At 48.5% G+C, this 133,820-nt stretch overlaps 1 protein-coding gene across 3 annotated transcripts; it reads left to right on the forward strand.

Annotated features, from left to right (window-relative positions):
* Positions 1-1,124: 1,124 nt before the first annotated feature.
* On the forward strand, positions 1,125-82,500 carry CFAP73 (cilia and flagella associated protein 73). 3 transcript variants are annotated; one of them, XM_075319997.1, is made up of 7 exons: positions 1,125-1,204; positions 6,759-6,864; positions 11,626-11,730; positions 44,975-45,175; positions 67,818-68,039; positions 78,056-78,214; positions 82,245-82,500. In XM_075319997.1, the coding sequence occupies exons 1-7, from the start codon at positions 1,149-1,151 to the stop codon at positions 82,338-82,340; spliced, it is 945 nt and encodes a 314-aa protein (XP_075176112.1). In that variant the 5' UTR covers positions 1,125-1,148; the 3' UTR covers positions 82,341-82,500. The 3 variants fall into 3 exon arrangements, with proteins under 3 accessions (XP_075176112.1, XP_075176114.1, XP_075176113.1); XM_075319998.1 differs by having other exon boundaries at positions 1,154-1,239; XM_075319999.1 differs by lacking the exon at positions 11,626-11,730.
* Positions 82,501-133,820: the final 51,320 nt, after the last annotated feature.

Genomic DNA, 133,820 nt, shown 5'->3' on the forward strand with positions numbered 1-133,820 from the left:
CGTGTGACAGGCTGGAGCGACCTTAAACGATCACAAGAGGCAAAAATAGTTTGTCTGAGAGAGATCATTTATTTATGAAAACTCGTTGTCTGGTCAGTAGCAATGTTGTTCGTCGTTCCTGTGGCAGCACACATCGCTACGTGTGACACCGCAAGAGCGACGAACATCTCCTTACCTGCGTCCACCGGCAATGAGGAAGGAGGTGGACGGCATGTTCCAGCCACTCATCTCCGCCCCTCCTCTGCTATTGGACGGCTGCCATTAGAAAGGAGGCGGTTCACCGGCAACAGCGACGTCGCAGGGAAGGTAAGTCCGTGTGACGGGTGTTAGCGATGTTGTGCGCCACGGGCAGCGATTTTGCCCGTGACGCACAACTGACGGGGGCAGGTACGCTCACTAGCGATATCGGTATCGATATCGCAGCGTGTAAAGTACCCTTTAGATATCCTTATTCTATAGATACACTTCTTATTTTAGTGTCAGCCGCAGTGGCCTCTATGAAGTGGCTATTTATAATAAATCATTGTACTATAGGGTTGCAGAGGTCTAAAATTGCGAGTTATTGGTCGCCCTCCATTGGTTCAGCTCTGCCTCTCTGTCAAGAATGTTTGTTGATGGGCTGCAGCAGTGACGTGACGTCTACAGTGCTTGTAACCACTGCAGCCAATCTCTACTCAGTAGTTTACTGATGGGACATGGCGTCTGGAGCTGTAGTTGTGATGTCACTGCTGCAGCCGATCACCAGTCTGGGGAAGCGTGGACAATCTGTCATGTTTGAGCTTTAGACCTCTGCAACCCTAATTACATTTGAAAAGGGACAACCCCTTGGCCTCTGTGTTTGACGCTGACAGGCTGGCGCACTAACACAAGGACGTCTATTGCTGATAGTCTGATATAATATGAAGGCATGGCGCTGGTACATTTACTGCGGGCATTTGTGGCAAGCATTACTATACAGTGATGAGGAAGCGCTGAAGGCTCTGACGGAACAACCACACAATCCGCCTGTCAGACCTGGTTATGTAGGTATTACTGTGCCCTATCTAAAGATGGCCGCTGGAAACTTCCTGCTGTTAAGATCAGGAGGGCGGGGCTTTGTTGCCATGGTGACTTGAGTACACGGAGACTCGCTGTTCGGTGAAGAAAACATGGAGTGCGAGTTACAGGAATATTTCCGCGGGGCTTTCGAGGATAAGTTGCTGGTGTGAGCGCGAGTTCCCGTCTCCATGTAGAGGCAATGTGCGCCGCTGCCGCTTCTTCCCAGACCCGCAGGGGTTAATAAGTCAATAATGGATACCATACGCTGTGTGGACACTGGTCTATATGGTGACCAGCCTGGTGTATGGCAGTGGATTGTGTGTGATCTAGTGGATTAGGGGCTATCCTGGGGATGGTACCACGTATTGTGTATACAGCGGTGTGTGCCAGCAGCCTATTGTATATAGCGGTGTGTGCCAGCAGTGTATTGTATACAGCGGTGTGTGCCAGCAGTGTATTGTATACAGCGGTGTGTGCCAGCAGCCTATTGTATACAGCGGTGTGTGCCAGCAGTGTATTGTATACAGCGGTGTGTGCCAGCAGTGTATGGTATACAGCGGTGTGTGCCAGCAGTGTATTGTATACAGCGGTGTGTGCCAGCAGTGTATGGTATACAGCGGTGTGTGCCAGCAGTGTATGGTATACAGCGGTGTGTGCCAGCAGTGTATTGTATACAGCGGTGTGTGCCAGCAGTGTATGGTATACAGCGGTGTGTGCCAGCAGGGTATTGTATACAGCGGTGTGTGCCAGCAGTGTATTGTATACAGCGGTGTGTGCCAGCAGTGTATGGTATACAGCGGTGTGTGCCAGCAGGGTATTGTATACAGCGGTGTGTGCCAGCAGGGTATTGTATACAGCGGTGTGTGCCAGCAGTGTATTGTATACAGCGGTGTGTGCCAGCAGTGTATTGTATACAGCGGTGTGTGCCAGCAGTGTATGGTATACAGCGGTGTGTGCCAGCAGCGTATTGTATACAGCGGTGTGTGCCAGCAGGGTATTGTATACAGCGGTGTGTGCCAGCAGTGTATTGTATACAGCGGTGTGTGCCAGCAGTGTATGGTATACAGCGGTGTGTGCCAGCAGGGTATTGTATACAGCGGTGTGTGCCAGCAGTGTATTGTATACAGCGGTGTGTGCCAGCAGTGTATTGTATACAGCGGTGTGTGCCAGCAGTGTATTGTATACAGCGGTGTGTGCCAGCAGTGTATTGTATACAGCGGTGTGTGCCAGCAGGGTATTGTATACAGCGGTGTGTGCCAGCAGGGTATTGTATACAGCGGTGTGTGCCAGCAGGGTATTGTATACAGCGGTGTGTGCCAGCAGGGTATTGTATACAGCGGTGTGTGCCAGCAGTGTATTGTATACAGCGGTGTGTGCCAGCAGTGTATTGTATACAGCGGTGTGTGCCAGCAGTGTATTGTATACAGCGGTGTGTCCAGCAGTGTATTGTATACAGCGGTGTGTGCCAGCAGTGTATTGTATACAGCGGTGTGTGCCAGCAGTGTATTGTATACAGCGGTGTGTGCCAGCAGTGTATGGTATACAGCGGTGTGTGCCAGCAGTGTATTGTATACAGCGGTGTGTGCCAGCAGCGTATTGTATACAGCGGTGTGTGCCAGCAGCGTATTGTATACAGCGGTGTGTGCCAGCAGCGTATTGTATACAGCGGTGTGTGCCAGCAGCGTATTGTATACAGCGGTGTGTGCCAGCAGTGTATTGTATACAGCGGTGTGTGCCAGCAGCGTATTGTATACAGCGGTGTGTGCCAGCAGTGTATGGTATACAGCGGTGTGTGCCAGCAGGGTATTGTATACAGCGGTGTGTGCCAGCAGTGTATTGTATACAGCGGTGTGTGCCAGCAGTGTATTGTATACAGCGGTGTGTGCCAGCAGTGTATTGTATACAGCGGTGTGTGCCAGCAGTGTATTGTATACAGCGGTGTGTGCCAGCAGGGTATTGTATACAGCGGTGTGTGCCAGCAGGGTATTGTATACAGCGGTGTGTGCCAGCAGGGTATTGTATACAGCGGTGTGTGCCAGCAGGGTATTGTATACAGCGGTGTGTGCCAGCAGTGTATTGTATACAGCGGTGTGTGCCAGCAGCGTATTGTATACAGCGGTGTGTGCCAGCAGCCTATTGTATACAGCGGTGTGTGCCAGCAGTGTATTGTATACAGCGGTGTGTGCCAGCAGCCTATTGTATGCAGCAGTGTGAGCCAGCAGCCTATTGTATACAGCGGTGTGTGCCAGCAGGGTATTGTATACAGCGGTGTCTGCCAGCAGTGTATTGTATACAGCGGTGTGTGCCAGCAGTGTATGGTATACAGCGGTGTGTGCCAGCAGTGTATTGTATACAGCGGTGTGTGCCAGCAGTGTATGGTATACAGCGGTGTGTGCCAGCAGTGTATGGTATACAGCGGTGTGTGCCAGCAGTGTATTGTATACAGCGGTGTGTGCCAGCAGTGTATGGTATACAGCGGTGTGTGCCAGCAGGGTATTGTATACAGCGGTGTGTGCCAGCAGGGTATTGTATACAGCGGTGTGTGCCAGCAGTGTATGGTATACAGCGGTGTGTGCCAGCAGGGTATTGTATACAGCGGTGTGTGCCAGCAGGGTATTGTATACAGCGGTGTGTGCCAGCAGTGTATTGTATACAGCGGTGTGTGCCAGCAGTGTATTGTATACAGCGGTGTGTGCCAGCAGTGTATGGTATACAGCGGTGTGTGCCAGCAGCGTATTGTATACAGCGGTGTGTGCCAGCAGGGTATTGTATACAGCGGTGTGTGCCAGCAGTGTATTGTATACAGCGGTGTGTGCCAGCAGTGTATGGTATACAGCGGTGTGTGCCAGCAGGGTATTGTATACAGCGGTGTGTGCCAGCAGTGTATTGTATACAGCGGTGTGTGCCAGCAGTGTATTGTATACAGCGGTGTGTGCCAGCAGTGTATTGTATACAGCGGTGTGTGCCAGCAGTGTATTGTATACAGCGGTGTGTGCCAGCAGGGTATTGTATACAGCGGTGTGTGCCAGCAGGGTATTGTATACAGCGGTGTGTGCCAGCAGCGTATTGTATACAGCGGTGTGTGCCAGCAGCGTATTGTATACAGCAGTGTGTGCCAGCAGTGTATTGTATACAGCGGTGTGTGCCAGCAGTGTATTGTATACAGCGGTGTGTGCCAGCAGCGTATTGTATACAGCGGTGTGTGCCAGCCTACAGGACAGCTGCATGTCTCCCTGTTATGTTCCATTTGTCAGTAATGGGCTTTTTCGGGCCCGATTATTGCATTGCCACATCGTCTTACTCATTGTGAGCATCTTTCTGCAGTCAAATAGAGTGATTGCAGACTTGTGGATTAGACAGGACAACCCCTTGAAGGTTGGATTCACATATGGGTATTTTGTGTGGACTGCGATCTTTGGACTGGCTGATTGTGTCCGGATCCAAATTCAGACCTCGAGCATGGATGTTTGAATCCAGCCATACTCATACAGACGCCTTGCGAAGCCACATAAGCAATGATGAATCTGTGGTGTAGCGGCAGTGACTACACAAGGCCTGCATGCTGTAGAGCAGATTCAGAGTAGTCACCACACACATTATACTAACTGGCTGAACGTCAGATATCGGCGAGCTCGGCCAACAGTCTTATCTGTATGGGAACTTCAGACTGTCACCAGATAATGTTTGGCGATGGAAAAATCTAGCATATCCAGTTTTGGAGGCCGATCCTTTTATTCTAAGAGAAATGCTGCCACTGGAGGAGTCTGGCACCGGCTTTCTCATAAGGAACGTAGGAGCCTTTCTTTGTATGGAGGAGTCTGGCACCGGCTTTCTCATAAGGAACGTAGGAGCCTTTCTTTGTATGGAGGAGTCTGGCACCAGCACTCTCATAAGGAAGGTAGGAGCCTTTCTTTCTAGGAAGGAGTCTGGCACCGGCTCTCTCATAAGGAATGTAGGAGCCTTTCTTTGTATGGAGGAGTCTGGCACCGGCTCTGTCATAAAGAACGTATGAGCCTTTCTATGTATGGAGGAGTCTGGCACCAGCACTCTCATAAGGAACGTAGGAGCCTTTCTCTCTATGAAGGAGTCTGGCACCGGCTCTCTCATAAAGAACGTATGAGCCTTTCTTTGTATGGAGGAGTCTGACACCGGCTCTCTCATAAGGAACGGATGAGCCTTTCTTAGTATGGAGGAGTCTGACACCGGCTCTCTCGTAAGGAACGGATGAGCCTTTCTTAGTATGGAGGAGTCTGACACCGGCTCTCTCATAAGGAACGGATGAGCCTTTCTTTGTATGGAGGAGTCTGACACCGGCTCTCTCGTAAGGAACGTATAAGCCTTTCTTTGTATGGAGGAGTCTGACACCGGCTCTCTCATAAGGAAATTATGAGCCTTTCTTTATGTGGAGGAGTCTGGCACCAGCACTCTCATAAGGAACGTAGGAGCCTTTCTTTGTATGGAGGAGTCTGGCACCAGCTCTCGCATAAGGAACGTATGAGCCTTTCTTTGTATGGAGGAGTCTGACACCAGCTCTCTCATAAGGAACGTATGAGCCTTTCTTTGTATGGAGGAGTCTGGCACCAGCACTCTCATAAGGAACGTAGGAGCCTTTCTTTCTATGAAGGAGTCTGGCACCGGCTCTCTCATAAAGAACGTATGAGCCTTTCTTTGTATGGAGGAGTCTGACACCGGCTCTCTCATAAGGAAATTATGAGCCTTTCTTTATGTGGAGGAGTCTGGCACCAGCACTCTCATAAGGAACGTAGGAGCCTTTCTTTGTATGGAGGAGTCTGACACCAGCTCTCTCATAAGGAACGTATGAGCCTTTCTTTGTATGCAGGAGTCTGACACCGGCTCTCTCATAAGGAACGGATGAGCCTTTCTTTGTATGGAGGAGTCTGACACCGGCTCTCTCGTAAGGAACGTATGAGCCTTTCTTTGTATGGAGGAGTCTGACACCGGCTCTCTCGTAAGGAACGTATAAGCCTTTCTTTGTATGGAGGAGTCTGACACCGGCTCTCTCATAAGGAAATTATGAGCCTTTCTTTATGTGGAGGAGTCTGGCACCAGCACTCTCATAAGGAACGTAGGAGCCTTTCTTTGTATGGAGGAGTCTGGCACCAGCTCTCGCATAAGGAACGTATGAGCCTTTCTTTGTATGGAGGAGTCTGACACCAGCTCTCTCATAAGAAACGTATGAGCCTTTCTTTGTATGGAGGAGTCTGACACCGGCTCTCTCGTAAGGAACGGATGAGCCTTTCTTAGTATGGAGGAGTTTGACACCGGCTCTCTCGTAAGGAACGGATGGGCCTTTCTTTGTATGGAGGAGTCTGACACCGGCTATCTCATAATGAACATATGAGCCTTTTTTTGTATGGAGGAGTTGGTACAGATAGCTGCTGGCCAACAGCTATCTTTTGTATTTGAAGCCAATTACTTTGTAGCTAGTTTTGGTGATTGGGTCAGGGTTTATAGTAAATTATAATTTACAGTAAAGGCTCAAGTAGACGTACGTGAAACCGAGCACAGATTGCCATGCAAGGACTGTTCAGAGGTCTCTTGAACAAACTCTAGAGCCTCACAGGCATATATGGGGTTATCAAGTTTGGTTGGGAGTTCTATGACCAGTCCGTGCTTTGCGGGCTGTGCTCGGACTGAGTATCATGGACGTCTGCATAGAACCTAATTGAATATTTACATTCTGGTGGTTTGTTTTGAAGGCGGATGCCGGATCGGGAGGATGATTTCCTGACACCGGCTACAAGACTTCTGGAGAAGAAGCGGGAGATGATTGAAGTTGAACAAGCTTTGAACACCCAAAAAGAGGTGAATCTCATATTTAACTTTCCATGCAGGCAGGAGAATATTCATACATGGACACCCCTTTTTTAAATAAAGTACTTCCCCTTATAAAAATAACATATACTAACCTGCTGTATCAGCTCTGTTCCAGTGATGTTGGTGCCAGGTCTCTTGGGGCATGTATGACATTATGCCATGTGAGCCCTGCAGGCAATCAGAGGCCACTATTAGGCTGCTGCACTCTTAGTTGCTGCTCCCATATATCAGACAAACATAAATAGTTAGAGTGCGGCAGGCTAATAGTGTCCATTGTTTGGCTGCGGAGCTTACATAGCATAACAATGTTACGTGAACCCCAGGAGACCCGGTGCCAATATCAATGGAACAGCGCTGATACCGGAGGTGAGTATGTGTTTACTTTACAATGAGAACTATTTCTTGTAAAAAGGAATTGTACAGATAGTGGACAACCCCTTTAAATATCGTTAGGGTCAGTGTATCTCTTACATTGTGGTATGGTTTAAAAAACTTCCTGTAGATCAGACTGGTACTGTGTTTTTCAAAAAATAAGACACTGTCTTATATTTTTTTTGCCCCCCAAAATGGCACTAGGGCTAATTTTTGGAGGAGGTTTTATTCTTGGAGAAACACGGTTAGGGGGTAAGTTTACCCCACAAAAAAAGCAGACCCCCCCCCCCACCACCACTTACCAAAAGACTCATACCAGACCCGGACGTATGCGTGGCTCCCAGGTCCTCCTGTGATCTCCGGTGGGTGATGCACGCTGTCCTCTCCCCTGCTTCTCCCTGGCATACTGACACACAGCAGATCACTGACACACTCACACACAGCAAATCGCAGATCACACACACACACACATATCACACATCACACAACATCACATCCAGCGCTGGGGAATGATGGGAAAGAAGTCACGTGTGTCCGGCCGCAGGTCCTGTTGCGGCAAGTTCCACCGCACGGCCTCTCAGGAATCTGCCGGTGAGAAGAAATCTGTGTCGCTGGATGAGGTGAGTGTGTATGCGATCCGGTGTGTGTGTGTGTGTGTGTGTGTGTGTGTGTGTGTTTGTGTGTGTGATTTGATGTTTGTGTGTGTGATCCGATGTTTGTGTGTGTGAGATCTGATTGTGTGTGTGTGTATGTGTGAGATCGGATGTGTGCGATCACTGCAGGTTCTCTGCTCGGTGTCCGGTGAGTGTAATTATGGGGTGTCCGCTCTCTATAATGAAGTGTCCTGCAATATCTGTATCTTTTTTAGCTGCACGGACACTTCATTATTGATCCGCGACTAGGGCTTATTTTTGGGGGAGAGCTTATATTTAAGCCTTGCTCCGAAAATGCTGAAAATCCCTGCTAGAGCTTATTTTTGGAGGAGGTCTTATTTTCGAAAAAGCACGTTATATGTAAGAACTCAGTGCTTTAAACATCCATCTTTGCTTTCAGTTTGCAACATTGATATCTGCGATCTGATGTTTTATTCCATAAAAAATCCATGTTTTTTTCTTATATGTAATAAGCTGTTCCATGGGACTATCTGCCTCCCGAGATTACTCTAAGGCCTGTTTCACACGTCAGTGAAAAACAAACGTTTTTCACTTGCGTGTAAAAAACGCATATGGTTCTCCGTGTGCCGTGATTCATGGCACACGTGGGTTGTCCTTGTGCAATCTGCGATCCGTGATTGCATATGGACGTATACTCACCTGTCACGTTCCTGCTGTCCGTGGTCCTGAACTCTCCAGCATCCGGCGCCGCTGTCTCTCACCTCTGCAGCTATTTCCGGGTCGGCTCTGGCTGCATTCATGAATATGCATGCCATAATGAGCCGGCCAGGAAGCTGCAGAGAGCGGAGGCTGCACAGAGCGTCGCTGGAGAAGGTGAGTTGAGAATGTTTTTTTATTTTCAATGTACGTTTTTTTCTGGTACGTGTTTCACAGATCACACCATAGTGTGGTCTGTGGGACATCAGTGGTGCCAGAAAAACGGACATGTCCGTGCAATCACAGACACGCGTGTACACCGCACGAAGACACGGTCAGTGAAAAATCACTGACGTGTGAGCAGACCCATTGATTATAATGGATCTGCGTATGTCAGTGATTCTGGTGCGTATAAAAAAAAAAGCACAAACGTCCCAGAATCACTGACGTCTGAAACAGGTTTAAAGCACCACTCCACGTTTGTTTGTTTTTTCAGAGCTGGAGTGGTGCGTTAAATGTAAACCACCTGTCGTATACTCACCTTCTGGCGGCTTCACCTTTTACCGACACCGCTTCGATCCTGCAGTGCCATCTGTGTCTGTAACTTCTGACTGTCCGAAAGTCAGAATTTACATCACAAGAGCTCAATGAATCTCTGAGAGCCAGAACGAGGCATTGAAAAGTGACCTCCGGAGCACTCCATGAAATGCTGTAGTGCGCTGGCAGTTCACAAATCGTTGAAACCTACCAGAGTGGCTGCGATAGAAGGTGAAGACTGTTGCTGGTGAGTATCAGAGAGGGGTCAGGTGCCTCAGATTTAAAGCACTACCACAGGAGTGCAATTAAAAAAAAGCTGAAGTGGTGCTTTAAATATAAGGGGGTGTTATCTGTGTGATATGTGACGGCCGCTCTCTGCTCTCCTGATCTCTTTGCAGAGCTGTGTGTGACTGACACATCTGTAGGTTCCTCTCAGGGCTTCGGCTTCCATCTCACAGGCAACCAGTGTTGTAATATTGTTACAATACAGCAGAGCTGTGAGAGCTGCAGCAAATGTGTTTGTAAGAAAACAAAGTTCAGTTCTGCTTTTCTGTGTTAGTTAAATAACACATTAGTAACGCCTCCTTTTTTTAACCATAAGCCCTGGAGGCAGATTCTCATAGAAATAAGTGTCTGGCAAATAGCGTGGAACAGCTCATTTACATGGATTTCTCTGGAATAATACATTACATCGCAAATATCATTTTATTCAGCCTCCTATGACCTACCTGCCTACATAGTCGCATTGGGAGGTTTGATCCTACTGTCAGATTTTCTTTAAAGGGAACCTGTCAGGTCCTCAGTGCACCGAAAACCACGGGCAGTTCTGGGTGCATATCTAGAATTCCTCTATAACTGTCCCAGTATATAGTAGATAGATAAACAGATCTTTAGAAAAAGTATTTCTGAAGATTGTTGTTGTATGAGATGATAATGAGGGCTGTGACTAGTCGTAGGGGCTTTACTTCCCTGGCTAGTCAGCCCACTTAGCATGCTAGCATGCCCCTGTGCCCCATGCGCACAGCTTTGTACCCATCAGCTTCTGTGACACTGGGTGTATGCATTCTGGCTTCAAAGACGCTCACGGCCCATGATTTGAAGTCGCCCGCACTTCCGGCCATGCACACTCTTAAAAGCTGAATGTATGTGTCCTGGATTCAGAGAGGACTAGTGCGCATTACCGGAAGTGTGGACGATTTCCAATTATGGGCAGTGAGCGTCTTTGAAGCCAGGGTGGATACACTCAGAGTCAAAAGATCTCAATGCTAAGTGGTACAAAGCCGCTCACATGTGCGGCTTTGTATTGCGCTGCCATGATGCTGGGCATTGTAGTGCAGGTTATCCCACCCACATAGATGTGATAATAAGCTAAGTGGGCTTAATAGCCGTGGAACTAATGACCCTGCAACTAGCCACAGCTCTCATTAGCATCTCATAAACGATCTTTAGAAATACTTTTTCTAAAGATCTCTTTATCTATGGTACTATAGGCTGGGACTGCTAGGCAGGGATTCTAGATATGGTCCCAGAACTGCTCGTGTAATGGGTGCACGGGGACATGACAGGTTCACTTTAAAAGAAACCTGTCAGCAGTTTCTTGTGGCTCTAACCACAAGCAGCATTGACAGACGATCTCACATCTTAGGCAGGCTTTACACGCTGCGACATCGCTAGCAATTGCGCGATAGCACCCGCCCCCTCGTACAAGCGATATGTGGTGATTGCTGCCGTAGCGAACATTATCGCTACGGCAGCGTCACACGCACATACCTGGTCGGCGACGTCGCTGTGACCGCTGAACAATCCCTCCTTCAAGGGGGAGGTGCGTTCGGCGTCACAGCGACGTCACTAAGCGGCCGGCCAATAGAAGCGGAGGGGCGGAGATGAGCGGGACAAAATATATCCCGCCCACCTTCTCCCTTATGGAAATGAACGACGTGACACAGATCAGCGATTTTTAATTTTTTTTTTTTTTTTAACGCTTTTGCGCTCGTTCATCGTTGCACCTAGGATTTACACATTGCGATGTCGCTACCGGCGACGTATGTGCGTCACTAACGACGTGACCCCGGCGATATATCGGTAGCGATGTCGCAATGTGTAAAGCCCGCCTTAGTGTGAAATGCTGCGGCTTTTAGAGAAAATATAGATTGAGAATGTTGGGCACAAGGCTTGGTGTCTGCATGGCGGCTTGACCATATTGATGGTTATCTACCTTTACTCTTAATAAAGAGTTCCGCCAAACTGGGCAGCCTCCCAGTGGACTTCTTTCTGGCTCTTTCTCTGAGTTTTCTGTAAAGCCCATCAGCATTTCGGAGTAACACATAGTTCAGAGCAGTGTGGTAGGGTGTCCTATTGCATGCTCCCTGTGGGTAGGGAAGCCGGAAACGTCTGACAAGATTCCCTTTAAATTCCTGTGCTTCAGTCCGGTTCATCGTGTTAGTGAATGCACTATTAGCTATGTATAAATACAAGTGTGTGTGACGCCTCCTTACTGCCGTCTCCCGCGTTCTGATCCATGTTTCCGCAGGAATTTCAGATGAAAGCTGAGAGTCTGCAGCAACGTCGCACTGAACTCGATCACAAAGAAGAGAAACTCAAGGATTCCTTATTCAAATTTGATAAGTTCCTCAAGGTTTGCCTTGCTCCATACTGTATATAACGGCTGTATTCACTGAGAACGCTTCTATTATTAGACGATGTTAAGCCTCATTTATCAAAATGGCACAAATGCTGGCCTTGTTCCCTATACTGTAGTGAGCTTTGGTTATTGGCAGCAAGTCTTGATTTTTGATTTAACAGTTTGAGGACTAAGACCAAATAGGACAGATTTATTAATGCTACATAGGTTGAGAAAAGACATTCTGTAAGTCCATCAACTTCAACCTTCCTTGACCACTTATACATTATCTGTCATCCTTTTTAAAGGGAACCTGTCACCACTTTTTTGGCCTAGAAGCTGCGGCCACCACTACCGAGCTCTTATATACAGTATTCTAACATGCTGTATATAAGAGCCCAGGCCGCTGTGAGAACATAAACACTTTATGATACTTACCTAACGGTTGTGCGGTTGCCCATATGGGCGACTCCGTTCTCTGGTGCCGGCGCCTCCTCTTTCGGCCAACATCGTCCTCTTTCTGAAGCCTGTGCGCATGACGCGTCTACATCATACACACGCGCCGATCCTGCGCAGGCGCACTACAATACTTTGATCTGCCCTGCTCAGGACCTGAATGCCGGCGAGTGTGGATGACGTCGGACGCGTCATGCACCGCGGCTAGAGAAGGAGGACGAAGATGGCCGAAAGAGGCGGCAGCGGAGACGCCCATATGGGCAACCGTGCGACCGTTAGGTAAGTATTATAAAGTGTTTATGTTCTCACAGCGGCCTGGGCTCTTATATACAGTATGTTAGAATACTGTATATAAGAGCCCGGTGGTAGTGGCTGCAGCTTATAGGGCAAAAAAGTGGTGACAGGTTCCCTTTAACTGCTGATATAATGACTGCCATTACTACCTCTTGCAGTAGGGCCTTCCACAGTCTGACTGCTCTTACTTTAAAGAACCCTTTCCTATGTAGATGTCAGAGTCACCTTTCATCCACTCATCAGCCAGTCCCTTGTAAGGTTCATGGAAGGAATATATCATGTACTTGTTTTTTTTTCCTCTATTGTCCACATATGTATTTATGTTTTTAGAGTCAAGTTTTTTGTCTAAAAGCCATATTTATGAAGCCCATGTAACAACTATTTGATGCAAATGAATGCGCCAGAATACGTAAATTGGACTTAGGAGCTGCTGAGAACTCTACCCATTTGTCAGTATCTTTCCATTACCCAAAACACTTGACAACAGTGAACATTTTCTAGATTAACCTATGATTTTTTTTTTCAGCACCATATGCATTGTATTCCCAAACAGCCATGAATCATATCCCCCAGATTGAGAAATTTGGCACGTTACTCTATGCTAAGTTATCCCACACTAGTATTCTACACTGCATTTCTGCAGTTTTAGTAAATGTGTCCCAAAGGAGTCTTTTTTTTTTTTTTTCTCCCCCCCACCCCCCCTATCCCCCTTCCCCCTTCTATATGTTAGTAGGCGAGCCAACAAATCCAAGGCTAGATGGCTTGGTGCACACAGATTTTAGTCGCAGCAGTCTGGATTGATACTGTGACAACCAACCACTAATTATATTTGTGTGTGTGTGTGTGTATATGTATGTATGTGTGTGTGTGTGTGTGTATGTATATATATATATATATATATATATATATATATATCTATATATGCACTGTGTGCAGAATTATTAGGCAAGTTGTATTTTAGAGGATTTTCTTTATTATTGATCAACAACTATGTTCTCAACCAATCCAAAAGTCTCATAAATATCAAAGCTTAATATTTTTGGAAGTTAGAGTGTTTTTTTTTTTAGATTTGGCTATGTTAGGAGGATATCTGTTTGTGCAGGTAACTATTACTGTGCAGAATTATTAGGCAACCTAATAAAAACCAAATATATTCCCATCTCACTTGTTTATTTTCACCAGGTAAACCAATATAATTGCACAAAATTTAGAAATAAACATTTCTGGCATGCAAAAACAAAACAAAAAAAAATTAGTGACCAATATAGCCACCTTTCTTTCTGATGACACTCAGCAGCCTACCATCCATAGATTCTGTCAGTTGCTTGATCTGTTTACGATCAATATTGCATGCAGCAGCCACCACAGCCTCCCAGACACTGTTCCGAGAAGTGTACTGTTTTCCCTCCCTGTAGATCTTACATATTATGAGGGACCACAGGTTCTCTATGGGGTTCAGGTCAGGTGAACAAGGGGGCCATGTCATTATTTTTTCATCTTCTAGACCTTTACTGTCCAGCCACGCTGTGGAGTAGTTGGATGCATCTGATGGAGCATTGTGCTGCATGAAAATCATGTTTTTCTTGAACGATACCGACTCCTTCCTGTACCACTGCTTGAAGAAGTTGTCTTCCAGAAACTGGCAGTAGATCTGGGAGTTGAGCTTCATTCCATCCTCAACCCAACAAGGTCCCACAAGTTCATCTTTGATGATAGCAGCCCATACCAGTACCCCACCTCCACCTTGCTGGCGTCTGAGTCTGAGTGGAGGGAGCTCTCTGCCCTTTACTGATCCAGCCTCTGGCCCATCCATCTGGCCCATCAAGAGTCACTCTCATTTCATCAGTCCATAAAACTTTTGAAAAATCAGTCTTAAGATATTTGTTGGCCCAGTCTTGACGTTTTATCTTATGTTTCTTGTTCAAAGGTGGTCGTTTTTCAGCCTTTCTTACCTTGGCCATGTCCCTGAGTATGGCACACCTTGTGCTTTTTGATACTCCAGTAACGTTGAAGCTCTGAAATATGGCCAGACTGGTGGCAAATGGCATCTTGGCAGCTTCACGCTTGATTTTCCTCAATTCATGGGCAGTTATTTTGCGCCTTTTTCACCCAACACGCTTCTTGCGACCCTGTTGGCTATTTGCTCTGAAATGCTTGATTGTTCAGTGATCACGCTTCAAAAGTTTGGCAATTTCAAGACTGCTGCATCCCTCTGCAAGACATCTCACAATTTTGGACTTTTCAGAGCCCGTGAAATCTCTCTTCTGCCCCATTTTGCCAAAGGAAAGGAAGTTGCCTAATAATTAAGCACACCTTATATAGGGTGTTGATGTCATTACACCACACCCCTCCTCATTACAGAGATGCATATCACCTGATATACTTAATTGGTAGTTGGCTCTGAAGCCTATACAGCTTGGAGTAGGACATGTATAAAAATTATCGTGATCAAAATACAAATTTGCCTAATAATTTTGCACACAGTGTATATATATTACAGTGGGGAAAAAAAGCCACCAACTGTGCAAGTTCTTCCACTTAAAAAGGTGAGAGGCCTGTAATTGACATCATAGGTGGACCACAACTATGAGAGACAAAATGAGAAAACAAATCCAGAAAATCACCTTGTCTGATTTGGCAAGATTTTTTTTTTTTTTTGCAAATTATGGTGGAAAATAAGTATTTAGTCAATAACAAAAGTTCATCTGAATATTTTGTTATACAGTGGAACGTTGCTTAACGAGAACAATACGTTCTGGGACTTTGCTTGTTAATCAAGTTACTCGTTTAGCAGAGCAAGATTTCCCATAGGAAATCATTGCAATGCAGACAATTCGTTCCACAACTAGTTAAATGTCCCATCCTGGTCCCCTATTCTATCATTCCACACATGCACAAACGCACACAAACACATACAAACACACACAAACTCACACAAGCACGCACGCAAACGCACATATTATATGCTCACCTTACCTTCCGTTCCATCGCCGGTCTCCTGGGACTTGCTGTTCTCCGGTGCGGGCCATGTATCGGGTTACCATAACGACGAGGGAGGAACTTCCTGCCAGAGCGCTGACGTCAAAGACAGAGCCGCTTGCCTATGATTGGCCAGCTCGCTGCCTTTGAGTAGCGGTGACAGGAACCAGGAAGTTCCTGCTTCGTCGCTATGGATGCCGATGCACAGCCTGGAGTGGAGCGGAGCAGTGGACTACAAGACCCAGGAGGCCGGCGATGAAACGGAAGGTACACATATTATATGCTCACCTTACCTTCCGTTCCACTGCCGACCTCATGGTACTTGTAGTTCGCCGCGAGCACGTCGCGATGTACCCGGGAACTACAAGAACCATGAGGCCGGCGGTGGAACAGAACGGAAGGTAAGGTGAGCATAATACTGTATGTGTGTTTGTGCGTGCATGTGTGTGTTTGTGTGGACTGCAAGAGCGGGTCAGAGCGCGGTGGGTGGATGGAACCGGAAGTGTGTGAGGTGAGGATTTTGCTCGCATAGCAAAGCTTTCTAGTAAACCGGATTACAAATTTACAGAAAGCTTTGCTTGATAAGCGAAATTCTCGTTAACTGGGTTACTCGTTAAGCGAGGTACCACTGTATATCCTTTGTTGGCAATGACAGAGGTCAAACGTTTTCTGTAAGCCTTCATAAGGTTGGCACACACTGTTGGTGGTATGTTGGCCCATTCCTTCATGCAGATCTCCTATAGAGCAGCGATGTTTTGGGCCTGTCGCTGGACAATACAGACTTTCAACTCTCTCCAAAGGTTTTCTATGGGGTTGAGATCTGGCACTACAGGATCTGAGTCACTGTTGGCGTAGTGTGTTACTGATGGTAGCCTTTGTTACGGTGGTCCCAGCTCTATTCAGGTCATTCACTAGGCCCCCCGTGTGTTTCTGGGATTTTTGCTCACTGTTCTTGTGATCATTTTGACCCCATGGGGTGAAATCTTGCGTGGAGCCCCAGATCAAGGGGGATTATCAGTGGTCTTGTATGTCTTCCATTTTCTTATTGTTGCTCCCAGAGTTGATTTCATCACACCAAGCTGCTTGCCTATTGCAGATTCAGTCTTCCCAGCCTGGTGAAGGGCTACAATTTTATTTCTGGTGTCCTTCCACAGCTCTTTGGTCTTCACCATAGTGGAGTTTGGAGTGTGACTGTTTGAGCTTGTGGACAGGTGTCTTTTATACTGATAACAAGTTCAAACAGGTGCCATTTCTACAGGTAATGAGTGGAGGACAGAGGAGCCTCTTAAAGAAGTTACAGGTCTGTGAGAGCCAGAAATCTTGCATCTTTTTAGATGACTAAATACTTATTTTCCATTATAATTTGCAAAAAAAAAAATTGAAGGACAACACTACAGATGAGTGAACCTTTGGAAGTTCGGTTCGACGAGTGTAGTCGAACCTTAGAAAAATTTGGTTTTTGACCCCGACTCGATCTGAACCTCAATGGATGTCAGTAATTGGGCAGTTCATGGCTCCAGCCACATGCTGCCAGCTGCAGAAGACTTCCAGGAGAGGGTGGGCGGAGTTTTTCACTTTTTTTAATGTGTGTGCACACTACATCTGATCATGCTGATTTTTTCCCAAGTGCGAGCCGTTCAAATGCTGCAAACAGTTTGCACAGGGCTGAGCATCACTCATACCAAAGCACAGTGCTGTTCGCTATTTATAAAAATGTGATGGATGCATTCACTTTTGTGATATAGTGTACTATATATACTGTATATAAACACACACACACAATCTCACACTGCATTTTTCAGTTTATAAGACGCCCCGGATTATAAAACGCACCCTAAATTTAGAGGAGCAAAATAAGAAAAAATATTTTTTAATGTTAAAATGAGGGTCCGTCTTATAATTCAATATTTATTTATTGTACACTATAGCACAAAAGTGAATACACCCATCACATTTTTATAAATATTTTATTATATAATTTATAAATATTATATAATTTCATGGGTCAACACTGAAGATATGACACATTCTGTGAGATAGCGGGGCCATTGATATGTGACGGACGGTACGTATCTCCCAGAATGCGCACAGAAACATATTAGAGCCCTACATAGTGGTCAGTCCGGAAACCTCCAGGCCGGGTTATGCAGGTGGCTCATGTCCACAGTTCTCATTTAAAAGCTCTTTGTAAAGGCCTGGGTGGGGCAGAGCGTGTTGTGTAAGCTGCAGAGCAGGAAACTGAAGAGAGTTCAGGCCTGTGTGGAACTATAACACAGGTCTGTGGACCCCCGGGAATAGCAAAACGGAGTATAGTAAGACCGTCTCCTACGGCAAGCCGTGCCTGTGTGACGGGGAACCGTATGGACTGTGAGTAACCCGGCTGTGTTCCGGATGACTTTTCCTGTACAGCAAGGACAATAAAACTGTTTGGATCAGACTGTTTTGGGTCACTGACTCATTGTCGTCCTGGGGGACCCCCACCCCGCTACATTATGGTGGAGAATGCGGGCATGGAGCATTGAGGCATACCCCACCGCTGCACCAGCTGAAGTCTGTGACGGCTCTGCATGTCCATAATTAGGCCGGCTACGCTACAGTATAAACCGGCTAATAACATGGAGGAGATTCTGCGGCAGTTGGTAACAATTCAGCAAAAGCAACAGGAGCAATTGGGTCTGTTCCAGCAGCAGCACCAGGTGTCCTAGGGGCAGCATCAGGAATCCCGGCGGCAGCATCAGGAGACCCAGCGACAACAACAAGAGGCGAATGCATTGCTACGGCAGCAGATTGCGGCTCTGCGTGAGACACCGACAGCAACTGACTCCGACCGACGGGTGCCCCGGGACAGGGTTCGCTCTGCCCTGCGGAAACTAAGCCTGGAGGATGACGTGGAGGTTTTTCTTACGGTTTTTGAGCGCACAGCGGAGCAGGAAAAACTGCCGGCAGACCAGTGGGCGGAAGTGGTGGCTCCCTTCCTGATAGGGGACGCCCAGAAAGCCTACTTCGACCTCAGCCGGGAGGATGCCCTGGACTACAAGAAATTGAAAGGTGAGATCCTTGCACGTCTGGGGGTCAATACCTACGTGAGGGCTCAGCGAGTGTTTTCATGGGCCTATGTGGAGACCTGTCCAGCCAGGTCTCAGGCATATGACTTACTACAACTGGTTAAAAAGTGGTTACAGCCGGAGGTGTTGTCTCCAGCCCAGATGGTGGAAAGGGTGGTGGTCGACCGGTTGGTGCAGACTTTGCCAGTCGCTATTCAACGTTGGGTGGGGCAAGGAGACCCGGGTAACCTGGACCAGGTGGTGAGTTTAGTTGAGCGATATACCGCCACACAGGACTTTATACGAGACTCTGCCCCAGTGCGTCAAGCCCGGCGGCCACAGGACCCTGGCTGAGAGACACGTACGGCACTGGTGAACAACAAAAACAAAGCCCATATTGAGGGGGCAACCCACACTGAGAGCGGCAAAAGACTAGTTCCCCCAGGAATAGTAACAAAAACTGGTGGGGCCACCGCTATGAAGTGCTGGAGATGTCAAGGGCCCGGCCATATCGCCGCTTATTGCCTGTTGATTACGGAGTCCATGGATTGTGGGTACACCCGCCGAATGTCTATGTATGCTAATACGGTGTATGCTGCACGCCCTATTCTTGAACCTCCTCTCTGTCATGTGTATGTAAATGGACATCGGGCAGAGGCCCTTTTGGACTCAGGCAGTATAGTGACCCTCGTTCATGGGTCGCTGATCTCGGGGTCGGAGTCCACGGAGAGGGAGGTTGGGATTGTGTGTATACATGGTGAACTCCGCAAATATCCAACAGCAGAGGTATGCCTCTCCACTTCGTGCGGGGACGTGACGCATGTGGTAGGAGTGGTGAAAACCCTACCATATGGGGTAGTAATGGGAAGGCATTTTCCGTTGTTTTGGTACCTGTGGGATAGAAATAATACCTTTTCCCAGGCAAAAATGAATCTGGGTGCGGAGCCCGATGATTCCGAGTCGGTGATACCTGCTGTAGGGATCGCCGACCTTGGGACAGGGGGAGACCCTGACAGGGGTCCACTAGAGGTGTTGGCAGGTGAAAGTGAAGAGACTATAGCGATCCCGGAGCTGGAAACATCCCGGGAGGACTTCGGGACGGCCCAGCTAAGGGATCCTACTCTCTCCCAGGCGTGGGAGAATGTAAAAGAGGTGAATGGGGTGGCCCAACAACCAGGGGCAGAAGTTGTCTTTCCCCGCATGGCGATTTATAATGATTTACTCTACCGAATAGACAAAAGCAGGGAAGAGATAGTAGAACAACTGGTCGTGCCACAAGCCCATCGTCAGGCAGTGCTTAACATGGCTCACACACCCCCCCTGGGGGGACACTTAGGGGCTACCAAGACACAAGAGCGTATTTTACGGAGGTTCTTTTGGCCAAGAGTGTACGCAGATGTACGGAAATTCTGTGAATCCTGCCCGGACTGCCAACTGACCTCGCCCATTGCGAGTTTCCGGAGTCCATTGGTGCCTCTTCCAATTATAGAGGAACCTTTTGAACGGATCGCAATGGATCGGGTAGGGCCCCTGGTAAAATCCGCACGCGGTCACCAACACATATTGGTGGTTGTGGATTACGCCACACGCTATCCAGAGGCCATTCCGCTGCACCATACCTCCGCGAAGCTTATTGCTCGGGAGTTATTTGCCATATTTTGTCGTCTTGGGTTACCAAAGGAGATCCTTACTGACCAGGGGACCCCGTTTATGTCCAAGGTGACAAAAGAATTATGTAAACTGTTGAAAATAAAGCACCTGCGCACATCGGTGTACCATCCGCAAACCGATGGGCTGGTCGAGCGGTGCAACAAAACCCTTAAGTCCATGCTTAAAAAAGTGGTTGCCAAGGACGGGAGGGACTGGGACATGCTGTTGCCCTATCTTATGTTTGCGCTCCGAGAGGTGCCGCAGGCATCCACGGCTTTTTCGCCATTCGAGTTGCTTTATGGCAGACACCCTAGGGGCTTGCTGGACGTATCCAAGGAAACATGGGAACAGGAGCCCACCCCATATAAAAGTGTGATTGAACATGTGGCTCTAATGCAGGACCGCATCGCAGCGGTTTTGCCTATTGTAAAAGAACATTTAACAAGGGCACAAGGGGCACAAAGGCGCACTTATAACACACGAGCCACCATCAGATCTTTTGATGTAGGGGATCGGGTCTTTGTTTTGGTGCCCACGGCCGAGAGTAAACTGTTGGCCAAATGGCAGGGGCCGTATGAGGTTCGGGAAAAGGTGGGGGAGGTGAACTACCGAATATACCAGCCGGGGAGGAGGAAGCCGGAACAACTGTATCATGTTAACTTGCTTAAAGCCTGGAAAGACCGTGACTGTATGGTAACGGGAGTAACACCGGTGGGGCCCTGGGGGGAACCTGTAGTGCCACCCATCCTGGGAACAGAAGGGAGTGTACACTTAGGCGACACCCTCACTAAACTGCAGCGTCGGGAGGTTCGGAAGTTGGTACAGCAGAACTCAGATGTGTTTTCCGAGATACCCGGCCGTACTTCGGTTATCCAACATGACATTGTCACCGAGCCTCGGGTAAAGGTGCGTATGAAACCGTACCGGGTGCCCGAGGCCCGGAGACAAGCCATTGCAGCAGAGGTGAAACAGATGCTTACCTTAGGGGTGATCGAGGAATCAAAGAGTGACTGGGCTAGTCCCATTGTGCTGATTCCAAAACCCGACGGGTCGCTACGTTTCTGCAATGACTTCCGGAGATTGAATGAGGTTTCCAAGTTCGACCTTTACCCCATGCCCCGGGTGGACGAACTTATTGAACGGTTGGGAAAGGCTCAATATTTCACGACGCTTGACCTTACCAAAGGCTATTGGCAGGTGCCGCTGACAGAGTCAGCCAAGGAAAAAACGGCCTTTATTACACCAGAGGGGCTCTATCACTATGTTGTCTTGCCTTTTGGTTTACATGGAGCCCCGGCTACTTTCCAAAGACTGATGGACATAGTGTTGGAACCCCATCAGAAGTACGCATCCGCCTATCTAGACGACATCATCATCTTCAGTTCCGATTGGCAGACCCACTTGTCCCAGGTCCAGGCCGTCGTTAACTCCCTGCGGGCGGCAGGGTTGACCGCAAACCCAAAGAAATGTGCAATCGGTCAGGAGGAAGCCCGCTATTTGGGGTACGTGATTGGCCGCGGGGTGATCAAACCTCAAGTAAATAAAATAGAGGCCATCCAAAAGTGGCCCAGACCAGTGTCCACTAAACAGGTGAGAGCGTTCCTCGGCATTGTCGGGTATTACCGGCGGTTTATACCGGACTTTGCCGGGAGAACAGCAGCTTTGACCGATCTGCTGAAGGGGAAAAAGGCGGCTATGTTACGCTGGACCCCTCAGGCTGAGGAAGCGTTTCAGTCCATGAAGACTGCCTTGTGTGGTCAACCGGTCCTCATTAGCCCCGATTTCGGTAACACCTTCCTGGTACAAACAGATGCCTCCGAGGTGGGTCTGGGTGCCGTACTCTCGCAAGAGGTGAACGGAACTGAGCATCCGGTTACCTATTTGAGCCGGAAACTTACCCTGGCAGAAAAGAATTATAGCGTAGTGGAGAAGGAGTGCTTGGCTATTAAATGGGCCTTGGAGTCCCTGCGCTATTATTTGCTCGGGCGACAGTTTCGGTTGGTAACGGACCACGCGCCCCTCGTCTGGATGAGAAATGCGAAGGAACGGAATGCCCGGGTCACCCGCTGGTTCCTGTCCCTTCAGAATTTCAGTTTTACGGTAGAACATCGGGCCGGTTCATCCCAGGGCAATGCCGATGCCCTGTCTCGGGCGGCCTGTTTGGGTGCGTCCGTTCATCCCCTCGGGTTTGAACGGAGGGAGGGGGGGTATGTGAGATAGCGGGGCCATTGATATGTGACGGACGGTACGCATCTCCCAGAATGCGCACAGAAACATATTAGAGCCCTACATAGTGGTCAGTCCGGAAACCTCCAGGCCGGGTTATGCAGGTGGCTCATGTCCACAGTTCTCATTTAAAAGCTCTTTGTAAAGTCCAGGGTGGGGCAGAGCGTGTTGTGTAAGCTGCAGAGCAGGAAACTGAAGAGAGTTCAGGCCTGTGTGGAACTATAACACAGGTCTGTGGACCCCCGGGAATAGCAAAACGGAGTATAGTAAGACCGTCTCCTACGGCAAGCCGTGCCTGTGTGACGGGGAACCGTATGGACTGTGAGTAACCCGGCTGTGTTCTGGATGACTTTTCCTGTACAGCAAGGACAATAAAACTGTTCGGATCAGACTGTTTTGGGTCACTGCCTCATTGTCGTCCTGGGGGACCCCCACCCCGCTACAATTCATACAATATAAAGTAGGCAGTGTACAGCTTGAGTAACAGTGTAAATTTGGTGTACCCTGTAAATAACTCAACACACAGCCATTACTATCTAAACCACTGGCAACAAAATGACTACACCCCTAAGTGATAAAGTCCAAATTGTGCCCAAATAGCCGTTTCCCTTCCCCAGTGTCATGTGACTCAGTATTACAAGGTCTCAGGTGTGAATGGAGAGCAGGTGTGTTACATTTGGTGTTATCACTCACACACACTCTCATACTGGTCACTGGAAAATCAACACGGCACCTCATAGCAAAAAATTGTCTGAGGATCTAAAAAAAATAATTGCTACTCTATATAAAGATGCCCTAGGCTATAAGAAGATTGCCAACACCCTGAAACTGAGCTGCAGCATGGTGGTCAAGACCATACAGTGGTTTAACAAGACAGGGTCCAATCAGAACAGGCTTTGCCATGGTCAACCAAAGGACCTGAGTGCACGTGGTCAGCATCCTATCCAGAGTTTGTCTTTTCAAAATAGACATGAGTGCTGCCAGCATTGCTGCAGTGGTTAAAGTAGTGGAGGGTGAGCCTGTCAGTAGAGATGAGCGGACCCGTTGATATTCGGGCTCGCCGAATTGGCACAGACTTAAGTAAACAAAAAGTTTGTTTCGGGACCCGAACTTAAACTGAACTTGACCCCGGATAACGAACCCCATAAAAGTCAATGGGGACCAGATCTGTTCTGTAAAATGGTCATAGTAAGGGCTTAGGGGCTGCAAAAAAGGAAGGAAAATGAGTATAACACCAGGACCGTTACACATACCATAGATAACACTGCAGTTAGACTTTTCTGGGCCTGCTCATTAAACTTCATGAATATTCACTGCTTTCCCCTCACACGCACTGTGCCAGCATCTGTGGTTGGTTGCAGACTGCTATACTCCTATTTGTGATAACCAGTGCGGTTAAAACAGACAGCTATGGGCTGCTTTGCCTAGTGATCTGCTTTATCATAGCTGGTTTTCAGAAAAAGAGAGGATCCCACTCGTTTTTTTCTTTTTTTTTAGTTATTTAAATAAACAATTTTAAAAAGCGGCATTGGGTCTCCCGGCTGTGAGAAGCGAGGACGTCAGTTAGGTCACCTAAGGTCACAGCGGAGGGTTATCACCCTACCCTCCATGACCTCAGCTGGACTTGCTACTAGATTGCTGGACTGCTCTGCTGCTGTATTACGCAATCAGGCAGTCCAGCAATCTGGCAGCGAGTTCACTGGAGGTTACACTTTGTACCATAAAGTTGTAAACTCACATCACCACTTCTCACAGCCAAACTCCCCTGCTGCCCTCAGTGTGTCCCTGAGGCTGTAGTGAGTGGTTGCGGTTTCCATCACTGCAGCCTCTTGATGTAGCAGAGCTGAGGATCATTGTCAAACCTCGTGTGGATTATGTCGGACCTGTAGAGGTGTTTTGGGTGTTATTAAATGGGTTAAAGAGTGTGTGTGTATGTGTGTGTGTGTGTGTGTGTGTGTGTGTGTGTGTGTGTGTGTGTGTGTGTGTTTTTTTATTTCAAGTAAAGAATTTTAAAGAATTTTGTGTGTTTTATTACTTTTGACTTGCATGGCTAGTAATGGGAGTGTCTCATAGATGCCTCCCCATTACTAACCTAGGGCTTGATGACAGCTGTAATTTTTGACAAGTCACAGCTGTCATTAACCCCATATATTACCCCGATTGCGACCACACCAGGGCAATCGAGATGTGTTCTGTGACATGACTGTGATGGGGTCGGAAATGCCCACGGTGGAAATGCTTGCTGACTTTATTCGGATGACAAACCCAAACAGTAACTGGTACAGGTGAAAGTCGGTAAAAGCCCTGTCCACTTCATGTGTCTTCTACCGATTCTGACTGTCTGCAATATTCTTTTTTTGCTGTGTGTGTATATATCATACCTTTTATGTGTAATATCATACCTTGATTCATTATAGCTGCGTGTATATTATATCATACCTTTTATTACTCCTGCCCCCATCATTTCTGATCTGCATCTCCTCCCTTTTTCTTTACCACATTACCACACTTACCATGCCCTTCACAGCTTGTTTTATATTGCTCCTCCATCCTGTATGTTAATGTGACCTTCTCTAAACTTTTGAATGCCCATGTCCAACTGTTAAATATTTCAGTACTTTTTGCACAACTTGCTGTTCTTTAACAAGAAGCTTAATGGCAAATATCACAACAGGTCCGTGAACCACTCAATAAATGTTGGGGTTCAATTAGAATTGTTATTTAAACAGTCCTCCTCATCATGCTGTTCACATTTTGACATTATGAGACCAAGACGATACTTAACAACTGATCAACAGTACCTCGCAATTGCGAGGCTTCAAGCAGGATGTTCTCAGGCGGAAGTGGCCGCTGAGCTTAGAGTGTCACAGAGTATCATCAGCAGGTTTCAACAGAGAGACTGGAAGAGTCACTGAAAGGCATAGAAGTGGACGTCCTTTAGCCACATCCCACACTGATGACCGCTTCATTGTGACCAATGCCCTTCAGAACCAGATAATTAATGCCACACAACCCTAGGCATGTTTAAAACAGGTGAGAAGTACCCAAGTGTCACATCAGACCATTATAAACCATTTACACCAGCGTGCTCTGTGTGATAGATGACATGCAATGGTACCTGACCACACCACCAGGCACAGCCACATTATCATATTGCTGGACAAGTAACCAGTGGACCTCAGTGCTGTTCACTGATGAAAATTGATTCATGCTGAGCAGAAATGATGGCTGCCAACGATGTTGGAGACGTCAAGAAGAGTGCTATGCATCAGCCACTGTAGTCACTAGACGAGCCTTTGGAGGTGGTGTTATAGTGTGGGCAAGTGTGTCTAGTTTATATAGTACTACCCTACACTACTATAGTACAATGACAAACCCCTACTACTAGAATAACATCGTTAATTTCTGGAGCCTGGGGTAACTCAAATGGAGTGGCCTGCACTTTCTTCAGACAAACCTATGGGATCAACTGAGTCGCCCTGTAGTGGCTCGTAACTCTGTACCCCAGAACATAAACCTGTACCCCATCAACCTGAGGGCCGCCCTTCAAGAAAAGTGGGATGCCATGCCTCAGCAGACAATTTCTTGACTTAAGAACAGCATGAGACGTTGTCAAGCTGTAATCGATGCTTAAGGCCCCATGGTAAGTTATTGTGCCAGACTTTTTTTTTTTTTGGGTGCGGGGGACCTTCTGAAGTGATGTCACTTAGTTCATTGAGGTCAGGCTACGTACGGATACAGGTGGAGGGCCGTGGGAACCTTCAGCTGTGCCCACAACTTACCTGAATGACGTCACCGCTCATCGCTGTGGCTCAGTCTCTGCCTGAAGTCCGCAGCAGGCGTTCATGTTCCATGATCGCGCGCTGTGACTTCACTTGTAGCAGAGCTGGAATCGTCGTGGGACCTCGTGTGGATTACGTTGGACCTGCAGCGGTGTTTTGGGGTTCATAAAGGGATGAAAGAGAGTATTTGAAATAAAATACAAAAAACCAAAGCATTTTTTTGGTGTTTGTGGTTATTTTCACTTACAGATTAGTAATAGGGGAGTCTCATAGATGCATCCCATTACTAATCTAGGGCTTAGTGGCAGCTTTGAGCTATGATTAACCCCTTATTACACAAATTGCTACTGCACCAATTGGGAAGAGCTGGCTAAAGTGCTGGAATTGTCGCATCTAATGGATTCGACAATTCTAGGCGGCTGCAGGCTGTTATTTTTAGGCTGGAGGGCCCCAATAACCATGGGCCTTCCCAGCCTGAGAATATCAGACCCCAGCTATTGGCCTTTACCATGGCTGGGTATCAACATTTGGGGGGACTGCACGCATGTTTTTAAAATTATTTAAATAATTAAAAAAAGCCTCCTGCGGTTCCTCTTCTTTTGATTCACAGCAAAGATAAGCGCACGGCTGGGGGCTGCAACCTGTAGGGATATGTTTTATCTGTGCTGGATATCATAATATGGGGGGGACCCTACGACAAATATTTTATTTAGATTTATACCACGATAGACGCACATAGTGTCTGTGATTGGAAGCAATCAGCTGACATGCTGCCACTCAGGGTGGGTACGTGGCTGACTGCAACCAATCACAGATGCCAGTGGGCAGGGAAAGCAGTGCATATGCAGGGAAGGTAATGAGTGGCCCCGGAAGTAAATGAGTGGCCAGAAGGATGTTACATCCAGCCAGAGCCTAGGTAAGTACAGTCCGTTTGCTCCTATCGCCCTATCCCTTCTATCACCATGTTTAATTGCCAGATTCTGGTCCCAATAGACTTTTATAGGGACCGGCATCTGGCCAGATATTTCGGATCAATCTCAGGGTGGAACCATTTTTTTTTTAACCCAGTTAAACCCATTGGTCCCGGTTATCTGCGAGTCCACCCATCTCGAATAGCAGCAGTAATACCTTGGGAGCATTTTACAGCATGTATGTTCGGTTATTGTAGTGTAGCTACATAGTGTACATTAAAAGGAGTAGCAAAGTAGCGATAAGAGGAGTAAGGTGGTGGAAAGAACGCGGTATTTCTATGTAGGTGGTGACACAGGTTTTGCGCCATTGTTGCTGAAAATTTCTTACATTTTTGGCTGGTTCTATGAAATCAAGAATTGATCTGAAGCATATCTGTTTGACCTAGAGAGAAAACACAGTGCAGAAATAGAATAGGTGGATATCTGAGCCTTTTGGAGGTTTTTGTTGTATTTTAGTCAACAATTTAAAGTATAACATTATATTTGCTTTGCTGTGTAGAACTGTTGTTTTAGTGAAAATGATTCACATGTAAGAAGAATCTGGAGAAGTTCTTGCTTCTCATGATTTATAACATTTAAAGCTATCAATAGATTACATGATATGCATCTAAATGACTTTCCTAATTGTAGTATGCCCTGCAGAAACAGTTCACTGGAAAAAAATAATGAGATTACATTATCCAATATAGTGAAATGGTTTGTAAGGTTGAATCAAAGACAAGTCCATCCAGTTCAGCTTGTTAACAGTATTATGGTATTTAATTTTACGGTATTTGCATTGCTAAAAAAAATAAAAAATAAATAAGGTAACACTTAAAGGGGTTGTCCAGTTACAAGATATTTATGATCTACTCTTAGCACCCTCACCTATCAGCTGTTAGAAGATTCAGGCCTGTTGTAGATGCATTGAGTAGAGCTGCAATGGTACTACGGTACAGATCAGCTCCTAATCGAGGTAACTCACCACACATTGCATGGACAGTAGAAGCTGTTTTGTAGTACCTGGGCACCGGTGGCATTTTGAATAGCTGAGTAGTTAGAGAGCCACGTCTCGAACCCTCACTGATCTGGTATTTATGACCTACCATAAAAATAGTTCATGAATATTTTGGGACTGGATATATATATTGGATCTCAATGAATGAAAATATTAAAGTTGCTAATCTTTACTGAAATAAAGTCCGTAATATGTTGTGAAGAAAGTAATGTGTCAATGGTCAATGATAACCAAATTTGTCAACCAATTGAGGGTATCATTCCAAATCAGTCGGAATCGCCCCGAGACCAGGATAAGGGTGTCAGTCAGCTCCTGGACAGTCTGTAGTGGAATGTGGCAACCAGGGCTGTGGAGTCGGTAAGTCAAACCTTCGACTCCGACTCCTCAATTTCCCTTGCACCGACTCCGACTCCACGACTCCGGCTCCGACTCCCACATATATTGCTTATAGTTAAGTGAAAAATTTATTGTAGTACAATGTGAATATCAGACATTTAATCATTTTTATGATACAATAATCAAGATATTTAGATAGAACATAAAATATATGTATTGGCATACAACTTTAGAACACAAACTGTAATAAATTGTAAATATGCAATACACTATGTAATATACAGTAGATTGCATATATATCGTGTGTGTGTGTGTGTGTGTGTGTCTGTGTACAGTTAGGTCCAGAAATATTTGGACAGTGACACAAGTTTTGTTATTTTAGCTGTTTACAAAAACATGTTCAGAAATACAATTATATATATGATATGGGCTGAAAGTGCACACTCCCAGCTGCAATATGAGAGTTTTCACATCCAAATCGGAGAAAGGGTTTAGGAATCATAGCTCTGTAATGCATAGCCTCCTCTTTTTCAAGGGACCAAAAGTAATTGGACAAGGGACTCTAAGGGCTGAAATTAACTCTGAAGGCGTCTCCCTCGTTAACCTGTAATCAATGAAGTAGTTAAAAGGTCTGGGATTGATTACAGGTGTGTGGTTTTGCATTTGGAAGCTGTTGCTGTGACCAGACAACATGCGGTCTAAGGAACTCTCAATTGAGGTGAAGCAGAACATCCTGAGGCTGAAAAAAAAGAAAAAATCCATCAGAGAGCAGACATGCTTGGAGTAGCAAAATCAACAGTCGGGTACATTCTGAGAAAAAAGGAATTGACTGGTGAGCTTGGGAACTCAAAAAGGCCTGGGCGTCCACGGATGACAAAAGTGGTGGATGATTGCCGCATACTTTCTTTGGTGAAGAAGAACCCGTTCACAACATCAACTGAAGTCCAGAACACTCTCAGTGAAGTAGGTGTATCTGTCTCTAAGTCAACAGTAAAGAGAAGACTCCATGAAAGTAAATACAAAGGGTTCACATCTAGATGCAAACCATTCATCAATTCCAAAAATAGACAGGCCAGAGTTAAATTTGCTGAAAAACACCTCATGAAGCCAGCTCAGTTCTGGAAAAGTATCCTATGGACAGATGAGACCAAGATCAACCTGTACCAGAATGATGGGAAGAAAAAAGTTTGGAGAAGAAAGGGAACGGCACATGATCCAAGGCACACCACATCCTCTGTAAAACAAGGTGGAGGCAACGTGATGGCATGGGCATGCATGGCTTTCAATGGCACTGGGTCACTTGTGTTTATTGATGACATAACAGCAGACAAGAGTAGCCGGATGAATTCTGAAGTGTACCGGGATATACTTTCAGCCCAGATTCAGCCAAATGCCGCAAAGTTGATCGGACGGCGCTTCATAGTACAGATGGACAATGACCCCAAGCATACAGCCAAAGCTACCCAGGAGTTCATGAGTGCAAAAAAGTGGAACATTCATGGCCAAGTCAATCACCAGATCTTAACCCAATTGAGCATGCATTTCACTTGCTCAAATCCAGACTTAAGACGGAAAGACCCACAAACAAGCAAGACCTGAAGGCTGCGGCTGTAAAGGCCTGGAAAAGCATTAAGAAGGAGGAAACCCAGCGTTTGGTGATGTCCATGGGTTCCAGACTTAAGGCAGTGATTGCCTCCAAAGGATTTGCAACAAAATATTTAAAATAAAAATATTTTGTTTTTGGTTTGGTTTATTTGTCCAATTACTTTTGACCTCCTAAAATGTGGAGTGTTTGTAAAGAAATGTGTACAATTCCTACAATTTCTATCAGATATTTTTGTTCAAACCTTCAAATTAAACGTTACAATCTGCACTTGAATTCTGTTGTAGAGGTTTCATTTCAAATCCAATGTGGTGGCATGCAGAGCCCAACTCGCGAAAATTGTGTCACTGTCCAAATATTTCTGGACCTAACTGTATGTGTGTGTGTGTGTGTGTGTGTGTGTGTGTGTACATATATATATATATATATATATATATATGTATATATTTATATATATGTGTATATATATATATATATATATATATATATATATATATATGTATATATATATATATATATATATATAAATTACATATGTACAATTTATTACAGTTTTTTGTGTTCTAAAGTTGTATTCCAATAAATATATTTTATGTTCTATCTAAATATCTTGATTATTGTATCATAAAAATGATTACATGTCTGATGTTCACATTACACTACAATACATTTTTCACTTAAATATAAGCAATATACTAAATGTTATAATTTAGTATGTTTTTGTTGCAAACAGTTTTTTGCCACTTACATAGTGTATTACATAGTGTTATATATAACGCTATGTAATACACTATGTAAGTGGCAAAAAACAATTTTCATCAAAAACATACTAAATAACATTTATGCAGTCTATGAATTTGTTCTAAGAAACAGAATTGCTTCCATCAGATCCTCCTTCGCAGATGACCTCAAATCTGACCTAATAATTTTAAGACTAGAGAACAACCTCTCTACACTAACTTGGGTTGGAGGCAAAGCCGTAACCACATGGGCAACATCTGTAACAATTTCCGGGTATAAAGGAATTGCCTCATGCACAGTCAGTTTTGATGAATGGTTGAATTTTTCTATTTCTTTGAGAGCAAGTGAAAAAGTTTACTGAAATCTGGTCAATCTGCTTGCTATAGGAGATGGAGTGAAATCTTTTTCCTTGTGGCAACACTTTGCCTGCTCCATGTCATCCAAATACTTGTCAAAGTTAAACTCCTCATCTGATGAGGATGAAGATATGGCAGCAGTAGCACTGTCAGGTTCCAAGTCCTCTTGCGCCTGGCAGTCCTGTAGCCACTCATCCTAACTGCTACCTCACTCAAAGCTTCTTTTCCTTTAGTAACCTGTTGATCATCAAGCAGTAGACGATGACTTAGGTCCATGTTAAACAGCTGCCAGAAGAATTTTATTTTCCAATAGCTGTGTCTCTCTCCGTTTCATTGAAGCAAAAATGCCATCTGGGATTAAACCTCCTCTTTGGGACAGGCAAAATAGCAAGTTCTTCCACTCCCTTATGAAAATGCCAGGAGTTAAATCCTCAGCTTGTAATTGTTTAGTCACGGGAAATGGGTGATTAAGCAATTCCTTCACCGAGTGGCTTGATCAACAAATGCCCCTTTCCCAGCACGTCTCTTCAAGATGGAATTAATTTTAGGGGATCTGACGGCAATAACCAATTTCCTCACTTTTGCAATGAGATTTCCAGCATGTGCGCCCAGTTTCACACATCCGGCTTTTCGCCAGTTTGGTGGATGTGGCGCACGCCAGTACAGTACGATACAGTACAGTGGCAGCGCCGCAACTTCTGGGTCACATGACAGCATGTGACCGGCGTTTTTCGCGCTGCCACTGTACTGTATACATTGTACTGGAGTGCGCCGCATCCACCAAACCGGCGAAACACCGAATGTGTGATATCGGGGTCCCTCTTGCAGACTATCTCTTATTGCCAGCTGCAGCGTGTGCACAACACAGCACATGTGATGAATATGAAAGTGTTTTGAAGCAGCTTCAACAAGATCATCTAATCCTAAAGTATCATTTTGCTGTTCTTCTGTTGTAATATCTGTTTGTTCCTCAGTTACATGAACAGCACTGTGGCCTTTCATCTCACACATACTGAATCCTAAATTTTCTTCTAGCTGTTGTTCATTACTCTCATTCATCAGTTTAATTGAACTTATCATGTTTGAAGCATTGTCCGTTACAATAGCAAGAACCTGTTCTTTTTGAGTTTGTAGTCTTGCAGAACGTTTTCCACTAAGGCCTGGAGAAACTGGCCGGTGTGATGAGCTTTAGTATCTTTTACTGCCAGTGTCTTGCTAATAATTTCTTTCTTGTCACAAACATATCGAACTTTGATGGCAAAATAATTCAGTGAAATGCAGTGACTCTGGGCATCCCAGCAAAGGCAATGGGTTTCAAGACATGATATTCAGACACATCATTTTGTGAGGATCCGTTTTTTTGCTTAAAAACAGATCCTCACAAAGAATGAGCAGTCAGTTTGTGGCGGTTTTCTAATCTGCTTTTGCTATTGAAAGCATTATTTGTAAGCTCAAAAACCTTTCAGGTGATGCGTTTTTTTTTTAAAAAGCTTATCTGCTTTTGCAGGTGACAAACGTATCCTCAAAAAAACGCAGCAAAAACGCTGTGTGAATGTAGCCTTAGATCAGGAATAGAACAGCCATTTATAGGACATATAACTTTCCCAAATTCCTATGAAAAAATATTCAGCACATTCTGCATTACACTCCTGTCCCCAATTTATTATATATTTTAGGAGTTGGAGTCGGTGCATTTTATACCGACTCTACCAAAATGAGCTCCGACTCCACGACTCCGACTTCACAGCCCTGGTGGCAACAATAGATGTGCTGATGCATAATCTCCTAGACGTTTTCAATTGAATTCACGCATGGAGAACTTGTGGGTCAGTCACAGGCATCAATACCCTTGTCATTCAGGAACTGCTAACACACTTCGGCCACATGAGGCTGGGAATCGTCCAGCAGGAAGAGGAACCTAGAGCCCACTGCACCAAAGTAAGGCCTAACAATGGCTCCAAGGATTTATTCCCAGTACTTTTCCAATGTCCCCTCACTGCTGTTGTCACATGGAAGTTTCTTCAACCCTTCAAAGATATACAGTGGGTACAGAAAGTATTCCGACCCATTTAAATTTTTTTCACTCTTTGTTTCATTGCAGCCATTTGGTAAATTCAAAAAAGCTCATTTTTTTCTCATTAATGTACACTCTGCAGCCCATCTTGAGAGAAAAAAACCCCCCAGAAATGTTTGCAAATTTATTAAACAAGAAAAACTGAAATATCACATGGTCATAAGTAAAAAAAATTGTTTAAAAGAACTGAGAGTCCTCAGTGGTTGATACCTTTTAATGGCTAACTGAAAAGATGGAAATAATTGCAAGCTTTCGAGACTACTCAGGTCTCTTCATCAGGCATGGTCATAAGTATTCAGACCCTTTGCATAGACACTCATATTTAAGTCACATGCTGTCCATTTCCTTGTGATCCTCCTTAAGATTGTTCTACTCCTTCATTGGAGTCTAGCTGTTCATTGGAGTCTAGCTGTGTTTAATTAAACTGATAGGACTTGATTTGGAAAGGCAAATACCTGTTTAAATAAGACCTCACAGCTCACAGTGCATGTCAGACCAAATGAGAATCATGAGGTCAAAAGGAACTGCCCAAAGAGCTCAGGCCAAGGTTACAAAAGAATTTCTGCAGTACTCAAGGTTCCTAAGAGCACATTGGCCTCCATAATCCTTAAATGGAAGAAGTTTAGTACTGCCAGAACTCTTCCTAGACCTGGCCGTCCAGCCAAACTAAACAATCATGGCCTTGGTGAGAGAAGTAAAGAAGAACCCCAAGATCACTGTGGCTGAGCTCCAGAGATGCAGTAGGGAGGTGGGAGAAAATTCCACAAAGTCAACTATGACTGCAGCCCTCCACCAGTCAGACCTTTATGGCAGAGTGGCCTGACGGAAGCCTCTCCTCAGTGCAAGACATATGATAGCCCGCATAGAGTTTCCAAAAAAAAACACATGGACTCCCAGAGTATGAGAAATAAGATTCTCTGGTCTGATGAGACAAAGATAGAACTTTTTGGTGATAATTCCAAGCAGTATGTGTGGAGAAAACCAGGCACTTCTCATCACCTGCCCAATACAATCCCAACAGTGAAACATGGTGGTGGCAGCATCATGCTATGCAGGTATTTTTCAGCTACAGGGACAGGATGACTGATTGCAATTGAAGGAAAGATGAATGCGGCCAAATACAGAGATATCCTGGAAGAAAACCACTTCCAGAGTGCTCTGCACCTCAGACTTGGCCGAAGGTTCATCTTCCAACAAGACAATGACCCGAAGCACACAGCTAAAATAACAAAGGAGTGGCTTCAGAACAACTCTGTGACCATTCTTGACTGGCCCAGTCAGAGCCCTGACCCAAACCCAAATGAGCATCTCTGGAGAGACCTGAAAATGGCTGTCCACCAACGTTCACCATCCAACCTGATGGAACTAGGGAGGATCTGCAAGGAACAATGACAGAGGATCCCCAAATCCAGGTGTGAAAAACTTGTTGCATCATTCCCAAGAAGACTCATGGCTGTATTAGCTCAAAAGGGTTCTTCTACTCAATACTGAGCAAAGGGTCTGAATACTTATAAATACCATACTATGAAGAAAAAGACATGGATCGCACATCCCAAAAATACAATGATCTAAAGCCGCTAGGCAAAAAATTAAATAGAACATGAGGTTCTTTTGTTACCATTCTGATCAGATTGTATTAAGCCCACTGCCACGTCACGGCAAACCTCTTGAGTGGGTCCCTAACCTGACCTTTTTGTGCGGCACCGTGCACTGACCACCGCCGCAGCGACAAAGCGCCAGCAGGGCGGTCGACCCGGTGCCTCACAGCACCCATGCTGCAAGGCAAAGCCCCCAAGGCTCCAGGCCGCGCCACCCCACCGACACCACACCACCACAACAGCAGCCACCACACAGCACCAGCACACAGCGAGAGGAGCTGTGCACCCACCTCCCACTGGCTCCCATATGTGAACTGGGAGCAAAAAGAAGGCTGACCCCTCTTGCAGTCTCCTGCTGATTAAAATCACCTGTGCCAAATGGGGAGAGTGCAGATCCAAGCAAAAAAAGAGGGGGATAGACTGATATAAATACCAAATCGCCTGCCCTGCTGGCGCTTTGTCGCTGCGGCGGTGGTCAGTGCACGGTGCCGCACAAAAAGGTCAGGTTAGGGACCCACTCAAGAGGTTTGCCGTGACGTGGCAGTGGGCTTAATACAATCTGATCAGAATGGAAACAAAAGAACCTCATGTTCTATTTAATTTTTTGCCTAGCGGCTTTAGATCATTGTATTTTTGGGATGTGCGATCCATGTCTTTTTCTTCATAGTATGGCATTTATATCAGTCTATCCCCCTCTTTTTTTGCTTGGATCTGCACTCTCCCCATTTGGCACAGGTGATTTTAATCAGCAGGAGACTGCAAGAGGGGTCAGCCTTCTTTTTGCTCCCAGTTCACATATGGGAGCCAGTGGGAGGTGAGTGCACAGCTCCTCTCACTGTGTGCTGGTGCTGTGTGGTGGCTGCTGTTGTGGTGGTGTGGTGTCGGTGGGGAGGCGCGGCCTGGAGCCTTGGGGGCTTTGCCTTGCAGCATGGGTGCTGTGAGGCACCAGGTCACCCGCCCTGCTGGCGCTTTGTCGCTGCGGCGGTGGTCAGTGCACGGTGCCGCACAAAAAGGTCAGGTTAGGGACCCACTCAAGAGGTTTGCCGTGACGTGGCAGTGGGCTTAATACAATCTGATCAGAATGGAAACAAAAGAACCTCATGTTCTATTTAATTTTTTGCCTAGCTGCTTTAGATCATTGTATTTTTGGGATGTGCGATCCATGTCTTTTTCTTCATAGTATGGTATTTATATCAGTCTATCCCCCTCTTTTTTTGCTTAAATTAAATAGAACATGAGGTTCTTTTGTTACCATTCTGATCAGATTGTATTAAGCCCACTGCCACGTCACGGCAAACCTCTTGAGTGGGTCCCTAACCTGACCTTTTTGTGCGGCACCGTGCACTGACCACCGCCGCAGCGACAAAGCGCCAGCAGGGCGGGCGACCCGGTGCCTCACAGCACCCATGCTGCAAGGCAAAGCCCCCAAGGCTCCAGGCCGCGCCACCCCACCGACACCACACCACCACAACGGCAGCCACCACACAGCACCAGCACACAGCGAGAGGAGCTGTGCACCCACCTCCCACTGGCTCCCATATGTGAACTGGGAGCAAAAAGAAGGCTGACCCCTCTTGCAGTCTCCTGCTGATTAAAATCACCTGTGCCAAATGGGGAGAGTGCAGATCCAAGCAAAAAAAGAGGGGGATAGACTGATATAAATACCATACTATGAAGAAAAAGACATGGATCGCACATCCCAAAAATACAATGATCTAAAGCCGCTAGGCAAAAAATTAAATAGAACATGAGGTTCTTTTGTTACCATTCTGATCAGATTGTATTAAGCCCACTGCCACGTCACGGCAAACCTCTTGAGTGGGTCCCTAACCTGACCTTTTTGTGCGGCACCGTGCACTGACCACCGCCGCAGCGACAAAGCGCCAGCAGGGCGGGCGACCCGGTGCCTCACAGCACCCATGCTGCAAGGCAAAGCCCCCAAGGCTCCAGGCCGCGCCACCCCACCGACACCACACCACCACAACAGCAGCCACCACACAGCACCAGCACACAGCGAGAGGAGCTGTGCACCCACCTCCCACTGGCTCCACATATGTGAACTGGGAGCAAAAAGAAGGCTGACCCCTCTTGCAGTCTCCTGCTGATTAAAATCACCTGTGCCAAATGGGGAGAGTGCAGATCCAAGCAAAAAAAGAGGGGGATAGACTGATATAAATACCATACTATGAAGAAAAAGACATGGATCGCACATCCCAAAAATACAATGATCTAAAGCCGCTAGGCAAAAAATTAAATAGAACATGAGGTTCTTTTGTTACCATTCTGATCAGATTGTATTAAGCCCACTGCCACGTCACGGCAAACCTCTTGAGTGGGTCCCTAACCTGACCTTTTTGTGCGGCACCGTGCACTGACCACCGCCGCAGCGACAAAGCGCCAGCAGGGCAGGCGACCCGGTGCCTCACAGCACCCATGCTGCAAGGCAAAGCCCCCAAGGCTCCAGGCCGCGCCACCCCACCGACACCACACCACCACAACAGCAGCCACCACACAGCACCAGCACACAGCAAGAGGAGCTGTGCACCCACCTCCCACTGGCTCCCATATGTGAACTGGGAGCAAAAAGAAGGCTGACCCCTCTTGCAGTCTCCTGCTGATTAAAATCACCTGTGCCAAATGGGGAGAGTGCAGATCCAAGCAAAAAAAGAGGGGGATAGACTGATATAAATACCATACTATGAAGAAAAAGACATGGATCGCACATCCCAAAAATACAATGATCTAAAGCCGCTAGGCAAAAAATTAAATAGAACATGAGGTTCTTTTGTTACCATTCTGATCAGATTGTATTAAGCCCACTGCCACGTCACGGCAAACCTCTTGAGTGGGTCCCTAACCTGACCTTTTTGTGCGGCACCGTGCACTGACCACCGCCGCAGCGACAAAGCGCCAGCAGGGCGGGCGACCCGATGCCTCACAGCACCCATGCTGCAAGGCAAAGCCCCCAAGGCTCCAGGCCGCGCCACCCCACCGACACCACACCACCACAACAGCAGCCACCACACAGCACCAGCACACAGCGAGAGGAGCTGTGCACCCACCTCCCACTGGCTCCCATATGTGAACTGGGAGCAAAAAGAAGGCTGACCCCTCTTGCAGTCTCCTGCTGATTAAAATCACCTGTGCCAAATGGGGAGAGTGCAGATCCAAGCAAAAAAAGAGGGGGATAGACTGATATAAATACCAAATCGCCCGCCCTGCTGGCGCTTTGTCGCTGCGGCGGTGGTCAGTGCACGGTGCCGCACAAAAAGGTCAGGTTAGGGACCCACTCAAGAGGTTTGCCGTGACGTGGCAGTGGGCTTAATACAATCTGATCAGAATGGAAACAAAAGAACCTCATGTTCTATTTAATTTTTTGCCTAGCGGCTTTAGATCATTGTATTTTTGGGATGTGCGATCCATGTCTTTTTCTTCATAGTATGGTATTTATATCAGTCTATCCCCCTCTTTTTTTGCTTGGATCTGCACTCTCCCCATTTGGCACAGGTGATTTTAATCAGCAGGAGACTGCAAGAGGGGTCAGCCTTCTTTTTGCTCCCAGTTCACATATGGGAGCCAGTGGGAGGTGAGTGCACAGCTCCTCTCACTGTGTGCTGGTGCTGTGTGGTGGCTGCTGTTGTGGTGGTGTGGTGTCGGTGGGGAGGGGCGGCCTGGAGCCTTGGGGGCTTTGCCTTGCAGCATGGGTGCTGTGAGGCACCAGGTCGCCCGCCCTGCTGGCGCTTTGTCGCTGCGGCGGTGGTCAGTGCACGGTGCCGCACAAAAAGGTCAGGTTAGGGACCCACTCAAGAGGTTTGCCGTGACGTGGCAGTGGGCTTAATACAATCTGATCAGAATGGAAACAAAAGAACCTCATGTTCTATTTAATTTTTTGCCTAGCTGCTTTAGATCATTGTATTTTTGGGATGTGCGATCCATGTCTTTTTCTTCATAGTATGGTCTGAATACTTATAACCATGTGATATTTCAAATTTTCTTGTTTAACCCCTTCACGACCATGGACGGATCTTTCCGTCATGGATCGTGTCCCGGTAAGCCCCGCCCCCTGCCGCGGGCAGGCGGCGTGGATCGGCACACATATCAGCTGTTTTCAACAGCTGACGTGTGCCTACATGTTCCGAGTGGAATCGCATTCCACCCGGAACATTAACCCCTTAGATCTCGCTGCCAAAGTCTGGCAGCGAGATCTATATGCGCGCGGCCATGTTTTTTACTTACCGCCGCCCCCTCCGGACGTCACGTGAGTGATCACGTGACGTTCGGTGGTTGCCATCGTAGCACAGGGTCATGTGATGACGCCTGGTACTACTAAGTTTCACTTTCCTTTTTCCTCGGCACGGAGCAGAGGAAAAAAGAAAGTGACTATTACTGCTGTTTACAGCGGTATAGCTGTGATCAGCAGATAGCGATCAGCAATCGGATTGCTGATCGCTATAGCCCCCTAGGGGGACTAGTAAAATAAAATAAAAAAAAGTAAAAAAAAAGTTTTTAAAAAAAAACAAAACCTAAAAGTTCAAATCACCCCCCTTTCCCCCCACTGAAAATTAAAGGGTTAAAAAATAAATAAATATACACATATTTTGTATCGCCGCGTTCAGAAATGCCCGATCTATCAAAATATAAAATCAATTAATCTGATTGGTAAACGGCGTAGTGGCCAAAAAATTCCAAACGCCAAAATTACGTTTTTTGGTCGCCGCAAGTTTTACGCAAAATGCAATAACAGGCAATCAAAACTTAGCATCTGCGCAAAAATGCTACCATTAGAAACATCAGCTCGAGACGCAAAAAATAAGCTGTCACTGAGCCATAGATCCCAAAAAATGAGAACTCTACGGGTTTTGGAAAATGGCGCAAAACGTACGCCACTTTTATTGGACAAGCTTGTGAATTTTTTTTAACCCATTAGATACAAGTAAACCTATACATGTTTGGTGTCTACAAACTCGCACCGACCTCAGGCATCATACCCACACATCAGTTTTACCATATAGTGAACACCGTGAATAAAACATCCCAAAAACTATTGTGCATCACACTTTTTTTGCAATTTTTCCACACTTGGAATTTTTTTGCTGCTTTCCAGTACACCATATGGTAAAACTTATGGTTTCATTTAAAAGTACAACTTGTCCCGCAAAAAACAAGCCCTCATATGGCAAGATTGACGGAATAATAAAAAAAGTTACGGCTCTCGGAAGAAGGGGAGCAAAAAACAAAAACGCAAAAACGGAAAGTGCCCCGGGGCTGAAGGGGTTAATAAATTTGCAAAAGATTCTACATTTCTGGGTTTTTGTTTTTTTTCTGTCAAGATGGGGTGCAGAGTTAATGAAGGAAAAAAAATCCTTTTTTTGAATTTACTAAATGGCTGCAATGAAACAAATAGGGAAAAATTTAAAGCGGTCTGAATACTTTCCGTACCCACTGTACCTCCCCATACCATCACTGACCCACCGTCAAACCTTTTATGCTGCTTTATACTAGCAATAATAACAAGGCCAACACAAAATTTAGAGATGAATCAGTCAGGAAAAATGAGGAAAAAGTAATTGTAAGTGGCCATCATCTACAAAAAACATTCCCTTTTTGGGGGGTCACCTTTTTGTATTCTCTCCAGGGCTCCTGGTATCACCTGTATTTTCACCACGGCACAGGAAAATGGTTTACAATCTCTAACACTATGTTTCATAACTTGACAGATTAATATCTCTGATGTTCAATTCACTTGTGATTATGCTGTGATGTGCACATGTTCCCTTGTATCTCAAAATATTTTTTAATTGATGTTCTGAATCCTTCTCATATTTAATTGAAGTAATTGCATGAAACCATTGGTGTTTCCTGATAAAATATTAGTGCTTCATAATCCATAAACCTCACCTGGTAAAGCACTCTTAGAGGATATATGTCCCGTTGTGCTTGAAAGTTTGAACTTTCTATATACTGTTAGGTCCAAAAACATTTGGACAGTGGCAGAATCTTTGTGATTTGGCCTCTGCATGCCACTATTTTTTATTTAAAATGAAACGACTGAGATGCAATTGAAGTGTAGACTTTCAGGTTTAGTTAAAGGGGTTGATCAAAAATATCCTGTAAAAGTTTTAGGAATTGCAACCGTTTTTCTACAAAGTCTCCTCATTTCAGAGGTCCAAAAGTAATTGGACAAATTCACTTTACCATAAATACAATGTTCATTGTTATTGAATACTTTGTAGAGAATCTTTTGCCGGCAATGACTTCCTGAAGTCTGGAAGCCATGGACATCACCAAACGCTGGGTTTCCTCTTTCGTTATGCTTTGCCAGGCCTTTACTGCACCTGACTTCAGTTGTTGCTTGTTTGTGGGTCTTTCTTCCTTTATTTTTTGTCTTAAGCATGTGAATTTCATGCTTGATGGGGTTGAGATCTAGTGACTGACTCAGCCAACGCAGAATATTTCACTTTTCTGACTTAAAAAACTCCTTGGTTGCTGTTGCAGTATATTTTGGGTCATTGTCCATCAATACTGTGAAGTGCTGTCCACTCAACCTTGCTGCATTTGGATGACTCTGAGCAGAAAATATAGCCCTGTACACTCATCCGGCTTCTTCTGTCTTCAGTTACATCATTAATAAACACAAGTGACCCTGTCCCATTGGCTGCCAAGCATGTCCATGCTATCACATTTGCCTTCATGTTTTACAGAGGATGTAGTGTGCTTTGGATCATGAGCTGTTCCAAACCTTCAGCACACTCTCTTCTTCCCATCAATCTTTTACAGGTTGATCTTAAACCTGCTTTACACGAGTCGATCTATCGTGCGATAGCACGATCGATCGTACCCGCCCCCGTCGTTTGTGCGTCACGGGCAAATCGCTGCCCATGGCGCACAAACTCGTTTAACCCCCGTCACACGCACTTACCTTCCGGACGACCTCGCTGTGGGCGACGAACGTCCACTTCCTGAAGTGGGAGGGACGTTAGGTGTCACAGCGACGTCACACGGCAGCCGGCTAATAGAAGTGGAGGGGCGGAGATGAGCGGGATGTAAACATCCCGCCCACCTCCTTCCTTCCACATAGCCGGCGGGTGCCGCGGGATGCAGGTAAGCTGTGTTCATCGTTCCCGTGGTGTCACGCGGAGCAACGTGTGATGCCACGGAAACGATGAACAACCGGTGCCATTTTAATTAAACAATTTTATGAAACCTAGCGACGAGTACATGACTCACGATTTGTGAGCGATACTGCGTCGCTAGGAGGTGTCACACAGCCCGACGTCGTGCGCTATGCCGGATGTGCTTCACGAAAACCGTGACCCCGACGATGCATCGCACGATCGGTCATCTCGTGTAAAGCCCGCATTAGTTTCAGATGTCTAATGAATGCTTTTCCAGAATGTATTTGCTCTCCTGAAGTCTTCTCTTTATGGTAGACTTAGACACATCTATCTACTGTGTACCTACTTCCCGGAGAGTGTTCTTCACTTGGTGGATGTTGCAAAGGGGTTTTTCTTCACCATGAAAAGGACTCTGTGATCATCCGCTACTGTTGTCTTCCATGGACATCCAAGTATTTTTGAGTTCCCAAGCTCATCAGTGCGCTCCATCAGCTCTGGAGCTTTTACCTGGTTAATTGATGATGGATTAGCGAATGAATAGCCCAAGCAGCCCATTAAAGAGCTTTGGAGATAATTGTCCAATTACATTTGGTACCTTGAAAAAAAAGGCAGCTACATATCAACCCCTTCACCCAGGGGTGGGATTCAGCCGATTCTGTCCGGTCCTGGAGAACCGGTTGTTAAAATAGCAGCCGGTTCCCAGAACCGGCAAGAAACAGCTCTGGCGATCCGGTTCCCTGTATTCATTTGTGCTAGTGTCTCTTTAAGACACTAGCACAAATGAATCTCCATACCTCCGCGCCGCACTTCCTGGTTCAGTGAAGCCTGTCGGCTCCCTGACCCGGCGTGCAGAGACGCGATGACGCTGCACAGAGGTCACGGCAGTGTGAGGCGGTAGCTCCTCCTCCTGCCGTCTGTCAGCGTCACTGTGACTGTAGAGAGCCGCGGAGGAGGACGGAAGACAGAGAAGCAGCCGCCGGTGTTTAGAACAAGGTAAGCGCTTATAGAGCCGAAGATGCAGGGAGAGGGGCCGCATAAGAGGGCAGCTATATGGGGAGACGGGCCGCATAAGAGAGCAGCTATATGGGGAGAGAGGCTGCATAAGAGGGCAGCTATATGGGGAGAGAGGCTGCATAAGAGGGCAGCTATATGGGGAGAGAGGCTGCATAAGAGGGCAGCTATATGGGGAGAGAGGCTGCATAAGAGGGCAGCTATATGGGGAGAGAGGCTGCATAAGAGGGCAGCTATATGGAGAGAGAGGCTGCATAAGAGGGCAGCTATATGGGGAGAGAGGCTGCATAAGAGGGCAGCTATATGGGGAGAGAGGCTGCATAAGAGGGCAGCTATATGGGGAGAGAGGCTGCATAAGAGGGCAGCTATATGGGGAGAGAGGCTGCATAAGAGGGCAGCTATATGGGGAGAGAGGCTGCATAAGAGGGCAGCTATATGGGGAGAGAGGCTGCATAAGAGGGCAGCTATATGGGGAGAGAGGCTGCATAAGAGGGCAGCTATATGGGGAGAGAGGCTGCATAAGAGGGCAGCTATATGGGGAGAGAGGCTGCATAAGAGGGCAGCTATATGGGGAGAGCGGCTGCATAAAGATGGTAGCTATATGGGGAGAGCGGCTGCATAAAGATGGCAGCTATATGGGGAGAGCGGCTGCATAAGAGGGAAGCTATATCGGGAAAGGAGGCCACATAAGATGGGAGTTATATGGGGAGAGGGGCTGCATAGATGGGAGCTATATGGGGAGAGGGGCTGCATAAGAGGGCAGCTATATGGGGAAAAGAGGCCACATAAGATGGGAGCTATATGGGGAGAGGGGCTGCATAGATGGGAGCTATATGGGGAGAGGGGCTGCATAAGAGGGCAGCTGTATGGGGAAAGGAGGCCACATAAGATGGGAGCTATATGGGGAGAGGGGCTGCAAAAGATGGCAGCTATATGGGGAGAGGAGGCTGCATAGATTTGAGCTATATGGGAAAAGGAGCACATGGGATAAGATCTGCTGGGAAAACAAGCCATGATGGGATGGGATCTGTAGGGGGAAAGGAGTCATATGGCATGGGATCTGCAGGGGAAAGAGACCACATGGGATGGGATCTGTAGGGGAAAGGAGCCACATGGGATGGTATCTGCACTGGAAAAGCAGCCACATGGGATGAGATCTGTATGGGGAAGGTCGTCCGTTCCAATTTTAGCAGGGCTCCTTTAGTAATAATTTTTAAAAATTGTAGAAAAACCATTTAATACAATATGACTGAAAGTGACGAGAACAACTGGTGCTGGACAGGAGAGTGACGGTGTAGGAGGGGAAGAAGAAGAAGGAGATTATACTTTAAATTACTTGTATTTTTTGGTTGAGGAAAGTGTGTGAAAATGGGTGCGGCTAACAAAATGGGTGTGGTTACAGAATGGGTGTGGTTTTCAACTGGGCGGGGTTTACAGAGAACCTGTTGTTACAAATTTGAATCCCACCCCTGCCTTCACCCTGGGCAATTTTCCATTTTTCGTTTTTTTCTTCAATTTTTCCAAGAGCCGTAATTTTTTTTTTTTCCCGTTACTATAGCCATATGAGGGCTTTTTATTTGTTGGACAAGTTGTACTTTTGAATGACCTCATTCATTTTGCCCTATATTGTACTGGAAAATGGGAAAAAATTCCAGGTGCGGAGAAATTGCAAAAAAGTTCAATTGCACGGTAGTTTTGGGGTTTTTTTATTTACTGTGCTCACTATTTTGAGAAAACTGACCTGCCAATATGATTCCCGAGGTCAGTATGAGTTTATAGATACCAGTCATGTAGCTGTTTTGTAAGGAAGAATGAGTTTTCCAAGTCTAAGAATCTTCCAAGACTAGTCAGCAAGGACTTGTGTGAAAATCTTAGGTCACATTGAAACAGAAATATGGAAAATTCTGAAGGGTTCATAATCAAGCGCCGTGGCATCTATCTACTGTGTATCTACTGTTACAAATACAGGGCAAAGGCAAAATGTCTACTGACATGTTGTTTACACCATGATTTATTTTCTTTTTAGGAAAATGATTCAAAACGAAAGCGTGCACTACGTAAAGCCGGTGAAGAACGGCAGCTGGCGGCACAGAAGGAGCGGGAATCAATACGTTTACAAGCAGATAACATACAGTTGCAAACCCATAAGGAGAAGCTGCTGCACCGCCAGGAGAAGAATAGGGTATATCAACACTACCTGCAGCGGGTGTTGGAGAGGACCGATGAGGTAAGGAGCCAGTTTACAGTAACACAGTGCACAAGTGCACAACATATTTATTCTTTCTTTTTCGCTCCTAATTGGGAGACCCAGACAATTGGGTGTATAGCTATTGCCTCCGGAGGCCACACAAAGTATTACACTTAAAAGTGTAAGGCCCCTCCCCTTCTGGCTATACACCCCCAGTGGGATCACTGGCTCACCAGTTTTGTGCTTTGTGCGAAGGAGGCAACACATCCACGCATAGCTCCACTGTTTAGTCAGCAGCAGCTGCTGACTATGTCGGATGGAAGAAAAGAGGGCCCATACTAAAGGGCCCCCAGCATGCTCCCTTCTCACCCCACTTCATGTCGGAGGTGTTTGTTAAGGTTGAGGTACCCATTGCGGGTACGGAGGCTGGAGCCCACATGCTGCTTCCTTCCCCATCCCTTTTTACAGGGCTCTGGGTGAAGTGGGATTCTATCGGTCTCCAGGCACAGAGACCGTGCTCCATCCACAGCCCCTGGTATCTGCTGGACATGGAGCGGAGTATCTTCAGGGACATGGCCCTGCTACATGGAGGTACTCGGTGTCCCTGTGGGGACCGCGCAGACACACGGCAGCACTGCTGGGTGTGTTAGTGCGCCAGGGACAGCGGCGCTGTCCGCACTAGTGCCATCGCACACCACAGCGTTGCTGGGTGTGTTAGTGTATTGGGTGACTACCGCGCTAACCGCCGCTGCCGTTTTTATTGAAGGCGCCGCTGGGATTTGTGGTGCGCCGGGGACTTCCGCGCCGGCCAGCACTGATATGCCGGCCGCGCTTATTAACTCGAGTCCCCGGCTTCTGGGCCTAGTCTCCCTTCGTTACCGCCCACAGCCCTGACAGTCAGGGTAGGGGCGTGACGCTGCATAGCACAGCAGCGCTGAGAGCTGGAGTATGTTTTGCATACTCCACCCCTCTCACTGTGTGCACTGTGAAACCGGATTCCCGCACTTTCTCAGGCACGCCCACGGCTTCCTTCTCTATACAGGACGCCGGCAGCCATTAGTGTCAGTTTCTGTACGATACAGAGACAAGTGTGGAAGACCCTGGCATTCTGATAGTCACACAATCGCTGTAACAGGCGTTAAGCAGCACCTGTGCTGCTAACCCCACTAGTGCAGAAGTGCACTTATAGATATGCTTGTACTATATACATTGCACTGTTTGGTCGCACGTTGTATATACCCTCCTGGATTGTGTGGAGGAGTTATCAGCATATTCTCTGTGTAAAACAAAGGTGCAGAACCACATGTTTTTCTATGCAGCCGGTACAGCATGTACGGCTATACGGCCGGCAGGTTACATAGACCCCCATTGTATCCAACTCAGCCGGAGTCTCTGCTAATGGCCAGAGGATGAGGACGGTGTCTGCAGTATTTACTGACAGATTTTCTGAGACTATGGCTATGAAACTAGAAGCCTAGCAGTCCGGACATGTCTCTCACAACATGGGCACTGTTGAATCATTGATCCATGGCCCCCCTCAGTGTGAACAACTAACAGCTCCGGGAATGTCACACGCATCCCAGAGTCACGGCTCTGCACAGACGTCAGTCCCAGACAGCCTAAGCGGGCTCACTATGAGCGGCCCTCGGTTTCATCAGGGTCCTAGCAGAAGGACTCTCTGTGTACTGAGGCGGAAGTAGCGGCTCAGGATTCTGATCCTGAGACCGCTCTCAATCTGGATACACCTAATGGTGACGCCATAGTGAATAATCTTATAGCGTCCATCAATAGAATGTTGGTTATTTCTCACAGCTCCTCCAGTGGAGGAGTCAGCTTCACGTATTTTTCTGGACCACTCTGCCTTCAGAGAGGCAGTCCAGGAACACCACACTTATCCAGATATGCGCTTCTCCAAACGGCTTAGGATACACGTTATCCCTGCCCCCTGACGTGGTCAAGGACTGGACCCAGTGTCCCAAGCGGCATCCTCCAATCTCCAGGCTTGTAGCTAGATCCATAGTTGCAGTGGGAGATGGAGCTGCACTTAAAGATGCCACTGACAGACAGATGGATCTCTGGTCTAAATCCATCTATGAGGCTGTCGGAGCACCGTTGGCTCCAGCATTCTCACCCTTGAGGCATTCCAAGCTATTTCAGCTTGTCTTACACAGATTGACACGGTTACACGTACATCTGTGCCGCAGGTGGCATCCTTAACCTCTCAAATGTCTGCATTTGTTTCTTACGCGATTCAGGTTGCCCTAGACTCTGCGAACCGTGCGGCAGTAGCCTCCGCTACTCCGTGTTTTTAAGCAGAGCCTGGTCTGCTCGTTAAGTGAATGGAAGGCAGATTCTGCTTCCAAAAAAGGGTGCTTAACCAGTTGCCTTTTTCTGCTGACCGACTGTTTGGTGAGCGTTTGCATGTAACCATTATACAGTCCAGGGGTAAGGATTCATCCTTTCCTCAGCCCGGACACAACAAACCCCAACAGAGCAGGAGGCAGTCGGGGTTTCGGTCTTTTCGAGGCTCGGGCAGGTCCCATTTTTCCTCGTCCAATGTGGACTCAAAAGGATCAGAGGAGCTCAGATTCTTGGCGGGCTCAGTCACGCCCAAAAAAGAGACAGTCTGAAAACCCGCTTCCAAGGCGGCTTCCTCATGACTTGCGGCCTCCTCTCTCCGCATCCTCGGTCGGTAGCAGGCTCTCCCGCCTTGGCGATATTTAGCTGCCATAGGTCAATGACCGTCGGTTGTGAGACATTCTATCTCACGGGTACAGGATAGAGCTCACTTCTCGTCCTCCAACTCGATTCTTCAGAATTTCTCCACCTCCCGGCCGAGCCGCTGCTCTTCTGCAAACAGGGTGCACTCTATAGGCAGAAAGAGTGATGACCCCCGTTCCTCTTCAGGAACAAGGTCACGGTTTTTACCCCAAATTATTTGCGGTGCCTATAAGAACGGGCCGTTCCGTCCCGTTCTGGATCTAAAACTGCTCAGCAAGCTCGTGGACACCAGGCGGTTCCGGATGGAATCCCTCCGCCATGTCATAGCCTCAATGTCCCAAGGAGATTTCCTAGCATCATTAGGCATCAAGGATGCTTATCCACACGTGCCGATTGATCCAGAGCACTAGCGTTTCTACGCTTCGTTATAGGAGACGAACACCTTCTGTTCGTAGCTCTACCTTCCGGCTAGCGACAGTCCCACTGGTCTTCGCCAAGGTCAGGGCAGCAGTAGTCACAGTCCTGCACTCTCAGGGTCACTCTGTGATCCCATATTTAGACGATCTACTTGTCAAGGCACTCTCTTAGGAAACATGCCAACACTGCCCGAACGTTGCGCTGGAGACTCTCTAGAGTTTTAGGTGGATCATCAACTTTTTAAAGTCAGATCCGACTCCGACCCTATCACTAACATATCTAGGCATAGAGTTTCATACTCTCTCAGCGATAGTGAAGCTTCCGCTAGACAAACAGCATTCACTACGGGCTGCAATCTCTTCTTTAAGAACCAGTCGCACACATTAAGACGCCTCATGCACTTCCTACGTAAGATGGTAGCAATGGAGGCAGTTCTTCTCGCGCAGTTTCATCTGCGTCCACTACAATGTGACATTCTCCGCCAATGGGACGGGGAGTCGACCTCCCTCAACAGAGTCGTCCTTCTTTCTCAGGCGGCCAAGGAATCTCTACGGTGGTGGCTTCTTCCCACCTCATGGTCAAAAAGAAGGTCCTTCCTATCCCCATCCTGGGCGATAGTTACGACAGACGCGAGTCTATCAGGGTGGGGAGCAGTTTTTCTCCACCACAGCGCTCAGGGTACGGGGACTCAGCAAGAGTCCACCCTTCAGATCAATGTTCTTGAACTCAGAGCAGTGTATCTTGCCCTACAAACCTTCCAACAGCAGCTGGAAAGCAAGCAAATCCGACTTCAGTCGGACAACTCCACAGCGGTGGCATACATCAACCACCAAGGAAGAATGCGCAACCGGCAAGCCTTCCAGGAAGTCCGGCAGGTTCTGATGTGGGTGGAAGACACGGCATCCACCATATCCACAGTTCACATCCCAGGCGTGGAAAACTAGGAAGCTGACTTCCTAAGTCGCCGGGGTGTGACCGAAAGGGTATGGTCTCTTCACCCGGACGGGTTTCAGGAGATCTGGCGCCGCTGACAGAGGCCGGACGTCGATCTAATGGCGTCACGGCACAACAACAATGTGCCAGCTTCTTGGCACGGTTTCACAATCATCGAGCTCTGGCGGCAGACGCCTTAGTTCAGCATTGGTCGCAGTTCCAGCTACCTTATGTGCCACCTCTGGCATTGTTGCCCAGAGTGCTGCGTTAGATCAGGACCGACTGCGGCCGCGCCATCCTCGTCGCTACAGATTGGCCGAGGATGTTGTGGTTCCCGGTTCTGTGGTGCCTCACGGTAGGCTAACCGGGGGCACTACCAGACCAATCAGACTGGCTGTCTCAGGGGCCATTCTTCCATTTGAATTCTACGGCCCTCAACCTGATGGTGTGGCTTTGAGTCCTGGAACCTAGTGTCGTCAGGATTACCTCAGGACGTGGTTGCCACCATGAGACAGGCTAGCATACCAACGTCCGCCAAGATTGACCACAGGACGTGGAAGATATTCTTATCTCGGTGCTCGGCGCAGGGGGTTTCTCCCTGGCCGGTTGCATCGTCTATGTTTCCTTCCTTCCTGCAATCTAGGTTGGAAAAAGGGTTGTCGCTCAGTTCCCTTTAGGGACAAGTCTCAGCGCTATCTGTATTTTTTCAGAAACGACTTCCTCAGGTACGCACGTTCCTACTGGGAGTTTGTCTTCTCAGCACTCAGTACAGGCGGCCGTTAGAGCCCTGGGATCTGAACAAGGTTCTAATTGCTCTCCAGATGCCGCCTTTCGAGCCTTTGAAAGAGGTCTCCCTTCCCGCTTTTCTCGGGAAGTGGCCTTCTACTAACGGTCTCGTCTCTTAAGAGAGTTTCCGAGCTAACAACGCTCTCATACAAATCCCCCTTCCTGGTCCTTCACCAGGACAGGGTAGTTCTGCGTCCGATTCCGGAATTTCTCCCTAAGGTGGTATCCCACTTTCATATCAATCAAGATATCACCTCACCTTCTTTGTGTCCTCGTCCAGTCCATCAATTTCAGAAGGATTTGCATCTGTTGGTTCTGGTGAGAGCACTCAGGTTCTACTTCCCGCATGGCGCTCCTGCGCCACCCGGATGCACTCTTTGTCCTTGTCGCTGGTCGGCGTAAACAGTCGCAAGCTTCTGAATCCACCCTGGCTCGGGGGATCGAGGAACCAATTCTTGAAACCTACAGTTCTACTGGGCTTCTGGTTCTCTCAAGGCTGAAGGCCCATTCTACCAGAGCCGTGGGTGCATCCTAGGCATTACGGCACCAGGCTACGGCTCAGCAGGTGTGTCAGGCACCTACCTGATTGAGTCTGCATACTTTTACCAAGCATTTTCAGGTGCATACCTACGCTTCGGCAGACGCCAGCCTAGGTAGATAAGTCCTTCAGGCGGCGATTGCCCACCTGTAGGAAAGGGCTGTTTGACGGCCCTATCACGAGGTATTCTTTTACCCACCCAGGGACTGCTTTTGGACGTCCCAATTGTCTGGGTCTCCCAATTAGGAGCGAAAAAGAAGAAGGGAATTTTGTTTACTTACCGTAAATTCCTTTTCTTCTAGCTCCAATTGGGAGACCCAGCACCCGCCCTGTTTTCTCGGGGTTTTTCTGTTTTTTCGGGTACACATGTTGTTCATGTGGTATGGTTCAGTTCTCCGATGTTTCCTCGGATTGAATTGGTCTTTAAACCAGTTATTGGCTTTCCTCCTTCTTGCTTTGGCACTAAAACTGGTGAGCCAGTGATCCCACTGGGGGTGTATAGCCAGAAGGGGAGGGGCCTTACACTTTTAAGTGTAATACTTTGTGTGGCCTCCGGAGGCAATAGCTATACACCCAATTGTCTGGGTCTCCCAATTGGAGCTAGAAGAAAAGGAATTTACGGTAAGTAAACAAAATTCCCTTCTTTCCTAGGTGTAAGAATTCACATAGACGTTATGGTGACAGACATGCAGTCACCAGGCATTTTAACAGGTGATTCAATTGGTTAACTTGAAGTGTTTGTTTCAATACGATAAATGGTTAAACTTGCAAAATGATTGTAAAAACAAGAAACTTTGTAATTTATTAGTTATTAAAAATCCTCTGTGTTCTCAGTAATGGGAGAATTTTTAATTCTATTTTTGTTCTTGGTTGCCTAACTTAGCAGCCACATTTACAGCCTATCAAAGGTGGCTTATCACCTAGTCCAGGAGCGCTGCACTTTCAAGATCTTATCTATAGAGCTTGGAAGAGCTGATATGAAGTTCGCCAGATTGCTGGATCCGACTAGCTTCAGATTCTGATGCTGTGGAGGCAATCTGAGAGCACATAATTCGGACCAGTGGCATAACCATCCCAAAATCCCAAACTGTCACCCAAACAAGCAGGAAGCTGGGGAGCGATGCACTTTTTTGAATATTTTACAAATTTGATGATACTAATGTCATTTGAGTGCAATTGTTCCTCGAATGTAAGGGGTTTCATTTTCGTTTTGCAAAATGTTTAAAATAGTCATCACACTAATGCACATCTGAAAATTGATCTGGAGAAAACTCTTGTAAGAGCCCCAATGCTTCCCTATAATGGAAAACTTAATGGATACAAGCCTATTAGGGATCTTTGTTGTACAGATCACAAATTTGTTGCCCTTAATATATAGTATATTATATAGACCGGAGTGGAAAAAGATGCTGAAAAGTAAGAATGCTTTAAAAACTAGAAATTTTTATCAATTAACAAAATGCAAAGTGAATGAATAAAAGAGTAATCTAATTAAAATTAGTATTTGCATTTTGTTAATTGATAAAAATAAACTATTAGCACTTCTGTCTTTGACAGCATTCTTACTTTGCAGCATTTTTCCACACCTGCCTAAATTGTTTGCACAGTGCATTAATGGCTGTGTGAATTATTTAGAGGGCACATCAAATTTACAGTGTTATATAACCTGTACACTGACTACTTTACATTGTATCAAAGTGTCATCTCTTCAGTGTTGTCCATGGAAAGATATAATAAAATATTTACAAAAATGTGAGGAGTGTACTCACTTTTGTTGCCAGCAGTTTAGACATTAATGGCTGTGTCGAGTTGTTTAGAGGGCCCTTCAAATTTAGGGTACTTTCACACTTGCGTTCAGCGGAGTCCGTCACTATGGAGAATAGCGCAGTCCGTTAACGCACTGCGCTATTCTCCTTAGACTTGTATGGACAACGCACTGTAACGCAAGTGTCAGCGTTGCATCCGCTGGACGACGCAGCGTCGTTATTTTGACGCTGTGTCGGGCGGAATGAACGCTGCATGTAACTTTTTTTGAGCAGCGGAAACCTTTATTTTTCACTGCGCATGCTCTTCTTCTTTTTTTTTTTTTATCACAAACTTTATTTTATTTCTCGGTGGCCGAACGTTCAGCTGAGCGCTCGGCCGCCGGCTTGTGAGGGCGCTCAGCTGATCGCCCGGCCGCCGGCATGTGAGAGCGCTCAGCTGATCGCTCGGCCGCCGGCATGTCAGGGCACTCAGCTGAGCGCTCGGCCGCCGGCATGTCAGGGCACTCAGCTGAGCGCTCGGCCGCCGGCATGTCAGGGCACTCAGCTGAGCGCTCGGCCGCCGGCATGTCAGGGCACTCAGCTGAGCGCTCGGCCGCCGGCATGTCAGGGCACTCAGCTGAGCGCTCGGCCGCCGGCATGTCAGGGCACTCAGCTGAGCGCTCGGCCGCCGGCATGTGAGGGCGCTCAGCTGATTGCCCAGCCGCCGGCATGTTATAGCGCTCAGCTGAGCGCTCGGCTGCCGGCATGTGAGAGCGCTCGGCCGCCGGCTATTAAGAGCGATCAGCTGATCGTTCACAAAAGTCGGCTGCAGGTAAACTGTAAATAAGAAAAAAAAAATAAAGCTTTCCGTTATTTTGTACGATCCGTAGCATTGCGTTGTGCCATTATATGCAACGCATCCGTTGCATCCGTCACACAACGCAATGCTACGGAAGCCGTCCAACGCAAGTGTGAAAGTAGCCTTACACTGTTATAAAGCTGGACACTGACTATGTTACATTGTATCAAAGTGTCATGTCTTCAGTGTTGTCCCATGAAAAGAACAATAAAATGTTTACAAAAATGTGAGGGGTGTATGTCTCACGTTTGTGACATACTGTATGTCTTTATTATAATCTTTTTTGCATGTGCCTGTCCCACTAAATCATTCATGTAGAATATTTTTTTTAGGACTCTGAATTGTGTCATTACTCTTTTATTCATCCTAGGAATGTATGAATAAATGGACAATTGAGCGTTACTATTTCCATTGTTAGTAGGGTGTGGCTGCGCTGATTGGACAAAATGAGATGTAGGTGCACTCAGGGGTGAGATTCAAATTTTTAACAACAGGTTATCTGTAAACTCCGCCCAGTTGAAAACCACACCCATTCTGTAACCACACCCATTTTGTTAGCAACACCCATTTTCACGCACTTTCCTCAACCAAAAAATACAAGTAATTTAAAGTAAAATCTCCTTCCCCTCCTATACCGTCACTCTCCTGTCCAGTACCAGTTGTTCCCATCACTGTCAGTCATATTGTATTAAATGATTTTTATACAGTTTTTAAAAATGATTACTAAAGGAGCCCTGCTAAAATTGGAACGGACAACCTTTCCCATACAGATCCCATCCCATTATGGCCTCTTTCCCCTGAAGATCCCATCCCATTATGGCCTCTTTCCCCAGCAGATCTCATCCCATTATGGCCTCTTTCCCCCTGCAGATCTCATCCCATTATGGCCCCTCTCCCCCTGCAGATCCCATCCCATTATGGCCTCTTTCCCCCTGCAGATCCCATCCAATTATGGCCTCTTTCTTTTTCGCTCCTAATTGGGAGACCCAGACAATTGGGTGTATAGCTATTGCCTCCGGAGGCCACACAAAGTATTACACTTAAAAGTGTAAGGCCCCTCCCCTTCTGGCTATACACCCCCAGTGGGATCACTGGCTCACCAGTTTTGTGCTTTGTGCGAAGGAGGCAACACATCCACGCATGGCTCCACTGTTTAGTCAGCAGCAGCTGCTGACTATGTCGGATGGAAGAAAAGAGGGTCTATACAGACTCCCAGCATGCTCCCTTCTCACCCCACTTCATGTCGGAGGTGTTTGTTAAGGTTGAGGTACCCATTGCGGGTACGGAGGCTGGAGCCCACATGCTGCTTCCTTCCCCATCCCTTTTTACAGGGCTCTGGGTGAAGTGGGATTCTATCGGTCTCCAGGCACTGAGGCCGTGCTCCATCCACAGCCCCTGGTATCTGCTGGACATGGAGCGGAGTATCTTCAGGGACATGGCCCTGCTACATGGAGGTACTCGGTGTCCCTGTGGGGACCGCGCAGACACACGGCACCACTGCTGGGTGTGTTAGTGCGCCAGGGACAGCGGCGCTGTCCGCACTAGTGCCATCGCACACCACAGCGTTGCTGGGTGTGTTAGTGTATTGGGTGACTACCGCGCTAACCGCCGCTGCCGTTTTATTGAAGGCGCCGCTGGGATTTGTGGTGCGCCGGGGACTTCCGCGCCGGCCAGCACTGATATGCCGGCCGCGCTTATTAACTCGAGTCCCCGGCTTCTGGGCCTAGTCTCCCTTCGTTACCGCCCACAGGCCTGACAGTCAGGGTAGGGGCGTGACGCTGCATAGCACAGCAGCGCTGAGAGCTGGAGTATGTTTTGCATACTCCACCCCTCTCACTGTGTGCACTGTGAAACCGGATTCCCGCACTTTCTCAGGCACGCCCACGGCTTCCTTCTCTATACAGGACGCCGGCAGCCATTAGTGTCAGTTTCTGTACGATACAGAGACAAGTGTGGAAGACCCTGGCATTCTGATAGTCACACAATCGCTGTAACAGGCGTTAAGCAGCACCTGTGGTGCTAACCCCACTAGTGCAGAAGTGCACTTATAGATATGCTTGTACTATATACATTGCACTGTTTGGTCGCACGTTGTATATACCCTCCTGGATTGTGCGGAGGAGTTATCAGCATACTCTCTGTGTAAAACAAAGGTGCAGAACCACATGTTTTTCTATGCAGCCGGTACAGCATGTACGGCTATACGGCCGGCAGGTTACATAGACCCCCATTGTATCAACTCAGCCGGAGTCTCTGCTAATGGCCAGAGGATGAGGACGGTGTCTGCAGTATTTACTGACAGATTTTCTGAGACTATGGCTATGATACTAGAAGCCTAGCAGTCCGGACATGTCTCTCACAACATGGGCACTGTTGAATCATTGATCCATGGCCCCCCTCAGTGTGAACAACTAACAGCTCCGGGAATGTCACATGCATCCCAGAGTCACGGCTCTGCACAGACGTCAGTCCCAGACAGCCTAAGCGGGCTCACTATGAGCGGCCCTCGATTTCATCAGGGTCCTAGCAGAAGGACTCTCTGTGTACTGAGGCGGAAGTAGCGGCTCAGGATTCTGATCCTGAGACCGCTCTCAATCTGGATACACCTAATGGTGACGCCATAGTGAATAATCTTATAGCGTCCATCAATAGAATGTTGGTTATTTCTCACAGCTCCTCCAGTGGAGGAGTCAGCTTCACGTATTTTTCTGGACCACTCTGCCTTCAGAGAGGCAGTCCAGGAACACCACACTTATCCAGATATGCGCTTCTCCAAACGGCTTAGGATACACGTTATCCCTGCCCCCTGACGTGGTCAAGGACTGGACCCAGTGTCCCAAGCGGCATCCTCCAATCTCCAGGCTTGTAGCTAGATCCATAGTTGCAGTGGGAGATGGAGCTGCACTTAAAGATGCCACTGACAGACAGATGGATCTCTGGTCTAAATCCATCTATGAGGCTGTCGGCGCACCGTTGGCTCCAGCATTCTCACCCTTGGGGCATTCCAAGCTATTTCAGCTTGTCTTACACAGATTGACACGGTTACACGTACATCTGTGCCGCAGGTGGCATCCTTAACCTCTCAAATGTCTGCATTTGTTTCTTACGCGATTCAGGTTGCCCTAGACTCTGCGAACCGTGCGGCAGTAGCCTCCGCTACTCCGTGTTTTTAAGCAGAGCCTGGTCTGCTCGTTAAGTGAATGGAAGGCAGATTCTGCTTCCAAAAAAGGATGCTTAACCAGTTGCCTTTTTCTGCTGACCGACTGTTTGGTGAGCGTTTGGATGTAACCATTAAACAGTCCAGGGGTAAGGATTCATCCTTTCCTCAGCCCGGACACAACAAACCCCAACAGAGCAGGAGGCAGTCGGGGTTTCGGTCTTTTCGAGGCTCGGGCAGGTCCCATTTTTCCTCGTCCAATGTGGACTCAAAAGGATCAGAGGAGCTCAGATTCTTGGCGGGCTCAGTCACGCCCAAAAAAGAGACAGTCTGAAAACCCGCTTCCAAGGCGGCTTCCTCATGACTTGCGGCCTCCTCTCTCCGCATCCTCGGTCGGTAGCAGGCTCTCCCGCCTTGGCGATATTTAGCTGCCATAGGTCAATGACCGTTGGGTGTGAGACATTCTGTCTCACGGGTACAGGATAGAGCTCACTTCTCGTCCTCCAACTCGATTCTTCAGAACTTCTCCACCTCCCGGCCGAGCCGCTGCTCTTCTGCAAACAGGGTGCACTCTATAGGCAGAAAGAGTGATGACCCCCGTTCCTCTTCAGGAACAAGGTCACGGTTTTTACCCCAAATTATTTGCGGTGCCTATAAGAACGGGCCGTTCCGTCCCGTTCTGGATCTAAAACTGCTCAGCAAGCTCGTGGACACCAGGCGGTTCCGGATGGAATCCCTCCGCCATGTCATCGCCTCAATGTCCCAAGGAGATTTCCTAGCATCATTAGGCATCAAGGATGCTTATCCACACGTGCCGATTGATCCAGAGCACTAGCGTTTCTACGCTTCGTTATAGGAGACGAACACCTGTTCGTAGCTCTACCTTCCGGCTAGCGACAGTCCCACTGGTCTTCGCCAAGGTCAGGGCAGCAGTAGTCACAGTCCTGCACTCTCAGGGTCACTCTGTGATCCCATATTTAGACGATCTACTTGTCAAGGCACTCTCTTAGGAATCATGCCAACACTGCCCGAACGTTGCGCTGGAGACTCTCTAGAGTTTTGGGTGGATCATCAACTTTTTAAAGTCAGATCCGACTCCGACCCTATCGCTAACATATCTAGGCATGGAGTTTCATACTCTCTCAGCGATAGTGAAGCTTCCGCTAGACAAACAGCATTCACTACGGGCTGCAATCTCTTCTTTAAGAACCAGTCGCACACATTAAGACGCCTCATGCACTTCCTACGTAAGATGGTAGCAATGGAGGCAGTTCTTCTCGCGCAGTTTCATCTGCGTCCACTACAATGTGACATTCTCCGCCAATGGGACGGGGAGTCGACCTCCCTCAACAGAGTCGTCTTTCTTTCTCAGGCGGCCAAGGAATCTCTGCGGTGGTGGCTTCTTCCCACCTCATGGTCAAAAAGAAGGTCCTTCCTATCCCCATCCTGGGCGATAGTTACGACAGACGCGAGTCTATCAGGGTGGGGAGCAGTTTTTCTCCACCACAGCGCTCAGGGTACGGGGACTCAGCAAGAGTCCACCCTTCAGATCAATGTTCTTGAACACAGAGCAGTGTATCTTGCCCTACAAGCCTTCCAACAGCAGCTGGAAAGCAAGCAAATCCGACTTCAGTCGGACAACTCCACAGCGGTGGCATACATCAACCACCAAGGAAGAACGCGCAACCGGCAAGCCTTCCAAGAAGTCCGGCAGGTTCTGATGTGGGTGGAAGACACGGCATCCACCATATCCACAGTTCACATCCCAGGCGTGGAAAACTAGGAAGCTGACTTCCTAAGTCGCCGGGGTGTGGCCGAAAGGGTATGGTCTCTTCACCCGGACGGGTTTCAGGAAATCTGGCGCCGCTGACAGAGGCCGGACGTCGATCTAATGGCGTCACGGCACAACAACAATGTGCCAGCTTCATGGCACGGTTTCACAATCATCGAGCTCTGGCGGCAGACGCCTTAGTTCAGCATTGGTCGCAGTTCCAGCTACCTTATGTGCCACCTCTGGCATTGTTGCCCAGAGTGCTGCGTTAGATCAGGACCGACTGCGGCCGCGCCATCCTCGTCGCTACAGATTGGCCGAGGATGTTGTGGTTCCCGGTTCTGTGGTGCCTCACGATAGGCTAACCGGGGGCACTACCAGACCAATCAGACTGGCTGTCTCAAGGGCCATTCTTCCATTTGAATTCTACGGCCCTCAACCTGATGGTGTGGCTTTGAGTCCTGGAACCTAGTGTCGTCAGGATTACCTCAGGACGTGGTTGCCACCATGAGACAGGCTAGCATATCAACGTCCGCCAAGATTGACCACAGGACGTGGAAGATATTCTTATCTCGGTGCTCGGCGCAGGGTGTTTCTCCCTGGCCGGTTGCATCGTCTATGTTTCCTTCCTTCCTGCAATCTAGGTTGGAAAAAGGGTTGTCGCTCAGTTCCCTTTAGGGACAAGTCTCAGCGCTATCTGTATTTTTTCAGAAACGACTTCCTCAGGTACGCACGTTCCTACGGGGAGTTTGTCTTCTCAGCACTCCGTACAGGCGGCCGTTAGAGCCCTGGGATCTGAACAAGGTTCTAATTGCTCTCCAGATGCCGCCTTTCGAGCCTTTGAAAGAGGTCTCCCTTCCCGCTTTTCTCGGGAAGTGGCCTTCTATTAACGGTCTCGTCTCTTAGGAGAGTTTCCGAGCTAGCAACGCTCTCATACAAATCTCCCTTCCTGGTCCTTCACCAGGACAGGGTAGTTCTGCGTCCGATTCCGGAATTTCTCCCTAAGGTGGTATCCCACTTTCATATCAATCAGGATATCACCTCACCTTCTTTGTGTCCTCGTCCAGTCCATCAATTTCAGAAGGATTTGCATCTGTTGGTTCTGGTGAGAGCACTCAGGTTCTACTTCCCGCATGGCGCTCCTGCGCCACCCGGATGCACTCTTTGTCCTTGTCGCTGGTCGGCATAAACAGTCGCAAGCTTCTGAATCCACCCTGGCTCGGGGGATCGAGGAACCAATTCTTGAAATCTACAGTTCTACTGGGCTTCTGGTTCTCTCAAGGCTGAAGGCCCATTCTACCAGAGCCGTGGGTGCATCCTAGGCATTACGGCACCAGGCTACGGCTCAGCAGGTGTGTCAGGCACCTACCTGATTGAGTCTCCATACTTTTACCAAGCATTTTCAGGTGCATACCTACGCTTCGGCAGACGCCAGCCTAGGTAGATAAGTCCTTCAGGCGGCGATTGCCCACCTGTAGGAAAGGGCTCTTTGACGGCCCTATCACGAGGTATTCTTTTACCCACCCAGGGACTGCTTTTGGACGTCCCAATTGTCTGGGTCTCCCAATTAGGAGCGAAAAAGAAGAAGGGAATTTTGTTTACTTACCGTAAATTCCTTTTCTTCTAGCTCCAATTGGGAGACCCAGCACCCGCCCTGTTTTCTCGGGGTTTTTTCTGTTTTTTCGGGTACACATGTTGTTCATGTGGTATGGTTCAGTTCTCCGATGTTTCCTCGGATTGAATTGGTCTTTAAACCAGTTATTGGCTTTCCTCCTTCTTGCTTTGGCACTAAAACTGGTGAGCCAGTGATCCCACTGGGGGTGTATAGCCAGAAGGGGAGGGGCCTTACACTTTTAAGTGTAATACTTTGTGTGGCCTCCGGAGGCAATAGCTATACACCCAATTGTCTGGGTCTCCCAATTGGAGCTAGAAGAAAAGGAATTTACGGTAAGTAAACAAAATTCCCTTCTTCCCCCTGAAGATCCCATCCCATTATGGCCTCTTTCCCCCTGCAGATCCCATCCAATTATGGCCTCTTTCCCCTGCAGATCCCATCCCATTATGGCCTCTTTCCCAGTGCAGATCCCATCCCATTATGGCCTCTTTCCCCCTGCAGATCCCATCCCATTATGGCCTTTTTTCCCCCTGTAGATCCCATCCAATTATGGCCTCTTTTCCCCTGCAGATCCCATCCAATTATGGCCTCTTTCCCCTGCAGATCTCATCCCATTATGGCCTCTTTCCCCAACAGATCTCATCCCATGTGCTCCTTTTCCCCTGCAGATCCTGTCCCATATGGCTCCTTTTCCCATATAGCTCCCAACTTATGTGGCCTCTCCCCATATAGCCACATATAGCTCCCATCTTATATGGCCTCCTCTCCCCATATAGCCACATATAGCTCCCATCTTATATGGCCTCCTCTCCCCATATAGTCACATATAGCTCCCATCTTATATGGCCTCCTCTCCCCATATAGCCACATATAGCTCCCATCTTAATGTGGCTCCTCTCCCCATATAGCCACATATAGCTCCCATCTTAATGTGGCTCCTCTCCCCATATAGCCACATATAGCTCCCATCTTAATGTGGCCCCTCTCCCTATATAGCGCTCTCATCTTAATGTGGCCCCTCTCCCTATATAGCGCTCTCATCTTAATGTGGCCCCTCTCCCTATATAGCGCTCCCATATTATGTGGCCTCTCCACATATAGCTGCCATCTTAATGCGGCTCCTCTCCCTGCTCCCTGCAGATCCGGCTCACTGAGCGCTTACCTCCAGGCACCGGCAGCTTCTCCTGACTTCCGTCCTCCTCCGCAGCTCGTCTCTGCACGCTGACGCTGACAGACGGCAGGAGGAGAAGCTACCTCCTCACACTGCCGTCACCTCTGCAGCATCAGCACGTCGCTGCACGCCGGGTCAGGGAGCAGACAGGATCTACTATACCCGGAAGTGCGGCGCGGAGGTGCGGGGATTCATTTGTGCTAGTGTCTTAAAGAGATACACAAATGAATACAGGGAACCGGGTCGCCGGGCCTGTTTCTTGCCGGTTCTGGGAACCGGCTGCTATTTTAACAACCGGTTCTCCAGAACCGGACAGAACCGGCTGAATCCCACCCCTGGGTGCACTTCCTGATTTTGTAACACCCTGATCTCAGTTTATTTTTCAGTTTCCAGGAGGATTAACAGAGGAACAACACAATGTAGACATCTAAGAAAAGATGTTCAAAAATTGTCTTTTTGTGGGGATTTTCTAGTACAATGCTAATGTTATCCTTAAAGAGAGCTTAAGGAAACCTTTCAGGATCAGTAAGTTTTATTGCTCTAAGTCAGGGGTCTCAAAGTCAGCTGGGTGCATGGGCCGCATATAGAAAAAAAAAATTGAGGGGGGCCGCATTATTTGCATGACAAAGTGAACATTTTTAATGAATCCATGTTTTTTTTTCTATACATCTTGGATCACTTTTTTAAACATTTTTCGATTGTTTATTATAACAAACATGCACTTTTTTTGTTAAGTTTATATACAGAAAAGCATTTTTAATGTAAAAAAAAATGTCATGCTTTAGGATTTGCTAGAGACGGGGAGACAAAAAGGCGCAATAGGGTCTTACCCGGTATTTACCGTATAGAGGTATAGAAGGGTACACTCACCTGGTAAGGTTGTGCCAGTCACAACCCCTTGCTGAGCATGTGAGTGTCCGCGTGGTTCAAGCAGCGGCCCCGTGTAAAACGTGATATAGATATAAAAATAGGAAAACGGGTTTTAGCCGCGCTAAAAAAACCACTGTTGCCAGGATATTAATAAAATCTCTTTTTATTTCAGCATTCCAATGCGTTTCAGAGACAAAGACCGCCTCCTTCTTCAGGGAAAAGAGAAATCATCGGTCTTTGTCTCTGAAACGCGTTGGAATGCTGAAATAAAAAGAGATTTTATTAATATCCTGGCAACAGTGTTTTTTTAGCGCGGCTAAAACCTGTTTTCATATTTTTATATCTATATCATGCTTTAGGATTTATTATTTTTTACATTTTATCACCTTCTTGTAATTGTTTTACAATTAGCAGCATCATATAGTAATCTTAGCCAACATCTTGTAGTAATGTGCCCATGCTGTAGTAATGTCCCCATCCGTGTGCCCTGTAGTAAGGTGCTCATCCTTATGGTATTTTGCCCAGTAGTATTCTGCCCATCCTTGTAGTATGTGCCCAGTAGTATAGTGCCCATCCTTGTGCCCTGTAGTATTGTGCCCAGTAATATTGTTCCAATCCTTGTAGTATTATGCCCATCCTTGTAATATTGTGCCTCCTTGTAGTATTGTGCTCATCCTTGTAGTATTTTGCTCATCCTTGTAGTATTGTGCTCTGAAGTATTGTGCCCATTTCTGTAGTATTGTGGCCATCCCCGTAGTATTCAGCCCATCCCCGTAGTATTCAGCCCATCCCTGTAGTATTCTGCCCATCCCTGTAGTATTCTGCCCATCCCTGTAGTATTCTGCCCATCCCTGTAGTATTCTGCCCATCCCTGTAGTATTCTGCCCATCCCTGTAGTATTGTGGCCATCCCTGTAGTATTCTGCCCATCCTTGTAGTATTGTGCTCTGTAGTATTCTACCCATCCTTGTAGTATTGTGCTCTGTAGTATTGTGGCCATCCCTGTAGTATTGTGGCCATCCCTGTAGTATTGTGCTCTGTAGTATTCTGCCTATCCCTGTAATACCCTGCCCACCCTTGTAGTATTGTGGCCATCCCTGTAGCATTCAGCCCATCCCTGTAATATTGTGGCCACCCTGTAGTATTCAGCCCATCACTGTAGTATTGTGGCCATCCCTGTAGTATTCTACCCATCCCTGTAGTATTGTGGCCATCCCTGTAGCATTCAGCCCATCCCTGTAATATTGTGGCCACCCTGTAGTATTCAGCCCATCACTGTAGTATTGTGGCCATCCCTGTAGTATTCTGCCCATCCCTGTAGTATTGTGGCCATCCCTGTAGTATTGTGGCCATCCCTGTAGTATTGTGGCCATCCCTGTAGTATTGTGGCCATCCCTGTAGTATTGTGGCCATCCCTGTAGTATTGTGGCCATCCCTGTAGTATTGTGGCCATCCCTGTAGTATTGTGGCCATCCCTGTAGTATTGTGGCCATCCCTGTAGTATTCTGCCCACCCTTGTAGTATTGTGGCCATCCCTGTAGTATTCTGCCCATCCCTGTAGTATTGTGGCCATCCCTGTAGTATTGTGGCCATCCCTGTAATATTCTGCCCACCCTTGTAGTATTGTGGCCATCCCTGTAGTATTCTGCCCATCCTTTAGTAATACGCAAACAAAAAAAAAAATTCTCCTCACCTTTCCTCCGTTCCCTGCGTGCCCACAATTCCAGCTGCGTCCAAAACCCTGCTATGTACGGTAAAAGCACAGTGGGCATGGGATTTCTAAAAACCCCATGCCCACTGTGCATGTACCATCCGCAGTGAAAACGGAACTGCGGTGCGGCTTCCAGAGGCCGCAGCATCTAAATTTATGCTGCGGAGTCGGAAGCGTCCTCCCTAGGCAGAGCACAGCGAGGAGACCGCAGCGGCCCGAACGCCTGATCGCAGGCATGGGCAGCTGCGGTCTCCTAAGGAGGAGACTTGCGGCCCGGCCGATCAGGACCCACTGTGTCCAGGACGCAGCGGGTCCTGATCTTGAGCACGTACCTTACTTGCTTGTTGCGGCCCGTGACGATCGCGGCTCTATGCTGAGGTCGGCGCCGGCAGGAACTTCACTGCATTTGAATCCATTTGCGTTGCCGCGCAGAGGAGCTGTGTCTGGACCAATGACTGCTGTCTGCCAATCAGATGCAAGGAAGTGACGTCGCTGTATGACGTCACCTCCTTGCATCTGATTGGCAGACAGCAGCAGCAACTGGGATAGAACTAACAGCTCCCCGCACGAATTGCCCGCTCGGCCACGCCCCCCGCACACATTGCCCGCTCGGCCACGCCCCCCGCACGCATTGCCCGCTCGGCCACGCCACCTGCATGCATTGCCTGCTCGGCCACGCCCCCCGCACGCATTGCCCGCTCGGCCATGCCCCCACACGCATTGCCCGCTCGGCCACGCCCCCCGCACGCATTACCCGCTCGACCACGCCCCCGCACGCATTACCTGCTCGGCCACGCCCCCGCACGCATTACCCGCTCGGCCACGCCCCCGCACGCATTACCCGCTCGGCCACGCCCCCGCACGCATTGCCTGCTAGGCCACACCCCCACATGCATTGCCCACTCGGCCACGCCCCCGCACGCATTACCCGCTCGGCCACGCCCCCCGCACCCTGTGCTCAGTCGTCCACGCCCTTGCACACCGCTCGGCCACGCCCCCCGCACTCATTGGGCACCTATACACCTCCCCCCAGGACTACTCTACCTATTAGACACCTCCCCCCCAGGACTACTCCACCTATTAGACATACCCCCAGGACTACTCCTCCTATTAGACACCTCTTCCCCAGGACTCTTCCTCCTATTAGACGCCTCCCCCCAGGACTACTCCTCCTATGAGACACCTCCCGCCCAGGACTACTCCACCTATTAGACACCTCCCCCTCAGGACCATTTCTCCTATTATCCTCCTCTCTCCCCAGGACTACTATTATACTCCTGTCCCCCCAGGACGACTACTCCTTTTAGACTCCTCCCCCAGGACTACCCCTCTTTTTAGACACCTCACCCTCAGGACTACTCCTCCTATTATCCTCCTCTCTCCTCAGGACTACTCCTCCTAATATCCTCCTCTCTCCCCAGGACTACTCCTCCTATTATACTCCTCTCCCCCCAGGACTACTCCTTCTATTATACTCCTCTCACCCCAGGACTACTCCTCCTATTATACTCCTCTCTCCCCAGGACTACTACTCCTATTAGACACCCCCCCCCAGGACTAATCCACCTATTAGACACCTCTTCCCATGACTACTTCTTCTATTATACTCCTCTTTCCCCAGGACTACTCCTCAGATTATACTCCTCTCTCCCCAGGACTACTACTCCTATTAGACTCCTCCCCCTCCAGGACTACTCCTCCTATTAGACACCTCCCCCTCAGGACTACTCCTCTTATTATCCTCCTCTTTCTCTAGGACTACTCCTCCTATTATCCTCCTCCTTCCCCAGGACTACTCCTCCTATTATCCTCCTCTTTCCCCAGGACTACTCCTCCTATTATCCTCCTCTCTCCCCAGGACTCCTCCTCCTATTATCCTCCTCTCTCCCCAGGACTCCTCCTATTATACTCCACTCTCCCCAGGGCTACTCCTCCTATTATACTCCACTCTCCCCAGGGCTACTCCTCCTATTATACTCCACTCTCCCCAGGACTACTCCTCCTATTATCCTCCTCTCCCCAGGACTACTCCTCCTATTATATTCCTCTCCCCCCAGGACTACTCCTCCTATTATCCTCCTCTCCCCCAGGACTACTCCTCCTATTATACTCCTCTCCCCCCTGGACTACTCCTCCTATTATACTCCTCTCCCCCAGGACTACTACTCCTATAATACTCCACTCTGCCCAGGACTACTCCTCCTATTATCCTCCTCTCCCCCCTGGACTACTCCTCCTATTATACTCCTCTCCCCCCAGGACTACTCCTCCTATTATACCCCCCCCCCCAGGACTACTCCTCCTATTATACTCCTCTCCCCCCAGGACTACTCCTCCAACACACACACACTGCACAAAACATACCTCCCCCCAAAACACACACACACACAACGCTGCAGACACACAGCCGCTCCACACACAACACAAAACACAAACAACACTTCTCTCACACACCCCCCCCCACACCCAGACAACACCCAGAACATTTACAGTGCCCTACACAAACACTTGGCAACTACACACAACAACCTCTATATATGTAACAAAAATCATACATTAACTACACAATCCATTCTAGAATAACCGATGCGTTAGAATCGGGCCACCTTCTAGTCTTGTTATAAGCTCCTTAGAATTCAGTGTGACTAGTAAATAGTCAAGCATATGTAAATACAAACTGCATATGCCTTGCGCCCCCCTCCCATCTCTGTGCTGGCATCAGTGAATGTAAATATGAACTGAATTTGCACTACTGCCCCCACCCATTTTCCCTCCCACCTCTCAGCAGTGATAGTGAATACACTGGGAGGTGTTTGGGGGGAGGAGTGAATATGCAAATTGTATTTACAGACACTTGACTAGCCTTCAGGAGACACTGAATTTTACAGAGCTTACAGCAAGATATCACGATAAGGTAGAACAATAAAAACTTACTTATCCTGAAAGGTCTCCTTAAGCCCCCGTCACATTTAGCGACTTACCAGCGTTCCCAAAAACGATGCGACCTGATAGGGATCGCAGGTAAGTCGCTGGGAGGTCGCTGGTGAGATGTCACACAGTCAGTTCTTACCAGCGATCCAGGGACAATACAGGTCGCAGTAGCAACCTGTATAACGATCTCAGCAGTCACTGTTACCCTGTCACACAGTGTCAAACACAGCGATGTGTCCTGCCCAGCAGGACATCGCCTTTGAAGAAAATGGCCTGGACCATTCTGCAACAACTAGCGATCTCACAGCAGGGGCCTGATCATTGCTGGATGTCACACATAACGCGACTCAGCAACGATGTCGCTAGCGATGTTGCTTAGTGAGATGTGGCCTTTAAGCTCTATTTAAAAATAAGATTAGTATTACACAATCACATGACAGATTCCCTTTAAGTTTTAACAAAGACAGATGTATGGTGAGCTAACAGGTCCTCTTTAACCAGTGGATGAATATTACCACCGTTATTACAGTGAAACTATGTGAGACTGCCTGTAGCCACAGAACTGTCAATTAGACATCAGCTTTGTAATTTACTTATATTGACTTGTGGATGGAGATATTTCCCTAGATAAAAGACTAGAATCCTTAAAGGGGTTTTCACAGGAACAAAGATAATTTTGAAGTTGAGTTTAATCAATAGATCTTGGAAGTTCCACAATTGGATGTGTTAAAAAAAAATGTCCCTGAGCTGGGTTAATCTTATATATGTCCCTGCTAGGTACTGTGTGATGGCTGTGTCTGACCGTACAGGGACATGGTCTGCTCATATCACATCTCCTGGAGAGGAGCAAAATGTGATAATTTCTATTGCAGATCCGTTAATTAAAAGGGGTTTTCCAGTCCATATACATTTTGCAGTTACTCTACATGTCTACAGATTGCAGAATCCTGACAGTGTGCAATATGTCGCCTTATTTCTGTGTTCAGATGGAGGTCTTGTGACCGAAGTATGGGTTTTGTATACTTGTTGTCTTGTGCCAACTAGTTTTTTTTTTTATCAACTTCTTTCAGTAGGACACTGGGAGAAGCAGGAAGAGTTGCTAGTAGATATATGACCGCAGGTATGCTCATGTTTGCATTCTCGTGACCATCTGATAGAGCTGAAAATGGAGGAGAATACTGACTGTGCATATTGTACACTGTCAGGACTGGGCAGTCTGCAGTCACAGAAATTAATGTTGAGCCTGGAACACCTCTAATATATATTGGATTTGCCACGGGCAGATCCGTGTTCAGTGAACATGCCCTAAGGCTATTTGACAACGCAATGTAAACCTTTCCTTACATAAAGCCTGCAGGCAGAGTGGTTGTGATAGAGATCATCAAATCCAACAGCATTTCAGTAAGAAGGAAGATACATTCTCAGTAACGTTACTAATGATGATATGCATTCTCTAGTTTCAGGAAGTTCAGGAGATGATTGACAGGTTTAATACCCTGATGGCAACACAGGAAAAGTTGCTGAAGCGGGAGCTGGCGCACCAGGAGAAGGCTGAGAAGGAAAGGGCACAACTGCTTCATTATCAGGAGGAGACGCACAGCCAGATACTGGAGCTTAATAACCAAATAGCAGATCTACAGGGGTCGCAGGAAAGGGCAAGGGCTGTGGTTCTTGAGTGGGTGAGGACATTAATATCCTTAATGTGATCCCAAGTATTTTACTGCACAATTTATTTCTATGTAGTCACCGTCATCCTTTGTGCACAGCAATAGGCTCCATTCACACATCCATGTTTACACACGTACTTGAAAAAATGGGACTGGTGTCAATGAGTATTTTGCAACAGTGTACTGTCCATGTGTCTGTTTTTACCATCAGGGTGACATCAGTATTTTTAACGGACTGGCAATTAAAGGGAACCTGTCACCAGATTTGGCGACTATAAGCTGCAGCCACCACCACTGAGCTCTTATATACAGCATTCTAACATACTGTATATAAGAGCCCAGGCCGCGCTGTATAATGTACAAAAACACCTTTATAATACTCACCTAGGGAGTTGGTCCGGTCCGATGGGTGTTGCTGCTCTCCGGTCCAGTGCCTCCTCTCTGCTGCGATCTCCACCTCCTTCTATCCAGCGCAGGCCGGCATTGCAGTCTTGCGCAGGCGCACTTTGAGCTGCCCTGCTGAGGGCAGATCAAAGCACTGTAATGTGCAGGCGCAAGGAAAGGTTAAAGACTGCCCGCACATGTGTACTACAATACTTTGGTCTGCCCTGAGCAGGGCAGATCGAAGTGTGCCTGCGCAGGACCTCAATACTGTCTAGTGTGCAGGAAGTAGGAAGCATCATGCACACGGGACTCAGAAGAAGGAGGACGACGATCGCCGCAGAGAGGACGCACCAGACCGGAGAGCAGTGACACCCATCGGACCAGACCACCCGCTAGGTGAGTATGATAAGTGTTTTTTATGTAATACATAGCATTCTGGGCTCTTATATACAGTATTTTGGAGTGCTATATAGAATAACTTATGGTCGCCAAATCTGGTGACAGGTTCCCTTTAAATAAATGACAAAGCTTCTCCTATACTTTGTAATGTTAAACATATGAAGCGCACAGATGACACACAGATAATGTGTGCTGGACATTTTTTTCACAGACACATTGCTTTGTATTGGATCTTGTCATCTGCCCTGCCAGAAAAAACGGACATATCTCCATGTGTCTTGCATGGACACGTGGACCAAAAAAAACATGGACATGAAAAAATGGATTCAACACGTACGTGACAGAGCGACATACAGTATAATGAGCCTTAAGTGTGTACATGGAATTTGAAGTGATGTGGTCAGAATTTAGAACATTCCCTTTTTTATGGTTTCTAAATAACTTGTAAGGAAATTGACATTTGTCTGCTATCTTGAGGCATAATTAGAAGTGAATTACAGTGAGATTGACAATTACCAGTGACTGAATCCTCTTCATAAATGGTTGGTATGATGTAATCTTTGTGGATCTTATTTTTTGTATTGGTTCCACTGAATGAAAGAACGCTGAGAGCTCTGACATCCTGCAGATATGAAAAAAAACAAGGTTCAATCTGCCAGGAAGAAAACAGCAGCATGTGCGTGAGATTACACAATCTTATTCACATTGCTGGTACTTTAAGGGTATGTGTGCATCTAACGTTTTTTTGTGACATCAAAAACGCTGTGTTTCTGGCCGCTAAAAACGCATAACTCATAAAAAAATGCATGCGGTTTTACCACGAATTGGTGCGTTTTTGGCTGCATTTGCTGCGTTTTTGTTCACTGCGTTTTTATGCGTTTTTTTTTTTTATCAGTGAACAATGCCATTAAGGATTGGTAAAGAACAAAAAAAATCTGACGTCATTTCCTTTTTCAATCTGTTATTCATTCTCCACTAGTGTATGCAGAAGAGCAGACAGCTGCAGAACTACAAGGCTCAGTATGCTCCATCCAGGACTGTATGCTGGAGGGAGAGGCAGGGGGAGCAGAACTACAAGGCTCAGCATCCTCCATCCAGGACTGTATGCAGGAGTTTTTTGCCCAAAAACATAAAACTTAAAAAAAATGACGTGGGCTTTGTCATATTTTTGTATGCTAGCCAGGTACAGCAGGCAGGTACGGCTGCACCCAACCCCCAGCTAGCTATTTGTACCTGGCTGGGAACTAAAAATATAGGGAAGCCCTTTTTTTAATTATTTAATGAATTTCATGAAATAATTAAAAAAAATTGATGTGGGCTTCTCCCAATTTTTGTGTCCAGCCAAGTACAACTAGGCAGCTGGGGATTGGAATCCTCAGCGCAGGGTGCCCAAGCTTTCTGGGCACCCCCACTGCAAATTGTAGTCCGCAGCCGCCCCAGAAAATGGCGCTTTCATAGAAGCGCCATCTTCTGGCGTTGTATCCAACTCTTCCAGCTGCTCTGGTGCAGGGTGGCTCGCTGGGTAATAATGGGGTTAGGGCTAGATGTGTATTATCAACTGGCCCTAAACCCGAAATTCATGGTGTTACTCCAATATTAGACATGGCCACCATGAATTTCTAGTAAAGATAAAAAAAACACAATACAGAGAAAAATATTTTTATTAAAAATAAAACGCAACACAATTAGTGACTCCATCTTTATTGAAATAAAGAACCCACCCCACCCCCCTCCGCCGTAGTCCTGGGTCGAGGGTCCCGCGATGTCCAATCCGGATCCTATATCATCTGATCGGTTTGCTGGAAGGCAAAGCGATCAGATGATGTGTCAGGTGTTCAAGGACCTGAATCACATGACACATCAACTGATTGTATAAAAGCCATTTATACAATCAGCTGATGCATCACTAGGAAAAAAAAAAATACACACTTCTGTGCAGACTCTTGTCTAATCGCTCCAAGACCGGCCGGTAATCAGCTGATGCGGTCACCTGACAGCATCAGCTGATTGTTTAAACTGGCTGGGCGGTAAAAAGCCGGCCTCACCACTGTCAGGTGACCGCATCAGCTGATCACCGGCAGGTCCTGCAGCGATCGGACATGTCCCGGGAGTCTGCAGACAGCCGAAACAGGGGTGGTGGTACCGGGAGAGAAGCTGGGAGCGGACAAGGCGCAGGACCAACACAAGGAAAGCTGGGTGAGTACAATCCTCTTCCTGTACACGTGACCTTACTACCCACCCCTTGCGTTTATAGCTGCATCTTTAGTGCTAGAAACACAGCTATATGTACAATTTGCATTTTTCATTGCGTTTTTGAACATCTCATTGAACTCAATGGGTGAAAAATGCAGGAATAATTGACATGCTGCGTTTTTGTGGGCACCACAAAAAAGCAGCTAAAAAAAAACGCTGTGTGCAGACAGCACAATGAACACTCATAGACTTTGATGGTGAACTAAAGTCATGCAATTTTCTGAAGAAAAATGCACCCGAAAAATGCGCAAAAATGTGGTAAAAAAGCTTAGTGCGCACATAACCTAAAATGCTGCTTTGTTTTCCAGAGCAAAACGCAATGTGTGAACAAGTCCTAGCTAAATTAGTTTTGTTTTACATGCGTTTTTATCTGACTTTTGAAGCTGCAGTTTTGCCTCTTTTATAAATCCCATCCACTTTGCTAGAGCTCTAAGACGCTGCATTTTTTGCATAGTGAGTATACGCAGTGTCAAAAATTCTCAAAAAACTTAATATGGAAACTTAACCTTTTGGGAAAGAGCTTGTAAGCACTGCACATGTTTGGCCACTGTTACTAGACCGCAGCGGTGGCCGGCATCATAGGTTACAAGCCGTAAACAGTACATTTAAAATGACTCCATTCCTGAGTACAGAGAGGATTTTTTTTTTATTATAAGTCAATTGCTAAATTGCTAATTTTTAAAAGCACTTTGCAATTTTACCCATTAAAGAACATGACGATAATCCTTTAGAGGAGTCTTGCAGCTACTGTACTTACTTCCCTCTCCTTGTTGTGGAAGACTTGCACACTCACTATTTTGTTTCCCTAAAAAAAAGCCCTACTCCACAAATAAGCCCTAGCAAGAGAAGACCCTGTGATCATACTCACCAGATGCCAATCGGGAGGACCTGCAGTGAATCGCACGCCAAAACACATCAGATTGCACACCCACACACATCAGATCGCACACATCAGATCACACACGTCAGATCGCACGCACACACACATCAGATTGCACACTTGCACACCTCAGATCTCACACTTGCACACATCAGATCACACACGTCAGATCGCACACCCACACACATCAGACCACACACGCACACACATCAGATCTCACACACACATCAGATCGCACACCCACACATGTCAGATCGCACAACCACACACGTCAGATCACTCATATCAGATCACACGCACACCCACACACATCAGATCACACACACACTCACCACATCCAGCGATATCGATTACTTCTGGCCAGCATAAGGACCTGGGACGCAGTGCAGTGGAGCGCGTGAACCTGTGGGTGGAATGCATTGATGCATTCCACCCACAGGTCTTCTATGCCAGAGGTTCCCAACTCCAGTCCTCAAGGCACACCAACAGTGCATGTTTTCAGGATTTCCTTAGTATTGCACAGGTGATAATTTAATCACCTGCAAAGGTGCTGAATCCAACACCCATGCAATGCTAAAGAAATCCTGAAAACTTGCACTGTTGGTGTGCCTTGAGGACTGGAGTTAGGAACCTCTGCTTTATGCGTTCTACCCTCAGGTTCTTGCGCTCCACTACACTGTGTCCAAGGTCCTTATGCCGGCCAGAAGCAATCGATATCGCCGGATGTAGTGAGTGTGTGAGTGCGATTGTGTCTGCGATTTGATGTCTGTGTGCGTTCATGTGCATGCGTGTGTGTGTGTGTGTGTGTGTGTGTGTGTGTGTGTGTGTGTGTGTGTTGGCTAGAAGCAACCTGGGAGTGACACAGAAGCCCGGGTTCTGGTAAGTATGACTCTCATGGGAAGGGGGATCTGCATTTTTTGAGGGGCAAACTTTCCCCCCAACCGTGTTTTCCCCAAGAATAAGCCCTACCTCGAAAATAAGCCCTAGTGCTTTATCCAGGGTATAAAAAATATGAGACCGTGTCTTATTTTCGGGGGAACAGGGTATCAGTATTTGTAAGCGAAAACCAGGAGAGACTCCAAAACATTAAACAGTTGTGAATCTTATCGATTTTTTTCTCTGTAAGTTCCAATCCTGACTTAGAAATACTGAGGCTAAATAGTGAGTTGTGAATAAGGCCTCACTTGCATGACCTGCTTAAGATCTTATCTTCATGGCTGAATGAAAAATGTCACATTTTAACTTTTCGTTTTGAACAGGTTTTTCATCCATATACAGTACATGCCTTTATTAGGTTTGCTTTTCCTCTGCTAATAACAGATGCATCTGTTTTATTAGGTATTAAAATGAGTCATCCTGTACTGATATTATAAACTAATCACCTAGGCTTTTAGGGGGGCTATACCCCTTATAACAGCGGCCCCTTTACTGCTCTAATCGCTGCCTTAGTTCTGCAGAAACTGAAGTTTTATCACACATGCTAGTTAGGGGTCTTGGTGCACTCTTGGTGTGGCCAAGAGACTCAGTGCATCGCTCCACTCACTAGTTTTGCCTGCCACAGCCTCTAACTGGTGATTGTGGTGATTGACAGCCCTGACTTGCCTGGAGCAAGCAGTGTCTGCAGAGCCAGTGCTGTCAATCACTAGTTAAGGAGGGGGGGTCAAGCAAAACCAGTGGGCATAACAGTGCACTGAACTTCTTGGCCAAATCAAAGGTGTACAGAGCCCCTTAATTGGCATGTTTGATTATATTTCAGTTTCCGCACAATGGAGGCAATTGGAACACATTTTTATAGTGTCCATATTCCCTACAAAGATATGTGCTAAGTTTATACTGTCAGTTCGGTCTAAAGGCCGCTTTACATTCGTGACGCACATCCGGCGTTGTTAGCAACGTCGTTGCGTGTAACACCTACGAGCCACCGATAACGATCAAAAATACTCACCTAATCGTTGATCGTTGGCACGTCGTTCATTTTCAAAATGTCGTTGCTTGTTGTGGATGCAGGTTGTTCGCCGTTCCTGAGGCAGCACATATCGCTACATGTGACATCCCAGGAACGACAAACAGTGTTCCTGCGTCCTCCGGCAACAAGGTGGGAGTGCTGTTAATGCGGCTGCTCTCCGCCCCTCCGCTTCTATTGGTCATCGGCTGTGTGACGTCGCTGTGACGCCGTACGAACCTCCCCCTTAAAGAAGAGATTGTTCGCCGGCCACAGTGATGTCATTAGGAAGGTAAGTGCTTGTGACTCCTACTAGCGATATTGTACGCCACGGGCAGCGATTTTGCCCGTGACGCACAAACGACGGGAGCGGGTGCGATCGCTAGCGTTGTCGCTGCGTGTAAAGCAGCCTTTAGAAACACCCTCTAATAAGATAAATAGAATAGATCAAGGGAATTGCATGTAAATTGACTTCCTCTATCTCTTCATTGTGGGCCAAAGGAACCATGGGTGTATGATGCTGCCACTGGGAGGCTGACACAAAAATAATTTGCGGGCATTACCCATGAGTAATCAGTTTATTTTATAGTGGCTTCGACTGTCAGGATAGGGCATGCTTAATGCTGTGTGACCTGTGTGCTATGTAAATGCCATTTCAATTGCTTTCTGATTTAGGCCAGTGTCAGATCGACCATCCCGGACATCATGGTCTATACTCTGACTGTCAATATCGGATGTGTGAAACTGGCTTAGGATTCACACTCGTCACATTTTGTTGCAGAAAGTTTTGAGAATGAAAATCATTTGCATTCATCTACATTTAGTTCCATTACTGCTCTAAAAGTGTTTAATTCTGAAAAATGTAACAGTTTCATGAACAACGGTGGACATCAGAGCACACAGTGACTGAGTCTACACCAGGGGTCGGGAACCTATGGCTCGCGAGCCAGATATGGCTCTTTTGATGGCCGTATCTGGCTCGCAGACAGGGCTCCTACCTGTCTATGGGAAGGATCAGGGCCGGCGCCAGCACCCGGCAAACCCGGTCAGCTGCCGGGGGGGCCCACTCGCGGTGGCAGGAGTGGCGCACCGCTACTCAGGGGGGCCCGGTGGCCGCGCTGTCACTGCCCCCCGCCGAGGATCGAGCTTTCAATTGCATCGGCATCGCAGGTGCCGATACAATTGAGAGCAATGATGAGAGAGTGAGCGGCGCGCTCCCTCTCTTATCATTCTCCCCGCTGTGACTGTCGGCGTTCTTCTGACAGCTCTGCAGCGACCGCGGTGACGTCATCACTGCGCGCCTGCTGAGAGGTCAGCGAGCGACAGCAATGGACGATGCGCCGAGGAGACCGGATCAGCGGGGGAACGAGAAGTGAGCCGCCCCTCTACTGACACTGGGCTCCCCTGACTCACAGGCCGGCCACTACACAGCGGCACTAGTACACATAGGGGCCCGGCAGCCGCTCTGCGTCTATGTGTAGTGCTGCTGTGTAGTGGCCGAACTGTGAGTCAGGGGAGCCCAGTGTCAGTAGAGGGGCCCCTGACCTGGAGAGGCCACCAGCCATGTCTGAGCTGCAGGAGTGCTAGTCCTGACCTGCACAGCAGACGGAATCTCCATCCTGCAGGACCTGCGATGATGTCACGCCCATGTGACTGTGTGGGAGGAGACACAGGATGCCGGGCAGAAAGCAAGAGAACTGAATCCTGAAGGAGATTTGGACACATGACTGGTAATAAGAAAAGAGGGGACATGAGGGTGAGGGGGGCTTCAGGGTGAGGGGCATATGAGGGCTGCAGACTGTGACAGAAGCATGTGAAGGGGTGCAGAGTGTTTGAGAGGGGTAAGTTGGGGTACAGGCAGGGTGAGATATGTGAGCAGGGTGTGTGAGATATGGGGGTGTATTGTGTGTGATATGGGGGGGTGCAGGCTGTATGGGAAGCAGGGTATGTGACATATGGGGGTGTAGTGTGTGAGATCTGGGGGGTGCAGGCTGTATGGGAAGCAGTGTGTGTGTGTGTGGGATATGGGGGGTGCAGGCCGTATGGGGAGCAGTGTGTGTGTGTGTGTGTGTGTGATATGGGGGGTGTAGGCTGTATGGGAAGCAGGGTGTGAGAGATATGGGGGTGTAGGCTGTATGGGAAGCAGGGTGTGTGAGATATGGGGGTGTAGTGTGTGTGATATGGGGGTGCAGGCTGTATGGGGAGCAGGGTATGCGACATATGGGGGTGTAGTGTGTGGGATATGGGGGGTGCAGGCTGTATGGGGAGCAGTGTGTGTGTGTGATATGGGGGGTGCAGGCTGTATGGGGAGCAGTGTGTGTGTGTGATATGGGGGGGTGCAGGCTGTATGGGAAGCAGGGTATGTGACATATGGGGGTGTAGTGTGTGAGATCTGGGGGGTGCAGGCTGTATGGGAAGCAGTGTGTGTGTGTGGGATATGGGGGGTGCAGGCTGTATGGGGAGCAGTGTGTGTGTGTGATATGGGGGGTGCAGGCTGTATGGGAAGCAGGGTGTCTGGGCCACTGACAGATACAATTGCTCCAGCGGTCACTTAGTACACAAAGGAGTGTTCCTCTCTGCTGCACTAAGCCACCGCTGGACCTAAACAATAATTCGCTGTAAAATAATAAAATAGATAATTGACATAACTGACAATGTGTTGTGTGACATGTCCAATATTCCAGCTTCTTTCTTCTGCGAATGCCTCAAAGCTGGCATTCTCTCAACATCAGGTGGGAAGAATGCCAGCTTCCAGTCATGCGCAGGAAAAAGAAGAAGCCAGACTGCTGGACTGATGTCATGCATCGCAAGTTCACAATGTAAGTTATTTATTTGATTTTTTTACTGCTAATTACCATTGTTTCAGTCCAGTTGTGGCTTTATACAGCAGGGAGGAGCATTCCTTGCTGTACTAAGTGAACATTGGAGCGATTGATCTGTCAATGGCCCTTTAAACATATTGTACGGCTCTCGCGGAGTTATATTTCAAAATATGTGGCGTTTACGGCTCTCTTAGCCAAAAAGGTTCCTGACCCCTGGTCTACACCATTATAGTCAGTGGCCCCATCGGTCCTTACGTCCGAAACCTGTCTTGCGGGGAGTTCAGACTGAGGCCCCGACAAGACCACTGAACGGGGGGAGAGTAATGCAGTGTTAAAGCGGCCTAAGAAATATAGAAGTGGTGCACATGTTTCCATTATACTTCGCCCTGATTGTTCACCTCCTGGTTTTGGCTCTCTTGTAATATTTGTGTCATCATTCATGATTTGGTAGGTTTTCCATTCATAGACAGCAAGTAGAGATTTTGAAAAGTTGGGTGGCTATTTATGACATGTAAAGCACCCCTCCAGCGTTTTTTTTTTTACTTTACCGCTGGAGTGGTGCTTCTAATCTTAAGTTCCCTGACTCTTCTCTTATATTCACCCTCTGGCATTTTCGCCTATTATCGCCACTGCTCCAGTAGGACTTTAGTTTGTGACCTGCCGGCTGCTCAAGAGATAACATTTAATGCAACTCTATGAGAGCCTTGTCATGGCTTTCATAGACTTGCATTTGAGAGCTTGTGATATAACGTCTGACTTCCAGCCAGTCAGAATATGGTGTCATAAGAGGGTGCCGCAGGACCTGAGTAATACCGAAAAAAGGTGAAGACGCCGCAGGGTGAGTATATTAGTAGGGTCAAGGACCTTAGATTTAAAGCACCACTCCCGCGCTGAAAAACAAAACACTGGAGTGGTGCTCCTTTGGCCCACTTTCTATTGAAGGAAAAAGAGAACAGTTAAGTAAACTGCAAAATTCCCTCAACAATATGTTAAATAGAGGAAGAATAACTCATAAGGTTTGTTATTGCTAACAAATGGATATTAATATATAGGACAGGTGCAAGATGTTGTGTAGGAATTGGCACAATACTGAGACATAGTTCCTCTATTACAAAAATGTAGTGCCATAGGGCAAAAGGAGGGTACGCGCTGCCGCCAGGTTAGTATACAATCTCGAGGGAGGCTATTATTTTGGTTGCATGCTACATTCCTAGGATTTCCAGCACACCGAGTCTCGTCTGTCCCCACATTATGCTGATACTATTAGACTGTTGCACATTTTTATATTTTGTAAAACAAATATACAGATAAAACCAAGGAAAATTGGTAATGAAAAGAACCTTTGCAGGAGTCGAGTTGGGCGCAAATCCAGAACACAGCAGCAGAGAACACGCTACGATTGGGTCGCGTCAGGATGGCAACCCTAAACCTTTTTCAGACCATCACCAAGCAGATGCATATCAAGTCGGACATATCTATAGAAGACACAGAACTGCAGCTTGAGAAGGTGACTATGAAAAATGTTTGAATAATGAATAAACAGATTGCTACTTGTAGTCGTAGTCACGTCAGTTTGTCAGAACCCACAGTTTTATTCTACCTCCTACAGGTCAGAGGTTACTGTACATTAAAGGTATTGTCTGCTTTTGGACAAAGCCGTCTAGTTTGGTGGGTCTCCTAACATGTGCTGCTGCGACCCCTAGCAAAAAAAACCCTGTAATCTGCAGAGATCTGAAGGGTGATCTTGAGTCTATCACTTCAGGTGCGTTCTGCCGTCTGGCTTTTTGCTTGCTGGTGGGCGCTGTGCTCCTGATGATTGAGGATACTTAAAAGCAGCATGGTGAGGGGCAAATTGTCCCAACTATGGACTTTCATAAAAATAGTCAGCTCACCAATCTTGTAGTAGTGGATAGCGTTATTCCCCTGGTGTTCCACGCCCAGAGATGGTAGGAGCTACCGCATATCAAATAAGGAAGAGGAAAAGATTCCAGGGAAATTTCCACATCCAGGGGTGTATAAACAATAACTTTTATTCAAGATTCTATCAAAATCCATCTGTTCAATAATACTAGCAATACATCTGATGCAGTCCTAGCAGAGGCATAGCTAAGCATTCAGCGCGGGGGCGAAACATCTGAGTGGACCCCTAACCACGTAACCATGATAATTACGGTGGCACAGACTAATCGTGGGTATAGAGGAACATCAGCAGATAACACTGATATCTCCGCTATATGGTGACTCTATCGTGATAGATATCAGTCCTGTAGGTCATACAAAGGTTACAGTACAGTTACAGATAGTGACTTACAGGTCACGTTCTTTCGGATGGAGTTATTTACTTTTCCTGTCTTTTCCATCTGGCCCAGACTAACATGACAACTTCTTCCAGCCACGGCTCGTCTGCAGAGATTACAAGAAAGACACATGTGACTTCTCACATTTCCAACAACATCCCATCTATTACCAACCTGCAAAAACTCCTCATCCTTCTGATACCCAAATACTGAGCCGGTGCTGCTTTATGTGCCCCCATTACTGCAGATGGCTGTGTGGCACAAAAACTGTGCTCCTCTTACTGCCCCACATAGTAATGCCCCTACTGTGCCCCTTACATGGTAATAATGCCTCCTTTATGACCTCATTTCATTCAACATGTTTTAATTCATAGTTTTGATGCCTTCAATGTGAATCTACAATTTTCAGAGTCATGAAAATAAAGAAAACTCTTTGAATGAGAAGGTGTGTCCACAGTTTTGGTCTGTACTGTATGTGTTGCTGCCCCTTTATTATGTAGTAATATTCCACATCCTGGTATATATGTCCTCCAGGCATAGGGGTCATCAGTAGACCCCCGGCTGTCATGACAACCCATTGGCGCCCCATGATCATCTCACAGGCGCGCCAATGTGCAGGATGTATGACGTTCCCCCCTGCCTGCTGTTAGAGATTGATATTAAATCAGTTATCAAAGGCATGGACACAACTTTTGATGACAAAGGTCTGAAAGGGGTTAAGAAACAACTGCTTAATTTTTCTGCAGCGTCACCATAGGAGGCATTACATGGTTCACAAACATACCAGGTCCTCTACAATGACAGATGCTCTTGTACCTACTCTCCATTCTGGCTAAGACCTGGCTTATTGACAGGTCACTTACCCTTATACACGGCCTTTGACTGCTAGGTAGAAAATACAACGTGAGGCTGAGAAGATACATTGTCACCCCGTCATCCACTCCCACACACAACATCAAAATGGGAATCCTTACTGGTGGAGCATCAGTCTGGAGGCATAAAAGATCTAGTAGCTTATCTTTTATAGGGAATCTGTCACCAACGTTTTGCTCTAATCTGTGAGCACTGTAATAATGTAGGAGCAGAGACCCTGATGATGTGCCACTTACTAGTGTCATGATTGACTCCTGGCTCAGCTGGAGCTGAGCCTTTTTTTTAGTTTCACTTCTGATGCAGGTCACGTTAGGGGTTAATCCTTTCTGCCTCGTTCTGGAGGTCAGGCTGCTTTATTAGGGCACTGTTTCTCTTGGACTTCGCCAGTGATACTTCTAGCTCTGCTGCGTTCTCCTCTTGAGTGACCTGTTGTCTGCCCTGCCCCCTCCTGACCTCCGTGTTCACCTGACCTGTTAACCTCCTCTGTTGTCTGTTTCCATCAGTGTCTCTCCCGCTGTCTCCCTGTTCGTTCCTTATCTGTTTACCTTTATTCTGTCTTGTCTTCCCACTCCCCCTCGCTTCTAGGCTCTGATTTCCCGGCTACTGACTATTTGCTTCCCTCTGACTACGTTTAGACTTTGCCCTTGTGTACTTACAAGACCTCATGTTGTGACACTGCTTTCTGATGATTCTACTGCCATCTGGTGGGCTTGACTAGTATTTCCTCTGCTAGGGAATTCCCTGCTCATACGTTTCCTCCACTTTTACGCCCCCTAGTGGTTTACCAGCTAACTACCTTCTCAGATAGTTTCAGGAATCCTCTCAGTCCCACATTACTGCGCTGTACTGCTATTGTACATCTTAGAGTACAGCGTGACAACTAGGCTGCGTTTTGCAGTTTTAATACAATCAGTATTTTATCAGCAGGAGATTATCACTGCAAGACAACTTACCTGGTGCCTCCATCCATCTCTGTCACTATACACAGGAAACTATAGCTCTGGTACATCTGCAAGAGAAAACTATGACTCTTTAATAACTGCTGCATCCAGTATACAAAGTGATATATCGCTGGAATCGGGGTCATTGTCCCTACCTCATTGCGCTTTTAGATTCCCTTTAAAGGATCACATAGTCATAGTAATGGTTTGAAGGGGACAGTGGTAAAAATGTGAAAAGATACCCTTTAATACCTTGAATATTAAAATTTTATGAGTAAACCTGAATAAAATGTAAAAAATGGTTGATCTAGTCTTGCTGGATTCTGGAGATTTTAAATTGTCAGTCTAATGAAAGATGGTACGTAGTAGATGTGAATATCTGAACCTACACTAAGGTGTCACACAGTTCAGAAAATGTCTGCTGCACAAATCTGTTCTATAAAGCGTACTTTTCTCGCTGCGACATCGCTACCGATATATCGTCGGGGTCACGTCGTTAGTGACGCACATCCGGCGCCGGTAGCGACATCGCAGCATGTGACACAAAGGAGCGCCGATCAACGATCGCAAAATCGTTCAAAAACGGAAATCGTTCACACGTCGCTCCTTTCCTTAATATCGCTGCTGCTGCAGGTATGATGTTGTTTGTTGTTCCTGCGGCACCACACATCGCTATGTGTGACACCGCAGGAACGACGAACATCTCCTTACCTGTGTCCACCCGCAATGCGGAAGGAAGGAGGTGGGCGGGATGTTATGTTCCGCTCATCTCCGCCCCTCCGCTTCTATTGACCGGCAGCTTAGTGACGCTGCAGTAACGTCGCTATGACGCCGAAAGCACCTCCCCCTTGAGGGAGGGATTGTTCGGCAGTCACAGCGACGTCGCTGACAAGGTATGTGCGTGTGACGCTGCCGTAGCGATAATGTTCGCTACGGCAGCGAGCACCAAATGTCGCACGAACGACGGGGGTGGGTGCTATCGCTCACAACATCACTAGCAATCACTAACGATGTTGCAGCGTGTAAAGCACCCTTTAATTTGTTTCAGCCGCCTGTGATTTCAATCCAACCCTGTTCAGATGTATTCCACAAATGTCTGCTGTGGAAATGCAACATGCGAACATGCTAGAAGGTGCTAGACTGTTATCCCAAATCAAGATGTCCGAGTATAATGGAAGTCAATAGGGGACTCAAGCATTTTTCTGGAAGATTTCCTGGGAAAATGCTGGAGCCTACCATTGACTTCCATTATACTGGGGTGCTCGAGTCGCACCTATCCGATCGTCCCACTGCTCTTAACGAGCACCCGAGCATAGTACTGCTCACTCATTTCTAATGTTAAAGCTACAAGCCTGTGAAATTCTAGGAATATCTGTCCATTCATTTGGTACATGTGAATATTCACCATTTTGTTTTATTTATTTAGATTAAAATGTGCTTTATGGATCTGGATGCTATATTCAAGGATCTGAAGAAGTGTGATCTGACGCCAATGCCTACAGCCATGTCCTCCACTAACTGACCAAATTGAATGCTGAAGATTAGAAAGTGTAAATGGTCGCTGTCGTTTCAACAAACTTTGCATAAATCAATGATAGATGATACTTTTGTAATATATCTTATCCGACAAAATGTCCTGTTTTCTGTTGTTCTTTTCCTCCCTTTGCTCCTAAGCTTTTCATTCTTCCTAAAATAAAGACAAAATCTATGTTGGTCAAAATAAGAGGGACAGCTCACTGAGAGATCAGGTTACACCACCGAATAACGCCTTTGCGTATATGGGCGTAACTATGTCTTGCACTGGGGTGTCCATGTGTGAAGTGGAAACAGCTCCCTACAAGCGATAGATGGCATCTATATTGCATACAGTACAGACCAAAACTTTGGACACACCTTCAAAGAGTTTTTTTTATTTCTATGACTCTGAAAATTGTAGATTCACATTGAAGGCATCAAAACTATGAATTAACTCATGTGGAATGAAATACTTAACAAAAAAGTGTGAAACAACTGATAATATGTCTTATATTCTAGGTTTTTCAAAGTAGCCACCTTTTTGCTTTGATTACTGCTTTGCACACTCTTTGCTTTCTCTTGAGCTTCAAGAGGTAGTCACCGGAAATGGTCTTCCAACAGTCTTGAGAGAGTTCCCAGAAATGCTTATCACTTGTTGGCCCTTTTGTCTTCACTCTGCACTTCAAACCATCTCGATTGGGTTCAGTTCTGGTGACTGTGGAGACCAGGTCATCTGGCGTAGCACCCCATCCCTCTCCTTCTTAGTCAAATAGCCCTTACACAGCCTGGAGGTGTGTTTGGGGTCATTGTCCTGTTGAAAAATAAATGATGGTCCAACTAAACGCAAACCAGATGGAATAGCATGCCGCTGCAAGATGCTGTGGTAGCCATGCTGGTTCAGTATGCCTTCAATTTAAAAAAAAATCCCCAACAGTGTCAGAAGCAAAGCACCCCCAGAACATCACACCTCCTCCTCCATGCTTCACGGTGGGAACCAGGCACGTAGAGTCCACCCGTTCACTTTTTCTGTGTCGCACAAGGATCCAAGGATCCAAAAATCTAAATTTGTTACTCATCAGACCAAAGCACAGATTTCCACTGGTCTAATGTCCATTCCTTGTGTTCTTTAGCCCAAACAAGTCTCTTCTGCTTGTTGCCTGTCCTTAGCAGTGGTTTCCTAGCATCTATTTTACCATGAAGGCCTGCTGCACAAAGTCTCCTCTTAACAGTTGTTCTGGAGATGTGTCTGCTGCTAGAACTCTGTGTGGCATTGACCTGGTCTATAATCTGAGCTGCTGTTAACCTGCGATTTCTGAGGCTGGTGACTCCCAGCAGGGGTGACTCTTGGTCCTCCTTTCCTGGGGCGGTCCTCATGTGAGCCAGTTTCTTTGTAGCGTTTGATGGTTTTTGACACTGCACTTAGGGACACCTTCAAAGGTTTCCCAATTTTTCAGACTTACTGACCTTAATTTCTTAAAGTAATGATGGCCACTCGTTTTTCTTTACTTAGCTGCTTTTTTCTTGCCATAATACAAATTCCAATAGTCTATTCAGTAGGACTATCAGCTGTGTATCCACCAGACTTCTGCACAACACAACCGATGGTCCCAACCCTATTTATAAGGCAAGAAATCCCACTTAAACTCGACAGGGCCCACCTGTGAAGTGAGAACCATTTCCGGTGACTACCTCTTGAAGCTCATCAAGAGAATGCCAAGAGTGTGCAAAGCAGTAATCAAAGCAAAAGGTGGCTACTTTGAAGAACCTAGAATATAACACATATTTTCAGTTGTTTCACACTTTTTTGTTAAGTATTTCATTCCACATGTGATAATTCATAGTTTTGATGCCTTCAATGTGAATCTACAATTTTCAGAGTCATGAAAATAAAGAAAACTCTTTGAATGAGGTGTGTCCAAACTTTTGGTCTGTATTGTACAGTAGCTGACATCTAACCACAGCAACCAGAACTTAACTTAATTAAGCCCAGGTCGCTGCTGTTAACCATTTAAATTTTATCAATCTTTGAAAGCAGCATTTAAATTATGTGGGGCATCCATGGCAGCCTGAAGCCTGATGATGGCACCATTATTGCCATCTTGGTACTACTGTGAAGTTTATCCATAGGTTGAGCTTCATAGGAGATCGCAATTTACACTATACACTGCAAAACTATGTCATATATGATCAGATGATTGCAGGTTCAAGTCCCCTAATGGGATAAAAAAAATGAAAAATTTGAATTACCCCACTTTCCCCCAAGAAAAATGAAATATAAAAAAATGAATATGTCTAGTATCACCATATCCATAAGTCTGGTGTATAAAATTAACCCATACGGTAAATGCCTTACAGTAAATAAAAGCCTCCCAAGTGTCAGAATTGCATTGTTTTGGGGTACCCACATCCTAAAAAAAAACCCCAGAAAACAAAATTGATCAAAATATATGTATTCCAAAATGGCTTGAATGAAAAAGTAATCTTACCACTGAAAAATCAAACCCTCACGCATGACCAACCACAGAAAAATAAAAATGTTACAGGCCTAAGGAAAGGTGACACAAAATGCAATTATTGATTTTTATTTTTTTTTTTAGTAACTTTTGAACTTTTTTCACCACTCCAAAAATATAAAAATAAAAAATGCTGGTAGGGCCGATAAAATGGGTGCGAGGACCGCCCATATGCGTCCATTGGAGGGATTTGCCAAGAAGCGGAGCCTAATGGTCTACAGTGAAAACAGGAGCCCCCCACTGCCGGAAATAGCCTGGATGAAGAGAGCAAATACCTTTTTCGGAAGATGAAATACAGCTCCTTCTTCACAGATGTGGACGATGGTTTGCAGCAGCCCCGTAGAGGGAAGTCACTGGTACTGGTCCATATTTTTTTGGAACTTTGGCGGCTCTGCAAATGCAACATGGTGCTCACAATCTATTCCAGCCAGTTTTGCACTCCAAAAATCAAATAGCGCTCCTTCCCCTCTGAGCCCTGGCGTGTGTTCAAACAAAAGTTTTTGACCATATATTCCTGTACTTAGTATAAATTGCACAAAAAATATCATCTATTTTCTCATTACCTTTTGAAAAAATTTGGGTCAAAAACATAATTTTTAATTTTCATGGGCCAATATTTTACAATTCTGTGAAGCACCTTCAAAATGCTCACAACTGTAGATACATTTTTCAAGGGGTATAGTTTGCAAAATGGTGTTAATTGTGGGGGTAGGTACATCAAGGGCTCTGCAAAAGCGGCATGGCGTCCACTCTCTTTTCCAGCTACTTTTGTGCTTCAAAGTCAAATGACGCTCCTTCCCTCCAAGACCTGCTGTGCACCCAAATAGACATTTTCCATCACATATGGGATATCAACTTACTCAGGAGACTAAAGGCCGCTTTACACGCTGCGATCTCGCTAGCGTGCGTACCCGCCCCCATCGTTTGTGCGTCACGGGAAAATCGCTGCCCGTGGCACACAAAATCGCGCAGACCCGTCACACTACTTACCTGCCTAGCGACGTTGCTGTGACCGGCGAACCGCCTCCTTTCTAAGGGAGCGGTTCGTTTGGCGTCACAGCAACGTCACTAAGCGGCCACCCAATCAAAGTGGAGGGGTGGAGATGAGCGGGACGAACATCCCACCCACCTTCTTCCTTCCTCATTGCGGGCGGCCGCAGGTAAGGTGAGGTTCCTCATTCTGGCGGTGCCACACATAGCGATGTGTGCTGCCGCAGGAACGACGAACAACATCATACCTGCAGCAGCAACGATAATTGGGAATAGGGGGGCATGTCACCGATTAGCGATTTTGCACGTTTTTGCGACGATTCAAAATCGCTCATAGGTGTCACACGCAACGACATCGCTAACGCGGCCGGATGTGCGTCACAAATTCCGTGACCCCAACGACATCGCTAACGCGGCCGGATGTGCGTCACAAATTCCGTGACCCCAACGACATCGCTTTAGCGATGTCGTAGCGTGTAAAACTGTAGGATCATACAGTTTGTTACCCTTCTCAAAATGCAAAATTTGGGGCTAAAGCAACATTTTTGTGGAAAAAAAAAAGTATTTTCCTATTTTTATGGCTCAACGTTATAAAATTCAGTGACACACTTGGGGGTTTAATATGCTCACCACACCGCTAGGTAAATTTCTTGAGGGGTGTAGTTTCTAAAATGGGGTCATTTGTGGGGGTTTTTTTTCCACTGTTTAGGCACATTAATGGCTCTGCAAATGCAATATGGTGTCTATTCCAGGCAATTTTGCATTCTATAGGGGGCTTTACACGCAACGACATCGCTAACGAGATGTCGTTGGGGTCACGGAATTCATGATGCACATCTGGCCTCGTTAGCGACGTTGTTGCGTGTGACACGTACGAGCGACCGCTAACGATGCAAAATACTTACTAAATCATTGATGGTTGACACGTCGTCCACTTCCCAAATATCGTTGCTGATTTTGGACACAGATTGTTCATCTTTCCTAAGGCAGCACACATCGCTACGTGGGACACCCCGGGAACGACGAACAACACCGTACCTGTGTCCTCCGGCAATGAGGTGGGCGTGACTTTCATGCGGCTGCTCTCCGCCCCTCTGCTTCTATTGGACGCCTGCCATGTGACGTCGCTGTGACGCCACACGAACCGCCCCCTTAAAAAAAGAGGCTGTTCGCTGGCCACAGCGACGCCGCTAGGCAGGTAGGTATGTGTGACAGTAACTAGCAATTTTGTCCGCCACGGGCAGCGATTTGCCCGTGACGCACAAACGACGGGGGCGGGTGCTTTCACGACATCACTAGTGATGTCGCTGCATGTAAAGCAGCCTTAAAAGTCAAATGGTGCTCCTCCTCTTCCGACTCCTGCTGTGCGCCCAAATAGTATATTTTCACCTCATGATATATGTGTACTCAGGAAAAATTGCACAAAAAAATTGAGTGGCCCACTTTTTCCTGTTACCCTGGTAGAAATGAAAAATTTGGGGATAAAGCAATATTTTTCCATGGCTCAACGTAATAAAATTTTGTCAAGCCCCTGTGGGTTCAAAGTCCTCACCATACCTCTAGGTAAATTTCTAGAGGGGACTCGTTTCCAAAATGACATCACTTGTGAGGAGTTCTGCAAACACAACATGGCATCCACTATCTTTTAAAATCAATTTTGAGCTCAAAAAGTCAAGTGGCGCTCTTCCTTTCAGAGCCCTGCCATGCGCCCAAGCAGTAGATTTCCACCACATATGAGATATCAGTGTACTCAGGAGAAATTGCACAACAAATTGTGTAGCCCATTGTCTCCTGTTACCTTTGAGAAAGTGCAAAATTTGGGGGCTAAAGCAACATTTTTGGGTGGAAAAAGTAAAATGTTATTTTATTCCTTCCACATTGCTTTAATTCATGTGAAGCACCTGAATGGTTAATAAACATCTTAGGCTCTGTTCACACTAGAAAAAGGATTTTTCTCAAGAAATTTCTTGAGTCTGAAAGATTAGCGCACTTGCGGTCAAAAAACGCACCAATAACGCACCGAAAACCACATGCGTTTTTACTGCGGTTTTGTGTGTTTTTGATGTGGTTTTTCCGCAGGTTGGTCCCTGCGGTTTTTTACCATTATTATGGCAAAAAATGCACGTACCTGCAGAAAAGAAGTGACATGTTCATTCTTTTTCTCAAGAAATTCTGCAGAAAGAATGTTCTTGAGAAAAAACTGAAGTGTGCGCACTGCTATTTCTTTGTCGCTCTATTGGGAGACCCAGACAATTGGGTGTATAGGCTATGCCTCCGGAGGCCGCACAAAGTATTACACTAAAAGTGTTAAGCCCCTCCCCTTCTGCCTATACACTCCCGTGCTCCCACGGGCTCCTCAGTTTTTTGCTTTGTGCGAAGGAGGCAGACATGCACGCACAGCTCCACAGATTAGTCAGCAGCAGCTGCTGACTATGTCGGATGGAAGAAAAGTGGGCTCATATAGAGCCCCCAGCATGCTCCCTTCTCACCCCACTTTTGTCGGCGGTGTTGTTAAGGTTGAGGTATCCATTGCGGGTACGGAGGCTGGAGCCCACATGCTGTTTTCCTTCCCCATCCCCCTCAGGGCTCTGGGTGAAGTGGGATCCTATCGGTCTCCAGGCACAGGAGACCGTGCTTCATCCACATCTCCTGTGGAGCCTGCTGGATAGGAGCCGGGTACCGTTCAGGGACATGGCCCTGCTACTGTAAGGTACTCTGTATCCCTGTAGGGTCCGCGCACAGCAACACTGCAGCTTTGCTGGGTGTGCTAGTACGCCGGGGACCGCGGCGCTGACAGGGTTTAATGTGCCATTACACACTCAGCGTTGCTGAGTGTGTTTATGTATAGGGACCGCCGCGCTATCCGCCGCTGCCACAGAACACTGTGGCGCGGCTGGGACTTGTAGTGCGCCGGGGACTTCCGCGCTGGCCGCGCTTATAACGGCGGCAGCGCTTATTACTACAGTCCCCGGCTTGACTTGCGGCCTGGTCTCCTTTTCCTCCCGCCCTCACCTCTGACAGGCAGGGGAAGGGCGGGACGCTGCACAGAACGAGCAGCACGGAGGGCTGGAGCATGCTTTGCATACTCCACCCCTCTCACTGTGCACAGTGCAGGCACCAGTTCCCGCACTTTCTAGGCCACGCCCACGACTCCCCTCTCTCCTCAGGACGCCGGCAGCCATTCCTGTCAGCTCCTTGGACGCAGCAGAGGGGGACAAAGTCTGAGGGACCCAGGCAGGGACTTCGGTGGCCTCACAACCGCTTTTAAGCGGGTGGTAAACAGCACCTGTGGTGCTAGCCCCATTTGTGCAGTAGTGTAACTATACAATTTACACTGTATGGTGCACAGTTGATTCTGGCTATATACCCTATTGTGTTGCTTAGGGAAGATAATAGCATGGCGCCCACAAAAGGCAGGGGTGCCAAAACACAGGCTTATTATGCTGCCTGCGCCGCATGTACGACCGGCAGGTTCCACTGACCCTCATTGTGTACAGTGCTCGGGCCCTGTGTCACTTGCTCAGCCAGAGCCTCTGCTAAGAGGTGCCCAGAACGAGCCACCTGCTGACAATGTCCAGGTGACAGGGACAGAGTTTGCAAAACTCTCTGACACTATGGCTAAGATACTAGAAGCCTTGCAGTCCAGGCCGATATCTCAGCACAGGGACTCTGTTGAATCTGTGTTCCCTGGCCCCCCTCAGTTGGACCAACAAGGTCCTCCCAGGGTACCTCATAGATCCCAGGCTGAGGGTTCTGACACAGACCCCAGCCCCAGACCGGCTAAGCGAGCTCGCTTAGATTTTCCCTCAACATCATCATATTGTTCAGGGTCTCAGCGAGGGGAATCTCGGATTGATGAAGCGGAAACAGTTGATCAGGATTCTGATCCTGACAGCGCTCTCAATCTTAATACTCCAGACGGGGACGCCATAGTGAACGATCTTATTGCGTCCATCAATCAAATGCTGGATATTTCTCCCTCAGCTCCTCCGGCAGAGGAGGCGGCTTCTCAAACAGGAGAAATTCAGTTTCAGGTTCCCCAAGCCTACACCGAGTATGTTTCTGGACCACTCTGATTGCAGAGAGGCAGTCCAGAATCACCATGCTTGTCCGGATAAGCGTTTTTCTAAGCGTCTTAAGGATACACGTTATCCTTTTCCACCTGACGTGGTTAAAAGTTGGACTCAGTGTCCCAAAGTGGATCCTCCAATCTCCAGACAGTGGAAGATGGGGCTTCACTCAAAGATGCCACTGACAGGCAGATGGAGCTCTGGTTGATATCCATCTATGAAGCTATAGGCGCTTCTTTTGCCCCAGCATTCGCAGCTGTATTGGCGCTGCAAGCTATCTCAGCAGGTCAAGCGCAAATTGAAGCAGCCACACGCACGTCCGCACCACAAGTGGCGTCCATTACCACTCAGACCTCGGCTTGGCGTCTTACGCTATTAATGCTGTCCTGGACTCTGCGAGCCGGACGGCGGTTGCAGCCGACAATTCGGTGGTACTCCGCAGGGCCTTGTGGCTACGGGAATGGAAAGCAGATTCTGCTTCCAAAAAACGATTAACCAGTTTGCCAATTTCTGGCGACAGATTGTTTGGCGAGCGTTTGGATGAAATCATCAAACAATCCAAGGGAAAGGATACATCCTTGCCCCAGCCCAAACCGAACAGACCCCCACCGAGGACTAAAAAGTCCGCCGGGGGTGCCGCTACCAAGGCGGCTTCCTCATGACTTGCAGCCACTTCACACCGCATCCTCGGTCGGTGGCAGGCTCTCCCGCTTTTGCGACATCTGGCTGCCACACTGGTGGGTGAGAGACATTCTGTCCCACGGTTACAGGATAGAGTTCAGCTCTCGTCCTCCGGCTCGATTCTTCAAAACTTCTCCGCCTCGCGAGCGAGCCGATGCTCTTTTACAGGCGGTAGGCACTCTAAAGGCGGAAGGAGTGGTGGTCCCTGTGCCGATTCAGCAACAGGGTCACGGTTTTTACTCCAACCTGTTTGTGGTTCCAAAGAAGGACGGGTCTTTCCGTCCTGTCCTGGACCTGAAACTACTCAACAAACACGTGAAGACCAGGCGGTTCCGGATGGAATCCCTCCGCTCCGTCATCGCCTCAATGTCCCAAGGAGATTTCCTCGCATCGATCGATATCAAGGATGCTTATCTCCACGTACCGATTGCTGCAGAGCATCAGCGCTTCCTGCGCTTTGCAGTAGGACACGAGCACCTGCAGTTCGTGGCACTGCCGTTCGGCCTGGCGACAGCCCCACGGGTCTTCACCAAGGTCATGGCTTCAATAGTAGCGGTACTCCACTCTCGGGGTCACTCAGTGATTCCTTACTTGGACGATCTGCTGGTCAAGGCACCCTCTCAAGAGGCATGCCAACACAGCCTCAACGCTACTCTAGAAACTCTCCAGAGTTTCGGGTGGATTATCAATTTTCCAAAGTCAAATCTGACACCGGCCCAATCGCTAACATATCTTGGCATGAAGTTTCATACTCTAGCAGCGATAGTGAAGCTCCCGCTGACCAAACAGCGTTCACTACAGACAGGAGTGCAATCTCTCCTGCAGGGCCAGTCGCACTCCCTGAGGCGCCTCATGCACTTCCTAGGGAAGATGGTAGCGGCAATGGAGGCAGTTCCTTTTGCGCAGTTTCATCTGCGTCCTCTTCAATGGGACATCCTACGCAAATGGGACAGGAATCCGACGTCTCTCGACAGAAACGTCTCTCTTTCTCAAGCAACCAAAGCTTCTCTTCGGTGGTGGCTTCTTTCCACTTCACTATCGAAGAGGAAATCCTTTCTACCTACATCCTGGGCAGTAGTCATGACGGACGCGAGTCTGTCAGGGTGGGGAGCAGTTTTTCTCCACCACAGGGCCCAGGGTACGCGGACTCAGCAACAGTCCTCACTCCAGATCAATGTCCTGGAAATCAGAGCAGTGTATCTTGCCCTGGAGGCTTTCCAGCAGTGGCTGGAAGGCAAGCAGATCCGAATTCAATCGGACAACTCCACAGCGGTGGCTTACATCAACCACCAAGGCGGGACACGCAGTCGGCAAGCCTTCCAGGAAGTCCGACGGATTTTGATGTGGGTGGAAGCCACGGCCTCCACCATCTCCGCAGTTCACATTCCAGGCGTGGAAAACTGGGAAGCAGATTTTCTCAGTCGCCAGGGCATGGACGCAGGGGAATGGTCCCTTCACCCGGACGTGTTTCAGGAGATCTGTTGCAGCTGGGGGGTGCCGGACGTCGACCTCATGGCGTCCCGGCACAACAACAAGGTACCAGCGTTCATGGCACGGTCTCAAGATCCCAGAGCTCTGGCGGCAGACGCCTTAGTTCAGGATTGATCGCAGTTTCAGCTCCCCTATGTGTTTCCTCCGCTGGCACTGTTGCCCAGAGTGTTACGCAAGATCAGGGCCGACTGCCGCCGCGTCATCCTCGTCGCTCCAGACTGGCCGAGGCGGTCGTGGTACCCGGATCTGTGGCATCTCACGGTCGGCCAACCGTGGGCACTACCAGACCGACCAGACTTGCTATCTCAAGGGCCGTTTTTCCATCTGATTTCTACGGCCCTCAACCTGACTGTGTGGCCATTGAGTCCTGGATCCTAGCGTCTTCAGGGTTATCTCAAGACGTCATTGCCACTATGTGACAAGCTAGGAAACCAACGTCCGTCAAGATCTACCACAGGACGTGGAAAAACTTTCCTGTCATGGTGCTCTGCTCAGGGTATTTCTCCCTGGCCTTTTGCTTTGCCCACTTTTCTGTCCTTCCTTCAATCTGGACTGGAAAAGGGTTTGTCGCTCAGCTCCCTTAAGGGACAAGTCTCGGCGCTCTCTGTGTTTTTTCCAGAAGCGCCTAGCCAGACTTCCACAGGTACGCACGTTCCTGCAGGGGGTTTGTCATCTCCCTAAGGTGGTATCCCCCTTTTCATCTCAATCAGGATATCTCCTTACCTTCTTTTTGTCCTCATCCAGTTCACCAATGTGAAAAGGATTTGCACTTGTTAGATCTGGTGAGAGCACTCAGACTCTACATTTCTCGTACGGCGCCCCTGCGCCGCTCGGATGCACTCTTGGTCACAGGCTTCCAAATCAACCCTGGCTCGGTGGATCAAGGAGCCAATTATCGAAGCTTACCGTTCGGCTGGGCTTCCGGTTCCCTCAGGGCTGAAGGCCCATTCTACCAGAGCCGTGGGCGCGTCCTGGGCTTTGAGGCACCAGGCTACGGCTCAGCAGGTGTGTCAGGCGGCTACCTGGTCGAGCCTGCACACTTTCATGAAGCACTATCAGGTGCATACCTATGCTTCGGCGGATGCCAGCCTAGGTAGACGAGTCCTTCAGGCGGCGGTTGCCCACCTGTAGGAAAAGGCCGTTTTACGGCTCTTTTACGAGGTATTATTTTACCCACCCAGGGACTGCTTTTGGACGTCCCAATTGTCTGGGTCTCCCAATAGAGCGACAAAGAAGAAGGGAATTTTGTTTACTTACCGTAAATTCCTTTTCTTCTAGCTCTAATTGGGAGACCCAGCACCCGCCCCTGTTTTTTTGTATACACATGTTGATCATGTTGAATGGTTTCAGTTCTCCGATATTCCTTCGGATTGAAGTTACTTTAAACCAGTTTATAATTCTTTTTCCTCCTTCTTGCTTTTGCACTAAAACTGAGGAGCCCGTGGGAGCACGGGAGTGTATAGGCAGAAGGGGAGGGGCTTAACACTTTTAGTGTAATACTTTGTGCGGCCTCCGGAGGCATAGCCTATACACCCAATTGTCTGGGTCTCCCAATTAGAGCTAGAAGAAAAGGAATTTACGGTAAGTAAACAAAATTCCCTTCTTTTTTTCCATAGGTTTTGCTGGGGAATGCTGCAAAAAGGTTACAACCATTTTCTTGAGAAATTTATGCAGCAAAACCGCAAAAACACGCTTGTAAAACCGCAGTATGTAAACATGGCCTTACATGTTTGGAGCACTTTGAGAGGTGCAGTTTTTAGAATGGTGTCACTTTTGGGTATTTTCTGTCATGTAGGCACCTGAAAGTCACTTTAAATGTGATGTGATGTCATTAAAAAAAATTGGTTTTGCAAATTTGGTGAAAAAATGAAAAATTGCTGATGACCTTTTAACCCTTCTAAGTTCCTAACAAAAAAGGTTTATAAAATGGTGCTAATGTAAATTAGACATGTCGCAAATGTTATTTATTAACTATTTTGTGAGGTATTACTATATAGTTTAAGCGCATAAAAATAAAAAATTATGAAAATTGTCAAATTTCAATTTTTTTGCTAAATTTTCAATACTTTCATAAACTCAAATCATAGCAAACACCATTTGTTGCTAACATGAAGTATGATGAGTAACGAAAAAACAATCTCAAAATCACTGGGCTATGTTCCAGAGTTGTTACCAGAAAGTGACACTGGTCAGATTAGGTTAATGAGTCTCGGTCATTGTACGTTAATGTGGCTCGGTCGTAAAGGGGTTAAGGTGGTGTCACACACAGCGACGACGACAACAACGTCGCTGCTACGTCACCATTTTCTGTGACGTAGCAGCGACGTCCCATCGCTGTCGCTGTGTGTGATATCCAGCAACGAGCTGGCCCCTGCTGTGAGGTTGTCGCTCGTTGCTGAATGTCCAGCTTCATTTTTTGGTCGTCGCTCTCCCGCTGTGATGCACAGATCGCTGTGTGTGACAGCGAGAGAGCGACAAAATGAAGCGAGCAGGGAGCAGGAGCGGCATCTGGCAGCTGCGGTAAGCTGTAACCAGGGTAAACATCGGGTAACCAAGGGAAGACCTTTCCCTGGTTACCCGATATTTACCTTCGTTACCAGCGTCCGCCACTCTCGCTGCCAGTGCTGGCTCCCTGCTCTCTGTACATGTAGCTGCAGTACACATCGGGTAATTAACCCTATGTGTACTGTAGCTAGGAGTGCAGGGAGCCAGCGCTAAGCAGTATGCGCGGCTCCCTGCTCTCTGCACATGTAGCTGCAGTACACATCGGGTAATTAACCCTATGTGTACTGTAGCTAGGAGTGCAGGGAGCCAGCGCTAAGCAGTATGCGCGGCTCCCTGCTCTCTGCACATGTAGCTGCAGTACACATCGGGTAATTAACCCTATGTGTATTGTAGCTAGGAGTGCAGGGAGCCAGCGCTAAGCAGTATGCGCGGCTCCCTGCTCTCTGCACATGTAGCTGCAGTACACATCGGGTAATTAACCCGATGTGTACTGTAGCTAGGAGTGCAGGGAGCCAGCACTAAGCAGTGTGCGTGGCTCTCTGCTCTCTGCACATGTAGCACAGCGACGCGTGTCATTATGATCGCTGCTGTGTTTGACAGCCGAGCAGCGATCATAACAGTGACTTACAAGGTCGCTGTTGCGTCACAGAAAATGGTGACGTAACAGCGACGTCGTTGTCGCTATGTGTGAACCCAGCTTTAAAGTTGTTATCCAGTTTGGTTATTTTCCCTTATGGGGTTAAGAACTTACAGGCAGGTAGTTTCTTGCTATCAGTCTGTTCTGCTAGTGTTGATCTCTGCCAGCTCAGAATGGTCATGGATAGTGATGGGCGGACCCGGACTGTAAAATTCCGGATCCGCGCTGTTTCAAAGGTGCCCATGTGCCCAGGTGCCGGACCCGGTCCCAGGATTCTGGGTGTTTGATCCAGATCCAGCACTCGAGGAATAAAAAAAAAAATAAAGGAAAAATAAAGAAAATAGGAATGAATCGAGAGCTTAATACTTACCGAGGTTCCGTCACGGCTGTACAGTGCTCCCGCAGCCTCTCCTTCACTTCCTGGGCTGCTCATTGCTCATCTATATGCACTGATTTCCCAGGCCACCGGCCCTCCCAGGGCCTGTGATTGGTTGCACTCAGCTGACACGTTGCTACTCAGGGTGGGGGCGTGTCTGACTGCAACCAATCACAGGTCTGCCGGTGGGCGGGGAAAAGTGCATATGGATGAGCAATGATGAGCGGCCCAGGAAGTGAATGTGCAACCTGTAAGCAGCGTACGGCCACGCAGGAGCAGTGTACAGTCTCAGTAAGTACAGCGCACTTACTACCATGCCCCTATCCCTTCTACCAAGTTTTTTAATTGCTGGATTCTAGTCCGATAGACTTATATGGGGACCAGAATCCAGCCTGGAACCAGATTTTAGAAACCGGAATCATACTGTCCCGATTATCTGCGAGTCTGCTCATCACTAGTCATGGACCACTCTTACCAGCAATTCTCCTTCCGGTGAAGTCATGTCAACACAGTAGCTTCTTCTTTTGCACTCTAGCGACGAGGCACTACTGCCCATCTCATGTTGACAGGCGCCTCCCCGCTGCCTAACTGCAGGGAGCCAGTTGTCAATAACTATGATGTCAGCAGTAATGCATTCTCCACAGAGTAGACCAGAAGAGAAGGCGTTGTTGTGTTGACCCAAGGTGAAATGTAGCAGGAGATTAACTGCTTGAGCCAGAGATATTGGCGCTAGGCAGGACAGGGAGGTGGATAGCAACTGTAAGTTCTTAGCCCCAGAGGAAAAAACAATCAAAGTTCCAGAAAGCCCTTTAAAGAAAATTGTAACCCTAAGGGTATGTGCGCACGTTGCTTTTTACCTGCTTTTTACCTGCTTTTTTGCTGCTTTTTCTTCTGCGCTGTTTAATGCCAAAATGGATGTGTTCTTCTATTCAAGCAAAGTCTATGGGAATTTGGGTTTCTTGTTCACACTATGTTGTTCAAAATGCTGCCTTTTTGTGGCAGAACTTTGGTCAAAAACTCAGCTTTGCAGTGCAAAACCCAAATGGCAAAAACAATTGACATGTTGCTTCTTTGAAAAGCTGAGTTTTTGACCAAAGTTCTGCCTCAAAAAGGCAGCATTTTGAACAACATAGTGTGAACAAGAAACCCAAATTCCCATAGACTTTGCTTGAATAGAAGAACACATCCATTTTGGCATTAAACAGCGCAGAAGAAAAAGCAGCAGAAAAGCAGGTAAAAAGCAGGTAAAAAGCAACGTGCGCACATACCCTAAAGGTGTGTTCAAACATAGTAGTTAGGTCTTGCTTTGTGCTGGCAATCAAGAATCACAACGATTGCAAGCTGCTGCTGTTTAATGACCTCCTCTGGTGCTAGCTGCTCTGTGACAATTCGCAGTTTGTTCTACAAGGGCTTTTGGTGTGATACAAAAACGGCACTCAACTGCTGTTTGGACAAATAATTCAGCAAAAACAAGCCATTCTACAGTGAAGACCGACTACTGCCTATATTAAGACACCCCCCCTAATTTTGACTAGTTAATACTATGGTGGCTTTTGTATTTGTCAGCTATGATAATAAATATGGACTATTCAAGATAAATTTTTCAACAGCTCTTTGTTGGTGTCTTATGTGTAAGGCAGTAAAAGGATCAGAATGAAAAAAAGCTTCTATAGCGCCACCTGCTGTTATGAAAAGATATCACAGAAAAATAGGAAAAACAGGTCTCTAGTATAAAGTAGGAACTCAAACTTTATATTTATGGGTAACGTAGACTGGACAAAAACAGGACTTATGGATTTTAGGCTATCTTCATACATAATGGTTTTTTTTTGCTGGGGGGGTTCACTGCAGCCAAATTCTGCTCTCTTGGCAGTGAAAATGTTTCAATCAAACCCCAAGGTTTTCTAGATGTGCGGATTACATGTGTGCTTTGTCTACAGTTAACTGTTTAATAAAGTTGATTTATTCACCAAAAACACTTATCAATTGTTTGCAGCATTTTGTTTTCACTTTCCTATTGCTTTCTATGGATGAAAAAAATGGAAAGAATAGCCATGCTGCAAATTTCAAAAACACTGCAGTTTTCCCAATTCCATCAATGCAAACAATTGTGTGCATGAGAATTCTGATCATTGCTTTTGCTGGTATTGTAGAAAAAACCCAGTAAATTGGGATGAAAAAAAAAAGTAAGTAAAAAAACAAAACAAAAAAACCCAAAACTCTGCAAAAATGCAAGTTGAAAACATGCCATCAGCATCAACACTACTTACTCCAATTCTGTTCTACAAATAGACAGGTACTTAACCTTTTCGCACCAGAGCCTGTTTTCACCGTCCTTTTGAAGCACAAATCTGTCTGACTTAGATAGCGGACGCCATGTTCCGTTTGCAGATCCCCTGATGTGCCTAAACAGTGGAAACCCCCACAAGTAACCCCAATTCTAAAACTACACTCAAGAAAATTATTTTAATGTATAGTGACTAAATCTGGTCGAACTCGCAAAAAAACGGGATCGGCGGGTCGCTGCTGAATTTTTCAAAAAACCTGAATCTGGTCCGGAATCCGGTACCATATAAGTCTATGGGAACCAGAATCCGAAAAAAATGTCGGTAGAAGGGATATGGGGGTAGGAGCGCATGCGGTGTATTCACTGAACCTCCGTCATGGTGGCAAGCCACTTCCAGGTCACGCTTTCCCTTCCGGAGCTACAATTAACATTCATTGAATATTAAATGCTTTCCCCGCCCACTGGCGTGTGTATTTGGTTACAGTTAGACGCGCCCCCACCCTGTGTGGCAGCTTGTCATTAGTGACTATTAGTGATCACCTTCACAGAATTTTATAACATTGAACTGTGAAAACGGAAACAATTATATTTTTCCCACAAAAATGTAGCGCCACATTTTTTTTTACAAGGGTAACTGGAGAAAATGGACCATATATTTCATTGTGCAAGTTCTCCTGAGTACGTCAATATCGCTTATGTGATTGAATACTACTTTTGAAGCACAGTACAATGCTCATAAGGGAAAGAGCGCCACATTGGAGTTTAGATTTTGTTGGAATGGTTTGCAGGTGCCATGACACATTGTCAGAGTCCCTAAAGGTGTCAGAACAGCAGAGTTCCCCTAAGGGTACGCTCACACGAGCGTATAACTCGCATGAGTATCGGACCGCATCACTCGGTGCGGCCGCACACTCTCCGGACAGGAGCATGTCAGCCGCATAGAAATACATGCAGCTGAGCTGCTCCTGTCAGCAGAGAAGCTAGCCGCGCCGGGTGATGCGGTCCGATACTCATGCGAGTTATACGCTCGTGTGAGCGTACCCTAAAAGTCATGCTATTTTACAAATACACCCCTCAGTTAATCTAGGGGTGCAGTGAGCAAATTAACTCAACAGGTGCTTCACAGAATCTCATACCATTGGGTGGTGAAGAAAAAAAAAATGTTTTCACTAAAATGTGGTTTTAGTGCCAAATTTTTAACAAGGCTAATAGGAAAAAAATGGATCACACAGTTTGTTGTGCAATTTGTCCTTATTACACCAGTACCTCATATGTGGTCAGAAGCCACTCTTGAGGCCCAGTAAAAGCTAAGAAGGGAAGGAGCATCATATTATAGTGTAGAGCTTGCTGGTATGCTAGAACAGAACCGTGTGCCAGAACAGCATGAACCCCCACAACTGACTCCATTTTACAAAATTACTCCTCTCAATGAATTAATCTAGGGCTGCAGTGATCATATTCACATCACAGATGTGTCAGAGAGTTTTGGGCAGTGAAGAAAAAAAAATTCCATTTCTACTACAAAAATTTTGTTTTAACCCCATTTTTACATAGGGAAATGAGTAAAAGTGGCAACAAAACTTGTCACAATTTCTACTAAATGTGGCACTATCCCACATATGGCAGGACAGTACTTAGCAACATGTTGGAACTCTTGAGGGAGGGACCGCGATTTGACTCTTTGAGCACAGATTTTTCTAGAATAGATTTCAGACTCCATGTAGAGAGCCCCTCAGTCCCAAAAGAGCAGAATCCCCTTCAAGTGACCGTATTTTGGAAACTACACCCCTCTGGGAATTTATATACAGGTGTACTGAGAATTTTGACTCTATGGATGTTTTTCAGAAACACACAGTAGAAGTTGCAGAGTGAAAATTGCAAATCTGCAATCTGTACATTGTGCCCAGCTCGTGTTTCTGGAGACACGCACCCTCTAAATTAAGCGGCCTCTTCTCATTACAGTAATGCCAAACGTGGACTCTAAATGTGGTTTAGGCAAAGTGTAGGGCTCAGAAGGAGGTGGGCACTTGGATGTGTAGGTTTTGCTGGATTTCTTTTGGCGGGAGCCATAGTGCATTTCCAGAGCCTTTGTGTTGCCAATAGTGAAAACCCCAATATATTTCCATTGACAGATGACGGACCTGAGTGGGAACTTGGTTTTCTTTTCGTTTTTTTTGAGGATTAAGTTGAAGCTTTTATTAGGAACATCCTACGTAACATTTTTGATCACATATATCCTGCGCTCTACGCTGAGCACTTACTTTGTAGTTTTGAGCTAAGTCTCCCAATAACGTGAGTCAGATGACACCGCAGAGGAAGTAGAGTTACTCTGGATTTCGTCTGGCATCTCATCTGTTCAGTGATGTCGTTTTCAGAAGGGCAGATAACTGGTTGACCACACTTTTATGCACCACTAAAAAGATAGACACAGCCGGATCATAGTCAGACAGTGCAAAATGACTCCCTTTGCCTCATTATAGGGAATCTTCTGTCAGGGTTTCCATTTGAATCATGCTTTTTCATACATTTACATGTAAATCCCGGTTTAAGGGATCAGCGTAGAGCACAGTATAAATGTGAGCCTACCCTTACTACCATCTTTGGGAAGAGGAAGAATAAATAAAGCAATAGCCAGTCAAGAATAGCTTTTATATATTTTTTTACACTGTTCACTGAGCGGTATAAGTGATTAGATGTTTCCATTCTTCGAGGCAGTGCGATAACAGTGATACCAGATTTATAATTTTTTATTTTTGGCTTCTATCACACTATAAGTTTGGTTTTTTACAAAACATTTTTGCATCAATATATTGAGATCTATAATTTTTCTAGATTTTTGCAGACAGTCATATGAGGGCTTGTTTTTTGGGGACGAGTTGAGGTTTCTATTGGTACCATTTTTGAGCACATAACATTTTTGGATATTTTATTCTGATTTTTGGGAGGCAGAATGAACATGAAACAGCAATTCAGTTTTTTTTTTTGAAGGGGTGTTAACATTGTTTACCCTTTGGTAAAAGTAATAAGACAGCTTTATTCTTCAGGTCAGTACGAATACAGCGATACTACACATCTTCGTTTATGTTTTTGCCGCTTTTACACAATAAAAACCATTTATTAGAGAAAAGAATTGTTTTTGCATCACCTTATTCGCAAAGCTATAACTATTATTGTCCTGCTATTGGAGTTGTATGGCGGCTTGTTTTTTGCGCAAAAAGATGACGTTTTCAGCAATACCATTTTTATTCACATTCAACTTTATCACGCTTTATTTCACCTTTCTCCACGGTATTATGAAATAGCTATTTTTTGCCACATTTTTTTTAAGCTGTTCACTGAAGTTTTATAGATCGGGTCGTTCCAGACGTGGAGATACCAAATATGTGTACTTTCTTTTATTTATATGAAAACAAAAATAAACAAAGTATTTTTTTGATATATTTCTTTTTTTTTTGGTGTTCCTTATTTTGATTTTTTTTTTTTTTTTACATATTTTACAGTTTCTTTTAACATATTGACTTAGGCTATGTGCGCACTAGGCAGTTTTACCCGCGGATTTACCCGCGGTTTTGCTGCGGAAATTTCTTGAGAAATGTTTGAAATCTTTCTGCAGACATTTCCCAGCAAAACCTATGGGGAAAAAAATAGCTGTGCGCACACTGCGTTTTTTTTCTCAAGAAAATTCTTTGTGAAGATTTTGAGAAAATTTCTTGAGAAAATGTGCATGTCACTTCTTTTCCGCAGGTACCTGCGGAATACCCCCGGTATTTCACTCCATTCACTGTAATGTAATCGCGAAATTCCGGGGGTATACCGCAGGTAGCAAATGATGTGCGGTATAACTCCGGTATAGCCGCGATTTACCTGCGGTAATGTTCATCGCTGCCTGCGGTTTTGCAGGGAGTGATGTCATTATGACAGAAGAGGAAGCGGAGCAGAGTAAACACAGACGTCACACTCCCTGGACGCTGCACAGAAGCACTTCCGTGTGACGTACAGTCTGTGTCCCGCTCCCGCCCCGCGTCTGCCCGCCCTGCAGTGTCAGTGTCTGACCGCAGTCTCAGCAGCTTGTCACGCTGCAACGCAGGCAGACACTGACACACAGCAGTGCGTGCAGCCGCGGGGATGACGGGCGCTGCTGTCAGGAGGTGAGATGAGATCATTACCTGCTGTGACGATCTCCTCTCCTGCCTCCTGACGTCACCGCTGTCACTGCCGTCTATGCCCGCGGCCCGAGACTGTCACTAGCAGTGACGTCACGGGCTCTCGTGATACTGCTGAGAACGCGGCGGGCATAGAAGTCAGTGACAGCGCTGATGGCAGGACTGCAGGAGATCGTCACTGCAGGTAATGATCGTCACTGCACTGCTCTCCCAGCTAATGGGGAACATTCTGTTCTTCACTTACTGGGACAGTGACTATGGTATGGATCATCGTGGGACCCCCCCCCCCCCCCCTTATTGGATTACGCCGTATCCGGATTTGATTGTTCTTGTCAATAAATTGGTGAACGAGGGAATGTGGGGAGTGTTTTTTCAAATAAAAGTTTTTCTATTTTTTATTTCTTACTGACTGGGTTGGTGATGTCAGGTATCTGATAGACGCGTGACATCACCAACCCCAGGGCTTGATGCCAGGTGACATTACACATTTGGCATCAACCTCATATATTACCCCGTTTGCCACCGCACCAGGGCAATGGGATGAGTTGGGGCGAAGCGCCAGGATTGACACGTCTAATGGATGCGCCACTTCTGGGGCGGCTGCGGCCTGCTATTTTTAGGCTGGGGAGTGTCCAATAACAGTGGACCTCCCTAGTCTGAGAATATCAGACCCCAGCTATCCGCTTTACCTTGGCTGGTGATCCAATATGGGCGGGACACCACGTTTTTTGTTTTAAATTATTTATTTAATGTAAAATAACAGCATGGGGTGCCCTCTGTTTTGGATTACCAGCCAAGGTGAAGCTGCCAGCTGTGGTCTGCAGGCTGCAGCCGTCTGCTTTACCCTAGCTGGCTACAAAAGATGGGGGGACCTCACGTCATTTTTTTTTAATTATTTATTTATATTTTTGGCTAAATACAAGGCTAGGCACCCGTTAGTGCCACATGAAAGTCACTAAAGGGTGCCAGCTTAGAATATGCAGGAGGGGTGGGACATTATATAGGTCTTTCTCATCTATCTATCTATTCATCTATCCATCTTTCCCTCTATCCATTATCTGTCTATCTATCGATTATCTATCTATTATCTATATTATTTATTGCAGTTCAGCGTAAAAAAACCACAGGGACCAACCTGCGGCAAAAACGCATGCGTTTTTCCCGCGGTTTTGGTGCGTTTTTTTACCGCAGCTGCGGTAATCTTCAACTCCCAGAATTTTCTCAAGAAATTTTCTTGAGAAAAATCACTTTTCTAGTGCGCACATAGCCTTAGTCCTCTTATGGGATGTTAACTTTTGTCTGATCACTGGTATAATGCATTGGCATGCACCAGCATGGCAATACATTATAGTGTCACTGGCAGATGCTTGTCACACCCTGCTGCTGGCTTGAGGTCCCGTGACACACAACGAGATTGCTAACGAGATCGTTGCTGAGTCACAGTTTCTGTGACGCAGCAATGATCTCGCCAGCGATCTCATTATGTGTGACACCTACCAGCGATCAGGCCCCTGCTGTGAGATCGCTAGTTGTTGCCGAATAGCCCGAACCATTTTCTTCAAAGGTGATTGTGACGGGTTGTACAGCAGAGCAAGGAGAGACAACAGGCCGAGGATGATCCAACAGGTTTACTAACAGGAATACAGGAACAGCACACAACAAGTCCAAATAAAACAGATTCGGGGGCACCTCCCAATAATCCAAAGTGCCAGATCACGACGTAATAGTCCTTTTCAGAGTCCCAGAAATCCCACACAATCCACTGGACGGCGAGATCTGTCCGCAGAATCAGATCTCACTCCCTTCCTCTTCAAAACTCAGCTCCCAACTGCACTTAGAAACAGGAGTGTATTGTGTGAGCTCGTGGGCTCGCCCCTCAAGGGTAGGGGTCTATGCAATGGTTGGGCCCACTAGAAGATTCTAGAAGGTTGTCTCCGAGATGTCTACAGGTTTGTGTAGTTGGCGTTATCCACTGCTTACGAAACAATGGGAAGTTCCCCTGGCTGTGTGGACAAGAGATAATAGCATTATGGGCCCAGAGACACAGGAGATGGGGGGAAGGTATGCTTACTTACATCCCAAGACATTTCAAAGTGTTCAGTAAGTACAACCAAAGGAAAGTTACATCACATCCTGACATAGTATTACAGCAAATACAGTGAGAAGGTAAAATACATCACATGGCAACTTATACAAAAAATATGGGATGGAAAAAAGCACATACATCATGACAGTGATGTCCTGCTGGGCAGGACACATCGACATGTTTGACGCCGTGTGACAGGGTCCCAATGACTGGCGAGATCGTTATACAGGTCGCTACTGCGACCTGTATTGTTACCAGTGCTTTCTTTGTAAAAAATATTTGCCGGTACTCATCTCAGAGGCGAGGAGCAGGGGGGGGGGGGGGTTGCTGTCAGGCGCCGCCGTCCGAGATTGAGGAGCGGGGGGATTGCCGGTGCCAGTGCCAGTGGAGAGAGTGGATGGACGATCATGTGAGCACAAGTATGAGAGTTGTATACTTGTGGCCACATTCTGATTTGATGTGTCCAGCCTCAGTCAATTCATTTTCATTGAGCGTCTGTTCAGCACCAGAGGATCCTGACAACGTTCAGTGTGCACATTGAAAGAATTCAGAAGGCTGCAGTCACAGAGTGACACATAGAGTGACTGCAGGCTCATCACAAATTTGGACCACCCCTTTAATGCTCCTAACAACATAAATAAAAACATAGTAACCCTTAAAGTCTTGTGCCGTCTGACAAGTTATTAAAGAGATTGTCCACTACTTTAACATTAATGACCTTTCCTTAGGATAGGTCACAAATGTCTGACTGGTTGGGGTCCGGCACCTAGCAACCCCGCCAATTCCCTACTCTAGGTGTCCGGAAGTGCTCAGTTCTGGATCTGCTCCGTCTTCTGATTGTAACAGGAGACTGCTGCCACTATCAATGAGGTGGATGTGCAGTACCCGGCCGCGGACACCATCAGAGGATGGAGCAGATCCAGAAATAAGCATTTCCGGCCACCTGCACCATAATCAGCTGATCAGTGGGGGTCCCATTGCGCTCACATCAGAAGCAATGCGCAAGTGGGACCGAGGCCTAATGATAAGACATTGTCAGTATCACAAATAAACATTTACATTCAGTTACCTTATAGATGATGTTTTCTCTAGTCATTTCTTTCTATTCTTCACCTTGTCCTGACGACATGATGACTTTTCACATTCACATCTCATCTCTGGAGATTTCTGTCTTCTCCCCTAATCTGCAGCACATCCCGACACGATGACCCTAAAAGTAGCAGAATGATTATAATACTTCTATTTAAAAATATCTGCCCTACACTGTGCCCCAGAATAAATAATGGACCCTCACAGTATTCTCTGCACAAAATATGACCCACAGTGTCCCTCTTATGGTACATGCCCTCCATATTCCCTCTCTTTCCAAACTGAGCCTACTGTTTACAGTGTCATTTACACTGTGTCCCCTTATGCTGCCCAGTCTTTATACTGTGCCTTCATCACACTCCTCCTTGCTATAACCTCACACTGTCCTCCCATTCTGCCCCCTCTCCATACCTCCCCCCTCCACTACCCAGTCTTCATTCTGTGCCCCTCACATTCTTCTCATCCCATACTGTCTCTTCACTACATCCTGTGTGTCCATATACTTTTCCACCTCACTCCCCATCCTGCCCAATTGCTCCTCATACCATGTCACTTTTCATTGTGTCCTCAAAATTTCTTTCCAGTTTGCTCCACATCCTCTCTGTCCCCATGCATCACCCCTCAGCCTCTCTGTCCCCATGCATCACCCCTCAGCCTCTGTCCCCATGCATCACCCCTCAGCCTCTGTCCCCATGCATCACCCCTCAGCCTCTCTGTCCCCATGCATCACCCCTCAGCCTCTGTCCCCATGCATCACCTCTCAGCCTCTGTCCCCATGCATCACCCCTCAGCCTCTCTCTCCCCATACTGTGTCCAAAGATACTTCCCCCTCCCCATCGTCTCTTCCCACCATACACTGTCCAGATAGTCCCCCCCCCTGTTGTGAATATAGATATTGCCCCCTCCCCACCCTTTGTCCCCCCAAAGTGTGTCCACAGATGGTTCCCATTCCCCACCCTCTGTCCCCCCTATAGTGTGTCCACAAATAGTTCCCTCTCCCATACTGTTTCATGAAATACTCACCTCTCACCCCATAATGTTCCTCCTCCGTGTCTTCTTCAGCTCCACAGTGGAGCACTTATCAGCGTTTCTCTACCGCCTCTGCACTGGCTTCCGGGTCAGCAGTCTGATCAGCTGACCTGATCACATGACAGCCATCACTCTGACCCGGAATTCAGCGCCAGAGATCACTGCTTCAATTGTCCACGCGTCTGACAGATACAGGGAGCCGCGGGCTGCACTTTCTATGAGTGCGGCTGTCAGCGTGACAGCTGCACTTAGAGAATAGTGGCTCCCACCCCGGCAGACTTCCACACCGCCGTATCAGGCAGCCCGCCAGCGCCCCGCCAGCTCCTCCCTAGAGATGTCTCTGGCTTGTGCCTCTGCTCCACATGGTTAATTTGCATAGTTTACAAATTAGCCATGTGGACAGGGCCAGAGGCGCTCTTCAGATTTTCCGGTACCCCGTACCGGCGCATACCGCCGCAAAAAAAGCACTGATCGTTACTGTGTCGTTGGTAAGGTCTGACCGTTTGACATCTCACCAGCGACCTCCCAGCGACTTACCAGCGATCCTTATCAGGTCGTATCGTTGTTGGGATCGCTGGTAAGTCGTCGTGTGTGACTGGGCCTTTAGTCTCACAGGCCACTGTAAATGGCAGAACCAGAGGTCATAATTTGACCTCCGGTTGACATGACAACCCCTCGTTGCTCCCCCCCCTATGTTCATGTCGAGGGGTGCTGAAGGGGAGTGAGGAGCGCACTGCTTTTCACTAACTTCTATATGCCATGAACGCTATTGATCGCGGCATATGTAAGATCGCAAAAGGTTAACATCATCAGGACTTGATCCAATCAGATGCTAATGATGTCTCTGGTTAGAACTATCGTTTGTGTGACTCTGGGGGTCGCAAACCACTACTGAACACCAACTGTAGAAACATCTTGGTGCTGCACAATGCCCAGCAAGAGCTGACATTTATCTACAGTGGGCAGTCGGGAACAGGTTAAATACCAAATCTCTAAAGAGTATATGCACACAGTGCCTATTAGACATAGACGCAGCTGCCAAGTTTTCCTAGGTGAAGCCCCTCCGAGAACATGCCACCAGTAGTTTTTCTGAAGCGGTTTTGCTATTGTTCTTTTTGCGGCATCCTCTCTGCGCTCAGTATATATAGTAGGACGGCCAGTGTCCGAGTGGAAGCCACTTAAAGAATGAACATGTCACTTTCAACCACTTCTGTTAAAAATTAAGACAGAACATATAGACAGTAATGTTACAAGTGAATCTCAATAAATTAGAATATCAAAGAAGGGAATTTTGTTTACTTACCGTAAATTCCTTTTCTTCTAGCTCCTATTGGGAGACCCAGACAATTGGGTGTATAGCTTCTGCCTCCGGAGGCCACACAAAGTATTACACTTTAAAAAGTGTAACCCCTCCCCTCTGCCTATACACCCTCCCGTGGATCACGGGCTCCTCAGTTTTGGTGCAAAAGCAGGAAGGAGAAAACTTATAAATTGGTCTAGGGTAAATACAATCCGAAGGATGTTCGGAGAACTGAAAACCATGAACCAAAAGAACAATTCAACATGAACAACATGTGAACACAAAAGAACAACCAGCCCGAAGGGTACAGGGGCGGGTGCTGGGTCTCCCAATAGGAGCTAGAAGAAAAGGAATTTACGGTAAGTAAACAAAATTCCCTTCTTCTTTGTCGCTTCATTGGGAGACCCAGACAATTGGGACGTCCAAGAGCAGTCCCTGGGTGGGTAAAAGAATACCTCAATAAAAAAGAGCCGAAAAAACGGCCCCCTCTTACAGGTGGGCAACCGCCGCCTGAAGGACTCGCCTACCTAGACTGGCGTCTGCCGAAGCATAGGTATGCACTTGATAGTGTTTCGTGAAAGTGTGCAGACTAGACCACATAGCTGTCTGACACACCTGCTGAGCCATAGCCCGGTGCCGCAATGCCCAGGACGCACCCACGGCTCTGGTAGAATGGGCTTTCAGCCCTGAAGGAAGCGGAAGCCCAGAAGAACGGTAGGCTTCGAGAATCGGTTCCTTGATCCACCGAGCCAAGGTTGACTTGGAAGCCTGCGAACCCTTACGCTGGCCAGCGACAAGGACAAAGAGCGCATCTGAACGACGCAAGGGCGCCGTGCGAGACACGTAGAGCCGGAGTGCTCTCACAAGATCCAAAGAGTGCAAATCCTTTTCACACTGGTGAATTGGATTAGGGCAAAATGAAGGCAAGGAGATATCCTGATTGAGATGAAAAGGGGATACCACCTTAGGGAGAAATTCCGGGACCGGACGCAGAACCACCTTATCCTGGTGAAACACCAGGAAGGGGGCTTTGCATGACAGCGCTGCTAGCTCAGACACTCTCCGAAGTGATGTGACTGCCACTAGAAAGGCCACCTTCTGCGAAAGACGTGAAAGAGAGACATCCCGCAGCGGCTCGAAAGGTGGTTTCTGAAGAGCCGTTAGCACCCTGTTAAGATCCCAGGGTTCCAGCGGACGCTTGTAAGGTGGGACAAACTCCCTGCAGGAACGTGCGGACCTGCGGAAGCCTGGCTAGGCGCTTTTGAAAAAATACAGAGAGCGCCGATACTTGGCCCTTGCGAGAGCCAAGTGACAAACCCTTGTCCATTCCGGATTGAAGGAATGAAAGAAAAGTGGGTAAGGCAAACGGCCATGGAGTAAAACCGTTATTAGCGCACCAGGATAGGAAGATTTGCCAAGACCTATAATAGATCTTGGCGGACGTAGGCTTCCTGGCCTGTCTCATGGTGGCAATGACATCCTGAGATAACCCTGAAGACGCTAGGAGCCAGGACTCAATGGCCACACAGTCAGGTTGAGCGCCACAGAATTCAGATGGAAAAACGGGCCTTGTGACAGCAAGTCTGGGCGGTCTGGAAGCGCCCACGGTTGACCCACCGTGAGATGCCACAGATCCGGGTACCACGACCGCCTCGGCCAGTCTGGAGCGACGAGAATGGCGCGACGGCATTCGGACCTGATCTTGCGTAACACTCTGGGCAGCATCGCCAGAGGAGGAAACACATAAGGCAGTCGAAACTGCGACCAATCCTGAACTAACGCGTCCGCCGCCAGAGCTCTGTTATCCTGAGACCGTGCCATGAATGCCGGGACTTTGTTGTTGTGCCGTGACGCCATGAGATCGACGTCCGGCGTTCCCCAGCGGCGACAGATCTCTCGAAACACGTCTGGGTGCAGAGACCATTCCCCCGCATCCATGCCCTGACGACTGAGAAAATCTGCTTCCCAGTTTTCTACGCCCGGGATGTGAACTGCGGAGATGGTGGAGGCTGTGGCTTCCACCCACTGCAGAATCCGTCGGACTTCCTGGAAGGCTTGACAACTGCGAGTGCCGCCTTGGTGGTTGATGTATGCGACGGCAGTGGCGTTGTCCGACTGGATACGGATCTGCCTGCCCTCCAGCCACCGATGAAAAGCCAATAGGGCTAGATACACTGCCCTTATCTCCAGAATATTGATCTGAAGGGATGACTCTATCGGAGTCCAGGTTCCCTGAGCCCTGTGGTGGAGAAAAACCGCTCCCCACCCTGACAGGCTCGCGTCCGTGGTGACCACAGCCCAGGTTGGGGGTAGGAAGGATTTTCCCTGCGATAGAGAATTGGGAAGGAGCCACCACTGAAGTGACATCTTGGTTGCCAGGGAAAGAGAGACGTTCCTGTCGAGGGAAGCCGACCTCCTGTCCCATTTGCGGAGAATGTCCCATTGGAGTGGCCGAAGATGGAATTGCGCGAACGGGACTGCCTCTATAGCTGCCACCATCTTCCCCAGGGAGTGCATGAGGCGCCTTAAGGGGTGTGACTGACTCCGAAGAAGGGATTGCACCCCTGCCTGCAGAGAAAGCTGTTTGTCGCTCGGAAGCTTGACTAACGCTTGCTGGGTATGAAACTCCATCCCAAGGTACGTCAGTGATTGGGTCGGTGTCAACTTGGATTTCGGGAAGTTGATGATCCACCCGAACTGCTGGAGAGTCGCCAGAGCGACAGATAGACTTTGTTAACACGCCACCCGAGACGGGGCCCTGACTAGGAGATCGTCCAAGTAGGGAATCACCGAGTAGCCCTGAGAATGCAGGACCGCCACAACGGATGCCATGACTTTGGTGAAAACCCGTGGTGCTGTCGCCAAGCCGAAAGGCAATGCCACGAACTGGAGGTGTTCGTCCCCGATGGCGAAACGCAGGAAACGTTGATGCTCGGGTGCGATCGGTATATGGAGATAAGCATCCTTGATGTCGATCGATGCTAGGAAGTCTCCTTGTGACATTGAGGCGATGACCGAGCGGAGGGATTCCATCCGAAACCGTCTGGTTCTCACATGTCTGTTGAGTAGCTTGAGGTCCAGAACGGGACGGAATGACCTGTCCTTTTTTGGCACCACGAACAAGTTGGAGTAAAATCCGCGACCACGTTCCTGAAGGGGAACGGGGATCACAACTCCTTCCATCTTTAGAGCGGCTACTGCCTGAAAAAGTGCGTCGGCCTGAGCGGGGGGCGGGGAGGTTCTGAAGAAGCGAGCCGCAGGACGAGAGCTGAACTCTATCTTGTAACCATGAGACAGAATGTCTCTCACCCATCGGTCTTGAACATGTGGCCACCAGGCGTCGCCAAAGCGGGAGAGCCTGCCACCAACCGAGGATGCGGTCAGGGGAGGCCGAGAGTCATGAGGAAGCCGTCTTGGAGGCAGTGCCTCCTGCGGCCTTTTGTGGGCGAGACTTGGATCGCCACGCATAGGAGTTCCTCTGGCCTTTCTCCGGCCTGTTGGACGAAGAGGATTGGGACTTGGCGGAGGGACGAAAGGACCGAAATCTCGATTGAACCTTTCTCTGTTGAGGTCCCTTAGGTTTGGCCTGGGGTAAGGAGGAATCCTTTCCTTTGGATTCCTTAATAATCTCATCCAATCGTTCGCCAAACAAACGGTCGCCAGAAAACGGCAAACCGATTAAGAACCTCTTGGAAGCCGAGTCTGCCTTCCATTCGCGCAGCCACATGGCCCTTCGGACTGCCACAGAGTTAGCGGATGCTACAGCTGTACGGCTAGCAGAGTCCAGGACGGCGTTCATGGCGTAGGATGAAAAGGCTGACGCCTGAGAGGTCAAAGACGCAACTTGCGGAGCAGAATTACGTGTGACAGCATTAATCTCAGTCAGACAAGCCGAGATAGCTTGGAGTGCCCACACGGCTGCAAAGGCCGGGGCAAAAGACACACCCGTGGCCTCATAGATGGACTTCACCAGGAGCTCTATCTGTCTGTCAGTGGCATCCTTTAGCGATGAGCCATCTGCAACCGATACCACGGATCTAGCCGCCAATCTTGAGACTGGAGGATCCACCTTGGGACAGTGAGCCCAACCCTTAACGACTTCAGATGGGAAGGGGTAACGTGTGTCAGTGAGGCGCTTAGTAAAGCGCTTGTCCGGGACCGCTCTGGGCTTCTGGACAGCGTCTCTGAAGTTAGAGTGATCGAAAAACGCATTGCGTGTACGTTTGGGGAACCGAAACTGGTGTTTCTCCTGCTGAGACGCCGACTCCTCTACAGGAGGAGGCGGGGGAGAGAGATCCAACACCTGGTTGATGGACGAGATAAGATCATTTACTAAGGCGTCCCCTTCAGGTGTATCAAGGTTAAGGGCGACGTCAGGGTCAGAGCCCTGAGCTGCGACGTCCGCCTCGTCCTCCAGAGAGTCCTCAAGCTGGGATCCCGAGCAGCGTGAGGAAGTCGGGGAAGATTCCCAGCGAGCCCGCTTAGCCGGTCTAGGACTATGGTCCGGGCAGGAGTCCTCCGCCTGAGACCTAGGGGCCAACCTGGGAGCGCGCTGCGGCGCGGACAGAGAGGGGCCTGGAGGCGACGAGCCAACAGGGGCCGGGGCCTGTGAAAGGACCGGTCTGGACTGAAAAGCCTCTAGCAGCTTAGAAGACCATTTGTCCATAGACTGAGCCATGGATTGAGAAAGTGACTCAGAGAGTTTCTCAGCAAAAGAGGCGAACTCTGTCCCTGCAGCCTGGACAGGGGGAGCAGGTGGGTCTACATGAGCCGAGGGGCCCACTAGTGTCCGAGGCTCCGGCTGAGCAAGCGAAACAGGGGTCGAGCATTGCTCACAGTGAGGGTAGGTGGAACCCGCAGGTAACATAGCCCCACAAGAGGTACAGGCCGCAAAAAAAGAGAATTTTGTTACTTACCGTAAATTCTTTTTCTTATAGTTCCGACATGGGAGACCCAGACCATGGGTGTATAGCTTCTGCCTCCGGAGGACACACAAAGTACTACACTAAAAAGTGTAGCTCCTCCCTCCGAGCATATACACCCCCTGGAAGACCACATCTAGCCAGTTTAGTGCAAAAGCTGAAGGAGGACATCCACCCATAAGTAGAGATAGAGTAAAACCCGGAATAACCGGAACCTCTGTCTACAACAACAGCCGGTGAAAACACACGGAACAAGAACTGCCAACAGGCAACAGAACAGGGAGGGTGCTGGGTCTCCCATGTCGGAACTATAAGAAAAAGAATTTACGGTAAGTAACAAAATTCTCTTTTTCTTCATCGTTCCTTATGGGAGACCCAGACCATGGGACGTCTCAAAGAAGTCCATGGGTGGGAAAAAAACAGAAACTGAGAAGTAGGCAAAACCTAACTTCACAAATGGGCGACAGCCGCCTGAAGGATGCGTCTGCCCAAGCTCGCATCTGCCGAAGCATGAGCATGCACTTGGTAGTGCTTCGAAAAGGTGTGCAGACTAGACCAAGTGGCAGCCTGACAGACCTGCTGAGCCGAAGCCTGGTGCCTGAAAGCCCAAGAGGCACCGACAGCTCTGGTCGAGTGCGCCTTAATCCCCGGCGGGGGGGGGCACCTGAGAACATTGGTAGGCATCGGATATGGCCGACCTAATCCAACGAGCTAGGGTTGGTTTAGAAGCCGAGAGACCCTTGCGCTGACCTGTGGTCAGCACAAAAAAGAGAATTTTGTTACTTACCGTAAATTCTTTTTCTTATAGTTCCGACATGGGAGACCCAGACCATGGGTGTATAGCTTCTGCCTCCGGAGGACACACAAAGTACTACACTAAAAGTGTAGCTCCTCCCTCCGAGCATATACACCCCCTGGATGACAAATCTAACCAGTTTAGTGCAAAAGCTGAAGGAGGACATCCACCCATAAGTAGAGATAGAGTAAAACCCGGAATAACCGGAACCTCTGTCTACAACAACAGCCGGTGAAAACACACGGAACAAGAACTGCCAACAGGCAACAGAACAGGGAGGGTGCTGGGTCTCCCATGTCGGAACTATAAGAAAAAGAATTTACGGTAAGTAACAAAATTCTCTTTTTCTTCATCGTTCCTTATGGGAGACCCAGACCATGGGACGTCTCAAAGCAGTCCATGGGTGGGAAATAAACAGAACTGAGAAGTAGGCAAAACCTAACTTCACAAATGGGCGACAGCCGCCTGAAGGATGCGTCTGCCCAAGCTCGCATCTGCCGAAGCATGAGCATGCACTTGGTAGTGCTTCGAAAAGGTGTGCAGACTAGACCAAGTGGCAGCCTGACAAACCTGCTGAGCCGTAGCCTGGTGCCTGAAAGCCCAGGAGGCACAGACAGCTCTGGTCGAGTGCGCCTTAATCCCTGGCGGTGGGGGCACCTGAGAACATTGGTAGGCATCGGATATGGCCGACCTAATCCAACGAGCTAGGGTCGGTTTAGAAGCCGAGAGACCCTTGCGCTGACCTGTGGTGAGCACAAAAAGAGAGGTGCACCGCCTAAGAGTGGCGGTGCGTGACACATAGATTCGGAGCGCCCGCACCAAATCCAAAGTATGCAACGCTTTCTCAAAGCGATGCACAGGGGCCGGACAAAGGGAAGGCAATGAAATGTCCTGGTTAAGGTGGAAAGGAGACACCACCTTAGGGAGAAAGTCCGGAGTCGGCCAAAGAACCACCTTGTCTTGGTGAAAAACCAAAAAAGGTGACTCCGAAGAGAGCGCAGCCAAATCAGAGACTCTCCTGAGAGAAGTTATGGCCACCAGAAAGACCACTTTCTGTGAAAGTCGAAACAAAGGAACCTCCCTAAGAGGCTCAAAGGGGGGTTTCTGTAAGGCCGTGAGGACCAGATTAAGGTCCCAGGGATCCAAAGGCCGCCGGTAAGGAGGAATGATGTGAGATGCGCCCTGCATGAAGGTGCGCACCTGGGCCAGTCGGGCGATACGCCGCTGGAACAATACCGACAGAGCCGAGACCTGTCCCTTGAGGGAATTGAGGGATAGACCTAGCTGCAGACCGGACTGTAGAAAGGACAGGATGGTCGGCAAAGAAAACGGCCAAGGAGCATGGCCGGAAGAGCGACACCAGGACAGGAAAATCCTCCAAGTCCTGTGGTAAATCGTGGCCGAGGAAGACTTCCGAGCCTGAGTCATAGTGGAGATGACCTCGGAAGGAATGCCTGAAGCCGTCAGGATCCAGGACTCAAGAGCCACGCCGTCAATCTGAGAGCCGCAGAATTCTGGCGGAAAAACGGACCTTGAGAGAGAAGGTCTGGGCGGTCCGGGAGATGCCACGGCATTTCTACGGACAGACGGAGCAGGTCTGGGTACCAAGCTCGCCTGGGCCAGTCTGGAGCAATGATTATAACCTGAAGGCCCTCCATCCTGATCTTGCGCAGGACTCTGGGCAAGAGAGCTAGAGGGGGAAACACGTAGGCCAGACGGAACTGGGACCAATCTTGAACCAGCGCGTCCGCTGCCAAGGCCTGAGGATCGTGGGAGCGAGCCACGTAAACCGGGACCTTGTTGTTGTGCCGGGATGCCATCAGATCCACTTCCGGAGTGCCCCACTTGCGGCAGATTGACCGGAACACTGCCGGATGCAGGGACCACTCGCCGCTGTCCAAGGTTTGACGGCTGAGATAATCTGCCTCCCAGTTTTCTACGCCTGGGATGTGGACTGCGGATATGGTGGACTTGGAGTCCTCCGTCCACTGAAGGATGCGTTGAACCTCCAACATCGCCAGGCGGCTGCGAGTCCCGCCCTGGTGATTGATGTAGGCAACTGCAGTCGCGATGTCCAACTGGACTCGAATGTGCTTGCCCGCCAACAGGTGGTGAAAGGCTACGAGAGCTAGAAGTACAGCCCTGATTTCCAGCACATTGATCGAGAGGGCTGATTCGGACGGAGTCCAAGTGCCCTGTGCTCGGTGGTGGAGAAAAAGAGAATTTTGTTTACTTACCGTAAATTCTTTTTCTTATAGTTCCGACATGGGAGACCCAGACCATGGGTGTATAGCTTCTGCCTCCGGAGGACACACAAAGTACTACACTCAAACGTGTAGCTCCTCCCTCCGGGCTATATACACCCCCTGGATGACAATCTAACCAGTTCAGTGCAAAAGCTGAAGGAGGACATCCACCCATAAGTAGAGATAGAGTAAAACTCGGAAAAACCGGAACTCTGTCTACAACAACAGCCGGTGAAAACACAAGGAACAACAACTGCCAACAGGCAACAGGGAGGGTGCTGGGTCTCCCATGTCGGAACTATAAGAAAAAGAATTTACGGTAAGTAAACAAAATTCTCTTTTTCTTCATCGTCCTTATGGGAGACCCAGACCATGGGACGTCTCAAAGCAGTCCATGGGTGGGAAATAAACCAAACTGAGAAGTAGGCAAAACCTAACTTCACAAATGGGCGACAGCCGCCTGAAGGATGCGTCTGCCCAAGCTCGCATCTGCCGAAGCATGAGCATGCACTTGGTAGTGCTTCGAAAAAGTGTGCAGACTGGACCAAGTGGCAGCCTGACAAACCTGCTGAGCCGTAGCCTGGTGCCTGAAAGCCCAGGAGGCACCGACAGCTCTGGTCGAGTGCGCCTTAATCCCTGGCGGCAATGAAATGTCCTGGTTAAGGTGGAAAGAAGACACCACCTTAGGGAGAAAATCCGGAGTCGGACGAAGAACCACCTTGTCTTGGTGAAACACCAAAAAGGGTGACTCCGAAGAGAGCGCAGCCAAATCAGAAACTCTCCTGAGAGAAGTTATGGCTACTAGAAAAACGACTTTCTGTGAAAGTCTGAACAAGGGAACCTCCCTGAGAGGCTCAAAGGGGGGTTTCTGTAAAGCCGTGAGGACCAGATTAAGGTCCCAGGGATCCAAGGGCCGCCGGTAAGGAGGAATGATGTGAGATGCGCCCTGCATGAAGGTGCGCACCTGAGCCAGTCGGGCGATACGCCGCTGGAATAATACCGACAGAGCCGACACCTGTCCCTTGAGGGAATTGAGGGACAGTCCTAGCTGTAGACCGGACTGTAGAAAAGACAGGATGGTCGGCAAGGAGAACGGCCAAGGAGCATGGTCGGAAGAGCGACACCAGGACAGGAAAATCCTCCAAGTCCTGTGGTAAATCTTGGCCGAAGAAGACTTCCGAGCCTGAGTCATAGTGGAGATGACCTCAGAGGGAATGCCTGAAGCCGTCAGGATCCAGGACTCAAGAGCCACGCCGTCAATCTGAGAGCCGCAGAATTCTGGCGGAAAAACGGACCTTGAGAGAGAAGGTCTGGGCGGTCCGGGAGATGCCACGGCACCTCTACGGACAGACGGAGCAGGTCTGGGTACCAAGCTCGCCTGGGCCAGTCCGGAGCAATGATTATGACTCGACGGCCCTCCATTCTGATCTTGCGCAGAACTCTGGGCAAGAGAGCTAGAGGGGGAAACACATAGGCCAGACGGAACTGGGACCAATTCTGAACCAGCGCGTCCGCTGCGAAGGCCTGAAGATCGTGGGAGCGAGCCACGTAAACCGGAACCTTGTTGTTGTGCCGGGATGCCATTAGATCCACTTCCGGAGTGCCCCACTTGCGGCAGATTGACCTGAACACTGCCGGATGCAGGGCCCACTCGCCGCTGTCCACGGTTTGACGGCTGAGATAATCGGCCTCCCAGTTTTCTACGCCTGGGATGTGGACTGCTGATATGGTGGACTTGGAGTCCTCCGTCCACTGGAGGATTCGTTGAACCTCCAACATCGCCAGGCGGCTGCGAGTCCCGCCCTGGTGATTGATGTAGGCAACCGCTGTCGCGTTGTCCGACTGGACTCGAATGTGCCTGCCCGCCAACAGGTGGTGAAAGGCTAGGAGAGCTAGAAACACAGCTCTGATTTCCAGCACATTGATCGAGAGGGCTGATTCGGACGGAGTCCAAGTGCCCTGTGCTCGGTGATGGAGAAATACTGCTCCCCAACCGGAGAGGCTGGCATCCGTGGTGAGAATCACCCAGGACGGAGTCAGGAAGGAGCGTTCCTGTGACAGAGAGAGGGGCCGAAGCCACCACTGAAGAGAGCTCCTGGTCTGTGGCGACAGAGCCACTAGTCTGTGCAAGGAAGAGGTCCGCTTGTCCCAACAGCGGAGAATGTCCAGCTGCAGGGGACGCAGATGGAACTGGGCAAAGGGAACCGCTTCCATTGACGCCACCATCTGACCCAGCACCTGCATAAGGTGCCTGATGGAATGACGGCGGTGCCTCAGCAGAGCGCACACCGCCAGATGAAGGGACTGCTGTTTGACTAAGGGCAACTTCACAAGTGCCGGCAGAGTCTCGAATTGCATCCCTAGGTACAGAAGTCCCTGGGTCGGGGTCAGAGTGGACTTGGGCAGGTTGACAAGCCACCCGAACTGAACGAGCGTGGCGAGAGTGAGCGAGACACTCCGCTGGCAGTCTGCACTGGATGAGGCCTTGACTAGAAGGTCGTCCAGGTAGGGGATCACTGCCAACCCCTGGAGGTGCAAGACCGCAACCACTGCTGCCATGACCTTGGTGAACACACGAGGGGCCGTGGCTAACCCGAAGGGGAGAGCCACGAATTGGAAATGTTCCTCTCCGATTGCAAAGCGTAGCCAACGCTGGTGTGAAACTGCAATTGGCACATGCAGATAAGCATCTCTGATGTCGATGGATGCTAGAAAATCTCCTTGGGTCATTGAGGCAATGACCGATCGCAGAGATTCCATGCGAAAGTGCCGCACCTGAACATGCTTGTTGAGAAGCTTGAGATCCAGGATGGGCCGGAAGGAACCGTCCTTTTTGGGGACTAGAAAGAGGTTTGAGTAGAAACCTCTGAACCGTTCCCGGGCGGGAACCGGAACAATTACACCGTTGGCCTGCAGGGATGCCACGGCCTGAGAGAAGGCGGCGGCTTTGGAGCAGGGGGGGGTGGACAGAAAAAATCTGTTTGGCGGGCTGGAAGAAAATTCTATCCTGTAGCCGTGGGAGATGATATCCCGCACCCACTGATCGGAGACGTGTTGAAACCACACGTCGCCAAAGTGGGAGAGTCTGCCACCGACCAAGGACGTTGCTGGCGCAGCCAGATAGTCAAGAGGAGACTGCCTTAGTGGCAGCGGCTCCTCCGGGCTTCTGAGGACGCGGCCTCGCGCGCCAGTTGGGTTTACGATCCTTGGCTGCGGTAGTGGACGAGGCTGAGGGCTTAGAGGATGACCAGTTAGAGGAACGAAAGGAACGAAACCTCGATTGGTTCCTGCCCTGGACAGGTTTCCTGGTTTTAGTTTGTGGCAAGGAAGTACTCTTCCCGCCAGTAGCTTCTTTAATTATTTCATCCAGTTGTTCACCAAACAGCCGGGACCCAGCAAAGAGGAGCCCAGCAAGATACTTCTTGGAAGAAGCGTCTGCTTTCCACTCTCGAAGCCACAAGATCCTGCGGATCGCGAGGGAATTAGCGGAAGCCACCGCCGTGCGGTGAGAAGCCTCCAGAATGGCAGACATGGCATAGGATGAAAAAGCCGAAGCCTGGGAAGTTAAGGCAACCATCTCGGGTATAGAGTCCCTGGCGAGGGAATGTATCTCCGCCAGAGAAGCAGAGACTGCCTTAAGAGCCCACACTGCTGCAAAGGACGGGGAGAACGAGGCTCCTGCCGCCTCATATACAGATTTGGCCAGAAGGTCAACCTGGCGGTCAGTGGGATCCTTAAGAGAGGTGCCATCGGCCACAGATACGACTGTCCGGGCTGAGATTCTAGACACCGGAGGGTCTACCTTTGGGGACTGAGCCCACTCCTTGACCACCTCTGGTGGAAAGGGAAAATGGTCATCAGAACTACGCTTTGGGAAGCGTTTGTCAGGACAGGCCCTGGGCTTGGTAACAGTGGCCTGAAAACTGGAGTGGTTAAAAAACATACTCCTTGCTCTCTTAGGTGAGGTAAACTGGTGTTTTTCTACCAGAGAGGCTTGTTCCTCAGACGCTGGTGGATTGAGGTTCAGAACGGAGTTAATGGATGCAATGGGGTACATAGAGGTAGCGTCTGAGCCCACAGTAAAAGTATCCTCCTCGCCCTGCAATTCAGCTCGTGAATCAGAGCCGTGGGACGAGGAAGGAGAAGAGTCCCTGCGTCTCCGTTTAGGAGGACGGGGTCCTAAAACATGCTCTGTTAGCTCTGCAGAGCGAGTCGGAGCGGCAGAGGCGCCCTGAGAAGGGGGCTGATGCATGGTCAGCAGAGTCCGGGACAGCTGTCCCATGGAGTCGGCAAAAGACTGGGAGATAGCTCTGGAAAAAGATGCTACCCAAGCCGGGGGTTCAGCCACCGGGGCCGGAGCAGCCGGAGGGACCCCTGAGGAGGCTCCAGGCTGAGGCACCACCATGTTAGAGCAGGCATCACAATGTGGATATGTGCTCGGTTCAGGCAGAATGAGCTGACATGCAGTGCATATAGAGTACAGCTTTGCAGCCTTGCTCCTAGTGACAGACATGCTGCTGAGGTGGAGGCTCTGCAGTAAAGAATACACTCCTTTAGAATGACCCCCTGAGAGTGTATAATAAAGCCCACAACCAGAGGTTGTGGCTTACCAGACCGGTTTTTGTGTGCCCTCCGGATTCCACAGCTCAGACCCCCAGAGGATGCAGCAGCTGCAGCAGCCAGCGGCGATCAGTGTGAGAACGCTGATAAAATGGCGCTGGAGTGAGGAGGGGGGGCGGGGATTAGCCCAAGAGCGGGAACCGGAGGGCCAAGGAGAGATACAGGGGAGGGAAACATCTCAGAGAGGAGTGTCCTCCCCTCTGCTGAACGGCCGGTGGGCGGCGCCGCACTGTTCCCCTGCATGACTGACATGCAGGGGAACTGAAAACGAAACTAGGCTGCAACTGAAGCCGGGGCCTAGATTTTTAGATGCGGCCGACGAGCAGGCACCCTCGGCGCGGTTCTCAGGAAAAACCCAGAGAACCGGCCGGAAATCACAGCAAGGTTAACAAACACACTCCCCCCTCAATAAATGTACAAGGGACCCCTGAATAACGTCTCAATACTTAGCTTATGAGACGCAGGGCCATGTCCCTGGGGGGGGCTGAGCGCTCCGTCCGGCAGGATCCTGACAGGGCTGCGGATGGAGACCGGTCTCCTGCAAAGCAGAGAGAACCGTGATGGCTCCCACTTCAAGCCAGAGCCTCAGGGGATGGTGAAGGAGCGCGGCATGTGAAGGCTCCAGCCTTGTAAAGTCAACCTTAACAGCACCGCCGACACAGTGGGGTGAGAAGGGACATGCCGGGAGTCCAGACTGGACCCGCTTTTCTTCCAAATCTTTGAAATCAAAAAATCAAAAATCAGAGAATTCATGTGTGTGTGTGACCTCCTGAACACAAAGCATTGAAACTGGTTAGATTTGTCATCCAGGGGGTGTATATGCTCGGAGGGAGGAGCTACACTTTTAGTGTAGTACTTTGTGTGTCCTCCGGAGGCAGAAGCTATACACCCATGGTCTGGGTCTCCCATAAGGAACGATGAAGAAAAGAGAGGTGCACCGCCTAAGGGCAGCGGTGCGTGACACATAGATCCGGAGCGCCCGCACCAAATCTAAAGTATGCAACGCTTTCTCAAAGTGATGCACAGGGGCCGGACAAAGGGAAGGCAATGAAATATCCTGGTTAAGGTGGAAAGGAGACACCACCTTAGGGAGAAAGTCCGGAGTCGGACGGAGAACCACCTTGTCTTGGTGAAAAACCAAAAAGGGTGACTCCGAAGAGAGCGCAGCCAAATCAGAGACTCTCCTGAGAGAAGTTATGGCCACCAGAAAGACCACTTTCTGTGAAAGACGAAACAAAGAAACCTCCCTAAGAGGCTCAAAGGGGGGTTTCTGTAAGGCCGTGAGGACCAGATTGAGGTCCCAGGGATCCAGAGGCCGCCGGTAAGGCGGAATGATGTGAGATGCGCCCTGCATGAAGGTGCGCACCTGGGCCAGTCGGGCGATACGCCGCTGGAACAACACTGACAGAGCCGAGACCTGTCCCTTGAGGGAATTGAGGGATAGTCCTAGCTGCAGACCGGACTGTAGAAAGGACAGGATGGTCGGCAAGGAAAACGGCCAAGGAGCATGGCCGGAAGAGCGACACCAGGACAGGAAAATTCTCCAAGTCCTGTGGTAAATCCTGGCCGAGGAAGACTTCCGAGCCTGAGTCATAGTGGAGATGACCTCGGAAGGAATGCCTGAAGCCGTCAGGATCCAGGACTCAAGAGCCACGCCGTCAATCTGAGAGCCGCAGAATTCTGGCGGAAAAACGGACCTTGTGAGAGAAGGTCTGGGCGGTCCGGGAGATGCCACGGCACCTCTACGGACAGACGGAGCAGGTCTGGGTACCAAGCTCGCCTGGGCCAGTCTGGAGCAATTATTATGACCCGACGGCCCTCCATTCTGATCTTGCGCAGGACTCTGGGCAAGAGAGCTAGAGGGGGAAACACGTAGGCCAGACGGAACTGGGACCAATCCTGAACCAGCGCGTCCGCCGCCAAGGCCTGAGGATCGTGGGAGCGAGCCACGTAAACCGGGACCTTGTTGTTGTGCCGGGATGCCATTAGATCCACTTCCGGAGTGCCCCACTTGCGGCAGATTGACCGGAACACTGCCGGATGCAGGGCCCACTCGCCGCTGTCCACGGTCTGACAGCTGAGATAATCTGCCTCCCAGTTTTCTACGCCTGGGATGTGGACTGCGGATATGGTGGACTTGGAGTCCTCCGTCCACTGAAGGATACGTTGAACTTCCAACATTGCTAGGCGGCTGCGAGTCCCGCCTTGGTGATTGATGTAGGCAACTGCTGTCGCGTTGTCTGACTGGACTCGAATGTGCTTGCCTGCCAACAGGTGGTGAAAGGCTACGAGAGCTAGGAGCACAGCTCTGATTTCCAGCACATTGATCGAGAGGGCTGAATCGGACGGAGTCCAAGTGCCCTGTGCTCGGTGGTGGAGAAACACTGCTCCCCAGCCGGATAGACTGGCATCCGTGGTGAGAATCACCCAGGACGGGGCCAGAAAGGAGCGTCCCTGGGACAGGGAGAGGGGCCGAAGCCACCACTGAAGAGAGCTCCTGGTCTGTGGCGACAGATCCACCAGCCTGTGCAAGGAAGAGGTCCGCTTGTCCCAACAGCGGAGAATGTCCAGCTGCAGGGGACGCAGATGGAACTGGGCAAAGGGAACCGCTTCCATTGACGCCACCATCTGACCCAGCACCTGCATGAGGTGCCTGATGGAATGACGGCGGGGCCTCAGCAGAGAGCGTACCGCCAGATGAAGGGACTGCTGTTTGACTAAGGGCAGCTTCACAAGTGCCGGCAGAGTCTCGAATTGCATCCCTAGGTACGTAAGTTCCTGGGTCGGGGTCAGAGTGGACTTGGGCAGATTGACAAGCCACCCGAATTGAACAAGCGTGGCGAGAGTGAGAGAGACACTCCGCTGACAGTCTGCACTGGATGAAGCCTTGACTAGAAGGTCGTCCAGGTAAGGAATCACTGCCAACCCCTGGAGGTGCAGAACCGCAACCACTGCTGCCATGACCTTGGTGAATACACGAGGGGCCGTGGCTAACCCGAAGGGGAGAGCCACGAATTGGAAATGTTCCTCTCCGATTGCAAAACGTAGCCAACGCTGGTGTGAAACTGCAATTGGCACATGCAGATAAGCATCTCTGATGTCGATGGATGCTAGAAAATCTCCTTGGGTCATTGAGGCAATGACCGATCGCAGAGATTCCATGCGAAAGTGCCGCACCTGAACAAGCTTGTTGAGAAGCTTGAGATCCTGGATGGGCCGGAAGGAACCGTCCTTCTTGGGGACTAGGAAGAGGTTTGAGTAGAAACCTCTGAACCGTTCCCGGGCGGGAACCGGTACAATTACTCCGTTGGCCTGCAAGGAAGCCACGGCCTGAGAGAAGACGGCGGCTTTGGAGCAGCGGGGAGTGGACAGAAAAAATCTGTTTGGCGGGCTGGAAGAAAATTCTATCCTATAGCCGTGGGAGATGATATCCCGCACCCACTGATCGGAGACGTGTTGGAACCACACGTCGCCAAAGTGGGAGAGCCTGCCACCGACCAAGGACGTTGCTGGCGCAGCCAGATAGTCAAGAGGAGGCTGCCTTAGTGGCAGCGGCTCCTCCGCTCTTCTGAGGACGCGGCTTCGTGCGCCAGCTGGGTTTTCGATCCTTGGCTGAGTTAGTGGACGAGGCTGAGGGCTTAGAGGATGACCAGTTAGAGGAACGAAAGGAGCGAAACCTCGACTGGTTCCTGCCCTGGACAGGTTTCCTGGTTTTAGTTTGTGGCAAGGAAGTACTCTTCCCGCCAGTAGCTTCCTTAATAATTTCATCCAGTTGTTCACCGAACAGCCGGGACCCAGCAAAGGGGAGCCCAGCAAGGTACTTCTTAGAAGAAGCGTCTGCTTTCCACTCTCGAAACCACAAGATCCTGCGGATCGCGAGGGAATTAGCGGAAGCCACCGCCGTGCGGTGAGAAGCCTCCAGAATGGCAGACATGGCATAGGATGAAAAAGCCGAAGCCTGGGAAGTTAAGGCAACCATTACGGGCATAGAGTCCCTGGTGAGGGAATGCATCTCCTCCAGAGAAGCAGAGACGGCCTTAAGAGCCCACACCGCTGCAAAAGACGGGGAGAACAAGGCCCCTGCCGCCTCATAAACAGATTTGGCCAGAAGGTCAACCTGGCGGTCAGTGGGATCCTTGAGTGAGGTGCCATCGGCCACAGATACAACTGTCCGGGCTGAGATTCTAGACACCGGAGGATCTACCTTTGGTGAATGAGCCCACTCCTTGACCACCTCTGGTGGAAAGGGAAAACGTTCATCAGAACTACGCTTTGGGAAGAGTTTGTCAGGACAGGCCCTGAGCTTGGTCACAGTGGCCTGAAAACTGGAGTGGTTAAAAAACATACTCCTTGCTCTCTTAGGTGAGGTAAACTGGTGTTTTTCTACCAGAGAGGCTTGTTCCTCAGACGCTGGCGGATTGAGGTCCAGTACGGAATTAATGGACGCAATCAAGTCACTAACATCCGCATCCCCTTCAGATAAATCAATGGAGTACATAGAGGTAGCGTACGAGCCCACAGTAAAGGCATCCTCCTCGCCCTGCAATTCAGCTCGTGAATCAGAGCCATGGGACGAGGAAGGAGAAGAGTCCCTGCATCTCCGTTTAGGAGGACGGGGTCCGGGAACAGATGAAAAATCCTCTGTGAGCTCTGCAGAGCGAGTCGGAGCAGCAGAGGCGCCCTGAGAAGGGGGTTGATGCATGGTCAGCAGAGTCCGGGACAGCTGTCCCATGGAGTCGGCAAAGGACTGGGAGATAGCTTTAGAAAACGATGCTACCCAAGCCGGGGGTTCAGCCACCGGGGCCGGAGCAGCCGGAGGGACCCCTGGGGAGACTCCAGGCTGAGGCACCACCATGTTAGAGCAGGCATCACAATGTGGATATGTGCTCGGTTCAGGCAGTATGAGCTGACATGCAGTGCATATAGAGTAAAGCCTTGCAGCCTTGCTCCTAGTGAGAGACATGCTGCTGAGGTGGAGGCTCTGCAGTAAAGAACACACTCCTTCAGAATGACCCTCAGAGAGTGTATAATAAAGTCCACAACCAGAGGTTGTGGCTTACCAGACCGTTTTGTGTGCCCTCCGGATTCCACAGCTTGGACCCCCAGACAGATGCAGAGCTGCAGCAGCCAGCGCCGATCAGTGTGTAAACGCTGATAAAATGGCGCCGGAGTGAGGAGGGGGGGCGGGATTTAGTCCAAGAGCGGGAACCGGAGGGCCAAGGAGAAATACAGGGGAGGGAAACATCTCCTCCGAGAGGAGTGTCCTCCCCTGAGCTGAACGGCCGGTGGGCGGCGCAGCACTGTTCCTCTGCATGACTGACATGCAGGGGCAGTGAAAACGAAACTAGGCCGCAGCCGAAGCCGGGGCCTAAATTTTCTCACGCGGCCGACGAGCAGGCACCCTCGGCGCGGTTCTCAGGAGAAAACCAGAGAACCGGCCGGAAATCACAGCACAGTGACATAACACACTCTCCCCACAATAAATGCACAAGGGACCCTTCAATAACGTCTCAATACTTAGCTTATGAGACGCAGGGCCAGGTCCCTGAGGGGTGAGCGCTCCATCCGGCAGGGTCCTGAAAGGGCTGCGGATGGAGACCGGTCTCCTGCAAAGCAGAGAGAACCGTGATGGCTCCCACTTCAAGCCAGAGCCCGAGGGATGGTGAAGGAGCGCGGCATGTAAGGCTCCAGCCTTGTAAATCAACCTTAACAGCACCGCCGACACAGTGGGGTGAGAAGGGACATGCCGGGAGTCCAGCTTGGACCCGCTTTTCTTCCAACTCTTTGAAATCAAAAATCAAAAAATCAGATGAGAATGCATGTGTGTGTGTGACCTCCTGAACACAAAGCATTGAACTGGCTAGATGTGGTCTTCCAGGGGGTGTATATGCTCGGAGGGAGGAGCTACACTTTTTAGTGTAGTACTTTGTGTGTCCTCCGGAGGCAGAAGCTATACACCCATGGTCTGGGTCTCCCATAAGGAACGATGAAGAAAAACCCTGTGCCTTAGCAGCTTTGCTCCTTGTGGACGACATGCTGTTATCTCCTAGGAGAGTGATCACTGAGGGTATATGGGAAAGGGGTATACAGCCCGACCGAACAGATATATATATATATATATATATATATATATACATACGTATCTATTCCGGCACCCTAGGGGGACCAGCACCGGGTGACCGGTGTGGCTTACCGACCGCTAACAAGCGGAGTGTGTCCTCCAGATTCCCTGCCTTAGATCCCCCGGAGCTGCAGAGCTGTTCACTGAGAATCCTCCACCGGCAGAATGCCAAAAAATGGCTGCCGGAGCTCTCAGGGGAGGAGTGGAGCCGTGGGCGGCGCCAGGAAAGTGCGGGAATCTGGGGTCCCCACAGTGATCATTGAGGGGGGAGGAAAACATGTAGGATGCTCCAGCCCTCACATCCGACGTCAGGTCGGTAATCCCGCCCTTACCCCTGACAGGCAGGCCCGGGGGCGGGATTTTTGCGACTAGGCCACGATGAAGCCAGGGACTAAATTTGAGACCGCGCCCGACAAGCAGGCACGGTCGGCGCGGAAGTCCACCGGCCTTCTCAATTCAGCAGCTGCCGCGGCTTCCGGGAAGAAGGTGCGCTCCCTGCACAGTCCCCAATGGGGACACAGAGTACCTTTGAGTTGCAGGGCCCGGTCCCTGAGGTTGAAGAGGCTCCGGTCCGGCAGGTTCCCACAGGGGCTGCGGAGGGAGCACGGTCCCAGTAAATGGATGACCGCTTAGGATCCCACTTCTCCCAGAGCCGCTAAGGGATGGTGAAGGAGATGGCATGTGGCTCCAGCCTCTGTACCCGCAATGGGTACTTCAACCTTAACAACACCGCCGACGTAGTGGGGTGAGAAGGGAACATGCCGGGGGCCCCATGGGGGCCCTCTTTTCTTCCAACCGACATAACTAAGTATGAGAATGCATGAGTGGATGTGTGCCTCCTTCCACACAAAGCATAAAACTGAGGAGCCCGTGATCCACGGGAGGGTGTATAGGCAGAGGGGAGGGGTTACACTTTTTAAAGTGTAATACTTTGTGTGGCCTCCGGAGGAAGAAGCTATACACCCAATTGTCTGGGTCTCCCAATGGAGCGACAAAGAAGAAGGGAATTTTGTTTACTTACCGTAAATTCCTTTTCTTCTAGCTCCAATTGGGAGACCCAGACAATTGGGGTGTATAGCTATGCCTCCGGAGGCCACACAAAGCATTACACTAAAAGTGTAAAGCCCCTCCCCTTCAGGCTATACACCCCCCGTGCTGCTACGGGCTCATCAGTTTTGGTGCAAAAGCCAGAAGGAGGAAAAAATTATAAACTGGTTTAAAGTAAATTCAATCCGAAGGAATATCGGAGAACTGAAACCATTTAACATGAACAACATGTGTATACAAAAAACAGGGGCGGGTGCTGGGTCTCCCAATTGGAGCTAGAAGAAAAGGAATTTACGGTAAGTAAACAAAATTCCCTTCTTCTTTGTCGCTCCTAATTGGGAGACCCAGACAATTGGGACGTCCAAAAGCAGTCCCTGGGTGGGTAAATAATACCTCATAATAGAGCCGTAACGGCCCCGTCCTACAGGTGGGCAACTGCCGCCTGAAGGACTTGCCTACCTAGGCTGGCATCCGCCGAAGCGTAGGTATGCACCTGATAGTGTTTTGTGAAAGTGTGCAGGCTCGACCAGGTAGCTGCCCGACACACCTGCTGAGCCGTAGCCTGGTGTCGCAAGGCCCAGGACGCTCCCACGGCCCTGGTAGAATGGGCCTTCAGTCCTGAGGGAACCGGAAGCCCCGAGGAACGGTAAGCTTCGAGAATTGGTTCCTTGATCCACCGAGCTAGGGTTGATTTGGAAGCTTGTGTCCCTTTACGCTGGCCAGCGACAAGGACAAAGAGTGCATCCGAGCGGCGCAGGGGCGCCGTACGAGAAATGTAGAGTCTGAGTGCTCTCACCAGATCTAACAAGTGCAAATCCTTTTCACATTGGTGAACTGGATGAGGACAAAACGAGGGTAAGGAGATGTCCTGATTGAGATGAAAAGGGGATACCACCTTAGGGAGGAATTCCGGAACCGGACGCAGAACCACCTTGTCCTGGTGAAACACCAGGAAAGGAGCTTTGCATGATAACGCTGCCAACTCAGACACTCTCCGAAGTGAGGTGACTGCTACTAGAAAAACCACTTTCTGCGAAAGGCGTGCGAGCGAAATATCCTTCATTGGCTCGAACGGTGGTTTCTGAAGGACCATCAGCACCCTGTACAGATCCCAGGGTTCTAACGGACGCTTGTAAGGAGGGACGATGTGACAAACGCCCTGCAGGAACGTGCGTACCTGTGGGAGCCTGGCCAGGCGCTTCTGAAAAAAACACAGAGAGCGCAGAGACTTGTCCCTTAAGGGAGCCTAGCGACAAACCCTTTTCCAATCCGGATTGAAGAAAGGACAGAAAAGTGGGCAAGGCAAAAGGCCAGGGAGAAAACGCCTGAGCAGAGCACCACGACAGGAATATTTTCCACGTCCTGTGGTAGATCTTGGCGGACGTTGGTTTCCTAGCCTGTCTCATAGTGGCAATGACCTCTTGAGAAAATCCTGAAGACGCTAGGATCCAGGACTCAATGGCCACACAGTCAGGTTGAGGGCCGCAGAATTCAGATGGAAAAACGGCCCTTGAGACAGCAAATCTGGTCGATCTGGCAGTGCCCACGGGTGGCCGACCATGAGATGCCACAGATCTGGGTACCACGACCTCCTCGGCCAGTCTGGAGCGACGAGGATGGCGCGGCGGCAGTCGGCCCTGATCTTGCGTAACACTCTGGGCAACAGTGCCAGAGGAGGAAACACCTAAGGAAGCTGAAACTGCGACCAATCGTCTTCCACGCACAGCAGAATCCGCCGGACTTCCTGGAAGGCTTGCCGACTGCGTGTCCCACCTTGGTGGTTGATGTAAGCCACCGCTGTGGAGTTGTCCGACTGAATTCGGGTCTGCTTGCCTTCCAGCCACTGCTGGAACGCTTTTAGGGCAAGATACACTGCCCTGATCTCCAATACATTGATCTGAAGTGAGGACTCTTGCTGAGTCCACGTACCCTGAGCCCTGTGGTGGAGAAAAACTGCTCCCCACCCTGACAGGCTCGCGTCCGTCGTAACCACATCCCAGTCCCCTTGAAGGAGACGCAGGTGAAACTGCGCGAAAGGTACTGCTTCCATTGCTGCCACCATCTTCCCCAGGAAGTGCATGAGGCGCCTCAAGGGGTGTGACCGACCTTGAAGGAGAGATTGTACCCCTGTCTGTAGCGGACGCTGTTTGTCCAGCGGAAGCTTCACTATCGCTGGACGAGTATGAAACTCCATGCCAAGATATGTCAGCGATTGGACCGGTGTCAGATTTGACTTTGGAAAATTGATGATCCACCCGAAACTCTGGAGAATCTCCAGAGTGACGTTGAGGCTGTGTTGGCATGCCTTTTGAGAGGGTGCCTTGACCAGCAGATCGTCTAAGTAGGGTATCACAGAGTGACCCTGAGAGTGGAGGAGGGATTCCATCCGCCACCGCCTGGTCCTTACGTGTTTGTTGAGCAGTTTTAGGTCCAAACCAGGACGGAAGGACCCGTCCTTCTTTGGAACCACAAACAGGTTGGAGTAGAAACCGTGACGCTGTTGCTGAAGAGGAACCGGGACCACCACTCCTACTGCCTTCAGAATGTCCACCGCCTGCAGCAGAGCATCGGCTCGCTCGGGAGGCGGAGATGTGCTGAAGAATCGAGTCGGAGGATGAGAGCTGAACTCTATCCTGTAACCGTGAGACAAAATGTCTCTCACCCAACGGTCTTTTACTTGTGGTAGCCAGGTGTCGCAAAAGCGGGAGAGCCTGCCACCGACCGAGGATGCGGTGTGAGGAGGCCGTAAGTCATGAGGAAGCCGCCTTGGTAGCGGCACCTCCGGCGGTCTTTTTAGGGCGTGATTTAGACCGCCACGCGTCGGAGTTTCTCTGATCCTTCTGCGGCCTTTTGGACGAGGAGAATTGGGACCTGCCCGCACCCCGAAAGGACCGAAACCTCGACTGTCCCCTCCTTTGTTGGGGTGTTTTTGGTTTGGCCTGGGGTAAGGATGTTTCCTTTCCCTTGGATTGTTTGATGATTTCATCCAATCTCTCACCAAACAAGCGGTCGCCAGAAAATGGCAAACCAGTTAAGCACTTTTTGGAAGCCGAATCTGCCTTCCATTCCCGTAGCCACAAGGCCCTGCGTATTGCCACCGAATTGTCGGCTGCAACCGCCGTACGGCTCACCGAGTCCAGGACAGCATTAATAGCGTAGGACGCAAATGCCGACGTTTGAGAGGTTATGGACGCCACCTGCGGCGCAGACGTACGTGTGAGTGCGTCAATTTGCGCCTGACCAGCTGAGATAGCTTGGAGTGCCCATACGGCTGCGAATGCTGGAGCAAAAGACGCGCCGATAGCTTCATAGATGGATTTCAATCAGAGCTCCATCTGTCTGTCAGTGGCATCCTTGAGTGAAGCTCCATCTTCCACTGCAACTATGGATCTAGCCGCCAGTCTGGAGATTGGAGGATCCACCTTGGGACACTGAGTCCAGCCCTTGACCACGTCAGGGGGGAAAGGGTAACGTGTATCCTTAAGGCGCTTGGAAAAACGCTTATCTGGACAATCTCGGTGTTTCTGGACTGCCTCTCTGAAGTCAGAGTGGTCCAGAAACATACTCTTTGTACGCTTGGGAAACCTGAAACGGAATTTCTCCTGCTGAGAAGCTGACTCCTCCACTGGAGGAGCTGAGGGAGAAATATCCAACATTTCATTGATGGACGCAATAAGATCATTCACTATGGTGTCCCCATCAGGAGTATCAAGGTTGAGAGCGGCTTCAGGATCAGAATCCTGATCAGCTACCTCCGCTTCATCATACAGAGAGTCCTCTCGCTGAGACCCTGAACATTGAGATGATGTCGAGGGGATATCATAGCGAGCTCGCTTAATCGGTCTGGGGCTGCGGTCCGTGTCAGAGACCTCACCCTGGGATCCATGAGACACCCCGGGAGGACATTGCTGTTCCAACTGAGGGGGACCAGGGGGCAATGATTCCACAGTGCCCCTGGCTTGAGATGCCGGCCTGGACTGCAAGGCTTCTAATATCTTAGCCATAGTCTCAGAAAGTCTATCAGTAAAAACTGCAAACTCCGTCCCTGTCACCTGGACAGTGTTAACAGGTGGATCTCCCTGGGTCACCCTTAGCAGAGGCTCCGGCTGAGAAAGTGCCACAGGGGCCGAGCATTGCACACAATGAGGGTCAGTGGAACCTGCCGGCAGTATAGCCGTACATGCTGCACAGGCAGCATAGTAAGTCTGTCCTTTGCTATTTGTGGACGACATGCTGTTGTCTCCTCTGAGCAATACAGGAGGGGATATAGCCAAAAATCAACAGTGCACCATACAGTGTAAAGTATAGACTATAATCCATAAACTATAAATACACTTCTGCACTAGTGGGGCCAGCACCACAGGTGCTGCTTACCGCCCTTGCAAAGCGTTTGTGTGGGCACCAGAATTCCTGCCTGGGTCTCTTTCAGCTTGTCTGTCCTCTCCAGCGTTAGCAGAGCTGAGAGTAATGGCTGCCAGCGTCCTGAGGAGAGGAGGGAGCCGTGGGCGTGACCCAGAAAAGTGCGGGAACTGGTGCCCCACTGTGCAGAGTGAGGGGGGTGGAGTATGCAAAGCATGCTCCAGCCCTCAGTGCTGCTGTACTGTAGCCATACCCTGTACAGCGTCCCGCCCTTCCCCTGACTGGCAGGGCTGAGGGCGGGAAGAAAAAGAGAATAGGCCGCAGAAGCCGGGGACTCGAGTTATAAGCGCGGCCGCCGTATAAGCGCGGTCGGCGCGGAAGTCCCCGGCGCACTAACAGTCCCAGCCGCGCCGCAGTGATACCCATGGCAGCGGCGGCCAGCGCGGCAGTCCCCCTACACAAACACACTCAGCAACGCTGAGTGTATAGTGGCACAAAACGCAGTCAGCGCTGCGGTCCCCGGTGCACTAGCACACCCAGCAATGCTGGAGTGTTGCTGTGCGCGGTCCCCACGGGGACCCAGAGTACCTCCAAGTAGCAGGGCCATGTCCCTGAACGATACCCGGCTCCTATCCAGCAGGGTCCTCAGGAGCTGTGGATGGAGCACGGTCTCCTGTGCCTGGAGACCGATGAGATCCCACTTCACCCAGAGCCCTAATTGAGGGATGGGGAAGGAAAGCAGCATGTGGGCTCCAGCCTCCGTACCCGCAATGGATACCTCAACCTTAACAACACCGCCGACAAGAGTGGGGTGAGAAGGGAGCATGCTGGGGGCCCTGTTTGGGCCCTCTTTTCTTCCATCCGACATAGTCAGCAGCTGCTGCTGACTAAGCTGTGGAGCTATGCGTGGATGTCTGACCTCCTTCGCACAAAGCAAGAAAACTGATGAGCCCGTAGCAGCACGGGGGGTGTATAGCCTGAAGGGGAGGGGCTTTACACTTTTAGTGTAATGCTTTGTGTGGCCTCCGGAGGCATAGCTATACACCCCAATTGTCTGGGTCTCCCAATTAGGAGCGACAAAGAAAAGGTAATTTATTTCAGTAATTCAATACAAAAAGGAAACACATTATATAGAGTCATTACACACAGAGTGATCTAAATCAAGTGTTTATCTCTGTTAATGTTGATGATTATGGCTTACAGCCAATGAAAACCCAAAAGTCATTATCTCAGAAAATTAGAATATTATATAAGACCAACTAAAAATGTATTTTAAACTCAGAAATGTTAGCGCCTACTGAAAAGTATGTACAGTAAATACACTCAATACTTGGTCGGGGCTCCTTTTGCATGAATTACTGCATCAATGCGGCGTGGCATGGAGGTGATCAGCCGGTGGCACAGCTGATATGTTAGCTTGACAATACCCCATAGATTCTCTATGGGGTTTAGGTCAGGTGAGTTGCTGGCCAATCAGGCACAATAATACTGTGGTTATTAAACCAGGTATTGGTACTTTTGGAGGTGTGGACAGGAGCCAAATCCTGCTGGAAAATGAAATTGCCATCTCCAAAAAGCTTGTCAGCAGATAGAAGCATTAGATGCTCTAAAATTTCCTGGTAGATGGTTGCGCTGACTTTGATCTTGATAAAACTCAGTGGACCTACACCAGCAGATGACATGGCTCCCCAAACCATCACTGATTGTGGAAACTTCACCCTAGACCTCAAGCAACTTGGATTGTGGCCTCTCCACTCTTCCTCCAGACTCTGGGACTTTGATTTCCAAATGAAATACAAAATGTACTTTCATCTGAAAACAACACCTTGGACCACTGAACAACAGTGCAGATTTTTTTCTCCTTGGCCCAGGTAAGATACTTCTCGCATTGTCTATTGATCATGAGTGGCTTGACACAAGGAATGCAACAGTTGTAGCCCATGTTGTGGATACGTCTGTGTGTGGTGGCTCTTGAAGCACTAACTCCAGCAACAGTCCACTCCTTGTGAATCTCCCCAAAATATTTGAATGGCCTTTTCTTAACAACGCTATCAAGGCTGCGGTTATCCTGGTTGCTTGTGCACCTTATTCTACCACACTTTTTCCTTCCACTCAACTTTCCATTAATAAGCCTACTGAACCAGACTAAGGGACCATTT

Source organism: Anomaloglossus baeobatrachus, chromosome 1 (genome assembly GCF_048569485.1).
Source record: "Anomaloglossus baeobatrachus isolate aAnoBae1 chromosome 1, aAnoBae1.hap1, whole genome shotgun sequence".
NCBI lineage: Eukaryota > Metazoa > Chordata > Amphibia > Anura > Aromobatidae > Anomaloglossus > Anomaloglossus baeobatrachus.

Bases quoted from the DNA above. Each gene is read 5' to 3' on its own strand.
- CFAP73 (XM_075319997.1), top strand. From the start codon at position 1,149: ATGGAGTGCGAGTTACAGGAATATTTCCGCGGGGCTTTCGAGGATAAG. The intron at 1,205-6,758 runs GTGAGCGCGAGT...TTTGTTTTGAAG, and splicing joins TTCGAGGATAAGTTGCTGGT to GCGGATGCCGGATCGGGAGG. The intron at 6,865-11,625 runs GTGAATCTCATA...ATGTTTCCGCAG, and splicing joins CTTTGAACACCCAAAAAGAG to GAATTTCAGATGAAAGCTGA.